The sequence below is a fragment of the Heptranchias perlo genome, unplaced genomic scaffold (genome assembly GCF_035084215.1).
Source record: "Heptranchias perlo isolate sHepPer1 unplaced genomic scaffold, sHepPer1.hap1 HAP1_SCAFFOLD_488, whole genome shotgun sequence".
NCBI lineage: Eukaryota > Metazoa > Chordata > Chondrichthyes > Hexanchiformes > Hexanchidae > Heptranchias > Heptranchias perlo.
The window spans coordinates 9,037-153,215 of NW_027139503.1; the positions used below are offsets into that span (position 1 = coordinate 9,037).

Here is a 144,179-nt window from a genome sequence, read left to right on the forward strand (position 1 = left end):
GACTGCACAGCGAGGCACAGCGAAGTGTAGGAATGCAGTAGTTTTAGGGGATTCAGTAGTCAGGGGGATGGACAGGCGATTCTGCAACCACTGATGTGAGTCCCACCTGGTGTGTTGCCTCCCTGATGCCATGGTTAAGGACGTCACGGAAAGGGTGCAGAACATTTTGAAGGGGGAAGAGGAACAGCCTGAAGTCGTGGTCCATTTGGGAACCAATGACGTAGAAAGGAAAAGGGTCAGGGTCCTGCAGTCAGAGTTTCAGGGTCCAGACAGAGTAGATAGAGAGAAACTGTTCCCATTGGTGGAAGGGTCAAGAACCAGAAGACATAGATTTCAGGTGATTGGCAAAAGAACCAAAGGCGACATGAGGAAAAACTTTTTTATACAGTGAGTGGTTTGGATCTGGAATGCACTGCCCGAGGGTGTGGTGGAGGCAGATTCAATCATGGCCTGGAACATAATATCATAAGAAATAGGAGCAGGAGTAGGCCAATCGGCCCCTCGAGCCTGCCCCGCCATTCAATAAGATCATGGCTGATCTGATCCTAACCTCAAATCTAAATTCATGTCCAATTTCCTGCCCGCTCCCCGTTACCCATAATTCCCTTTACTTCTTGGAAACTCTCTATTTCTGTTTTAAATTTATTTAATGATGTAGCTTCCACAGCTTCCTGGGGCAGCAAATTCCACAGACCTACTACCCTCTGAGTGAAGAAGTTTCTCCTCATCTCAGTTTTGAAAGAGCAGCCCCTTATTCTAAGATTATGCCCCCTAGTTCTAGTTTCACCTTCGAAAGGGAACTGGATAAGTACTTGAAAGGAAAAAAATTGGCAGGGCTAGGGGGAAAGGGCGCAGGAATGGGAATGACTGGAATGCTCATGGATAGAGCCAGCACGGACTCGATGGGCCGAATGGCCTCCATCTGTGCTGTAACCTTTCTATGATTCAGTGATTCAGGAGCTCGGGAAGAAGTTAAAAAGCAGGACCTCAAAGATAGTAATCTCTGGATTACTCCCAGTGACACGAGCTACTGAGTACAGGAATAGTAGGATAAGACGATATTGATAGATTAGGTGAATGGGCAAAACTGTGGCAAATGGAATTCAATGTGGACAAATGTGAGGTCATCCACTTTGGATCAAAAAAGGATAGAACAGGGTACTTTCTAAATGGTAAAAAGTTAAAACCAGTGGATGTCCAAAGGGACTTAGGGGTTCAGGTACATAGATCATTGAAGTGTCATGAACAGGTGCAGAAAATAATCAATAAGGCTAATGGAATGCTGGCCTTTATATCTAGAGGACTGGAGTACAAGGGGGCAGAAGTTATGCTGCAGCTATACAAAACCCTGGTTGGACCGCACCTGGAGTACTGTGAGCAGTTCTGGGCACCGCACCTTCGGAAGGACATATTGGCCTTGGAGGGAGTGCAGCGTAGGTTTACTAGAATGATACCCGGACTTCAAGGGTTAAGTTACGAGGAGAGATTACACAAATTGGGGTTGTATTCTCTGGAGTTTCGAAGGTTAAGGGGTGATCTGATCGAAGTTTATAAGATATTAAGGGGAACAGATAGGGTGGATAGAGAGAAACTATTTCCGCTGGTTGGGGATTCTAGGAGTAGGGGGCACAGTCTAAAAATTAGAGCCAGACCTTTCAGGAGCGAGATTAGAAAACATTTCTACACACAAAGGGTGGTGGAAGTTTGGAACTCTCTTCCGCAAACGGCAATTGATACTAGCTCAATTGCTAAATTTAAATCTGAGATAGATAGCTTTTTGGCAACCAAAGGTATTAAGGGATATGGGCCAAAGGCAGGTATATGGAGTTAGATCACAGATCAGCCATGATCTTATCAAATGGCGGAGCAGGCACGAGGGGCTGAATGGCCTACTCCTGTTCCTGTGTTTCTAGACAGGTTAATGGGTGGGTGGAGGAATGGTGCAGGAGGGAGGGCTTCAGATTCCTGGGACATTGGGATCAGCTCTGGGGGCAGGAGGTGGGGGCTTCAGATTCCTGGGACATTGGGATCAGCTCTGGGGGCAAGAGGTGGGGGCTTCAGATTCCTGGGACATTGGGATCAGCTCTGGGGGCAGGAGGTGGGGGCTTCAGATTCCTGGGACATTGGGATCAGCTCTGGGGGCAGGAGGTGGGGGCTTCAGATTCCTGGGACATTGGGATCAGCTCTGGGGCAGGAAGGATCTTTTCACGATGGACGGGTTGAACCTGGATAACAAAAGAGATAGAGAGTAAGGTGAAACGGAAAAAAGGGGGTGTATGACAGATGTCAGGTTGATAATACAAGTGAGAACCAGGCAGAATATAGAAAGTTCAGAGGGGAAGTGAAAAAGGAAATAAGAGGGGCAAAGAGAGAGAATGAGAATAGACTGGCGGGAACATAAAAGGGAATCCAAAAGTCTTCCACAGGCATGTAAACAGTAAACAGGAGTAAGAGGAGGGGTGGGGCCGATTAGGGACCATAAAGGAGATCTACTCATGGAGGCAGAGGGCATGGCCGAGGTACTAAATGAGGACTTTGCATCTGTCTTTACCAAGGAAGAAGATGCTGCCAGAGTCTCAGTGAAGGAAGATATAGTTGAGATACTGGATGGGCTAAAAATTGATAAAGAGCAGGTACTGGAAAGTCTAGCTATACTTAAAGTAGATAAGTCACCCGGTCCGGATGGGATGCATCCTCGGTTGCTGAGGGAAGTAAGGGTGGAAATTGCGGAGGTACTGGGAATAATCTTCCAAATATCCGTAGATACGGGGGTGGTGCCAGAGGACTGGAGAATTGCAAATGTTACACCCTTGTTCAAAAAAGGGTGTAAGGATAAACCCAGCAACTACAGGCCAGTCAGTTTAACCTCAGTGGTGGGGAAACTTCTAGAAACGATAATCCGGGACAGAATTAACAGTCACTTGGACCAGTGTGGATTGATTAGGGAAAGTCAGCACGGATTTGTTAAAGGCAAATCGTGTTTAACTAACCTGATAGAGTTTTTTGATGAGGTAACAGGACGAGACAGACTAGATGCAGGGAGGATGTTCCCGATGGCTGGGGAGTCCAGAACCAGGGGTCACAGTCTCAGGATACGGGGAATGCCATTTAGAACCGAGATGAGGAGAAATTTCTTCACTCAGAGGGAGGTGAACCTGTGGAATTCTCTACCACAGAAGGCAGTGGAGGCCAAATCATTAAATGTATTCAAGAAGGAGATAGACATATTTCTTAATGCGAAAGGGATCAAGGGATATGGGGAAAAAAGCGGGAACAGGGTACTGAGTTCAACGATCAGCCATGATCATTTTGAATGGCGGAGCAGGCCCGAATGGCCTACTCTTGCTCCTATTTTTGATGTTTCTATGCCACCCCCCTCTCCTTTCTTCCCTTCCCTGTCTTTCCTTGTATCCAGGAATATTTCATACCCAATCCTGCCCTTTTTTGAGCTCGGTCTCCGTTATCACCATGACATTATATTCCCAGCTGGTTATTTGGGCCTACAGTTCCTTACCATCAGCACCAGACTATCGTCATCCTTCAGTCCTGTCTAATCTCTCAGCAGGAGGAGGCCTTTCAGCCCATCGTGTCTGTCGCGGCTCTTTTAAAGAGCTTAGTCCCCCACTCCCCGCTCTTTCCCTGCAGCCTTGCATATTTTTACCCTTCGAGTTTTTATCCAATTCCCTTTTGAAAATTGTTATTAAATCTGCTGAGGAGAACAACCCCAGGAGATAGTCGGGGCATGTAATAAGGGAACAGCCATAATTATGGGGGATTTTAATTATCATATTAACTGGACAAATCAAATTGGGCAGAGCAGCCTTGAGGACGAGTTCATTGAGTGCATCAGGGATGGATTTCTTGAGCAGTATGTAACTGATCCTACAAGGGGGCAGGCAACCTTGGACCTGGTCCTGTATAATGAGTCAGGATTAATTAATAATGTCCTAGTTAAGGATCCCCTTGGAACGAGCGACCACAACATGGTTGAATTCCATATCCAATTAGAGGGTGAGAAGGTTGATTCTCAAACAAGCGTACTGAGCTTGAATAAAGGAGACTATGATGGTATGAGAGCGGAATTGATTAAAGTGGACTGGGAAAATAGATTAAAGGGTAAGACGGTACATGAGCAGTGGTGTTCATTTAGGGAGTTATTTTACAACTTTCAAAATAAATATATTCCACTGAGGAAAAAAGGGTGTAAAAGAAATGACAGCCATCCGTGGCTAAGTAAAGAAATCAAGGATAGTATCCGACTAAAAACAAGGACATATAAGGTAGCCAAACTTAGTGGGAGGATAGAAGATTGGGAATTCTTCAAAAGACAGCAAAAAGTAACTAAAGGATTGATTAAGAAAGGGAAGTTAGATTATGAAAAGAAATTAGCAAAAAATATAAAAACAGATAGCAAGAGTTTCTATAGTTATATAAAAATAAAAAGGGTGGCTAAGGCAAACATAGGTCCCTTAGAGGATGAGACCGGGAAATTAATGGTGGGAAACATGGAGATGGCAAAAATGCTGAACAAATATTTTGTTTCAGTCTTTACAGTAGAGGACACTAAGAATATCCCAACACTGGACAAACAGGGGACTCTAGGGGGGGGAGGAGCTAAATACGATTAAAATCACTCAGGAATTGGTACTCAGTAAATTAATGGGACTCAAGGCGGATAAATCCCCTGGACCTGATGGCTTCCATCCTAGGGTCTTGAGGGAAGTGGCAGTAGGGATTGTGGATGCTTTGGTGATAGTTTTCCAAAATTCCCTGGACTCAGGAGAGGTCCCGGCAGATTGGAAAACTGCTAATGTAACACCGTTATTTAAAAAGGGTAGTAGGCAGAAGGCTGGAAATTATAGGCCAGTTAGCTTAACATCTGTGGTGGGTAAAATTTTGGAGTCTATTATTAAGGAGACAGTAACGGAACATTTAGATAAGCATAATTTAATAGGACAAAGTCAGCATGGCTTTATGAAGGGGAAGTCATGTCTGACAAATTTGCTTGAGTTCTTCGAGGATATAACGTATAGGGTGGATAAAGGGGAACCAGTGGACGTAGTGTATTTAGACTTCCAGAAGGCATTCGACAAGGTGCCACATAAAAGATTATTACTTAAGATAAAAAATCACGGGATTGGGGGTAATATTCTGGCATGGGTGGAGGATTGGTTATCGAACAGGAAGCAGAGAGTTGGGATAAATGGTTCATTTTCGGACTGGCAACCAGTAACCAGTGGTGTTCCACAGGGGTCGGTGCTGGGTCCCCAACTCTTTACAATCTATATTAACGATTTGGAGGAGGGGACCGAGTGCAACATATCAAAATTTGCAGATGATACCAAAGATGGGAGGGAAAGTAGAGAGTGAGGAGGACATAAAAAACCTACAAGGGTATATAGACAGGCTGGGTGAGTGGGCGGAGATTTGGCAGATGCAATACAATATTGGAAAATGTGAGGTTATGCACTTTGGCAGGAGAAATCGGAGAGCAAGTTATTATCTTAATGGCGAGAAACTGGAAAGTACTGCAGTACAAAGGGATCTGGGGGTCCTAGTGCAAGAAAATCAAAAAGTTGGTATGCAGGTGCAGCAGGTGATCAAGAAAGCCAACGGAATGTTGGCTTTTATTGCTAGGGGGATAGAATATAAAAACAAGGAGGTATTGCTGCAGTTATATAAGGTATTGGTGAGACCGCACCTGGAATACTGCATACAGTTTTGGTCTCCATACTTAAGAAAAGACATACTTGCTCTCGAGGCAGTACAAAGAAGGTTCACTCGGTTAATCCCGGGGATGAGGGGGCGGACATATGAGGAGAGGTTGAGTAGATTGGGACTCTACTCATTGGAGTTCAGAAGAATGAGAGGCGATCTTATTGAAACATATAAGATTGTGAAGGGTCTTGATCGGGTGGATGCAGTAAGGATGTTCCCAAAGATGGGTGAAACTAGAACTAGGGGGCATAATCTTAGAATAAGGGGCTGCTCTTTCAAAACTGAGATGAGGAGAAACTTCTTCACTCAGAGGGTGGTAGGTCTGTGGAATTTGCTGCCCCAGGAAGCTGTGGAAGCTACATCATTAGATAAATTTAAAACAGAAATAGACAGTTTCCTAGAAGTAAAGGGAATTAGGGGTTATGGGGAGCGGGCAGGAAATTGTACATGAAGCTGAGTTCGGATCGGTCAATGCCCTGTGGGTGGCGGAGAGGGCCCAGGGGCTGTGTGGCCGGGTCCTGCTCCAACTTCTTGTGTTCTTTAGATTTGTGGTTGGGATCAGATCAGCCATGATCTTATTGAATGGCGGAGCAGGCTCGAGGGGCCGATTGGCCTACTCCTGCTCCAATTTCTTATGTTCTTATGTTCTCCAGTCTATCCACGCAACTAAAGTCCCTCATCCCTGGAATCATTCTAGGAAATCTCTTCTGCACCCTCTCTAAGGCCTTCACATCTTTCCTAAAGTGCGGTGCCCAGAACTGGACACAATACTCCAGTTGTGGTCGAACCAGTGTTTTATAAAGGTTCATCGTAACTTCCTTGCTTTTGTACTCTATGCCTCTATTTATAAAGCCCAGGATCCCGTATGCTTTTTTAACCACTTTCTCAACCTGCCCTGCCACCTTCAATGATTTGTGTACATACACCCCCAGATCTCTCTGTTCCTGTACCCCTTTTAGAATTGTGCCCTCTAGTTTATATTGCCTCTCCTCATTCTTCCTATCAAAATGCATCACTTCACACTCCTCTGTGTTAAATTCCATCTGCCATGTGTCCGCCCATTCCACCAGTCTGTCTCTGTCCTCCTGAAGTCTGTTACTATCCTCCTCACTGTTTACTACATTTCTGAGTTTCGTGTCATCTGCAAACTTTGAAATTATACCCTCTATACCCAAGTCCAGGTCATTAATATATATCAAAAAGAGCAGTGGTCCTAATACTGACCCCTGGGGAACATCACTGTAAACTTCCCTCCAGTCTGAGAAACAACCATTCTGTCCTTTTGCTAATTTTGTATCCATGCTGCCACTCTCCCTTTAATCCCACTGTGCCTGCACCTGGAGTAATGTACACAGAACTGGTGACCGTACTAGTGGGACATTCTGCCTTTACTGTGGGTACCAGGTAGGAATGGATATTGAGGGTGAGGCACCTGAGCTCCTTGGAGAGATGAAGAAAACTCGGAATGTTGACATGGAGAAAAGTTGGTTCAAGAGAGACCTTGTCAAAGTTTTCAAGAATCTGACACGCAAATAAACTGAACCCCAGTGAATTGTTTTCATGATACAATCTCTGTAACCGGGTGTACCACAAAGGTGAAATGTGAACAGGTACCTCATAGGCCAGGTTGGATTTATCTGCTTCATATACAGGGTGCTGAATGTGTGGAACAGACTGTGCAGACAGACAGTGGATAGTGTTGACAAAATTAAGATGGAGTTAGATAATTTTCTGACAGATGTGATTGAGCATTGTGAACTGGCTCACTCCGTGCCTGCATGCAGCAAGACCTGGACAACATCCAGGCTTGGGCTGATAAGTGACGAGTAACATTCGCGCCAGACAAGTACCAGGCAATGACCATCTCCAACAAGAGAGTGTCTAACCACCTCCCCTTGACATTCAACGGTATTACCATCGCTGAATCCCCCACCATCAACATCCTGGGGGTCACCATTGACCAGAAACTTAACTGGACCAGCCATATAAATACTGTGGCTACAAGAGCAGGTCAGAGGCTGGGTATTCTGCGGCGAGTGACTCACCTCCTGACTCCCCAAAGCCTTTCCACCATCTACAAGGCACAAGTCAGGAGTGTGATGGAATACTCTCCACTTGCCTGGATGAGTGCAGCTCCAACAACACTCAAGAAGCTCGACACCATCCAAGACAAAGCAGCCCACTTGATTGGCACCCCATCCACCACCCTAAACATTCACTCCCTTCACCACCGGCGTACTGTGGCTGCAGTGTGCACCATCCACAGGATGCACTGCAGCAACTCGCCAAGGCTTCTTCGACAGCACCTCCCAAACCCGCGACCTCTACCACCTAGAAGGACAAGGGCAGCAGGTACATGGGAACAACACCACCTGCACGTTCCCCTCCAAGTCACACACCATCCCGACTTGGAAATATATCGCCGTTCCTTCATCGTCGCTGGGTCAAAATCCTGGAACTCCCTTCCTAACAGCACTGTGGGAGAACCGTCACCACACGGACTGCAGCGGTTCAAGAAGGCGGCTCCCCACCACCTTCTCAAGGGCAATTAGGGATGGGCAATAAATGCCGGCCTCGCCAGCGATGCCCACAAACCATGAACGAATAATAAAATAAAATTGCAATTGGCCATCTCGAGTTAACGTTGGGTTTATTGAAACCATTATTAGTGTGTCCACCTTCCCTCCTTTTCGCCTCGTATAATATTCACATCATTTTTATCCTGCTCAGAGGATCTGTAGCAGATTCTATTGTTAATGCTGTCAACCCTTCAAAAGAGGCTTGTGTCTTCTCCTGGGATCCTGCAGGAACTGGAGACTTTTCGGGCTCTGATGGAATGAGGTGCTTCAAGTACTTTTCCTGACTGAATTTCTTTCTTTGCAGATACATCCGCATTGTTGGAACCCTCAACACCGTAAACAAGGTCTTCCACTTGGTATCATTTGAGTGTATGTTCACCAACAAGCCATTCTTGCTGGATGCTGGGTTACTGGGTAAGACACCATTTTGTCCATTTATGCTGATGTTTGGTAGTTTTGTCTGGGTCACTTGTCTGTCTGAGGCTGAACCAGACTGTTCGCAACCTTGAGGTCCAATTGGACCCTGAGCTGAGCTTCCGACCACATATCCTGTCCATCACCAAGATCGCCTACTTTCACCTCATAGAATAAAATCATAGCAAGGTTACAGCAAGGAATGAGGCCATTCGGCCCATCGAGCCCGTGCCAGCTCTCTGGAAGAGCAATCCAGCCTGTCCCACTCACCCACCCTTTCCCCGTAGCCCTGCAAATTTTCCCTTTCAAGTACTTATCCAGTTCCCTTTTGAAAGCCATGATTGAATCTGCCTCCACCACCCCCTCGGGCAGTGCATTCCAGATCCTAACCACTCGCTGGGTAAAAAAGTTTCTCCTCATGTCACCTTAAATCTGTGTCCTCTGGTTCTTGACCCTTCCACCAATGGGAACAGTTTCTCTCTATCTACTCTGTCTGGACCCTTCATGATTTTGAACACCTCGATCAAATCTCCTCGCAACCATCTCTGTTCCAAGGAGAACAACCCCAGCTTCTCCAGTCTATCCATGTAACTAAAGTCCTTCATCCCTGGAATCATTCTAGTAAATCATTTCTGCACCCTCTCTAAGGCCTTCACATCCTTCCTAAAGTATGGTGCCCAGAACTGGACACAATACTTTGTACTCTATGCCTCTATTTAGAAAGCCCAGGGTCCCATATGCTTTTTTAACCACTTTCTCAACCTGCCCTTCAACCCACCTTCAACGATTTGTGTACATTTTCCCCCCAGATCTCCCTGTTCCTGTACCCTTTTAGAATTGTGCCCTCTAGTTTATATTGCCTCTCCTCGTTCTTCCTACTGAAATGTATCACTTCGCATTTTTCTGTGTTAAATTTCATCTGCCATGGATCCGCCCATTCCACCAGCCTGTCTGTATCCTCTTGAAGTCTATCACTATCCTCCTCACTGTTCACTACCCTTCCAAGTTTTGTGTCATCTGCAAATTTTGAAATTGTGCCCTGTGCACCCAAGTCCAAGTCATTAATATATATCAAGAAAAGCAATGGTCCCAGCACTGACCCCTGGGGAACACCACTGTACACCCCCTCCAGTCCGAAAAACAACCGTTCACCACTACTCTCTGTTTCCTGTCCCTTAGCCAATTCTGTATCCATGTTGCTACTGCCCCCTTTATTCCATGGGCCACAATCTTGATGATAAGCCTACCGTGCGGCACTTTATCAAACGCCTTTTGAAAGTCCATATACACCACATCCACCGCATTGCCCTCATCGACCCTCTCTGTTACCTCATCAAAAAAACTCTATCAAGTTAGTTAAACACAATTTGCCTTTAACAAATCCGTGCTGACTTTCCCTAATCAATCCACACTTGTCCAAGTGAATGCTAATTCTGTCCTGGATTATCATTTCCAAAAGTTTCCCCACCACTGAGGTTAAACTGACTGGCCTGTAGTTGCTGGGTTTATCCTTACACCCTTTTTTGAACAAGGGTGTAACATTTGCAATTCTCCAGTCCTCTGGCACCACCCCCGTATCTACGGATATTTGGAAGATTATTCCCAGTACCTCCGCAATTTCCACCCTTACTTCCCTCAGCAACCTAGGATGCATCCCATCCGGACCGGGTGACTTATCTACTTTAAGCACAGCTGGACTTTCCAGTACCTCCTCTTTATCAATTTTTAGCCCATCCAGTATCTCAACTATATCTTCCTTTATTGAGACTCTGGCAGCATCTTCTTCCTTGGTAAAGACAGATGCAAAGTCCTCATTTAGTACCTCGGCCATGCCCTTTGCCTCCATGAGTAGATCTCCTTTATGGCCCCTAATCGGCCCCACCCCTCCTCTTACTACCCGTTTACTGTTTACATGCCTGTGGAAGACTTTTGGATTCTCTTTTATGTTCCCGCCAGTCTATTCTCATTCTCTCTCTTTGCCCCTCTTATTTCCTTTTTCACTTCCCCTCTGAACTTTCTATATTCTGCCTGGTTCTCACTTGTATTATCAACCTGACATCTGTCATACGCCCCCTTTTTCTGTTTCATCTTACTCTCTATCTCTTTTGTCATCCAGGGAGCTCTGGCTTTAGTTGCCCTCCTTTCCCCCTCGTGGGAATGTACCTAGACTGTACCTGAACCATCTCCTCTTTAAAGGCCGCCCACTGTTCAATTACAGTTTTGCCTGCCAATCTTTGATTCCAATGTTGTTTTTATTATTTGTTCTTGCGATGTGGGCATCGCTGGCGAGGCCGGCATTTATTGCCCATCCCGAATTGCCCTTGAGAAGGTGGTGGTGAGCTGCCTTCTTGAACCGCTGCAGTCCGTGTGGTGACGGTTCTCCCACAGTGCTGTTAGGAAGGGAGTTCCAGGATTTTGACCCAGCGACGATGAAGGAACGGCGATATATTTCCAAGTCGGGATGGTGTGTGATTTGGAGGGGAACGTGCAGGTGGTGTTGTTCCCATGTGCCTGCTGCTCTTGTCCTTCCAGGTGGGAGAGGTCGTGGGTTTGGGAGGTGCTGTCGAAGAAGCCTTGGCGAGTTGCTGCAGTGCATCCTGTGGATGGTACACACTGCAGCCACACTGCGCCGGTGGTGAAGGGAGTGAATGTTTAGGGTGGTGGATGGGGTGCCAATCAAGCGGGCTGCTTTGTCCTGGATGGTGTCGAGCTTCTTGAGTGTTGTTGGAGCTGCACTCATCCAGGCAAGTGGAGAGTATTCCATCACACTCCTGACTTGTGCCTTGTAGATGGTGGAAAGGCTTTGGGGAGTCAGGAGGTGAGTCACTCGCCGCAGAATACCCAGCCTCTGACCTGGGCCTGATCTGTTCTCACCCTATTGAAATTTGCCCTCCTCCAATTGAGTATTTTTACTTTAGAGTGGTCCGTGTCCTTTTCCATCGCTATTCTAAACCTTATGATATTATGATCGCTGTTCCCTAAATCTTCCCCCACTGACACTTGCTCCACTTGGCCCGCCTCATTCCCCAGAGCTAAGTCCAGCAATGCCTCCTTCCTCGTTGGGCCAGAAAGGTACTGGTCGAGAAAGTTCTGCTGAACACAGTTAAGAAAGTCCACTCCCTCTTTTATTACTATCCCAGTCTATATTTGGGATCATCCGTAACATCGCCCGTCCCCACTCCTGCCTCAGCTCATCTGCTGCTGAAATCCTCATGCCTTTGTTACCTCCAGACTCAACTATTCCAATGGCTGGCCTCCCATCCCCCACCCTCCATGAACTCTTCTGCCCATTTCCTAACTCGCACCGAGACCTGTTCTCCCCTCCCCCACCGTGCTTGCTGACCGACATTGGCTCCCGGTCCGGGAACGCCTCGCTTTTAAAATTCTCATCCTTGTTTTCAGTTCCCTCCATGGCCCTCGCCCCTCCCTATCTCTGTAACCCCCTCCATGGCCCTCGCCCCTCCCGATCTCTGTAACCCCCTCCATGGCCCTCGCCCCTCCCTATCTCTGTAACCCCTCCATGGCCCTCGCCCCTCCCTATCTCTGTAACCCCCTCCATGGCCCTCGCCCCTCCCTATCTCTGTAACCCCCTCCATGGCCCTCGCCCCTCCCTATCTCTGTAACCCCCTCCATGGCCCTCGCCCCTCCCTATCTCTGTAACCCCCTCCATGGCCCTCGCTCCTCCCTATCTCTGTAACCTCCTCCATGGCCCTCGCCCCTCCCTATCTCTGTAACCCCCTCCATGGCCCTCGCCCCTCCCTATCTCTGTAACCCCCTCCATGGCCCTCGCCCCTCCCTATCTCTGTAACCCCCTCCAGTCCTCCAACCCTCCGAGATCTCTGCGCTCCTCCAATTCTGGCCTCTTGTCCATCCCCCCGATTTCCATCGCTCCACCATTGGCGGCCGTGCCTTCAGCTGCCTCGGCCCTAAGCTCTGGAATTCCCTCCCTAAACCTCTCCGCCTCTCTTTCCTTTTGAAGCCCTTGTTAAAACCAATCTCTGACCAAACTTTTAATCATCTCTCCTACTATCTCCTTCTTTGGCTCGGTGTCAGTCTTTGTCTGATTATGGGTCTGTGAAGCACCTTGCGATGTTCTTTCTATGTTAAAAGCACTTCATAAATGCAAGTTGTTGCTGTTGTGTAGCCCGATCTGCTAAACAGCACGAGACTATTTGAACCACATGGTGTTCTGTCATTTGATAAAGTGCCACATAATAGACTTGTTAGCAAAATTAAATCCCGTGGGATTAAAGGGACAGTGTTAGTATGGATATAAAACAGGCCACGGGACAGGAAGCAGAGAGTAGTGGTGAACGGTTGTTTCTCAGACTGGAGGGAAGTTTACAGTGATGTTCCCCAGGGGTCAGTATTAGGACCACTGCTCTTTTTGATATATATTAATGACCTGGACTTGGGTATAGAGGGTATAATTTCAAAGTTTGCAGATGACACGAAATGTGGAAATGCAGTAAACAATGTGGAGGATCGTAACTCTATGACTCTATGGCACTTTGGATACAAAACTGGCTTAGTGGCAGATGGCAGAGGGTGATGGTCGAAGGTTGTTTTTGTGACTGGAAGCCTGTGGCCAGTGGGGTACCACAGGGATCGGTGCTGGGTCCCTTGCTGTTTGTGGTCTACATTAACGACTTGGATATGAATGTAAAAGGTATGATCAGTAAGTTCGCTGATGATACAAAAATTGGTAGGGTGGTAAATAGCGAGGAGGATAGCCTCAGTCTGCAGGACGATATAGATGGGTTGGTCAGATGGGCGGAACAGTGGCAAATGGAATTTAACCCGGAAAAGTGCGAGGTGATGCACTTTGGAGGGACTAACAAGGCAAGGGAATACACAATGAATGGGAGGACCCTAGGCAAGACAGAGGGTCAGAGGGATCTTGGTGTGCAAGTTCACAGATCCCTGAAGGCGGCGGAACAGGTAGATAAGGTGGTAAAGAAGGCATATGGGATACTTGCCTTTATTAGCCGAGGCATAGAATATAAGAGCAAGGAGGTTATGATGGAGCTGTATAAAACACTGGTTAGGCCACAGCTGGAGTACTGTGTGAAGTTCTGGTCGCCACACTACAGGAAGGATGTGATCGCTTTGGAGAGGGTGCAGAGGAGATTCACCAGGATGTTACCAGGGCTGGAGCGCTTCAGCTATGAAGAGAGACTGGGAAGATTGGGTTTGTTTTCCTTGGAGCAGAGGAGGCTGAGGGGGGACATGATTGAGGTGTGCAAAATTATGAGGGGCACAGATAGGATGGATACTAAGGAGCTTTTTCCCTTCGTTGAGGGTTCTATAACAAGGGGACATAGATTCAAGGTAAAAGGCGGGAGGTTTAATGGGGATTTGAGAAAGAACTTTTTCACCCAGAGGGTGGTTGGAGTCTGGAACTCACTGCCTGAAAGGGTTGTGGAGGCAGGAACCCTCACAACATTCAAGAAGCATTTGGATGAGCACTTGAAATGCCATAGCATACAAGGCTACGGACCAAATGCTGGAATATGGGATTAGAGTAGACAGGGCTGATGGCCGGCGCGGACACGATGGGCCGAAGGGCCTCTATCCGTGCTGTATAACTCTATGACTATGACTCTATAACTCTATAACAGACTTCAGGAGGACAGAGACAGACGGGTGAGATGGGCAGACACATGGCAGATGAAATTTAATGGCAGAGGAGTGTGAAGTGATACATTTCAGTAGGAAGAATGAAGAGAGGCAAAATATAATGGTGAATGGGTGTGTAATTGGCAACTGAATTTCAATATAGAGAAGTGTGAGGGGGTACATTTTGGTACGAAGAATAAGGAGGCCACAAACTGATTGGATAATAGGAGTCTAAATGGGGTGGAGGAGCAGAGGGATCGGGGGCACAGATACACAAATCACTAAAAGTAGCGACACAGGTTAATAAGGCCATAAAAAGGCAAATCAAACACTGGGGGTCATTTCTGGAGAGATAGAATTGAAAAGCAGAGAAGTTATATTAAACTTGTATAGAACCTTGGTTAGACCACACTGGGAATATTGTGAACAGTTCCGGTCTCCATATTATAAAAATGATATCGAGGCACTGGAGAAGGTGCAAAAAAGATTCACAAGGATGATACCGGAACTGAGAGGATTTACTGATCAGGAAAGATGGAACAGGCTGGGGCTCTTTTCTCTGGAAAGGAGAAGGCTGAGGGGTGACCTGATCGAGGTCTTTAAGATTGTGAAAGGATTTGATCGGGTAGATGTGGAGAAGATGTTTCCACTTGTGTCGTGAGGTCAGTTTGACTCTGTTCAATTGTCGAGACTGGCACTGTCCTGGTTAATAGTCACATGACTTCATTATGCACAAACCAGAATCAATACATTCCTGTATTTAAGCAGTAGTTTACAAAGTACCGTTGAGAATTATGTTACCCGTTGTCCTTCAGGTCGAAGCCGTGAGCTCATTCCCCATTCCCCATTCCTTCATGCACGTACTCTCGTTCTCATTTACCTGCCTGGTATTTTCGTTTTTGTCCTCGACAATAACAAGTTTCAGATCCCCCCAGTTATACCCAAAAAAACCCAGAACTGCAGCAAAATACATCCAATCAGGTATTTTCCCAAATACTCCCCTTAATTTACCCAATCATATCGACGACACATCCGTGTCCAGATGAGACAGTGCCTTGTGGCCCACCTTATCTCTCTTTATTCTCAATAACAAGATCCTTAGCACAATGTGTCCCAGTCCCTGCAGTGGGGGAATCACCCCAAAGGCCTTGACGATAACGGGAATACCAGCATTCCAGTGTGTCTGAAGGAATGGGGGTACCGTTAGTGCAATAACAAGATGCTGTTCGTGCCTGCAGCTGCATTAAGTTCATTTAACAGCAATCTGTTACAGCACGTAGCTTCAGCTAAAACATGGGCTATTTAACCCTTTCGAGACCAGTTCCCCTAAATACCTTTTAAACCTATGAGACCAGATCTAGGGGCCATAAATATATAAATAAATCCAATCGGGAATTCAGGAGAAACTTCTTTCCCCAGAGAGCGGTGAGAATGTGGAACTCGCTCCCACAAGGAGTGATTGAGGTGAATATCATAGATGCGTTTAAGGGGAGGCTGGATAAACACACGAGGGAGAAAGGAATAGAAAGGCATTCTGTTCTGACGAAGGGTCATCGACCTGAAACATTAACTCTGTTTCTTTCTCCAGAGACGCTGCCTGACTTGCTGAGTATTTCCAGCATTTTCTGTTTGTTCTATTAGAAGGATATACTGATCGGATTAAATGAAGAAGGGAGGGAGGAGACTCGTGTGGAGCATAAACACCAGCATAGATCAATTGGGCCAAATGGCCTGTTTCTGTGCTGTAAATTCTATGTGAAGGGGGGTGCAGGAACTGAGAGGCCTGGGGTGCACGTACACAAATCTTTGAAGGTGACAGAACAACTTGAGAAGGCTGTTTTTTTTTAAAAAGCACACAGGATCCTGGGCTTTATAAATAGAGGCATAGAGTACAAAAGTAAGGAAGTCATGGTAAATCTTTATAAATCACTGGTTAGGCCTCAGCTGGAGTATCGTGTCCAGTTCTGGGCACCGCACTTTAGGAAAGATGTGAAGGCCTGAGAGAGGGTGCAGAAAAGATTTATAGAATCATAGAAGTTTACAACATGGAAACAGGCCCTTCGGCCCAACATGTCCATGTCGCCCAGTTTATACCACTAAGCTAGTCCCAATTGCCTGCACTTGGGACTTACTAGAATGATTCCAGGGATGAGGGACTTTAGTTACGTGGATAGACTGGAGAAGCTGGGGTTGTTCTCCTTGGAACAGAGAAGGTTAAGGGGAGATTTGATCGAGGTATTCAAAATCATGAAGGGTCCAGACAGAGTAAATATGGAGAAACTGTTTCCAGTGGCAGGAGGGTCGGTAACCAGAGGACACAGATTTAAGGTGAGCGACAAAAGAACCAGAGGGGAGATGAGGAGAATTTTTTTACGCAGCGAGTTGTTCTGATCTGGAACGCGCTGCCTGAAAGGGCGGTGGAAGCAGATTCAATAATAACTTTCAAAAGGGGAATTGGAGAAATACTTGAAGGGGAAACATTCGCAGGGCTACGGGGAAAGAGCAGGGAATGGGACTAATTGGATAACTCTTTCAAAGAGCCGGCACAGGCACGATGGGCAGAATGGCCTCCCTTACTGCTGTATCAATCTGTGACTTCTAACCCCTCTCGAGCCTGAGCAAGAACCATTTACCCAAACTCTTTGTTTCTTGTCCATCAACTGACTTTCTGTCTGCTGCTACATTCCCTCTTATCCCAAATAACTGAACTTTTCCAAAAATCCTCATGTGAGACACTTTATCAAATGCCTTCGGAAAAGTTATCTGCTTCATTCCCTTTATCCAATTAAAATGGATCCTTGCTCCATTAAATTTGTCAAACACGACTTCCCACTTTCCCTTTACAAGTCGAGGCCGGGCTGGCCTTGACCGTTCCGAGTCGAGGCCGGGCTGGCCTTGACCGTTCCGAGTCGAGGCCGGGCTGGCCTTGACCGTTCCGAGTCGAGGCGGGCTGGCCTTGACCGCTCCGAGTCGAGGCCGGGCTGGCCTTGACCGTTCCGAGTCGAGGCCGGGCTGGCCTTGACCGGTCCGAGTCGAGGCCGGGCTGGCCTTGACCGTTCCGAGTCGAGGCCGGGCTGGCCTTGACCGTTCCGAGTCGAGGCGGGCTGGCCTTGACCGCTCCGAGTCGAGGCCGGGCTGGCCTTGACCGTTCCGAGTCGAGGCCGGGCTGGCCTTGACCGTTCCGAGTCGAGGCCGGGCTGGCCTTGACCGCTCCGAGTCGAGGCGGGCTGGCCTTGACCGCTCCGAGTCGAGGCCGGGCTGGCCTTGACCGCTCCGAGTCGAGGCCGGGCTGGCCTTGACCGCTCCGAGTCGAGGCCGGGCTGGCCTTGACCGCTCCGAGTCGAGGCCGGGCTGGCCTTGACCGCTCCGAGTCGAGGCCGGGCTGGCCTTGACCGCTCCGAGTCGAGGCCGGGCTGGCCTTGACCGGTCCGAGTCGAGGCCGGGCTGGCCTTGACCGCTCCGAGTCGAGGCCGGGCTGGCCTTGACCGGTCCGAGTCGAGGCCGGGCTGGCCTTGACCGCTCCGAGTCGAGGCCGGGCTGGCCTTGACCGGTCCGAGTCGAGGCCGGGCTGGCCTTGACCGTTCCGAGTCGAGGCCGGGCTGGCCTTGACCGGTCCGAGTCGAGGCCGGGCTGGCCTTGACCGCTCCGAGTCGAGGCCGGGCTGGCCTTGACCGCTCCGAGTCGAGGCCGGGCTGGCCTTGACCGTTCCGAGTCGAGGCCGGGCTGGCCTTGACCGCTCCGAGTCGAGGCCGGGCTGGCCTTGACCGCTCCGAGTCGAGGCCGGGCTGGCCTTGACCGGTCCGAGTCGAGGCCGGGCTGGCCTTGACCGCTCCGAGTCGAGGCCGGGCTGGCCTTGACCGGTCCGAGTCGAGGCCGGGCTGGCCTTGACCGGTCCGAGTCGAGGCCGGGCTGGCCTTGACCGCTCCGAGTCGAGGCCGGGCTGGCCTTGACCATTCCAAAAAATGAGGTGCCAACCTGGTGAAGCTACAACTCAGGACTACATGCATGCTAAACAGCGGAAGCAACACGCTATAGACAGAGTTAAGCGATTCCACAACCAACGGATCAGATCAAAGCTCTGCAGTCCTGCCGCATCCAGTCGTGAATGGTGGTGGACAATTAAACAACTAACGGGAGGAGGAGGCTCTGCAAACATCCCCATCCTCAATGATGGCGGAGTCCAGCACGTGAGTGCAAAAGACAAGGCTGAAGCATTTGCAACCATCTTCAGCCAGAAGTGCCGAGTGGATGATCCATCTCAGCCTCCTCCCGATATCCCCACCATCACGGAAGCCAGTCTTCGGCCAATTCGATTCACTCCACGTGATATCAAGAAACGGCTGAGTGCACTGGATACAGCAAAGGCTATGGGCCCCGACAACATCCCAGCTGTAGTGCTGAAGACTTGTGCTCCAGAACTAGCTGCGCCTCTAGCCAAGCTGTTCCAGTACAGCTACAACACTGGCATCCACCCGACAATGTGGAAAATTGCCCAGGTATGTCCTGTCCACAAAAAGCAGGACAAATCCAATCCGGCCAATTACTGCCCCATCAGTCTACTCTCAATCATCAGCAAAGTGATGGAAGGTGTCGTCGACAGTGCTATCAAGCGGCACTTACTCACCAATAACCTGCTCACCGATGCTCAGTTTGGGTTCCGCCAGGACCACTCAGCTCCAGACCTCATTACAGCCCTGGTCCAAACATGGACAAAAGAGCTGAATTCCAGAGGTGAGGTGAGGGTGACTGCCCTTGACATCAAGGCAGCATTTGACCGAGTGTGGCACCAAGGAGCCCTAGTAAAATTGAAGTCAATGGGAATCAGGGGGAAAACTCTCCAGTGGCTGGAGTCATACCGAGCACAAAGGAAGATGGTAGTGGTTGTTGGAGGCCAATCATCTCAGCCCCAGGACATTGCTGCAGGAGTTCCTCAGGGCAGTGTCCTAGGCCCAACCATCTTCAGCTGCTTCATCAATGACCTTCCCTCCATCATAAGGTCAGAAATGGGGATGTTCGCTGATGACTGCACAGTGTTCAGTTCCATTCGCAACCCCTCAAATAATGAAGCAGTCCGAGCCCGCATGCAGCAAGACCTGGACAACATCCAGGCTTGGGCTCATAAGTGGCAAGTAACATTCGCGCCAGACAAGTGCCAGGCAATGACCATCTCCGACAAGAGAGAGTCTAACCACCTCCCCTTGACATTCAATGGCATTACCATTGTTGAATCCCCCACCATCAACATCCTGGGGGTCACCATTGACCAGCCACATAAATACTATGGCTACAAGAGCAGGTCAGAGGCTGGGTATTCTGCGGCGAGTGACTCACCTCCTGACTCCCCAAAGCCTTTCCACCATCGACAAGGCACAAGTCAGGAGTGTGATGGAATACTCTCCACTTGCCTGGATGAGTGCAGCTCCAACAACACTCAAGAAACTCGACACCATCCAAGATAAAGCAGCCCGCTTGATTGGCACCCCATCCACCACCCTAAACATTCACTCCCTTCACCACTGGCGCACTGTGGCTGCAGTGTGCACCATCCACAGAATGCACTGCAGCAACTCGCCAAGGCTTCTTCGACAGCACCTCCCAAACCCGCGACCTCTACCACCGAGAAGGACAAGAGCAGCAGGTACATGGGAACAACACCATCTGAACGTTCCCCTCCAAGTCACACACCATCCCGACTTGGAAATATATCACCGTTCCTTCATCGTCGCTGGGTCAAAATCCTGGAACTCCCTTCCTAACAGCACTGTGGGAGAACCTTCACCACACGGACTGCAGCGGTTCAAGAAGGCGGCTCACCACCACCTTCTCAAGGGCAATTAGGGATGGGCAATAAATGCCGGCCTCACCAGCGACGCCCACATCCCGTGAACGAATAAAAAAAAAATTCCACGCATTTATTATTGCTCACAAATTTAATCTCAAATTAATGATGTCCATAACTAATGCTACACTCACTGGGCTGTACTTACCAGGTGACTAGTGGGGTACCGCAGGGATCAGTGCTTGGGCCCCAGCTGTTCACAATCTATATCAATGATTTGGATGAGGGAACCAGATGTCACATTTCCAAGTTTGCAGACGACACAAAGCTGGGGTGGAATGTGAGCTGTGAGGAGGATGCAAAGAGGCTCCAATGTGATTTAGACAAGTTGGGTAGATTCTGAGAGGTGTAGAGGGACCTTGGAGTGCATGTCCACAGATCCCTGAAGGTAGCAGGACAGGTAGATAAGGTGGTTAAGAAGGCATATGGAATACTTTCCTTTATTAGCCGAGGCATAGAATATAAGAGCAGGGAGGTTATGCTGGAACTGTATAAAACACTAGTTAGGCCACAGCTTGAGTACTGTGTACAGTTCTGGTCACCACATTACAGGAAGGATGTGATTGCACTGGAGAGGGTGCAGAGGAGATTTACGAGGCTGTTGCCAGGACTGGAGAATTTTAGCTATGAGGAAAGATTGGATCGGCTGGGGTTGTTTTCTTTGGAACAGAGGAGGCTGAGGGGAGATTTAATTGAGGTGTATAAAATTATGAGGGGCCGAGATAGAGTGGATAGGGAGGACCTATTTCCCTTAGCGGAGGGGTCAATAACCAGGGGGCATAGATTTAAAGTGATTGGTGGAAGGATTAGAGGGGAGCTGAGGAGGAATGTTTTCCCCCAGAGGGTGGTGGGGGTCTGGAACTCACTGCCTGAGAGGGTGGGAGAGGCAGAGACCCTCAACTCATTTAAAAAATACCTGGATGTTCACCTGAAGAGCCATGACCTGCAGGGTATGGACCAAGTGTGGGAAAGTGGGATTAGGCTGGGTGGCTCGTTTCTCAGCCGGCACAGACACAATGGGCTGAATGGCCTCCTTCTGTGCCGTAAATTTTCTCGGATTCTATGATTCTAATACGTCAGCCATGCCCTCTGTCCCCACAAGAAGATCTGCTTTCTTGTCCCACGCTTCCTTTGACTACTCTTCTAAACCCAATGATATTATGATCACTGTTCCCCAAATGCTCCCCCATTGAAACATGCTCCACCTGCCCCCCTTCATTCCCCAGAACTAGATCCAGCACTGCTTCCTTCCTGTTTGGGCTGGAAACTCATTGTTCCAGAAAGTTCTCTTGAACACATTTCAGGAATTCCTCCCCCTCTCTGCCCTTTACACTGTTACTATCCCAGTCTGTTTTGGGATAGTTGAAGTCCCCCATTAACACTACTCTATGGTTCTTGCACCTCTCTGTAATTTCCCTGCAAATGTTCTCCTCTATATCCTCCCACTAGTTGGTGCCTATCGAATACACCCAGTAGTGTAATGGCACCTCGATTGTTCATTAATTCTGACCAAATCGATTCTGTCCTTGACCCTCAACATCATCATCCCTTTCCAGTGCAGTAACAGTCTCTTTGATCAAATCTGCCACCCCTCTCCTTTCTTTCCTCTCCTTTCTTTCCTGAATACCTTGTAGCGGGAATATTAATTTCCCAACCATCCCCTTCTTTGAGCCTGGTCTCTCTTATTACCATTATATCCGTTAAAAACCCATTTCTATCTTCAGACACTTCACTCACACATGGTCTCAGGATATTTCAGCTCACCCCTCTCCAAAAAAGGGGAGAGGGATAAACCCGACAATTACAGGCCAGTCAGTCTAACCTCGGTGGTGGGGAAACTTTTACAGACAATAATCCGGGACACAATAAATTGGTCCCTGGAGAAGTGTATATATAAATGAAAATCAGCGGGGGTTTGTTAAAGGAAAATCGTGTTTGATGAACTTGATTGAGTTCTTTGATGAGGTAACGGTGGGGGTTGATGAGGGCAGTGAGGTTGGTGTTGTTTATATGGACTTTCAAAAGGCATTTGATAAAGTGCCACATAATAGACTTGTTAGCAAAATTAAATCCCGTGGGATTAAAGGGACAGTGTCAGTATGGATATAAAACAGGCCACGGGACAGGAAGCAGAGAGTCGTGGTGAACGGTTGTTTCTCAGACTGGAGGGAAGTTTACAGTGATGTTCCCCAGGGGTCAGTATTAGGACCACTGCTCTTTTTGATATATATTAATGTCCTGGAAATGTAATAAACAATGTGGAGGATAGTAACAGACTTCAGGAGGACAGAGACAAACTGGTGAAATGGGCAGACACATGGCAGATGAAATTTAACGCAGAGAAGTGTGAAGTGATACATTTTGGTAGGAAGAATAAGGAGAGGCAATAGAAACTAAATGGTAGAATTTTAATTGGGGTGCAGGAGCAGGGAGATCCATGGTTTTATGTACACAAGTCTTTGAAGTTGAGAAGGCTGTTAAAAAAGCATACGAGATCCTGGACTTTATTAATAGAGGCATAGAGTACAAAAGCAAGGAAGTTATGTTCTTATGTTTTGTTTATTTGTTCATGGGATGTGGGCATCGCTGGCGAGGCCGGCATTTATTGCCCATCCCTAATTGCCCTTGAGAAGGTGGTGGTGAGCTGCCTTCTTGAACCGCTGCAGTCCGTGTGGTGACGGTTCTCCCACAGGGCTGTTAGGAAGGGAGTTCCAGGATTTTGACCCAGCGACGATGAAGGAACGGCGATATATTTCCAAGTCGGGATGGTGTGTGACTTGGAGGGGAACGTGCAGGTGGTGTTGTTCCCATGTGCCTGCTGCCCTTGTCCTTCTAGGTGGTAGAGGTCGCGGGTTTGGGAGGTGCTGTCGAAGAAGCCTTGGCGAGTTGCTGCAGTGCATCCTGTGGATGGTACACACTGCAGCCACAGTGCGCCGGTGGTGAAGGGAGTGAATGTTTAGGGTGGTGGATGGGGTGCCAATCAAGTGGGCTGCTTTGTCTTGGATGGTGTCGAGCTTCTTGAGTGTTGTTGGAGCTGCACTCATCCAAGCAAGTGGAGAGTATTCCATCACACTCCTGACTTGTGCCTTGTAAATGGTGGAAAGGCTTTGGGGAGTCAGGAGGGGAGTCACTCACCGCAGAATACCCAGCCTCTGACCTGCTCTTGTAGCCACAGTATTTATATGGCTGGTCCAGTTGAGTTTCTGGTCAATGGTGACCCCCAGGATGTTGATGGTGGGGGATTCGGTGATGGTAATGCCGTTGAATGTGAAGGGGAGGTGGTTAGACTCTCTCTTTTCTTGGAGGTGGTCATTGCCTGGCACTTGTCTGGCGCGAATGTTAGTTGCCACTTATGAGCCCAAGCCTGGGTGTTGTTCCCTGCTTTTACACAGCGCATGGTCGTGATCTGGAATTCACTGCCTGAAAGGGTGGTGGAAGCAGATTCAATAATAACTGTCAAAAGGGAATTAGATAAATACTTAAAGGGAAAAATTTGCAGGGCTATGGGGAAAGAGGAGGGGAATGGGACTAATTGGATAGCTCTTTCAAAGAGCCGGCACAGGCACGATGGGCCGAATGGCCTCCTTCTATCTTGTAACATACTCTGATACCTCTTACACTTCGCAAACTTGATTTGCATGCTCGAACTCACGGTTTCGAGGCTTTTCAGTTCTCCTCTTGTACTTGGCTTTTCTTTGGGCTTGGAGTCAGTGAGACTCTTTGTTCTGTCCAGCATTGACACCTTTATCTTAAAACTAGCCGTTTGTTCTTGATGCAGCCACTTGTTGCATTTTTCTTTCCCTTGTTGTGAGCTCTCTGACTTTTCTCTGAAGTTTTCTGCTCTCCTGTCCTCTGCGCAGTCTTGTGCTTGTCTGCACTTTCCTTCCAGTCCAAACACTCACTCAGGGTTGTGTGTAAAATATTTAACACACATTATATTGTTTCAGTTCCCACAGAAAACGTGGCAACTGTTGGTGCGAGTGCCACTGTCACTGAAGGAGTTAGTCGCAGCCGGAACGCTCTGCTAAACGGAGATACTAAAAACTACGATTGGGATTCGGGATACACCTGTCATCAGCTGGGGAGTGGAGCTATCGTGATCCAGTTAGCTCAGCCTTTCATGATCGGAAACATGAGGTAACTGGTGTCTGGAACACTTGGGACAGAGTGTGTGACTGGGGTGTACATTAGTGTGTGTGTGACTGGGGTGTACATTAGTGTGTGTGTGACTGGGGTGTACATTAGTGTGTGTGTGACTGGGGTGTACATTAGTGTGTGTGTGACAGGGGTGTACATTAGTGTGTGTGTGTGACTGGGGTGTACATTAGTGTGTGTGTGACTGGGGTGTACATTAGTGTGTGTGTGACTGGGGTGTACATTAGTGTGTGTGTGACTGGGGTGTACATTAGTGTGTGTGTGACTGGGGTGTACATTAGTGTGTGTGTGACTGGGGTGTACATTAGTGTGTGTGTGACTGGGGTGTACATTAGTGTGTGTGTGTGTGTGTGTGTGACTGGGGTGTACATTAGTGTGTGTGTGTGACTGGGGTGTACATTAGTGTGTGTGTGTGTGTGACTGGGGTGTACATTAGTGTGTGTGTGTGACTGGGGTGTACATTAGTGTGTGTGTGTGTGTGTGACTGGGGTGTACATTAGTGTGTGTGTGACTGGGATGTACATTAGTGTGTGTGTGACTGGGGTGTACATTAGTGTGTGTGTGACTGGGGTGTACGTAGGAACAGGAGTAGGCCATTCAGCCCCTCGTGCCTGCTCCGCCATTTGATAAGATCATGGCTGATCTGTGATCTAACTCCATATACCTGCCTTTGGCCCATATCCCTTAATACCTTTGGTTGCCAAAAAGCTATCTATCTCAGATTTAAATTTAGCAATTGAGCTAGTATCAATTGCCGTTTGCGGAAGAGAATTCCAAACTTCTACCACACTTTGTGTGTAGAAATGTTTTCTAATCTCGCTCCTGAAAGGTCTGGCTCTAATTTTTAGACTGTGCCCCCTACTCCTAGAATCCCCAACCAGCGGAAATAGTTTCTCTCTATCCACCCTATCCGTTCCCCTTAATATCTTATAAACTTCGATCAGATCACCCCTTAACCTTCGAAACTCCAGAGAATACAACCCCAATTTGTGTAATCTCTCCTCGTAACTTAACCTTTGAAGTCCGGGTGTCATTCTAGTAAACCTACGCTGCACTCCCTCCAAGGCCAATATGTCCTTCCGAAGGTGCGGTGCCCAGAACTGCTCACAGTACTCCAGGTGCGGTCTAACCAGGGTTTTGTATAGCTGCAGCATAACTTCTGCCCCCTTGTACTCCAGTCCTCTCGATATAAAGGCCAGCATTCCATTAGCCTCCTTGATTATTTTCTGCACCTGTTCATGACACTTCAATGATCGATGTACCTGAACCCCGAAGTCCCTTTGGACATCCACTGGTTTTAACTTTTTACATTTAGAAAGTACCCTGTTCGATCCTTTTTTGATCCAAAGTGGATGACCTCACATTTGTCCACATTGAATTCCGTTTGCCACAGTTTTGCCCATTCACCTAATCTATCAATATCGCTTTGTAATTTTATGTTTTCATCTACACTGCTTACAATGCCACCAATCTTTGTGTCATCGGCAAACTTCGATATGAGACTTTCTATGCCTTCATCTAAGTCGTTAATAAATATTGTGAATAATTGAGGCCCCAAGACAGATCCCTGCGGGACTCCACTAGTCACATCCTGCCAATGTGAGTACCTTCCCATTATCCCTACTCTCTGTCGCCTTTCACTCAGCCAACTTCCTAACCAAGTCCGTACTTTTCCCTCAATTCCATGGGCTTCTATCTTAGCTAACAGTCTCTTATGTGAGACCTTATCAAATGCCTTCTGGAAGTCCATATAAATAACATCCATTGACAGTCCCCTGTCCACTATTGTGTGACTGGGGTGTACATTAGTGTGTGTGTGACTGGGGTGTACATTAGTGTGTGTGTGACTGGGGTGTACATTAGTGTGTGTGTGACTGGGGTGGCTCTGCTGCACAGGAGGGGAGGAAGAAGAGTGGCAGGGCTATAGTGATAGGGGATTCAATTGTAAGGGGAACAGATAGGCGTTTCTGCGGCCGCAAATGTGACTCCAGGATGGTATGTTGCCTCCCTGGTGCTAGGGTCAAGGATGTCACGGAGCGGCTACAGGGCATTCTGGAGGGGGAGGGTGAACAGCCAGTAGTCGTGGTCCATATTGGTACCAACGACATAGGTAAAAAGAAGGGATGAGGTCCTGCAAGGTGAATTAAGGAGTTAGGAGATAAATTAAAAAGCAGGACTTTAAAGGCAGTGATCTCAGGATTACTACCGGTGCCACGTGCTAGTGAGTATAGGAACAGGAGAATAGACAGGATGAATGTGTGGCTCCAGGGATAGTGTAGGAGGGAGGGATTTAGATTCCTGGGACATTGGGACTGGTTCTGGGGAAGGTGGGACCTGTACAAGCGAGACGGGTTACACCCGAGCAGGACCGGGACCAATGTCCTCGCAGGGGTGTCTGCAAGTGCTGTTGGGGAAGGTTTAAACTAGAGTGGCAGGGGGATGGGAACCTGAGCGGGGAGTCAGAAGGGAATAAAGTTGAGAGCAGCAAGAGAGGGGAAGACCCAGGGGAAATCTACAATACAAATAGTACAAACAATTGTTCAAGAACAAGTGAAAGGGAAAAGCGTAGAGCAGCGGAAAGAAAGTGTACTTTAGACACTACAGATAAAGTGAAAACTAGAAGGCGTAAGGCGATTAACCCAGCATCAAAGCTGTGGCAGGGGGTTGGGAACCTGAGCAGGGAGACAGAGGAAAGCGTGTCAGGAAGGGACAGAAGGTATGGAGTAAAAGGTAAAGTGTTAAAAAAGGAAAAAGCAGGAACTAAGTGTCACAAAACATATTTGAAAGTTCTTTAACTGAATGCACGTAGCATTCGTAACAAAATGGACGAGTTAACGGCACAAATAACTACGTATGGGTATGATCTTGTGGCCATTACAGAAACATGGCTGCAGGGTGACAACGACTGGGAATTAAATATGCCAGGGTATTTAACAATCAGGAAGGACAGGCAGGAAGGAAGGGGAGGTGGGGTGGCTATGTTAATAAGGGAAGGAATCACTGTAATACAGAGAAAAGATATTGGGACAAAGGATCAGGATAATGAAACAGTTTGGGTAGAGATAAGGAATAATAAGGGGCAAAAAACAATAGTGGGCGTAGTATATAGGCCTCCTAATAGTTTTAACTCTGCTGGAAGAAGTATTAATCAGGAAATAGTCGGGGCATGTAATAAGGGAACAGCTATAATTATGGGGGATTTTAACTATCATATTAACTGGACAAATCAAATTGGGCAGGGTAGCCTTGAGGAAGAGTTTATTGAGTGTATTAGGGATGGATTTCTTGAGCAGTATGTAACTGATCCGACAAGGGGGAAAGCAACCTTGGACCTGGTCCTGTGTAATGAGCCAGGATTAATTAATAATGTCCTAGTTAAGGATCCCCTTGGAATGAGTGACCATAACATGGTTACATTCCATATCCAATTAGAAGGTGAGAAGGTTGGTTCTCAAACAAGCGTACTGAGCTTGAATAAAGGAGACTATGATGGTATGAGAGCGGAATTGATTAAAGTGGACTGGGAAAATAGATTAAAGGGTAAGACGGTACATGAGCAGTGGTGTTCATTTAAGGAGTTATTTTACAACTTTCAAAAAATATATATTCCAGTGAGGAGAAAAGGGTGTAAAAGAAATGACAGCCATCCATGGCTAAGTAAAGAAATTAAGGATAGTATCCGACTAAAAACAAGGACATATAAGGTAGCCAGACTTAGTGGGAGGATAGAAGATTGGGAAGTCTTCAAAAGACAGCAAAAAGTAACGAAAGGATTGATTAAGAAAGGGAAGATAGATTATGAAAATAAATTAGCAAAAAATATTTTTAAAAAAGATGGCAAGAGTTTCTATAGTTATATAAAAAGAAAAAGGGTGGCTAAGGCAAATGTAGGTCCCTTAGAGGATGAGACCGGGAAATTAATGGTGGGAAACATGGAGATGGCAAAAATTCTGAACAAATATTTTGTTTCAGTCTTTACGGTAGAGGACACTAAGAATATCCCAACACTGGACAAACAGGGGGCTCTAGGGGGGAGGAGCTAAATACGATTAAAATCACTAAGGAATTGGTACTCAGTAAATTAATGGGACTCAAGGCGGATAAATCCCCTGGACCTGATGGCTTACATCCTAGGGTCTTGAGGGAAGTGGCAGTAGGGATTGTGGATGCTTTGATAATATTCCAAAATTCTCTGGACTCGGCAAAGGTCCCGGCAGATTGGAAAACTGCTAATGCAACACCCTTATTGAAAAAGGGTAGTAGGCAGAAGGCTGGAAATTATAGACCAGTTAGCCTAACATCTGTGGTGGGTAAAATTTTGGAGTCTATTATTAAGGAGACAGTAGCGGAACATTTGGATAAACATAATTTAATTGGACAAAGTCAGCATGGCTTTACGAAGGGGAAGTCATGTCTGACAAATTTGCTTGAGTTCTTTGAGGATATGACATGCATAGACAGCTGGGATCAAGTGGATCCCTTGAAGAGTATAGAGATTGCCGGAGTAGAGTTAAGAGAGAAATGAGGAGGGCAAAAAGGGGACATGAGATTGCTTTGGCAGATAAGGCAAAGGAGAATCCAAAGAGCTTCTACAAGTACATAAAGCGCAAAAGAGTAACTAGGGAGAGAGTAGGGCCTCTTAAGGATCAACAAGGTCATCTATGTGCGGAACCACAAGAGATGGGTGAGATCCTGAATGAATATTTCACATCGGTATTTACGGTTGAGAAAGGCATGGATGTTAGGGAACTTGGGGAAATAAATAGTGATGTCTTGAGGAGTGTACATATTACAGAGAGGGAGGTGCTGGAAGTCTTAACGCACATCAAGGTAGATAAATCTCCGGGACCTGATGAAATGTATCCCAGGACATTATGGGAGGTTAGGGAGGAAATTGCGGGTCCCCTAGCAGAGATATTTGAATCATCGACAGCTACAGGTGAGGTGCCTGAAGATTGGAGGGCAGCAAATGTTGTGCCTTTGTTTAAGAAGGGCGGCAGGGAAAAGCCTGGGAACTGCAGACCGGTGAGCCTGACATCTGTAGTGGGTAAGTTGTTCGAGGGTATTCTGAGAGACAGGATTTACAGGCATTTGGAGAGGCAGGTACTGATTAGGAACAGTCAGCATGGTTTTGTGAGAGGAAAATCATGTCTCACAAATTTGATTGAGTTTTTTGAAGGGGTAACCAAGAATATAGATGAGGGCTGTGCAGTAGACGTGGTCTACATGGACTTTAGCAAAGCCTTTGACAAGGTACCGCATGGTAGGTTGTTACATAAGGTTAAATCTCACGGGATCCAAGGTGAGGTAGCCAATTGGATACAAAATTGGATTGACGACAGAAGACAGAGGGTGGTTGCAGAGGGTTGTTTTTCAGACTGGAGGCCTGTGACCAGCGGTGTGCCTCAGGGATCGGTGCTGGGTCCGCTGTTATTTGTTATTTATATTAATGATTTGGATGAGAATTTAGGAGGCATGGTTAGTAAGTTTGCAGATGACACCAAGATTGGTGGCATTGTGGACAGTGAAGAAGGTTATCGAGGATTGCAACGGGATCTTGATAAAAAAAATTTTTTATTCGTTCACGGGATGTGGGCATCGCTGGCAAGGCCGGCATTTATTGCCCATCCCTAATTGCCCTCGAGAAGGTGGTGGTGAGCCGCCTTCTTGAACCGCTGCAGTCCGTGTGGTGACGGTTCTCCCACAGTGCTGTTAGGAAGGGAGTTCCAGGATTTTGACCCAGCGACAATGAAGGAACGGCGATATATTTCCAAGTCGGGATGGTGTGTGACTTGGAGGGGAACGTGCAGGTGGTGTTGTTCCCATGTGCCTGCTGCTCTTGTCCTTCCAGGTGGTAGAGGTCGCGGGTTTGGGAGGTTCTGTCGAAGAAGCCTTGGCGAGTTGCTGCAGTGCATCCTGTGGATGGTACACACTGCAGCCACAGTGCGCCGGTGGTGAAGGGAGTGAATGTTTAGGGTGGTGGATGGGGTGCCAATCAAGCGGGCTGCTTTATCTTGGATGGTGTCGAGCTTCTTGAGTGTTGTTGGAGCTGCACTCATCCAGGCAAGTGGAGAGTATTCCATCACACTCCTGACTTGTGCCTTGTAGATGGTGGAAAGGCTTTGGGGAGTCAGGAGGTGAGTCACTCGCCGCAGAATACCCAGCCTCTGACCTGCTCTCGTAGCCACAGTATTTATATGGCTGGTCCAGTTAAGTTTCTGGTCAATGGTGACCCCCAGGATGTTGATGGTGGGGGATTCGGCGATGGTAATGCCGTTGAATGTCAAGGGGAGGTGGTTAGACTCTCTCTTGTTGGAGATGGTCATTGCCTGGCACTTGTCTGGCGCGAATGTTACTTGCCACTTATGAGCCCAAGCCTGGATGTTGTCCAGGTCTTGCTGCATGCAGGCTCGGACTGCTTCATTATCTGAGGGGTTGCGAATGGAACTGAACACTGTGCAGTCATCAGCGAACATCCCCATTTCTGACCTTATGATGGAGGGAAGGTCATTGATGAAGCAGCTGAAGATGGTTGGGCCTAGGACACTGCCCTGAGGAACTCCTGCAGCAATGCCCTGGGGCTGAGATGATTGGCCTCCAACAACCACTACCATCTTCCTTTGTGCTAGGTATGACTCCAGCCACTGGAGAGTTTTCCCCCTGATTCCCATGGACTTCAATTTTACTAGGGCTCCTTGGTGCCACACTCGGTCAAATGCTGCCTTGATGTCAAGGGCAGTCACTCTCACCTCACCTCTGGAATTCAGCTCTTTTGTCCATGTTTGGACCAAGGCTGGAATGAGGTCTGGAGCCGAGTGGTCCTGGCGGAACCCAAACTGAGCATCGGTGAGCAGGTTATTGGTGAGTAAGTGCCGCTTGATAGCACTGTCGACGACACCTTCCATCACTTTGCTGATGATTGAGAGTAGACTGATGGGGCGGTAATTGGCTGGATTGGATTTGTCCTGCTTTTTGTGGACAGGACATACCTGGGCAATTTTCCACATTGTTGGGTGGATGCCAGTGTTGTAGCTGTACTGGAACAGCTTGGCTAGAGGCGCAGCTAGTTCTGGAGCACAAGTCTTCAGCACTACAGCTGGGATGTTGTCGGGGCCCATAGCCTTTGCTGTATCCAGTGCACTCAGCCGTTTCTTGATATCACGTGGAGTGAATCGAATTGGCTGAAGACTGGCTTCTGTGATGGTGGGGATATCGGGAGGAGGCCGAGATGGATTATCCACTCGGCACTTCTGGCTGAAGATGGTTGCAAACGCTTCAGCCTTGTCTTTTGCACGCACGTGCTGGACTCCGCCATCATTGAGAATGGGGATGTTTGCAGAGCCTCCTCCTCCCGTTAGTTGTTTAATTGTCCACCACCATTCACGACTGGATGTGGCAGGACTGCAGAGCTTTGATCTGATCCGTTGGTTGTGGAATCGCTTAGCTCTGTCTATAGCATGTTGCTTCCGCTGTTTAGCATGCATGTAGTCCTGAGTTGTAGCTTCACCAGGTTGGCACCTCATTTTTAGGTACGCCTGGTGCTGCTCCTGGCATGCTCTTCTACACTCCTCATTGAACCAGGGTTGATCCCCTGGCTTGTTGGTAATGGTAGAGTGAGGAATATGCCGGGCCATGAGGTTACAGATTGTCCTGGAATACAATTCTGCTGCTGCTGATGGCCCACAGTGCCTCATGGATGCCCAGTTTTGAGCTGCTAGATCTGTTCTGAATCCATCCCATTTAGCACGGTGGTAGTGCCACACAACACGTTGGATGGTGTCCTCAGTGCGAAGACGGGATTTCATCTCCACGAGGACTGTGCGGTGGTCACTCCTACCAATACTGTCATGGACAGATGCATTTGCGACAGGTAGATTGGTGAGGACGAGGTCAAGTAAGTTTTTCCCTCGTGTTGGTTCGCTCACCACCTGCCGCAGGCCCAGTCTGGCAGCTATGTCCTTCAGGACTCGGCCAGCTCGGTCAGTTGTGGTGCTACCGAGCCACTCTTGGTGATGGACATTGAAGTCCCCCACCCAGAGTACATTTTGTGCCCTTGCTACCCTCAGTGCTTCCTCCAGTGGGCCGATGAATGGCAGATGGAGTTTAATTTAGATAAATGTGAGGTGATGCATTTTGGGAGATCGAATTGGGCCAGGACCTACTCCGTTAATGGTAGGGCGTTGGGGAGAGTTATAGAACAAAGAGATCTAGGAGTACAGGTTCATAGCTCCTTGAAAGTGGAGTCACAGGTGGATAGGGTGGTGAAGAAGGCACTCGGCATGCTTGGTTTCATTGGTCAGAACATTGAATACGGGAGTTGGGATGTCATGTTGAAGTTGTACAAGACATTAGTAAGGCCACACTTGGAATACTGTGTACAGTTCTGGTCACCCTATTATAGAAAGGATATTATTAAACTAGAGAGAGTGCAGAAAAGATTTACTAGGATGCTACCGGGACTTGATGGTTTGACTTATAGGGAGAGGTTAGATAAACTGAGACTTTTTTCCCTGGAGAGTAGGAGGTTGAGGGGTGATCTTATAGAAGTCTATAAAATAATGAGGGGCATAGATAAGGTAGATAGTCAAAATCTTTTCCCAAAGGTAGGGGAGTCTATAACGAGGGGGCATAGATTTAAGGTGAGAGGGGAGAGATACAAAAGGGTCCAGAGAGGCAATTTTTTCACTCAAAGGGTGGTGAGTGTCCGGAACGAGCTGCCAGAGGCAGTAGTAGAGGCGGGTACAATTTTGTCTTTTAAAAAGCATTTGGACAGTTACATGGGTAAGATGGGTAAAGAGGGATATGGGCCAAGTGCAGGCAATTGGGACTAGCTTAGTGGTATAAACTGGGCGACATGGACATGTTGGGCCGAAGGGCCTGTTTCCATGTTGTAAACTTCTATGATTCTATTCTATATAACGTACAGGGTGGATAAAGGGGAACCAGTGGACGTAGTGTATTTGGACTTCCAGAAGACATTGGACAAGGTGCCACATAAAAGATTATTGCTCAAGATAAAGAATCACTGGATTGGGGGTAATATTCCGTCATGGGTGGAGGATTGGTTATCTAACAGGAAGTGGAGAGTTGGGATAAATGGTACATTCTCGGAATGGCAACCAGTAACCAGTGGTGTTCCGCAGGGGTCGGTGCTGGGTCCCCAACTCTTTACAATCTATATTAACAATTTGGAGGAGGGGACTGAGTGTAACATATCAAAGTTTGCAGATGATACAAAGATGGGAGGGAAAGTAGAGAGTGAGGAGGACATAAAAAACCTACGAGGGGATATGGACAGGCTGGGTGAGTGGGCGGAGATTTGGCAGATGCAATACAATATTGGAAAATGTGAGGTTATGCACTTTGGCAGGAAAAATCGGAGAGCAAGTTATTATCTTAATGGCGAGAAACTGGAAAGTACTGCAGTGCAAAGGGATCTGGGGGTCCGAGTGCAAGAAGATCAAAAAGTTAGTATGCAGGTGCAGCAGGTGATCAAGAAGGCCAACGGAATGTTGGCTTTTATTGCTCGGGGGATAGAATATAAAAACAGGGAGGTATTGCTGCAGTTATATAAGGTATTGGTGAGACCGCACCTGGAATACTGCATACAGTTTTGGTGTCCATACTTAAGAAAAGACATACTTGCTCTCGAGGCAGTACAAAGAAGGTTCACTCGGTTAATCCCGGGGATGAGGGGGCGGACATATGAGGAGAGGTTGAGTAGATTGGGACTCTACTCATTGGAGTTCAGAAGAATGAGAGGCGATCTTATTAAAACATGTAAGATTGTGAAGGGGCTTGATCGGGTGGATGCGGTAAGGATGTTCCCAAGGATGGGTGAAACTAGAACGAGGGGGCATAATCTTAGAATAAGGGGCTGCTCTTTCAAAACTGAGATGAGGAGAAACTTCTTCACTCAGAGGGGAGTAGGTCTGTGGAATTTGCTGCCCCAGGAAGCTACATCATTAAATAAATTTAAAACAGAAATAGACAGTTTCCTAGAAGTAAAGGGAATTAGGGATTACGGGGAGCGGGCAGGAAATTGGACATGAATTTAGATTTGAGGTTAGGATCAGATCAGCCATGATCTTATTGAATGGCGGAGCAGGCTCGAGGGGCCGATTGGCCTCCTCTTCCTATTTCTTATGTTCTTATGTGTACATTAGTGTGTGTGTCACTGGGGTGTACATTAGTGTGTGTGTGACTGGGGTGTACATTAGTGTGTGTGTGACTGGGGTGTACATTATTGTGTGTGACTGGGGTGTACATTAGTGTGTGTGTGACTGGGGTGTACATTAGTGTGTGTGTGACTGGGGTGTACATTAGTGTGTGTGTGACAGGGGTGTACATTAGTGTGTGTGTGACTGGGGTGTACATTAGTGTGTGTGTGTGTGTGACTGGGGTGTACATTAGTGTGTGTGTGACAGGGGTGTACATTAGTGTGTGTGTGACTGGGGTGTACATTAGTGTGTGTGTGACAGGGGTGTACATTAGTGTGTGTATGTGACTGGGGTGTACATTAGTGTGTGTATGTGACTGGGGTGTACATTAGTGTGTGTGGTGCACGGCATTTGCACTGAAGCGTGCGTGGTGTTTACACTTGAGAATCTGTAGGACGTGGCTTCTACACCACAATGTGTGGTACAAGGAGTTCACACCGATGTGTACCGTTTACACTCGGATGTTTCTCTCCAAAGCCTAGTGCAAGATATTGCCAAGTGTTTGAGGACAGTGTTGAATCAACAATAACAACACCCTGCATTTATATAGCACCTTTAACGTAGTAAAACGTCCCAGGGCGCTCCACAGGAGCGATTATCAAACAAAATTTGACACCGAGGCACATAAGGAGATATTAGGGACAGGTGACCAAAAGCTTGGTCAAAGAGAGAAGTTTTAAGGAGCATCTTAAAGGAGGAGATAGAGGTTATGGGAGGGAATTCCAGAGCTTAGGGCCGAGGCAGCTGAAGGCACGGCCGCCAATGGTGGAGTGATGAAAATCGGGGATGGGCAATAGGCCGGAATTGGAGGAGCGCAGAGATCTTCGAGCGTTGTAGGGCTGGAGGGGGCTACAGAGATAGGGAAGGGCGAGGCCCTGGAGGGATTAGAAAACAAGGATGAGAATTTAAAATCGAGTCGTTCCTGAACCGGGAGCCAATGTAGGTCAGTGAGCACAGGGGTGATGGGAGAACAGGACTTGGTGAGAGTTAGGATACGGGCAGCAGAGTTTTGGATGAGCTCAAGCTTATGGAGAGTGGAAGATGGGAGGCCGTCCAGGAGATCATTGGAATAGCCCAGTATGAACGTAACAAAGGCACGGATGAGGGTTTCAGCAGCAGATGAGCTGAGGGAGGGGCGGAGACGGGTGAGGTTATGGAGGTGAAAGTAGGTGGTCTTGGTGATGGAGAGGATATGTGGTCAGAAGCTCATTTCAGGATCAAACAGGACGCCAAGGTTGTGAACGGCCTGGTTCAGTCTCAGACAGTGGTCAGGGAGATGGTTGGAGTCAGTGATGAGGGAACGGAGTTTGTGGCGGGGACCGAAGACAATGGCTTTGGTCTTCCCAATATTTCGTTGGAGGAAATTTTTGCTCATCCAGTATTGGATGTCAGACAAGCAGTGTGTCAAATCAGAGGCAGTGGAGGGGTTGAGAGAGGTAATGGTGAGGTCGAGCTGGGTGCGGTCAGTGTACATGTGGAATCTGACGTCGTGTTTTCGGATGATTTTGCCAAGGGGCAGCATGTAGATGGGAAATAGGAGGGGGCCCAGGACAGATCCTCGGGGAACTCTAGAGGTAACGGTGAGGGAGCAGGAAGAGAAGACATTGCAGCAGATTCTCTGGCTACGACTGGAGAGATAAGGATGGAACCAGGCGAGAGCAGTCCCACCCTGCTGGACGACGGAGGAGAGGTGTTGGAGGCGGATGGAGTGGTCGCCCGTATCGAAGGCTGTCGACAGGTGGGGAAGGATGGGGAGAGATAGTTTACCACGGTCACAGTCACATAGAATCGTACAGCACAGGAGGGGGCCATTCAGCCCAACAGGTCCATGCCGGTGTTTATGCTCCACACAAGCCTCCTCCCTCCCTATTTCATCTCACCCTATCAGAATATCCTTCCATTCTTGTCTCCCTTGTGTGTTTAAACATCGAAAATAGGAGCAAGAGTAGGCCATTCGGCCCTTCGAGCCTGCTGCGCCATTCAAAATGATCATGGCTGATCCTCTAACTCAGTACCCTGTTCCCGCTTTTTCCCCATATCCCTTGATCCCTTTATCATTAAGAAATATATCTATCTCCTTCTTGAACACATCTGATGACTTGGCCTCCACTGCCTTCTGTGGTAGAGAATTCCACAGGTTCACCTCCCTCTGAGTGAAGAAATTTCTCCTCATCTCGGTTCTAAATGGCATTCCCCGTATCCTGAGACTGTGACCCCTGGTTCTGGACTCCCCAGCCATTCGGAACATCCTCCCTGCATCTAGTCTGTCCAGTCCTGTTAGAATTTTATATGTTTCAATGAGATCACCTCTCATTCTTCTAAACTCGAGTGAATACAGGCCGAGTCGACCCAATCTCTCCTCATACGTCAGTCCTGCCATCCCAGGAATCAGTCTGGTAAACCTTTGTTGCATTCCCTCCATGGCAAGGACATCCTTCCTCAGATAAGGAGACCAAAACTGCACACAATATCCAGATGTGGTCTCACCAAGGCCCTGTATAACTGCAGTAAGACATCCCTGCTCCTGTACTCAAATCCTCTTGCAATGAAGGCCAACATACCATTCACCTTCCTAACTGCTTGCTGCACCTGAATGCTCGCTTTCATCGACTGGTGTACAAGGACACCCAGGTCTCGTTGCACCTCCCCTTTTCCCAATCTATCACCATTCAGATAATAATCTGCCTTTCTGTTTTTACAACCAAAGTGGATAACTTCACATTTATCCACATTATTCTGCATCTGCCATGTTCTTGCCCACTCACCCAACTTGTCTAAATCACATTGGAGCCTCTTTGCATCCTTCTCACAGCTCACATTCCAACCCAGCTTTGTGTCGTCTGCAAACTTGGAAATGTTACATTTAGTTCCCTCATCCAAATCATTGATATATATTGTGAATAGCTGGGGCCCAAGCACTGATCCCTGCGGTACCCCACTAGTCACTGCCTGTCACCCAGAAAAAGACCCGTTTATTCCTACTCTCTGTTTCCTGTCTGTCAACCAATTCTCAATCCATGCCAGTATATTCCCCCCAATCCCATGTGCTTTAATTTTACACACTAACCTCTTGTGTGGGACCTTATCAAAAGCCTACTGAAAATCCAAGTACACCACATCCACTGGTTCTCCCCTATCTATTCTACTAATTACCTCCTCAAAAAACTCCAGTAGATTTGCGAAGCATGATTTCCCTTTCATAAACCCATGCTGACTTTGTCCAATCCCATTAATGCCCCTCCAAGTGTTCTGTTATCACATCTTTTATAATAGACTCCAGCATTTTCCCCACTACTGATATTAGGGTAACTGGTCTGTAATTCCCTGTTTTTTCTCTCCCTCCTTTTTTAAATAGTGGGGTTACATTTGCCACCCTCCAATCTGTAGGAACTGTTCCAGAGTCTATAGAATTTTGGAAGATGATCACCAATGCATCCACTATTTCCAGGGCCACTTCCTTTAGTACTCTGGGATGTAGATTATCAGGCCCTGGGGATTTGTCAGCCTTTCGCCCCATTAATTTCCCTAGCACTATTTTTTAACAAATACTGGTTTCCTTCAGTTCCTCCCTCTCACTAGGCCCATGGTTCCCTAACATTTCCGGGAGGTTATTTGTGTTCTCCTTTGTGAAGACAGAACCAAAGTATGTGTTTCATTGTTCTGCCATTTCTTTGTTCCCCATTATAATTTCCCCCATTTCTGACTGTAAGGGACCTACATTTGTCTTCACTAATCTTTTTCTCTTGACATATTTATAGAAGGTTTTACAGTCAGTTTTTATGTTCCCTGCTAGTTTACTCTCATTCATTATTTTCCCCTCTTAATCAATCTCTTCGTCCTCCTTTGCTGAATTCTGAACTGCTCCCAATCCTCAGGCTTGCCGCTTTTTCTGGCAATTTTATATGTCTCCTCTTTGGATCTAATACTATCCCTAATTTCTTTTGTAAGCCACGGTTGAGCCACCTTTCCTGGTTTATTTTTGCACCAGACAGGAATGAATAATTGTTGTAATTCCTGCACACATTCTTTAAATATTAGCCATTGCCTATCCACCATCATCCCTTGTAGTAAAGTTCCCCAATCTATCATAGCCAACTCACACCTCATACTTTCGTAATTTCCTTTATTTAGATTCAGGAACCTAGTTTTGGATTCAACTACTTCACTCTCCATCTTAATGAGGAATTCTATCATGTTATGGTCGCATTTCCCTAAGGGACCCCACACAACAAGATTGTTAATTAATCCTTTCTCATTGCACAATACCCAGTCTAGGATCGCCTGTTCTCTAGTTGGTTCCTCAACGTATTGGTCTAGAAAACCATCACGTACACAATCCAGGAATTCCTCCCCCACAGTATTATTGCTAATTTGGTTTGACCAATCTATATGTAGATTAAAGTCACCCATGATTATAGTTGTACCCTTCTTGCATGCGTCTCTAATTTCCTGTTTAATGCCCTCCCCTACATCCCCACTACTGTTTGGGGGCCTATGGACAACCCCCACCAACGTTTTCTGCCCCTTGGTGTTTCTTAGCTCCACCCATACAGATTCCACATGGTGATTTTCCGAGCCAATATCCTTCCTCACTATTGCATTGATTTCCTCCTTTACTAACAACGCTACCCCACCTCCTTTCCCTTTTTGCCTGTCCTTCCTAAATATTGAATACCCCTGGATGTTCAGTTCCCATCCTTGGTCACCCTGCAGCCATGTCTCCGTAATCGCAACTATATCGTACCCGTTAATATCTATCTGCGCTGTTAATTCATCCACCTTATTGCGAATGCTCCGCGCATTAAGACACAATGCCTTTAGACTTGCCTTTTTAAGATTGTTAGTCATCTTCGTTTTATTTTGCACTATGGCCCTATTTGTTTTTCGCACTTGTTTTCTTTGCCTTCCACTATTGCTTCTTCTCTTTCTGTCTTTTGTTTCTATCCTTGCTTTCCCCTCCTCTGACTCCCCGCTCAGGTTCCCATCCCCCTGCCACTCTAGTTTAAACCACCCCCAACAGCACTAGCAAACACCCCCGCGAGGACATTGGTCCCGGTCCTGCTCGGGTGTAACCCGTCCCGCTTGTACAGGTCCCACCTTCCCCAGAACCGGTCCCAATGTCCCAGGAATCTAAATCCCTCCCTCCTACACCATCCCTGCAGCCACACATTCATCCTGTCTATTCTCCTGTTCCTATACTCACTCACACGTGGCACTGGTAGTAATCCTGAGATCACTACCTTTGAAGTCCTGCTTTTTAATTTATCTCCTAACTCCTTAAATTCACCTTGCAGGACCTCATCCCTTTTTTTACCTATGTCGTTGGTACCAATATGGACCACGACTACTGGTTGTTCACCCTCCCCCTCCAGAATGCCCTGCAGCCGCTCCGTGACATCCTTGACCCGAGCACCAGGGAGGCAACATACCATCCTGGAGTCACGTTTGCGGCCGCAGAAACGCCTATCTGTTCCCCTTACAATTGAATCCCCTATCACTATGGCCCTGCCACTCTTCTTCCTCCCCTCCTGTGCAGCAGAGCCACCCGTGGTGCCCCGAACCTGGCTCTTGCTGCTTTCCCCTGATAAGCCATCTCCCCCAACAGTATCCAAAGCGGAATATCTGTTTGAGAGGGAGATGGCCCCAGGGGACTCCTGCTCGACCTGCCTAGTCCTTTTACTCTGCCTGGTGGTCACCCATTTCCTTTCTGCCTGCGTAATCTTTACCTGCGGTGTGACCACCTCACTGAACGTGCTATCCACGATAGTCTCAGCATCGCGGATGCTCCACAGTGAATCCACCCGCAGCTCCAGCTCCGAAATGCGGTTAGCCAGTAGCTGCAGCTGGACACACTTCCTGCACACATGGTCGCCAGGGACACTGGTAGTGTCCATGACTTCCCACATAGTGCAGGAGGAGCATATCACGGGTGCGAGCTGTGCTGCCGTGACTTGCCTTAGATTTACACTGTGTTCACCTCTCGGACTCTCCTCCCTCTCTCGGTCTCTCCTTTTATACTGTGTTCACCTCTCGGACTCTCCTCCCGCTCTCGGTCTCTCCTTTTATACTGTGCTCACCTCTCGGACTCTCCTCCCACTCTCGGTCTCTCCTTTTATACTGTGCTCACCTCTCGGACTCTCCTCCCTCTCTCGGTCTCTCCTTTTACACTGCGCTCACCTCTCGGACTCTCCTCCCTCTCTCGGTCTCTCCTTTTATACTGTGCTCACCTCTCGGACTCTCCTCCCGCTCTCATTCTCTCCTTTTACACTGTGCTCACCTCTCGGACTCTCCTCCCTCTCTCGGTCTCTCCTTTTATACTGTGTTCACCTCTCGGACTCTCCTCCCGCTCTCGGTCTCTCCTTTTATACTGTGCTCACCTCTCGGACTCTCCTCCCACTCTCGGTCTCTCCTTTTACACTGTGTTCACCTCTCGGACTCTCCTCCCTCTCTCGGTCTCTCCTTTTATACTGTGCTCACCTCTCGGACTCTCCTCCCTCTCTCGGTCTCTCCTTTTATACTGTGCTCACCTCTCGGACTCTCCTCCCACTCTCGGACTCTCCTTTTACACTGTGCTCACCTCTCGGACTCTCCTCCCACTCTCGGTCTCTCCTTTTATACTGTGCTCACCTCTCGGACTCTCCTCCCACTCTCGGTCTCTCCTTTTATACTGTGCTCACCTCTCGGACTCTCCTCCCACTCTCGGACTCTCCTTTTATACTGTGCTCACCTCTCGGACTCTCCTCCCACTCTCGGACTCTCCTTTTATACTGTGCTCACCTCTCGGACTCTCCTCCCGCTCTCGGTCTCTCCTTTTATACTGTGTTCACCTCTCGGACTCTCCTCCCACTCTCGGTCTCTCCTTTTATACTGTGTTCACCTCTCGGACTCTCCTCCCGCTCTCGGTCTCTCCTTTTATACTGTGCTCACCTCTCGGACTCTCCTCCCGCTCTCGGTCTCTCCTTTTACACTGCGCTCACCTCTCGGACTCTCCTCCCGCTCTCGGTCTCTCCTTTTATACTGTGCTCACCTCTCGGACTCTCCTCCCGCTCTCATTCTCTCCTTTTACACTGTGCTCACCTCTCGGACTCTCCTCCCACTCTCGGTCTCTCCTTTTATACTGTGTTCACCTCTCGGACTCTCCTCCCTCTCTCGGTCTCTCCTTTTACACTGCGCTCACCTCTCGGACTCTCCTCCCGCTCTCGGTCTCTCCTTTTACACTGCGCTCACCTCTCGGACTCTCCTCCCTCTCTCGGTCTCTCCTTTTATACTGTGCTCACCTCTCGGACTCTCCTCCCTCTCTCGGTCTCTCCTTTTATACTGTGCTCACCTCTCGGACTCTCCTCCCACTCTCGGTCTCTCCTTTTATACTGTGTTCACCTCTCGGACTCTCCTCCCACTCTCGGTCTCTCCTTTTATACTGTGCTCACCTCTCGGACTCTCCTCTCGCTCTCGGTCTCTCCTTTTATACTGTGTTCACCTCTCGGACTCTCCTCCCACTCTCGGTCTCTCCTTTTATACTGTGCTCACCTCTCGGACTCTCCTCCCTCTCTCGGTCTCTCCTTTTATACTGTGCTCACCTCTCGGACTCTCCTCTCGCTCCCGCCCTCGGACCCCCTCCCTCCCGCCCTCGGACCCCCCCCCTCCCGCCCTCGGACCCCCCCCTCGGACCCCCCCCCCTCCCGCCCTCGGACCCCCCCCTCGGACCCCCTCCCTCCCGCCCTCGGACCCCCCCCTCGGACCCCCCCCCCCTCCCGCCCTCGGACCCCCCCCTCGGACCCCCTCCCTCCCGCCCTCGGACCCCCCCCTCGGACCCCCTCCCTCCCGCCCTCGGACTCCCGCCCTCGGACCCCCCCCCACCCAGGTTCCTGTCTCCGGGCTATCCTCTCTCCACCAGTCCCAGTGATACTTTATGTATTTTACTCTCGATCAGATTGCTGCTCTGGGACTGTGATGACCGAAGTTACAGTTTCTACATCGAGGTCTCCAACAACCAGCAGCACTGGACGATGGTCGCTGATCGCACAAAGGTCACCTGCAAGTGAGAATCAGTTTCTGCTCTTTTTCCAGTTCCATGTTTTATAATACCATGTCCATCAGGAAATATTCTGACAGCTTACAGTGTTCAGAGTTCAATTCACTTCATAGAATCATAGAAAGGTTACAGCACGGAAGGAGGCCATTCGGCCCATTGAGGCCCAAGAGCAATCCAGTTAGTCCCACTCCCCCGCCATATCCCCGTAGCCCTGGAATTTTTTCCCTTCAAGAACTTATCCCATTCCTCATCAGCCAGCAAATCAAAAATCATTATGGCAGTAACATTTCTGCTGGGTTTCGGCCAGTAACATTTCTGCTGGGTTTCGGCCAGTAACATTTCTGCTGGGTTTAGGCCAGTAACATTTCTGCTGGGTTAGGTTTAGGCCAGTAACATTTCTGCTGGGTTTAGGCCAGTAGCATTTCTGCTGGGTTAGGTTTAGGCCAGTAACATTTCTGCTGGGTTTCGGCCAGTAACATTTCTGCTGGGTTAGGTTTAGGCCAGTAACATTTCTGCTGGGTTTCGGCCAGTAACATTTCTGCTGGGTTTCGGCCAGTAACATTTCTGCTGGGTTTAGGCCAGTAACATTTCTGCTGGGTTAGGGTAATAATATTTCTGCTGGGTTAGGGTAATAATATTTCTGCTGGGTTAGGGTAATAACATTTCTGCTGGGTTAGGGTAATAATATTTCTGCTGGGTTAGGGTAATAATATTTCTGCTGGGTTAGGGTAATCATATTTCTGCTGGGTTAGGGTAATAACATTTCTGCTGGGTTAGGGTAATAATATTTCTGCTGGGTTAGGGTAATAATATTTCTGCTGGGTTAGGGTAATAATATTTCTGCTGGGTTAGGGTAATAACATTTCTGCTGGGTTCGGGTTACAGTAGTAACATTTCTGCTGGGTTAGCATCAGGGTAGTAACATTTCTAATGGATTAGGCCAGTAACATATCTGCTGGGTTAGAGCAGTGACATTTCTGCTGGGTCAGGGTTAGGGCAGTAACATTTCTGCTGGGTTAGGGTTGCAACATTTCTGTTGGGTTAGCGTTAGGGTGGTAATAGGAACATAGGAACAGGAGTAGGCCATTCAGCCCCTCGTGCCTGCTCCGCCATTTGATAAGATCATGGCTGATCTGTGATCTAACTCCATATACCTGCCTTTGGCCCATATCCCTTAATACCTTTGGTTGCCAAAAAGCTATCTATCTCAGATTTAAATTTAGCAATTGAGCTAGTATCAATTGCCGTTTGCGGAAGAGAATTCCAAACTTCTACCACCCTTTGTGTGTACAAATGTTTTCTAATCTCGCTCCTGAAAGGTCTGGCTCTAATTTTTAGACTGTGCCCCCTACTCCTAGAATCCCCAACCAGCGGAAATAGTTTCTCTCTATCCACCCTATCTGTTCCCCTTAATATCTTATAAACTTCGATCAGATCACCCCTTAACCTTCTAAACTCCAGAGAATACAACCCCAATTTGTGTAATCTCTCCTCGTAACTTAACCCTTGAAGTCCGGGTATCATTCTAGTAAACCTACGCTGCACTCCCTCCAAGGCCAATATGTCCTTCCGAAGGTGCGGTGCCCAGAACTGCTCACAGTACTCCAGGTGCGGTCTAACCAGGGTTTTGTATAGCTGCAGCATAACTTCTGTCCCCTTGTACTCTAGTCCTCTCGATATAAAGGCCAGCATTCCATTAGTCTTATTGATTATTTTCTGCACCTGTTCATGACACTTCAATGATCGATGTACCTGAACCCCTAAGTCCCTTTGGACATCCACTGGTTTTAACTTTTTACCATTTAGAAAGTACCCTGTTCTATCCTTTTTTGATCCAAAGTGGATGACCTCACATTTGTCCACATTGAATTCCATTTGCCACAGTTTTGCCCATTCACCTAATCTATCAATATCCCTTTGTAATTTTATGTTTTCATCTACTCTGCTTACAATGCCAACAATCTTTGTGTCATCGGCAAACTTAGATATGAGACTTTCTATGCCTTCATCTAAGTCGTTAATAAATATTGTGAATAATTGAGGCCCCAAGACAGATCCCTGCGGGACTCCACTAGTCACATCCTGCCAATGTGAGTACCTACCCATTATCCCTACTCTCTGTCGCCTTTCGCTCAGCCAACTTCCTAACCAAGTCTGTACTTTTCCCTCGATTCCATGGGCTTCTATCTTAGCTAACAGTCTCTTATGTGGGACTTTATCAAATGCCTTTTGGGAGTCCATATAAATAACATCCATTGACATTCCCCTGTCCACTACTTTAGTCACCTCTTCAAAAAATTCAATCAGGTTTGTCAGGCACGACCTACCTTTCACAAATCCATGCTGGCACTCTCTGATTAACTGAAAATTCTCGAGGTGTTCAGTCACCCTATCCTTAATTATAGACTCCAGCATTTTCCCCACAACAGATGTTAGGCTAACTGGTCTATAATTCCCTGGTTTCCCTCTCTCTCCTTTCTTAAAAAGCAGAGTGACATGTGCAATTTTCCAATCCAGAGGGACAGTTCCTGAATCTAGAGAACTTTGAAAGATTATAGTTAGGGCATCTGCAATGTGCTCACCTACTTCCTTTAAAACCCTGGGATGGAAACCATCTGGTCCTGGGGATTTGTCACTCTTTAGTGCTATTATTTTCTTCATTGCTGTTGCTTTACTTATGTTAATTTTATCGAGTCCCTGTCCCCGATTCAATATTAGTTTTCTTGGGATTTCCGGCATGCTATCCTCTTTTTCTACTGTAAATACTGACGCAAAGTAATTGTTCAACATGTCCGCCATTTCCCCATTGTCAATGACAATATCCCCACTTTCAGTTTTTAAGGGGCCAACACTGCTCCTGACCACCCTCTTTTTCCGAATGTAACCATAAAAGTTCTTCGTATTGGTTTTGATATCCCTTGCAAGTTTCTTTTCAAACTCTCTTTTTGTAGCCCTTACTATCTGTTTTGTGACCCTTTGTTGATCTTTGTATCTTTCCCATTCGCCAGGATCTGTGCCATTTTTTGCCTTTTTGTATGCCCTTTCCTTATGTCTTATACTGTCCCTTACCTCTTTAGTTGTCCATGGCTGTTTTTTTTGGCAAGTAGAGTTCTTGCCCCTCAGGGGTATAAACCGATTCTGTATCACGTTAAATGTTTCTTTAAACATTTCCCACTGATCATCAGTCGTTTTACCCATTAACAGATTTGCCCAGTTTACTGTGGACAGTCTCTGTCTCATCCCATTGAAGTCGGCCTTACCCAAGTCTAGAATCTTAGCAGCTGATTCACTTTTTTCCCTTTTAAACACTACCTTGAACTCGATCATGTTATGATCATTATTGGATAGATGTTCATGCACAGTTAAGCCGTTAATTAAATCTGGTTCATTACTCATTACTAAATCCAGTATGGCTTGCCCCCTTGTTGCCTCTAGGACATACTGCTGCAGAAAACTATCCCAGACACACTCAAGAAATTCACTACCTTTCTGACAGTTGCTAGTCTGCTTTCCCCAATCTATGTGAAGGTTAAAGTCCCCCATTAAGACCACTATGCCTTTCTTACACGCTTGTCAAATCTCTGCATTTATACAATCTAGCACTTCAGAGCTGCTGCCAGGGCTCCTATACACAACTCCCACTATAGTCTTAGATCCTTTCCTATTTCTCAATCCAACCCATAAGGTCTCTGTTGGCTGCTTACCTCTCGTTATATCCTCCTTTATCATTGAATTGATTTCATCTCTAATCATTAAGGCTACTCCTCCCCCTCTTCCATTTTCCCTGTCTCTCCTGTAGACCTTATAACCTGGTATATTTAGTTCCCAACCCTGACCATCCTGCAGCCACATCTCAGTAATAGCTATCATGTCATACCCTCCAATTTGAATTTGAACCTGCAGTTCATTTAATTTATTCCTGATACTCCGTGCATTTGTTTATCGAACTCTTAGTTGGGCCACACACCCTAGCCTGACCTTCAGCTTTGATGCTGGGTTAATCGCCTTACGCCTTCTAGTTTTCACTTTATCTGCAGTGTCTAAAGTACACTTTCTTTCTGCTGCTCTACACTTTTCCCTTTCACTTGTTCTTGAACAACTGTTTGTAGTATTTCTATTGTAAATTTCCCCTGGGTCTTCCCCTCTCTTGCTGCTCTCAACTTCACTCCCTTGTGAGGGGGTACAGAGGGGATTTACGAGGATGTGTAATCACATCCTCGTAAATCCCCTCTGTACTCTCTCGACTGTAATCACATCCTTGTAAATCTCCTCTGTACCCGCTCCAGTGCAATCACATCCTCGTAAATCCCCTCTGCACACCCTCCAGTGCAATCACACCCTCGTAAATCCCCTCTGTACCCTCTCCAGTGTAATCACACCCTCGTAAATCTCCTCTGTACCTCTCTAGTGTAATCACATCCTCGTAAATCTCCTCTATACCTCTCGAGTGTAATCACATCCTCGAAAATCCCCTCTGTACTTTCTCTAGTGTAATCACATCCCCGTAAATCTCCTCTGTACCCCCTCCAGTGTAATCACATCCTCGTAAATCCCTTCTGTACCCCCTGTAGTGTAATCACATCCTCGTAAATCCCCTCTGTACCCCCTCTAGTGTAATCACATCCCCGTAAATCTCCTCTGTACCCCCTCCAGTGTAATCACATCCTCGTAAATCCCTTCTGTACCCCCTGCAGTGTAATCACACCCTCGTAAATCCCCTCTGTACCCCCTCTAGTGTAATCACATCCTCGTAAATCACCTCTGTACCCCCTCTAGTGTAATCACACCCTCGTAAATCCCCTCTGTACCCTCTCTAGTGTAATCACATCCCCGTAAATCTCCTCTGTACCCCCTCTAGTGTAATCACACCCTCGTAAATCCCCTCTGTACACCCTCTAGTGTAATCACACCCTCGTAAATCCCCTCTGTACACCCTCTAGTGTAATCACATCCTCGTAAATCTCCTCTGTACCCTCTCGAGTGCAATCACACCCTCGTAAATCCCCTCTGTACCCCCTCTAGTGTAACCACATCCTCGTAAATCTCCTCTGTACCCTCTCTAGTGTAATCACATCCTCGTAAATCTCCCCTGTACCCTCTCGAGTGCAATCACACCCTCGTAAATCCCCTCTGTACCCTCTCTAGTGTAATCACATCCTCGTAAGTCCCCTCTGTACCCTCTCTAGTGTAATCACATCCTCGTAAATCCCCTCTGTACCCCCTCTAGTGTAATCACATCCTCGTAAATCCCCTCTGTACCCCCTCTAGTGTAATCACACCCTCGTAAATCTCCTCTGTACCCCCTCTAGTGTAATCACATCCTCGTAAATCTCCTCTGTACCCCCTCTAGTGTAATCACATCCTCGTAAATCCCCTCTGTACCCTCTCTAGTGTAATCACATCCTCGTAAATCTCCTCTGTACCCCCTCTACTGTAATCACATCCCCGTAAATCCCCTCTGTACCCTCTCTAGTGTAATCACATCCTCGTAAATCTCCTCTGTACCCTCTCTAGTGTAATCACATCCTCGTAAATCCCCTCTGTACCCTCTCTAGTGTAATCACATCCTCGTAAATCCCCTCTGTACCCTCTCTAGTGTAATCACATCCTCGCAAATCCCCTCTGTACCCCCTCTAGTGTAATCACATCCTCGTAAATCCCCTCTGTACCTTCTCTAGTGTAATCACATCCTCGTAAATCCCCTCTGTACCCCCTCTAGTGTAATCACATCCTCGTAAATCCCCTCTGTACCCCCTCCAGTGTAATCACATCCCCGTAAATCCCCTCTGGACAACCTCGAGTGTAATCACACCCTCGTAAATCCCCTCTGTACCTTCTCCAATGTAATCACATCCTCGTAAATCCCCTCTGCACCCTCTCTACTGTAATCACATCCTCGTAAATCCCCTCTTTACCTTCTCCAGTGTAATCACACCCTCGTAAATCCCCTCTGTACCCCCTCGAGTGTAATCACATCCTCGTAAATCCCCTCTTCACCTTCTCGAATGTAATCACACCCTCGTAAATCACCTCTGTACCCCCTCTAGTGTAATCACATCCTCGTAAACCCCCTCTGTTCCCCCTCTAGTGTCATCACATCCTCGTAAACCCCCTCTGTTCCCCCTCTAGTGTCATCACATCCTCGTAAACCCCCTCTGTTCCCCCTCTAGTGTCATCACATCCTCGTAAATCCCCTCTGTACCCCCTCTAGTGTAATCACACCCTCGTAAATCCCCTCTGTACCCCCTCTAGTGTAATCACATCCTCGTAAATCCCCTCTGTACCCCCTCTACTGTAATCACATCCTCGTAAATCCCCTCTGTTCCCTCCCTAGTGTAATCACACCCTCGTAAATCCCCTCTGCATCCCCTCTAGTGGAATCACAACCTCGTAAATCCCCTCTGCATCCCCTCTAGTGTAATCACACCCTCGTAAATCCCCTCTGCATCCCCTCTAGTGTAATCACATCCTCGTAAATCCCCTCTGTACCCTCTCTACTGTAATCACATCCTCGTAAATCCCCTCTGTACCCCCTCTAGTGTAATCACATCCTCGTAAATCTGCTCTGTACCCCCTCTAGTGTAATCACATCCTCGTAAATCCCCTCTGTACCCCCTCTAGTGTAATCACACCCTCGTAAATCTCCTCTGTACCCCCTCAAGTGTAATCACATCCTCGTAAATCCCCTCTGTACCCTCTCCAGTGTAATCACACCCTCGTAAATCCCCTCTGTACCCCCTCTAGTGTAATCACACCCTCGTAAATCTCCTCTGTACCCCCTCAAGTGTAATCACATCCTCGTAAATCTCCTCTGTACCCCCTCTACTGTAATCACATCCTCGTAAATCCCCTCTGTAACTTCTCTACTGTAAGCACACCCTCGTAAATCTCCTCTGTACCCTCTCGAGTGTAATCACATCCTCGTAAATCCCCTCTGTAACTTCTCTACTGTAATCACACCCTCGTAAATCTCCTCTGTACCCCCTCTACTGTAATCACATCCTCGTAAATCCCCTCTGTAACTTCTCTACTGTAATCACACCCTCGTAAATCTCCTCTGTACCCTCTCGAGTGGAATCACATCCTCGTAAATCCCCTCTGTACCCCCTCTAGTGTAATCACACCCTCGTAAATCCCCTCTGTACCCCCTCTAGTGTAATCACATCGTCGTAAATCCCCTCTGTACCCCCTCTAGTGTATCACATCCTCGTAAATCCCCTCTGCATCCCCTCTGGTGTAATCACACCCTCGTAAATCCCCTCTGTACCCCCTCGAGTGTATCACATCCTCGTAAATCCCCTCTGCATCCCCTCTGGTGTAATCACATCCTCGTAAATCTCCTCTGTACCCCCTCTAGTGTAATCACACCCTCGTAAATCCCCTCTGTACCCTCTCTACTGTAATCACATCCTCGTAAATCCCCTCTGTAACCTCTCTACTGTAATCACATCCTCGTAAATCCCCTCTGTACCCCCTCTAGTGTAATCACACCCTCGTAAATCTCCTCTGTACCCCCTCTAGTGTAATCACATCCTCGTAAATCCCCTCTGTACCCCCTCTAGTGTAATCACACCCTCGTAAATCTCCTCTGTACCCCCTCGAGTGTAATCACATCCTCGTAAATCCCCTCTGTACCCCCTCTAGTGTAATCACATCCCCGTAAATCCCCTCTGTACCCTCTCTAGTGTAATCACATCCTCGTAAATCCCCTCTGCACCCTCTCTAGTGTAATCACACCCTCGTAAATCTCCTCTGTACACCCTCTAGTGTAATCACACCCTCGTAAATCTCCTCTGTACCCCCTCTAGTGTAATCACATCCTCGTAAATCCCCTCTGTAACTTCTCTACTGTAATCACATCCTCGTAAATCCCCTCTGAACCCCCTCCAGTGTAATCACATCTTCGTAAATCCCCTCTGTACCCCCTCTAGTGTAATCACACCCTCGTAAATCCCCTCTGTACCCCCTCCAGTGTAATCACACCCTCGTAAATCCCCTCTGAACCCCCTCCAGTGTAATCACATCTTCGTAAATCCCCTCTGTACCCCCTCTAGTGTAATCACACCCTCGTAAATCCCCTCTGTACCCCCTCTAGTGTAATCACACCCTCGTAAATCCCCTCTGTACCCCCTCCAGTGTAATCACATCTTCGTAAATCCCCTCTGTACCCTCTCCAGTGTAATCACATCCTCGTAAATCTCCTCTGTACCCCCTCCAGTGCAATCACATCCTCGTAAATCTCCTCTGTACCCCCTCCAGTGTAATCACATCCTCGTAAATCCCCTCTGTACCCTCTCTAGTGTAATCACATCCTCGTAAATCTCCTCTGTACCCCCTCTAGTGTAATCACATCCTCGTAAATCCCCTCTGTACCCTCTCGAGTGTAATCACATCTTCGTAAATCTCCTCTGTACCCCCTCTAGTGTAATCACATCCTCGTAAATCTCCTCTGTACCCCCTCTAGTGTAATCACATCCTCGTAAATCCCCTCTGTACCCTCTCTAGTGTAATCACATCCTCGTAAATCCCCTCTGTACCCTCTCTAGTGTAATCACATCCTCGTAAATCCCCTCTGTACCCCCTCTAGTGTAATCACATCCTCGTAAATCCCCTCTGTACCCTCTCTAGTGTAATCACATCCTCGTAAATCTCCTCTGTGCCCCCTCTAGTGTAATCACATCCTCGTAAATCCCCTCTGTACCCTCTCTAGTGTAATCACATCCTCGTAAATCCCCTCTGTACCCCCTCTAGTGTAATCACATCCTCGTAAATCCCCTCTGTACCCTCTCTAGTGTAATCACATCCTCGTTAATCCCCTCTGTACCCTCTCTAGTGTAATCACATCCTCGTAAATCCCCTCTGTACCTTCTCCAATGTAATCACATCCTCGTAAATCTCCTCTGTACCTTCTCCAGTGTAATCACACCCTCGTAAATCCCCTCTGTACCCCCTCTGGTGTAATCACATCCTCGTAAATTCCCTCTGTACCCCCTCTGGTGTAATCACATCCTCGTAAATCCCCTCTGTACCCCCTCTGGTGTAATCACATCCTCGTAAATCCCCTCTGTACCCCCTCTAGTGTAATCACATCCTCGTAAATCTCCTCTGTACCTTCTCCAGTGTAATCACATCCTCGTAAATCGCCTCTGCATCCCCTCTGGTGTAATCACATCCTCGTAAATCTCCTCTGTACCCCCTCTGGTGTAATCACATCCTCGTAAATCCCCTCTGTACCCCCTCTAGTGTAATCACATCCTCGTAAATCTCCTCTGTACCCCCTCCAGTGTAATCACATCCTCGTAAATCCCCTCTGTACCCCCTCCAGTGTAATCACATCCTCGTAAATCCCGTCTGTACCCCCTCCAGTGTAATCACATCCTCGTAAATCCCCTCTGTACCCCCTCTAGTGTAATCACATCCTCGTAAATCTCCTCTGTACCTTCTCCAGTGTAATCACACCCTCGTAAATCCCCTCTGTACCCCCTCTAGTGTAATCACACCCTCGTAAATCTCCTCTGTACCCCCTCCAGTGTAATCACATCCTCGTAAATCCCCTCTGTAACTTCTCTACTGTAATCACACCCTCGTAAATCTCCTCTGTACCCTCTCTAGTGTAATCACACCCTCGTAAATCCCCTCTGTACCCTCTCCACTGTAATCACACCCTCGTAAATCTCCTCTGTACACCCTCTAGTGTAATCACACCCTCGTAAATCTCCTCTGTACCCCCTCTAGTGTAATCACATCCTCGTAAATCCCCTCTGTAACTTCTCTACTGTAATCACATCCTCGTAAATCCCCTCTGAAACCCTCCAGTGTAATCACATCTTCGTAAATCCCCTCTGTACCCCCTCTAGTGTAATCACATCCTCGTAAATCCCCTCTGTACCCCCTCTAGTGCAATCACATCTTCGTAAATCCCCTCTGTACCCCCTCTAGTGTAATCACATCCTCGTAAATCCCCTCTGTACCCCCTCTAGTGTAATCGCACCCTCGTAAATCCCCTCTGTACCCCCTCTAGTGTAATCACACCCTCGTAAATCCCCTCTGTACCCCCTCTAGTGTAATCACATCCTCGTAAATCCCCTCTGTACCCCCTCTAGTGTAATCACACCCTCGTAAATCCCCTCTGTACCCCCTCTCGTGTAATCACATCCTCGTAAATCCCCTCTGTACCCCCTCTAGTGTAATCACATCCTCGTAAATCTCCTCTGTACCCCCTCTACTGTAATCACATCCTCGTAAATCCCCTCTGCCTCCCCTCTGGTGTAATCACATCCTCGTAAATCCCCTCTGTACCCCCTCTGGTGTAATCACATCCTCGTAAATCCCCTCTGTACCCCCTCTAGTGTAATCACATCCTCGTAAATCTCCTCTGTACCTTCTCCAGTGTAATCACACCCTCGTAAATCCCCTCTGTACCCCCTCTGGTGTAATCACATCCTCGTAAATCCCCTCTGTACCCCCTCTGGTGTAATCACATCCTCGTAAATCCCCTCTGTACCCCCTCTGGTGTAATCACATCCTCGTAAATCTCCTCTGTACCTTCTCCAGTGTAATCACATCCTCGTAAATCGCCTCTGCATCCCCTCTGGTGTAATCACATCCTCGTAAATCCCCTCTGTACCCCCTCTGGTGTAATCACATCCTCGTAAATCCCCTCTGTACCCCCTCTAGTGTAATCACATCCTCGTAAATCTCCTCTGTACCCCCTCCAGTGTAATCACATCCTCGTAAATCCCCTCTGTACCCCCTCCAGTGTAATCACATCCTCGTAAATCCCCTCTGTACCCCCTCCAGTGTAATCACATCCTTGTAAATCCCCTCTGTACCCCCTCTAGTGTAATCACATCCTCGTAAATCTCCTCTGTACCTTCTCCAGTGTAATCACACCCTCGTAAATCCCCTCTGTACCCCCTCTAGTGTAATCACACCCTCGTAAATCTCCTCTCTACCCTCTCTAGTGTAATCACACCCTCGTAAATCCCCTCTGTACCCTCTCTACTGTAATCACACCCTCGTAAATCTCCTCTGTACACGCTCTAGTGTAATCACACCCTCGTAAATCTCCTCTGTACCCCCTCTAGTGTAATCACATCCTCGTAAATCCCCTCTGTAACTTCTCTACTGTAATCACATCCTCGTAAATCCCCTCTGAACCCCCTCCAGTGTAATCACATCTTCGTAAATCCCCTCTGTACCCCCTCTAGTGTAATCACATCCTCGTAAATCCCCTCTGTACCCCCTCTAGTGCAATCACATCCTCGTAAATCCCCTCTGTAGCCCCTCTAGTGTAATCACATCCTCGTTAATCCGCTCTGTACCTTCTCTAGTGTAATCACATCCTCGTAAATCCCCTCTGTACCCCCTCTAGTGTAATCACATCCTCGTAAATCCCCTCTGTACCCCCTCTAGTGTAATCACACCCTCGTAAATCTCCTCTGTACCCCCTCTAGTGTAATCACATCCTCGTAAATCCCCTCTGTACCCCCTCTAGTGTAATCACACCCTCGTAAATCTCCTCTGTACCCCCTCGAGTGTAATCACATCCTCGTAAATCCCCTCTGTACCCCCTCTAGTGTAATCACATCCCTGTAAATCCCCTCTGTACCCTCTCTAGTGCAATCACATCCTCGTAAATCCCCTCTGCACCCTCTCTAGTGTAATCACACCCTCGTAAATCTCCTCTGTACACCCTCTAGTGTAATCACACCCTCGTAAATCTCCTCTGTACCCCCTCTCGTGTAATCACATCCTCGTAAATCCCCTCTGTAACTTCTCTACTGTAATCACATCCTCGTAAATCCCCTCTGAACCCCCTCCAGTGTAATCACATCTTCGTAAATCCCCTCTGTACCCCCTCTAGTGTAATCACACCCTCGTAAATCCCCTCTGTACCCCCTCCAGTGTAATCACACCCTCGTAAATCCCCTCTGAACCCCCTCCAGTGTAATCACATCTTCGTAAATCCCCTCTGTACCCCCTCTAGTGTAATCACACCCTCGTAAATCCCCTCTGTACCCCCTCTAGTGTAATCACACCCTCGTAAATCCCCTCTGTACCCCCTCCAGTGTAATCACATCTTCGTAAATCCCCTCTGTACCCTCTCCAGTGTAATCACATCCTCGTAAATCTCCTCTGTACCCCCTCCAGTGCAATCACATCCTCGTAAATCTCCTCTGTACCCCCTCCAGTGTAATCACATCCTCGTAAATCCCCTCTGTACCCTCTCTAGTGTAATCACATCCTCGTAAATCTCCTCTGTACCCCCTCTAGTGTAATCACATCCTCGTAAATCCCCTCTGTACCCTCTCGAGTGTAATCACATCTTCGTAAATCTCCTCTGTACCCCCTCTAGTGTAATCACATCCTCGTAAATCTCCTCTGTACCCCCTCTAGTGTAATCACATCCTCGTAAATCCCCTCTGTACCCTCTCTAGTGTAATCACATCCTCGTAAATCCCCTCTGTACCCTCTCTAGTGTAATCACATCCTCGTAAATCCCCTCTGTACCCCCTCTAGTGTAATCACATCCTCGTAAATCCCCTCTGTACCCTCTCTAGTGTAATCACATCCTCGTAAATCTCCTCTGTGCCCCCTCTAGTGTAATCACATCCTCGTAAATCCCCTCTGTACCCTCTCTAGTGTAATCACATCCTCGTAAATCCCCTCTGTACCCCCTCTAGTGTAATCACATCCTCGTAAATCCCCTCTGTACCCTCTCTAGTGTAATCACATCCTCGTTAATCCCCTCTGTACCCTCTCTAGTGTAATCACATCCTCGTAAATCCCCTCTGTACCTTCTCCAATGTAATCACATCCTCGTAAATCCCCTCTGTACCTTCTCCAATGTAATCACATCCCCGTAAATCCCCTCTGTACCCCCTCTAGTGTAATCACATCCTCGTAAATCTCCTCTGTACCCCCTCTAGTGTAATCACATCCTCGTAAATCCCCTCTGTACCCCTCTAGTGTAATCACATCCTCGTAAATCCCCTCTGTACCCTCTCTAGTGTAATCACATCCTCGTAAATCCCCTCTGGACAACCTCGAGTGTAATCACACCCTCGGAAATCCCCTCTGTACCCCCTCGAGTGTAATCACATCCTCGTAAATCCCCTCTTTACCTTCTCGAATGTAATCACATCCTCGTAAATCCCCTCTGTACCCTCTCTAGTGTACTCACACCCTCGTAAACCCCCTCTGTTCCCCCTCTAGTGTAATCACATCCTCGTAAATCCCCTCTGTACCCTCCCTAGTGTCATCACATCCTCGTAAATCCCCTCTGTACCCTCTCCAGTGTAATCACACCCTCGTAAATCCCCTCTGCATCCCCTCTAGTGGAATCACAACCTCGTAAATCCTCTCTGCATCCCCTCTAGTGTAATCACATCCTCGTACATCTCCTCTGTATCCCCTCCAGTGTAATCACACCCTCGTAAATCCCCTCTGTACCCCCTCAAGTGTAATCACATCCTCGTAAATCCCCTCTGTACCCTTTCCAGTGTAATCACATCCTCGTAAATCCCCTCTGTACCCTCTCTACTGTAATCACATCCTCGTAAATCCCCTCTGTACCCTCTCTACTGTAATCACATCCTCGTAAATCCCCTCTGTACCCCCTCTAGTGTAATCACATCCTCGTAAATCTCCTCTGTACCTTCTCCAGTGTAATCACACCCTCGTAAATCCCCTCTGTACCCCCTCTAGTGTAATCACATCCTCGTAAATCTCCTCTGTACCTTCTCCAGTGTCATCACACCCTCGTAAATCTCCTCTGTACCCCCTCCAGTGTAATCACATCCTCGTAAATCCCCTCTGTAACTTCTCTACTGTAATCACACCCTCGTAAATCTCCTCTGTACCCTCTCGAGTGTAATCACATCCTCGTAAATCCCCTCTGTACCCCCTCTAGTGCAATCACATCCTCGTAAATCCCCTCTGTACCCCCTTGAGTGTAATCACACCCTCGTAAATCCCCTCTGTACCCCCTCTAGTGTAATCACATCCTCGCAAATCCCCTCTGTACCCCCTCTAGTGTAATCACATCCTCGTAAATCTCCTCTGTACCCCCTCTACTGTAATCACATCCTCGTAAATCCCCTCTGTACCCCCTCTAGTGTAATCACATCCTCGTAAATCTCCTCTGTACCCCCTCCACTGTAATCACATCCTCGTAAATCCCATCTGTACCCCCTCTGGTGTAATCACATCCTCGTAAATCCCCTCTGTACCCCCTCTAGTGTAATCACATCCTCGTAAATCTCCTCTGTACCTTCTCCAGTGTAATCACACCCTCGTAAATCCCCTCTGTACCCCCTCTGGTGTAATCACATCCTCGTAAATTCCCTCTGTACCCCCTCTGGTGTAATCACATCCTCGTAAATCCCCTCTGTACCCCCTCTGGTGTAATCACATCCTCGTAAATCCCCTCTGTACCCCCTCTAGTGTAATCACATCCTCGTAAATCTCCTCTGTACCTTCTCCAGTGTAATCACATCCTCGTAAATCGCCTCTGCATCCCCTCTGGTGTAATCACATCCTCGTAAATCTCCTCTGTACCCCCTCTGGTGTAATCACATCCTCGTAAATCCCCTCTGTACCCCCTCTAGTGTAATCACATCCTCGTAAATCTCCTCTGTACCCCCTCCAGTGTAATCACATCCTCGTAAATCCCCTCTGTACCCCCTCCAGTGTAATCACATCCTCGTAAATCCCGTCTGTACCCCCTCCAGTGTAATCACATCCTCGTAAATCTCCTCTGTACCTTCTCCAGTGTAATCACACCCTCGTAAATCCCCTCTGTACCCCCTCTAGTGTAATCACACCCTCGTAAATCTCCTCTGTACCCCCTCCAGTGTAATCACATCCTCGTAAATCCCCTCTGTAACTTCTCTACTGTAATCACACCCTCGTAAATCTCCTCTGTACCCTCTCTAGTGTAATCACACCCTCGTAAATCCCCTCTGTACCCTCTCCACTGTAATCACACCCTCGTAAATCTCCTCTGTACACCCTCTAGTGTAATCACACCCTCGTAAATCTCCTCTGTACCCCCTCTAGTGTAATCACATCCTCGTAAATCCCCTCTGTAACTTCTCTACTGTAATCACATCCTCGTAAATCCCCTCTGAAACCCTCCAGTGTAATCACATCTTCGTAAATCCCCTCTGTACCCCCTCTAGTGTAATCACATCCTCGTAAATCCCCTCTGTACCCCCTCTAGTGCAATCACATCTTCGTAAATCCCCTCTGTACCCCCTCTAGTGTAATCACATCCTCGTAAATCCCCTCTGTACCCCCTCTAGTGTAATCGCACCCTCGTAAATCCCCTCTGTACCCCCTCTAGTGTAATCACACCCTCGTAAATCCCCTCTGTACCCCCTCTAGTGTAATCACATCCTCGTAAATCCCCTCTGTACCCCCTCTAGTGTAATCACACCCTCGGAAATCCCCTCTGTACCCCCTCTCGTGTAATCACATCCTCGTAAATCCCCTCTGTACCCCCTCTAGTGTAATCACATCCTCGTAAATCTCCTCTGTACCCCCTCTACTGTAATCACATCCTCGTAAATCCCCTCTGCCTCCCCTCTGGTGTAATCACATCCTCGTAAATCCCCTCTGTACCCCCTCTGGTGTAATCACATCCTCGTAAATCCCCTCTGTACCCCCTCTAGTGTAATCACATCCTCGTAAATCTCCTCTGTACCTTCTCCAGTGTAATCACACCCTCGTAAATCCCCTCTGTACCCCCTCTGGTGTAATCACATCCTCGTAAATCCCCTCTGTACCCCCTCTGGTGTAATCACATCCTCGTAAATCCCCTCTGTACCCCCTCTGGTGTAATCACATCCTCGTAAATCTCCTCTGTACCTTCTCCAGTGTAATCACATCCTCGTAAATCGCCTCTGCATCCCCTCTGGTGTAATCACATCCTCGTAAATCCCCTCTGTACCCCCTCTGGTGTAATCACATCCTCGTAAATCCCCTCTGTACCCCCTCTAGTGTAATCACATCCTCGTAAATCTCCTCTGTCCCCCCTCCAGTGTAATCACATCCTCGTAAATCCCCTCTGTACCCCCTCCAGTGTAATCACATCCTCGTAAATCCCCTCTGTACCCCCTCCAGTGTAATCACATCCTTGTAAATCCCCTCTGTACCCCCTCTAGTGTAATCACATCCTCGTAAATCTCCTCTGTACCTTCTCCAGTGTAATCACACCCTCGTAAATCCCCTCTGTACCCCCTCTAGTGTAATCACACCCTCGTAAATCTCCTCTCTACCCTCTCTAGTGTAATCACACCCTCGTAAATCCCCTCTGTACCCTCTCTACTGTAATCACACCCTCGTAAATCTCCTCTGTACACGCTCTAGTGTAATCACACCCTCGTAAATCTCCTCTGTACCCCCTCTAGTGTAATCACATCCTCGTAAATCCCCTCTGTAACTTCTCTACTGTAATCACATCCTCATAAATCCCCTCTGAACCCCCTCCAGTGTAATCACATCTTCGTAAATCCCCTCTGTACCCCCTCTAGTGTAATCACATCCTCGTAAATCCCCTCTGTACCCCCTCTAGTGCAATCACATCCTCGTAAATCCCCTCTGTAGCCCCTCTAGTGTAATCACATCCTCGTTAATCCGCTCTGTACCTTCTCTAGTGTAATCACATCCTCGTAAATCCCCTCTGTACCCCCTCTAGTGTAATCACATCCTCGTAAATCCCCTCTGTACCCCCTCTAGTGTAATCACACCCTCGTAAATCTCCTCTGTACCCCCTCTAGTGTAATCACATCCTCGTAAATCCCCTCTGTACCCCCTCTAGTGTAATCACACCCTCGTAAATCTCCTCTGTACCCCCTCGAGTGTAATCACATCCTCGTAAATCCCCTCTGTACCCCCTCTAGTGTAATCACATCCCCGTAAATCCCCTCTGTACCCTCTCTAGTGTAATCACATCCTCGTAAATCCCCTCTGCACCCTCTCTAGTGTAATCACACCCTCGTAAATCTCCTCTGTACACCCTCTAGTGTAATCACACCCTCGTAAATCTCCTCTGTACCCCCTCTCGTGTAATCACATCCTCGTAAATCCCCTCTGTAACTTCTCTACTGTAATCACATCCTCGTAAATCCCCTCTGAACCCCCTCCAGTGTAATCACATCTTCGTAAATCCCCTCTGTACCCCCTCTAGTGTAATCACACCCTCGTAAATCCCCTCTGTACCCCCTCCAGTGTAATCACACCCTCGTAAATCCCCTCTGAACCCCCTCCAGTGTAATCACATCTTCGTAAATCCCCTCTGTACCCCCTCTAGTGTAATCACACCCTCGTAAATCCCCTCTGTACCCCCTCTAGTGTAATCACACCCTCGTAAATCCCCTCTGTACCCCCTCCAGTGTAATCACATCTTCGTAAATCCCCTCTGTACCCTCTCCAGTGTAATCACATCCTCGTAAATCTCCTCTGTACCCCCTCCAGTGCAATCACATCCTCGTAAATCTCCTCTGTACCCCCTCCAGTGTAATCACATCCTCGTAAATCCCCTCTGTACCCTCTCTAGTGTAATCACATCCTCGTAAATCTCCTCTGTACCCCCTCTAGTGTAATCACATCCTCGTAAATCCCCTCTGTACCCTCTCGAGTGTAATCACATCTTCGTAAATCTCCTCTGTACCCCCTCTAGTGTAATCACATCCTCGTAAATCTCCTCTGTACCCCCTCTAGTGTAATCACATCCTCGTAAATCCCCTCTGTACCCTCTCTAGTGTAATCACATCCTCGTAAATCCCCTCTGTACCCTCTCTAGTGTAATCACATCCTCGTAAATCCCCTCTGTACCCTCTCTAGTGTAATCACATCCTCGTAAATCCCCTCTGTACCCCCTCTAGTGTAATCACATCCTCGTAAATCCCCTCTGTACCCTCTCTAGTGTAATCACATCCTCGTTAATCCCCTCTGTACCCTCTCTAGTGTAATCACATCCTCGTAAATCCCCTCTGTACCTTCTCCAATGTAATCACATCCTCGTAAATCCCCTCTGTACCTTCTCCAATGTAATCACATCCCCGTAAATCCCCTCTGTACCCCCTCTAGTGTAATCACATCCTCGTAAATCTCCTCTGTACCCCCTCTAGTGTAATCACATCCTCGTAAATCCCCTCTGTACCCCTCTAGTGTAATCACATCCTCGTAAATCCCCTCTGTACCCTCTCTAGTGTAATCACATCCTCGTAAATCCCCTCTGGACAACCTCGAGTGTAATCACACCCTCGGAAATCCCCTCTGTACCCCCTCGAGTGTAATCACATCCTCGTAAATCCCCTCTTTACCTTCTCGAATGTAATCACATCCTCGTAAATCCCCTCTGTACCCTCTCTAGTGTACTCACACCCTCGTAAACCCCCTCTGTTCCCCCTCTAGTGTAATCACATCCTCGTAAATCCCCTCTGTACCCTCCCTAGTGTCATCACATCCTCGTAAATCCCCTCTGTACCCTCTCCAGTGTAATCACACCCTCGTAAATCCCCTCTGCATCCCCTCTAGTGGAATCACAACCTCGTAAATCCTCTCTGCATCCCCTCTAGTGTAATCACATCCTCGTACATCTCCTCTGTATCCCCTCCAGTGTAATCACACCCTCGTAAATCCCCTCTGTACCCCCTCAAGTGTAATCACATCCTCGTAAATCCCCTCTGTACCCTTTCCAGTGTAATCACATCCTCGTAAATCCCCTCTGTACCCTCTCTACTGTAATCACATCCTCGTAAATCCCCTCTGTACCCTCTCTACTGTAATCACATCCTCGTAAATCCCCTCTGTACCCCCTCTAGTGTAATCACATCCTCGTAAATCTCCTCTGTACCTTCTCCAGTGTAATCACACCCTCGTAAATCCCCTCTGTACCCCCTCTAGTGTAATCACATCCTCGTAAATCTCCTCTGTACCTTCTCCAGTGTAATCACACCCTCGTAAATCTCCTCTGTACCCCCTCCAGTGTAATCACATCCTCGTAAATCCCCTCTGTAACTTCTCTACTGTAATCACACCCTCGTAAATCTCCTCTGTACCCTCTCGAGTGTAATCACATCCTCGTAAATCCCCTCTGTACCCCCTCTAGTGCAATCACATCCTCGTAAATCCCCTCTGTACCCCCTTGAGTGTAATCACACCCTCGTAAATCCCCTCTGTACCCCCTCTAGTGTAATCACATCCTCGCAAATCCCCTCTGTACCCCCTCTAGTGTAATCACATCCTCGTAAATCTCCTCTGTACCCCCTCTACTGTAATCACATCCTCGTAAATCCCCTCTGTACCCCCTCTAGTGTAATCACATCCTCGTAAATCTCCTCTGTACCCCCTCCACTGTAATCACATCCTCGTAAATCCCATCTGTACCCCCTCTGGTGTAATCACATCCTCGTAAATCCCCTCTGTACCCCCTCTAGTGTAATCACATCCTCGTAAATATCCTCTGTACCCCCTCTAGTGTAATCACATCCTCGTAAATCTCCTCTGTACCTTCTCTAGTGTAATCACACCCTCGTAAATCCCCTCTGTACCCCCTCTGGTGTAATCACATCCTCGTAAATTCCCTCTGTACCCCCTCTGGTGTAATCACATCCTCGTAAATCCCCTCTGTACCCCCTCTGGTGTAATCACATCCTCGTAAATCCCCTCTGTACCCCCTCTAGTGTAATCACATCCTCGTAAATCTCCTCTGTACCTTCTCCAGTGTAATCACATCCTCGTAAATCGCCTCTGCATCCCCTCTGGTGTAATCACATCCTCGTAAATCTCCTCTGTACCCCCTCTGGTGTAATCACATCCTCGTAAATCCCCTCTGTACCCCCTCTAGTGTAATCACATCCTCGTAAATCTCCTCTGTACCCCCTCCAGTGTAATCACATCCTCGTAAATCCCCTCTGTACCCCCTCCAGTGTAATCACATCCTCGTAAATCCCGTCTGTACCCCCTCCAGTGTAATCACATCCTCGTAAATCCCCTCTGTACCCCCTCTAGTGTAATCACATCCTCGTAAATCTCCTCTGTACCTTCTCCAGTGTAATCACACCCTCGTAAATCCCCTCTGTACCCCCTCTAGTGTAATCACACCCTCGTAAATCTCCTCTGTACCCCCTCCAGTGTAATCACATCCTCGTAAATCCCCTCTGTACCCTCTCCACTGTAATCACACCCTCGTAAATCTCCTCTGTACACCCTCTAGTGTAATCACACCCTCGTAAATCTCCTCTGTACCCTCTCCACTGTAATCACACCCTCGTAAATCTCCTCTGTACACCCTCTAGTGTAATCACACCCTCGTAAATCTCCTCTGTACCCCCTCTAGTGTAATCACATCCTCGTAAATCCCCTCTGTAACTTCTCTACTGTAATCACATCCTCGTAAATCCCCTCTGAAACCCTCCAGTGTAATCACATCTTCGTAAATCCCCTCTGTACCCCCTCTAGTGTAATCACATCCTCGTAAATCCCCTCTGTACCCCCTCTAGTGCAATCACATCTTCGTAAATCCCCTCTGTACCCCCTCTAGTGTAATCACATCCTCGTAAATCCCCTCTGTACCCCCTCTAGTGTAATCGCACCCTCGTAAATCCCCTCTGTACCCCCTCTAGTGTAATCACACCCTCGTAAATCCCCTCTGTACCCCCTCTAGTGTAATCACATCCTCGTAAATCCCCTCTGTACCCCCTCTAGTGTAATCACACCCTCGTAAATCCCCTCTGTACCCCCTCTCGTGTAATCACATCCTCGTAAATCCCCTCTGTACCCCCTCTAGTGTAATCACATCCTCGTAAATCTCCTCTGTACCCCCTCTACTGTAATCACATCCTCGTAAATCCCCTCTGCCTCCCCTCTGGTGTAATCACATCCTCGTAAATCCCCTCTGTACCCCCTCTGGTGTAATCACATCCTCGTAAATCCCCTCTGTACCCCCTCTAGTGTAATCACATCCTCGTAAATCTCCTCTGTACCTTCTCCAGTGTAATCACACCCTCGTAAATCCCCTCTGTACCCCCTCTGGTGTAATCACATCCTCGTAAATCCCCTCTGTACCCCCTCTGGTGTAATCACATCCTCGTAAATCCCCTCTGTACCCCCTCTGGTGTAATCACATCCTCGTAAATCTCCTCTGTACCTTCTCCAGTGTAATCACATCCTCGTAAATCGCCTCTGCATCCCCTCTGGTGTAATCACATCCTCGTAAATCCCCTCTGTACCCCCTCTGGTGTAATCACATCCTCGTAAATCCCCTCTGTACCCCCTCTAGTGTAATCACATCCTCGTAAATCTCCTCTGTACCCCCTCCAGTGTAATCACATCCTCGTAAATCCCCTCTGTACCCCCTCCAGTGTAATCACATCCTCGTAAATCCCCTCTGTACCCCCTCCAGTGTAATCACATCCTTGTAAATCCCCTCTGTACCCCCTCTAGTGTAATCACATCCTCGTAAATCTCCTCTGTACCTTCTCCAGTGTAATCACACCCTCGTAAATCCCCTCTGTACCCCCTCTAGTGTAATCACACCCTCGTAAATCTCCTCTGTACCCCCTCCAGTGTAATCACATCCTCGTAAATCCCCTCTGTAACTTCTCTACTGTAATCACACCCTCGTAAATCTCCTCTCTACCCTCTCTAGTGTAATCACACCCTCGTAAATCCGCTCTGTACCTTCTCTAGTGTAATCACATCCTCGTAAATCCCCTCTGTACCCCCTCTAGTGTAATCACATCTTCGTAAATCCCCTCTGTACCCCCTCTAGTGTAATCACACCCTCGTAAATCTCCTCTGTACCCCCTCTAGTGTAATCACATCCTCGTAAATCCCCTCTGTACCTTCTCGAGTGTAATCACATCCTCGTAAATCCCCTCTGCACCTTCTCTAGTGTAATCACATCCTCGTAAATCCCCTCTGTACCTTCTCTAGTGTAATCACATCCTCGTAAATCCCCTCTGTACCCCCTCTAGTGTAATCACATCCTCGTAAATCCCCTTTGTACCTTCTCTAGTGTAATCACATCCTCGTAAATCCCCTCTGTACCTTCTCTAGTGTAATCACATCCTCGTAAATCCCCTCTGTACCCCCTCCAGTGTAATCACATCCTCGTAAATCCCCTCTGTACCTTCTCTAGTGTAATCACATCCTCGTAAATCCCCTCTGTACCCCCTCCAGTGTAATCACATCCTCGTAAATCCCCTCTGTACCTTCTCTAGTGTAATCACATCCTCGTAAATCCCCTTTGTACCTTCTCTAGTGTAATCACATCCTCGTAAATCCCCTCTGTACCTTCTCTAGTGTAATCACATCCTCGTAAATCCCCTCTGTACCCCCTCCAGTGCAATCACACCCTCGTAAATCCCCTCTGTACCCCCTCTAGTGCAATCACATCTTCGTAAATCCCCTCTGTACCCCCTCTAGTGTAATCACACCCTCGTAAATCTCCTCTGTACCCCCTCTAGTGTAATCACATCCTCGTAAATCCCCTCTGTAACTTCTCGACTGTAATCACATCCTCGTAAATCCCCTCTAAACCCCCTACAGTGTAATCACATCTTCGTAAATCCCCTCTGTACCCCCTTCAGTGCAATCACACCCTCGTAAATCCCCTCTGAACCCCCTCCAGTGTAATCACATCTTCGTAAATCCCCTCTGTACCCCCTCTAGTGTAATCACATCCTCGTAAATCCCCTCTGTACCCCCTCTAGTGCAATCACATCCTCGTAAATCCCCTCTGTAGCCCCTCTAGTGTAATCACATCCTCGTTAATCCCCTCTGTACCTTCTCTAGTGTAATCACATCCTCGTAAATCGCCTCTGCATCCCCTCTGGTGTAATCACATCCTCGTAAATCCCCTCTGTACCCCCTCTGGTGTAATCACATCCTCGTAAATCCCCTCTGTACCCCCTCTAGTGTAATCACATCCTCGTAAATCTCCTCTGTACCCCCTCCAGTGTAATCACATCCTCGTAAATCCCCTCTGTACCCCCTCCAGTGTAATCACATCCTCGTAAATCCCCTCTGTACCCCCTCCAGTGTAATCACATCCTCGTAAATCCCCTCTGTACCCCCTCTAGTGTAATCACATCCTCGTAAATCTCCTCTGTACCTTCTCCAGTGTAATCACATCTTCGTAAATCCCCTCTGTACCCCCTCCAGTGTAATCACATCCTCGTAAATCCCCTCTGTACCCCCTCCAGTGTAATCACACCCTCGTAAATCTCCTCTGTACCCCCTCCAGTGTAATCACATCCTCGTAAATCCCCTCTGTAACTTCTCTACTGTAATCACACCCTCGTAAATCTCCTCTCTACCCTCTCTAGTGTAATCACACCCTCGTAAATCCCCTCTGTACCCTCTCTACTGTAATCACACCCTCGTAAATCTCCTCTGTACACGCTCGAGTGTAATCACACCCTCGTAAATCTCCTCTGTACCCCCTCTAGTGTAATCACATCCTCGTAAATCCCCTCTGTAACTTCTCTACTGTAATCACATCCTCGTAAATCCCCTCTGAACCCCCTCCAGTGTAATCACATCTTCGTAAATCCCCTCTGTACCCCCTCTAGTGTAATCACATCCTCGTAAATCCCCTCTGTACCCCCTCTAGTGCAATCACATCCTCGTAAATCTCCTCTGTACCCCCTCTAGTGTAATCACATCCTCGTAAATCCCCTCTGTAACTTCTCTACTGTAATCACATCCTCGTAAATCCCCTCTGAACCCCCTCCAGTGTAATCACATCTTCGTAAATCCCCTCTGTACCCCCTCTAGTGTAATCACATCCTCGTAAATCCCCTCTGTAGCCCCTCTAGTGTAATCACATCCTCGTAAATCCCCTCTGTACCCCCTCTAGTGTAATCACATCTTCGTAAATCCCCTCTGTACCCCCTCTAGTGTAATCACACCCTCGTAAATCTCCTCTGTACCCCCTCTAGTGTAATCACATCCTCGTAAATCCCCTCTGTACCCCCTCTAGTGTAATCACATCCTCGTAAATCCCCTCTGTACCTTCGCTAGTGTAATCACATCCTCGTAAATCCCCTCTGTACCTTCTCTAGTGTAATCACATCCTCGTAAATCCCCTCTGTACCCCCTCTAGTGTAATCACATCCTCGTAAATCCCCTCTGTACCTTCTCGAGTGTAATCACATCCTCGTAAATCCCCTCTGTACCTTCTCTAGTGTAATCACATCCTCGTAAATCCCCTCTGTACCTTCTCTAGTGTAATCACATCCTCGTAAATCCCCTCTGTACCCCCTCTAGTGTAATCACATCCTCGTAAATCCCCTTTGTACCTTCTCTCGTGCAATCACATCCTCGTAAATCCCCTCTGTACCCCCTCTAGTGTAATCACACCCTCGTAAATCCCCTCTGTACCCCCTCTAGTGTAATCACATCCTCGTAAATCCCCTTTGTACCTTCTCTCGTGCAATCACATCCTCGTAAATCCCCTCTGTACCCCCTCTACTGTAATCACATCCTCGTAAATCCCCTCTGTACCTTCTCTAGTGTAATCACATCCTCGTAAATCCCCTCTGTACCCCCTCTAGTGTAATCACATCCTCGTAAATCCCCTCTGTACCTTCTCCAGTGTAATCACATCCTCGTAAATCCCCTCTGTACCCCCTCCAGTGTAATCACATCCTCGTAAATCCCCTCTGTACCTTCTCAAGTGTAATCACATCCTCGTAAATCCCCTCTGTACCCTTTCTAGTGTAATCACATCCTCGTAAATCCCCTCTGTACCCCCTCCAGTGTAATCACATCCTCGTAAATCCCCTCTGTAACTTCTCGACTGTAATCACATCGTCGTAAATCCCCTCTAAACCCCCTACAGTGTAATCACATCTTCGTAAATCCCCTCTGTACCCCCTCCAGTGCAATCACACCCTCGTAAATCCCCTCTGAACCCCCTCCAGTGTAATCACATCTTCGTAAATCCCCTCTGTACCCCCTCTAGTGTAATCACATCCTCGTAAATCCCCTCTGTACCCCCTCTAGTGCAATCACATCCTCGTAAATCCCCTCTGTAGCCCCTCTAGTGCAATCACATCCTCGTAAATCCCCTCTGTAGCCCCTCTAGTGTAATCACATCTTCGTAAATCCCCTCTGTACCCCCTCTAGTGTAATCACACCCTCGTAAATCTCCTCTGTACCCCCTCTAGTGTAATCACATCCTCGTAAATCCCCTCTGTACCCCCTCTAGTGTAATCACATCCTCGTAAATCCCCTCTGTACCTTCTCTAGTGTAATCACATCCTCGTAAATCCCCTCTGTACCTTCTCTAGTGTAATCACATCCTCGTAAATCCCCTCTGTACCCCCTCTAGTGTAATCACATCCTCGTAAATCCCCTCTGTACCTTCTCTAGTGTAATCACATCCTCGTAAATCCCCTCTGTACCTTCTCTAGTGTAATCACATCCTCGTAAATCCCCTCTGTACCCCCTCTAGTGTAATCACACCCTCGTAAATCTCCTCTGTACCCCCTCTAGTGTAATCACATCCTCGTAAATCCCCTCTGTACCTTCTCTAGTGTAATCACATCCTCGTAAATCCCCTCTGTACCCCCTCCAGTGCAATCACACCCTCGCAAATCCCCTCTGTACCCCCTCTAGTGTAATCACACCCTCGTAAATCCCCTCTGTACCCCCTCTAGTGTAATCACACCCTCGTAAATCCCCTCTGTACCCCCTCCAGTGTAATCACACCCTCGTAAATCCCCTCTGTACCCCCTCCAGTGTAATCACATCCTCGTAAATCCCCTCTGCACCTTCTCTCGTGTAATCACACCCTCGTAAATCCCCTCTGTATCCCCTCCAGTGTAATCACGTCCTCATAAATCCCCTCAATACTCGCTCTAGTATAATCACATCCCCGTAAATCCCCTCTGTACCTCTCGAGTGTAATCACACCCTCGTAAATCCCCTCTGTATCCCCTCCAGTGTAATCACGTCCTCATAAATCCCCTCGATACTCGCTCGAGTGTAATCACATCCCTGTAAATCCCCTCTGTACCTCTCGAGTGTAATCACATCCTCGTAAATCCCCTCTGTACCCCCACTGGTGGAATCACATCCTCGTAAATCCCCTCTGTACCCTCTCTACTGTCATCACATCCTCGTAAATCCCCTCTGTACCCCCTCTAGTGTAATCACATCCTCGTAAATCCCCTCTGTACCTTCTCTAGTGTAATCACATCCTCGTAAATCCCCTCTGTACCCCCTCCAGTGCAATCACATCCTCGTAAATCCCCTCTGTACCCCCTCCAGTGTAATCACACCCTCGTAAATCTCCTCTGTACCCCCTCCAGTGTAATCACGTCCTCGTAAATCTCCTCTGTACACCCTCTAGTGTAATCACACCCTCGTAAATCTCCTCTGTACCCCCTCTAGTGTAATCACGTCCTCGTAAATCTCCTCTGTACCCCCTCTAGTGTAATCACACCCTCGTAAATGCCCTCTGTACCCCCTCTAGTGTAATCACACCCTCATAAATCCCCTCTCTACCCCCTCTACTGTAATCACATCCTCGTAAATCCCCTCTGTACCCCCTCTAGTGTAATCACATCCTCGTAAATCCCCTCTGTAGCCCCTCTAGTGTAATCACATCCTCGTAAATCCCCTCTGTACCCCCTCTAGTGTAATCACATCTTCGTAAATCCCCTCTGTACCCCCTCTAGTGTAATCACACCCTCGTAAATCTCCTCTGTACCCCCTCTAGTGTAATCACATCCTCGTAAATCCCCTCTGTACCCCCTCTAGTGTAATCACATCCTCGTAAATCCCCTCTGTACCTTCGCTAGTGTAATCACATCCTCGTAAATCCCCTCTGTACCTTCTCTAGTGTAATCACATCCTCGTAAATCCCCTCTGTACCCCCTCTAGTGTAATCACATCCTCGTAAATCCCCTCTGTACCTTCTCGAGTGTAATCACATCCTGGTAAATCCCCTCTGTACCTTCTCTAGTGTAATCACATCCTCGTAAATCCCCTCTGTACCTTCTCTAGTGTAATCACATCCTCGTAAATCCCCTCTGTACCCCCTCTCGTGTAATCACATCCTCGTAAATCCCCTTTGTACCTTCTCTCGTGCAATCACATCCTCGTAAATCCCCTCTGTACCCCCTCTAGTGTAATCACACCCTCGTAAATCCCCTCTGTACCCCCTCTAGTGTAATCACATCCTCGTAAATCCCCTTTGTACCTTCTCTCGTGCAATCACATCCTCGTAAATCCCCTCTGTACCCCCTCTACTGTAATCACATCCTCGTAAATCCCCTCTGTACCCCCTCTAGTGTAATCACATCCTCGTAAATCCCCTCTGTACCTTCTCTAGTGTAATCACATCCTCGTAAATCCCCTCTGTACCCCCTCCAGTGTAATCACATCCTCGTAAATCCCCTCTGTACCTTCTCAAGTGTAATCACATCCTCGTAAATCCCCTCTGTACCCTTTCTAGTGTAATCACATCCTCGTAAATCCCCTCTGTACCCCCTCCAGTGTAATCACATCCTCGTAAATCCCCTCTGTAACTTCTCGACTGTAATCACATCGTCGTAAATCCCCTCTAAACCCCCTACAGTGTAATCACATCTTCGTAAATCCCCTCTGTACCCCCTCCAGTGCAATCACACCCTCGTAAATCCCCTCTGAACCCCCTCCAGTGTAATCACATCTTCGTAAATCCCCTCTGTACCCCCTCTAGTGTAATCACATCCTCGTAAATCCCCTCTGTACCCCCTCTAGTGCAATCACATCCTCGTAAATCCCCTCTGTAGCCCCTCTAGTGTAATCACATCCTCGTTAATCCCCTCTGTACCTTCTCTAGTGTAATCACATCCTCGTAAATCCCCTCTGTACCCCCTCTAGTGTAATCACATCTTCGTAAATCCCCTCTGTACCCCCTCTAGTGTAATCACACCCTCGTAAATCTCCTCTGTACCCCCTCTAGTGTAATCACATCCTCGTAAATCCCCTCTGTACCCCCTCTAGTGTAATCACATCCTCGTAAATCCCCTCTGTACCTTCTCTAGTGTAATCACATCCTCGTAAATCCCCTCTGTACCTTCTCTAGTGTAATCACATCCTCGTAAATCCCCTCTGTACCCCCTCTAGTGTAATCACATCCTCGTAAATCCCCTCTGTACCTTCTCTAGTGTAATCACATCCTCGTAAATCCCCTCTGTACCTTCTCTAGTGTAATCACATCCTCGTAAATCCCCTCTGTACCCCCTCTAGTGTAATCACACCCTCGTAAATCTCCTCTGTACCCCCTCTAGTGTAATCACATCCTCGTAAATCCCCTCTGTACCTTCTCTAGTGTAATCACATCCTCGTAAATCCCCTCTAAACCCCCTACAGTGTAATCACATCTTCGTAAATCCCCTCTGTACCCCCTCCAGTGCAATCACACCCTCGCAAATCCCCTCTGTACCCCCTCTAGTGTAATCACACCCTCGTAAATCCCCTCTGTACCCCCTCTAGTGTAATCACACCCTCGTAAATCCCCTCTGTACCCCCTCCAGTGTAATCACACCCTCGTAAATCCCCTCTGTACCCCCTCCAGTGTAATCACATCCTCGTAAATCCCCTCTGCACCTTCTCTCGTGTAATCACACCCTCGTAAATCCCCTCTGTATCCCCTCCAGTGTAATCACGTCCTCATAAATCCCCTCAATACTCGCTCTAGTATAATCACATCCCCGTAAATCCCCTCTGTACCTCTCGAGTGTAATCACACCCTCGTAAATCCCCTCTGTATCCCCTCCAGTGTAATCACGTCCTCATAAATCCCCTCGATACTCGCTCGAGTGTAATCACATCCCTGTAAATCCCCTCTGTACCTCTCGAGTGTAATCACATCCTCGTAAATCCCCTCTGTACCCCCTCTAGTGTAATCACATCCTCGTTAATCCCCTCTGTACCTTCTCTAGTGTAATCACATCCTCGTAAATCCCCTCTGTACCCCCTCTAGTGTAATCACATCCTCGTAAATCCCCTCTGTAGCCCCTCTAGTGTAATCACATCCTCGTAAATCCCCTCTGTACCTTCTCTAGTGTAATCACACCCTCGTAAATCTCCTCTGTACCCCCTCCAGTGTAATCACGTCCTCGTAAATCTCCTCTGTACACCCTCTAGTGTAATCACACCCTCGTAAATCTCCTCTGTACCCCCTCTAGTGTAATCACGTCCTCGTAAATCTCCTCTGTACCCCCTCTAGTGTAATCACACCCTCGTAAATCCCCTCTGTACCCCCTCTAGTGTAATCACACCCTCATAAATCCCCTCTGTACCCCCTCTACTGTAATCACATCCTCGTAAATCTCCTCTGTACCCCCTCTAGTGTAATCACATCCTCGTAAATCCCCTCTATACCCCCTCTGGTGTCATCACACCCTCATAAATCCCCTCTCTACCCCCTCTACTGTAATCACATCCTCGTAAATCCCCTCTGTACCCCCTCTAGTGTAATCACATCCTCGTAAATCCCCTCTGTAGCCCCTCTAGTGTAATCACATCCTCGTAAATCCCCTCTGTACCCCCTCTGGTGTAATCACATCCTCGTAAATCTCCTCTGTACCTTCTCCAGTGTAATCACATCCTCGTAAATCGCCTCTGCATCCCCTCTGGTGTAATCACATCCTCGTAAATCCCCTCTGTACCCCCTCTGGTGTAATCACATCCTCGTAAATCCCCTCTGTACCCCCTCTAGTGTAATCACATCCTCGTAAATCTCCTCTGTACCCCCTCCAGTGTAATCACATCCTCGTAAATCCCCTCTGTACCCCCTCCAGTGTAATCACATCCTCGTAAATCCCCTCTGTACCCCCTCCAGTGTAATCACATCCTTGTAAATCCCCTCTGTACCCCCTCTAGTGTAATCACATCCTCGTAAATCTCCTCTGTACCTTCTCCAGTGTAATCACACCCTCGTAAATCCCCTCTGTACCCCCTCTAGTGTAATCACACCCTCGTAAATCTCCTCTGTACCCCCTCCAGTGTAATCACATCCTCGTAAATCCCCTCTGTAACTTCTCTACTGTAATCACACCCTCGTAAATCTCCTCTCTACCCTCTCTAGTGTAATCACACCCTCGTAAATCCCCTCTGTACCCTCTCTACTGTAATCACACCCTCGTAAATCTCCTCTGTACACGCTCTAGTGTAATCACACCCTCGTAAATCTCCTCTGTACCCCCTCTAGTGTAATCACATCCTCGTAAATCCCCTCTGTAACTTCTCTACTGTAATCACATCCTCGTAAATCCCCTCTGAACCCCCTCCAGTGTAATCACAGCTTCGTAAATCCCCTCTGTACCCCCTCTAGTGTAATCACATCCTCGTAAATCCCCTCTGTACCCCCTCCAGTGCAATCACATCCTCGTAAATCCCCTCTGTAGCCCCTCTAGTGTAATCACATCCTCGTTAATCCGCTCTGTACCTTCTCTAGTGTAATCACATCCTCGTAAATCCCCTCTGTACCCCCTCTAGTGTAATCACATCTTCGTAAATGCCCTCTGTACCCCCTCTAGTGTAATCACACCCTCGTAAATCTCCTCTGTACCCCCTCTAGTGTAATCACATCCTCGTAAATCCCCTCTGTACCCCCTCTAGTGTAATCACATCCTCGTAAATCCCCTCTGTACCTTCTCTAGTGTAATCACATCCTCGTAAATCCCCTCTGTACCTTCTCTAGTGTAATCACATCCTCGTAAATCCCCTCTGTACCCCCTCTAGTGTAATCACATCCTCGTAAATCCCCTCTGTACCTTCTCGAGTGTAATCACATCCTCGTAAATCCCCTCTGCACCTTCTCTAGTGTAATCACATCCTCGTAAATCCCCTCTGTACCTTCTCTAGTGTAATCACATCCTCGTAAATCCCCTCTGTACCCCCTCTAGTGTAATCACATCCTCGTAAATCCCCTTTGTACCTTCTCTAGTGTAATCACATCCTCGTAAATCCCCTCTGTACCTTCTCTAGTGTAATCACATCCTCGTAAATCCCCTCTGTACCCCCTCCAGTGTAATCACATCCTCGTAAATCCCCTCTGTACCTTCTCTAGTGTAATCACATCCTCGTAAATCCCCTCTGTACCCCCTCCAGTGTAATCACATCCTCGTAAATCCCCTCTGTACCTTCTCTAGTGTAATCACATCCTCGTAAATCCCCTCTGTGCCCTTTCTAGTGTAATCACATCCTCGTAAATCCCCTCTGTACCCCCTCCAGTGCAATCACACCCTCGTAAATCCCCTCTGTACCCCCTCTAGTGCAATCACATCTTCGTAAATCCCCTCTGTACCCCCTCTAGTGTAATCACACCCTCGTAAATCTCCTCTGTACCCCCTCTAGTGTAATCACATCCTCGTAAATCCCCTCTGTAACTTCTCGACTGTAATCACATCCTCGTAAATCCCCTCTAAACCCCCTACAGTGTAATCACATCTTCGTAAATCCCCTCTGTACCCCCTTCAGTGCAATCACACCCTCGTAAATCCCCTCTGAACCCCCTCCAGTGTAATCACATCTTCGTAAATCCCCTCTGTACCCCCTCTAGTGTAATCACATCCTCGTAAATCCCCTCTGTACCCCCTCTAGTGCAATCACATCCTCGTTAATCCCCTCTGTACCCCCTCTAGTGTAATCACATCCTCGTAAATCCCCTCTGTAGCCCCTCTAGTGTAATCACATCCTCGTTAATCCCCTCTGTACCTTCTCTAGTGTAATCACATCCTCGTAAATCGCCTCTGCATCCCCTCTGGTGTAATCACATCCTCGTAAATCCCCTCTGTACCCCCTCTGGTGTAATCACATCCTCGTAAATCCCCTCTGTACCCCCTCTAGTGTAATCACATCCTCGTAAATCTCCTCTGTACCCCCTCCAGTGTAATCACATCCTCGTAAATCCCCTCTGTACCCCCTCCAGTGTAATCACATCCTCGTAAATCCCCTCTGTACCCCCTCCAGTGTAATCACATCCTCGTAAATCCCCTCTGTACCCCCTCTAGTGTAATCACATCCTCGTAAATCTCCTCTGTACCTTCTCCAGTGTAATCACACCCTCGTAAATCCCCTCTGTACCCCCTCCAGTGTAATCACACCCTCGTAAATCTCCTCTGTACCCCCTCCAGTGTAATCACATCCTCGTAAATCCCCTCTGTAACTTCTCTACTGTAATCACACCCTCGTAAATCTCCTCTCTACCCTCTCTAGTGTAATCACACCCTCGTAAATCCCCTCTGTACCCTCTCTACTGTAATCACACCCTCGTAAATCTCCTCTGTACACGCTCGAGTGTAATCACACCCTCGTAAATCTCCTCTGTACCCCCTCTAGTGTAATCACATCCTCGTAAATCCCCTCTGTAACTTCTCTACTGTAATCACATCCTCGTAAATCCCCTCTGAACCCCCTCCAGTGTAATCACATCTTCGTAAATCCCCTCTGTACCCCCTCTAGTGTAATCACATCCTCGTAAATCCCCTCTGTACCCCCTCTCGTGCAATCACATCCTCGTAAATCTCCTCTGTACCCCCTCTAGTGTAATCACATCCTCGTAAATCCCCTCTGTAACTTCTCTACTGTAATCACATCCTCGTAAATCCCCTCTGAACCCCCTCCAGTGTAATCACATCTTCGTAAATCCCCTCTGTACCCCCTCTAGTGTAATCACATCCTCGTAAATCCCCTCTGTACCCCCTCCAGTGTAATCACATCTTCGTAAATCCCCTCTGTACCCCCTCTAGTGTAATCACACCCTCGTAAATCTCCTCTGTACCCCCTCTAGTGTAATCACATCCTCGTAAATCCCCTCTGTACCCCCTCTAGTGTAATCACATCCTCGTAAATCCCCTCTGTACCTTCGCTAGTGTAATCACATCCTCGTAAATCCCCTCTGTACCTTCTCTAGTGTAATCACATCCTCGTAAATCCCCTCTGTACCCCCTCTAGTGTAATCACATCCTCGTAAATCCCCTCTGGACCTTCTCGAGTGTAATCACATCCTCGTAAATCCCCTCTGTACCTTCTCTAGTGTAATCACATCCTCGTAAATCCCCTCTGTACCTTCTCTAGTGTAATCACATCCTCGTAAATCCCCTCTGTACCCCCTCTAGTGTAATCACATCCTCGTAAATCCCCTTTGTACCTTCTCTCGTGCAATCACATCCTCGTAAATCCCCTCTGTACCCCCTCTAGTGTAATCACACCCTCGTAAATCCCCTCTGTACCCCCTCTAGTGTAATCACATCCTCGTAAATCCCCTTTGTACCTTCTCTCGTGCAATCACATCCTCGTAAATCCCCTCTGTACCCCCTCTACTGTAATCACATCCTCGTAAATCCCCTCTGTACCTTCTCTAGTGTAATCACATCCTCGTAAATCCCCTCTGTACCCCCTCTAGTGTAATCACATCCTCGTAAATCCCCTCTGTACCTTCTCTAGTGTAATCACATCCTCGTAAATCCCCTCTGTACCCCCTCCAGTGTAATCACATCCTCGTAAATCCCCTCTGTACCTTCTCAAGTGTAATCACATCCTCGTAAATCCCCTCTGTACCCTTTCTAGTGTAATCACATCCTCGTAAATCCCCTCTGTACCCCCTCCAGTGTAATCACATCCTCGTAAATCCCCTCTGTAACTTCTCGACTGTAATCACATCGTCGTAAATCCCCTCTAAACCCCCTACAGTGTAATCACATCTTCGTAAATCCCCTCTGAACCCCCTCCAGTGTAATCACATCTTCGTAAATCCCCTCTGTACCCCCTCTAGTGTAATCACATCCTCGTAAATCCCCTCTGTACCCCCTCTAGTGCAATCACATCCTCGTAAATCCCCTCTGTAGCCCCTCTAGTGTAATCACATCCTCGTAAATCCCCTCTGTACCTTCTCTAGTGTAATCACATCCTCGTAAATCCCCTCTGTACCCCCTCTAGTGTAATCACATCTTCGTAAATCCCCTCTGTACCCCCTCTAGTGTAATCACACCCTCGTAAATCTCCTCTGTACCCCCTCTAGTGTAATCACATCCTCGTAAATCCCCTCTGTACCCCCTCTAGTGTAATCACATCCTCGTAAATCCCCTCTGTACCTTCTCTAGTGTAATCACATCCTCGTAAATCCCCTCTGTACCTTCTCTAGTGTAATCACATCCTCGTAAATCCCCTCTGTACCCCCTCTAGTGTAATCACATCCTCGTAAATCCCCTCTGTACCTTCTCTAGTGTAATCACATCCTCGTAAATCCCCTCTGTACCTTCTCTAGTGTAATCACATCCTCGTAAATCCCCTCTGTACCCCCTCTAGGGGAATCACACCCTCGTAAATCTCCTCTGTACCCCCTCTCGTGTAATCACATCCTCGTAAATCCCCTCTGTACCTTCTCTAGTGTAATCACATCCTCGTAAATCCCCTCTAAACCCCCTACAGTGTAATCACATCTTCGTAAATCCCCTCTGTACCCCCTCCAGTGCAATCACACCCTCGCAAATCCCCTCTGTACCCCCTCTAGTGTAATCACACCCTCGTAAATCCCCTCTGTACCCCCTCTAGTGTAATCACACCCTCGTAAATCCCCTCTGTACCCACTCCAGTGTAATCACACCCTCGTAAATCCCCTCTGTACCCCCTCCAGTGTAATCACATCCTCGTAAATCCCCTCTGCACCTTCTCTCGTGTAATCACACCCTCGTAAATCCCCTCTGTATCCCCTCCAGTGTAATCACGTCCTCATAAATCCCCTCAATACTCGCTCTAGTATAATCACATCCCCGTAAATCCCCTCTGTACCTCTCGAGTGTAATCACACCCTCGTAAATCCCCTCTGTATCCCCTCCAGTGTAATCACGTCCTCATAAATCCCCTCGATACTCGCTCGAGTGTAATCACATCCCTGTAAATCCCCTCTGTACCTCTCGAGTGTAATCACATCCTCGTAAATCCCCTCTGTACCCCCACTGGTGGAATCACATCCTCGTAAATCCCCTCTGTACCCTCTCTACTGTCATCACATCCTCGTAAATCCCCTCTGTACCCCCTCTAGTGTAATCACATCCTCGTAAATCCCCTCTGTACCTTCTCTAGTGTAATCACATCCTCGTAAATCCCCTCTGTACCCCCTCCAGTGCAATCACATCCTCGTAAATCCCCTCTGTCCCCCCTCCAGTGTAATCACACCCTCGTAAATCTCCTCTGTACCCCCTCCAGTGTAATCACGTCCTCGTAAATCTCCTCTGTACACCCTCTAGTGTAATCACACCCTCGTAAATCTCCTCTGTACCCCCTCTAGTGTAATCACGTCCTCGTAAATCTCCTCTGTACCCCCTCTAGTGTAATCACACCCTCGTAAATCCCCTCTGTACCCCCTCTAGTGTAATCACACCCTCATAAATCCCCTCTGTACCCCCTCTACTGTAATCACATCCTCGTAAATCTCCTCTGTACCCCCTCTAGTGTAATCACATCCTCGTAAATCCCCTCTATACCCCCTCTGGTGTAATCACACCCTCATAAATCCCCTCTCTACCCCCTCTACTGTAATCACATCCTCGTAAATCCCCTCTGTACCCCCTCTAGTGTAATCACATCCTCGTAAATCCCCTCTGTAGCCCCTCTAGTGTAATCACATCCTCGTTAATCCCCTCTGTACCTTCTCTAGTGTAATCACATCCTCGTAAATCCCCTCTGTACCCCCTCTAGTGTAATCACATCCTCGTAAATCCCCTCTGTAGCCCCTCTAGTGTAATCACATCCTCGTAAATCCCCTCTGTACCTTCTCTAGTGTAATCACATCCTCGTAAATCCCCTCTGTACCCCCTCCAGTGTAATCTCACCCTCGTAAATCCCCTCTGTACCCCCTCTAGTGTAATCACACCCTCGTAAATCCCCTCTGTACCCCCTCTAGTGTAATCACATCTTCGTAAATCCCCTCTGTACCCCCTCGAGTGTAATCACATCCTCGTAAATCCCCTCTGTACCCCCTCTAGTGTAATCACACCCTCGTAAATATCCTCTGTGCCCCCTCTAGTGTAATCACACCCTCGTAAATCCCCTCTGTACCCCCTCTAGTGTAATCACACCCTCGTAAATCCCCTCTGTACCCCCTCTAGTGTAATCGCACGCTCGTAAATCCCCTCTGTACCCCCTCTAGTGTAATCACACCCTCGTAAATCCCCTCTGTACCCCCTCCAGTGTAATCACATCCTCGTAAATCCCCTCTGTACCCCCTCTAGTGTAATCACATCCTCGTAAATCCCCTCTGTACCCCCTCTAGTGTAATCACATCCTCGTAAATCCCCTCTGTACCCCCTCCAGTGTAATCACATCCTCGTAAATCTCCTCTGTACCTCTCCAGTGTAATCACATCCTCGTAAATCTCCTCTGTACCTCTCCAGTGCAATCACATCCTCGTAAATCCCCTCTGTACCCCCTCTAGTGTAATCACACCCTCATAAATCCCCTCTGTACCCCCTCCAGTGTAATCACATCTTCGTAAATCCCCTCTGTACCTTCCCGAGTGTAATCACACCCTCGTAAATCCCCTCTGTACACCCTCTAGTGTAATCACACCCTCGTAATTCCCCTCTGTACCCCTTCTAGTGTAATCACATCCTCGTAAATCCCCTCTGTACCCCCTCTAGTGTAATCACACCCTCATAAATCCCCTCTGTACCCCCTCTAGTGTAATCACATCCTCGTAAATCTCATCTGTACCCCCTCCAGTGTAATCACAACCTCATAAATCTCCTCTGTACCCTCTCTACTGTAATCACATCTTCGTAAATCTCCTCTGTACCCCCTCTAGTGTAATCACACCCTCATAAATCCCCTCTGTACCCCCTCTACTGTAATCACATCTTCGTAAATCCCCTCTGTACCCTCTCTACTGTAATCACATCCTCGTAAATCCCCTCTGTACCCCCTCTAGTGTAATCACATCCTCCTAAATCTCCTCTGTACCCCCTCTAGTGTAATCACATCCCCGTAAATCCCCTCTTTACCCCCTCTAGTGTAATCACATCCTCGTAAATCTCCTCTGTACCCCCTCTACTGTAATCACATCCCCGTAAATCCCCTCTTTACCCCCTCTAGTGTAATCACATCCCCGTAAATCTCCTCTGTACCCCCTCTACTGTAATCACATCCTCGTAAATCCCCTCTGTAGTCCCTCTAGTGTAATCACATCCTCGTAAATCCCCTCTGTAGCCCCTCGAGTGTAATCACATCCTCGTAAATCCCCTCTGTACCCTCCCGAGTGTAATCACATCCTCGTAAATCCCCTCTGTACCCTCTCTGGTGTAATCACACCCTCGTAAATCCCCTCTGTACCCCCTCTACTGTAATCACATCCCCGTAAATCCCCTCTTTACCCCCTCTAGTGTAATCACATCCCCGTAAATCTCCTCTGTACCCCCTCTACTGTAATCACATCCTCGGAAATCCCCTCTGTAGTCCCTCTAGTGTAATCACATCCCCGTAAATCCCCTCTGTACCTCTCGAGTGTAATCACACCCTCGTAAATCCCCTCTGTATCCCCTCCAGTGTAATCACGTCCTCATAAATCCCCTCTATACTCGCTCTAGTGTAATCACATCCCTGTAAATCCCCTCTGTACCTCTCGAGTGTAATCACATCCTCGTAAATCCCCTCTGTACCCCCACTGGTGGAATCACATCCTCGTAAATCCCCTCTGTACCCTCTCTACTGTAATCACATCCTCGTAAATCTCCTCTGTACCCCCTCCAGTGTAATCATATCCTCGTAAATCTCCTCTTTACCCCCTCCAGTGTAATCACATCCTCGTAAATCCCCTCTGTACCCCCTCCAGTGTAATCACACCCTCGTAAATCTCCTCTGTACCCCCTCCAGTGTAATCACGTCCTCGTAAATCTCCTCTGTACACCCTCTAGTGTAATCACACCCTCGTAAATCTCCTCTGTACCCCCTCTAGTGTAATCACGTCCTCGTAAATCTCCTCTGTACCCCCTCTAGTGTAATCACACCCTCGTAAATCCCCTCTGTACCCCCTCTAGTGTAATCACACCCTCATAAATCCCCTCTGTACCCCCTCTACTGTAATCACATCCTCGTAAATCCCCTCTGTACCCCCTCTAGTGTAATCACATCCTCGTAAATCCCCTCTGTACCCCCTCTAGTGTAATCACATCCTCGTAAATCCCCTCTGTAGCCCCTCTAGTGTAATCACATCCTCGTAAATCCCCTCTGTACCTTCTCTAGTGTAATCACATCCTCGTAAATCCCCTCTGTACCCCCTCCAGTGTAATCTCACCCTCGTAAATCCCCTCTGTACCCCCTCTAGTGTAATCACACCCTCGTAAATCCCCTCTGTACCCCCTCTAGTGTAATCACATCTTCGTAAATCCCCTCTGTACCCCCTCTAGTGTAATCACATCCTCGTAAATCCCCTCTGTACCCCCTCTAGTGTAATCACACCCTCGTAAATATCCTCTGTGCCCCCTCTTGTGTAATCACACCCTCGTAAATCCCCTCTGTACCCCCTCTAGTGTATATACAAATACATAAAGGGCAAAAGGGTAACTAGGGAGAGAGTAGGGCCTCTTAAGGATCAACAAGGTCATCTATGTGCGGAACCACAAGAGATGGGTGAGATCCTGAATGAATATTTCACATCGGTATTTACGGTTGAGAAAGGCATGGATGTTAGGGAACTTGGGGAAATAAATAGTGATGTCTTGAGGAGTGTACATATTACAGAGAGGGAGGTGCTGGAAGTCTTAACGCGCATCAAGGTAGATAAATCTCCGGGACCTGATGAAATGTATCCCAGGACGTTATGGGAGGTTAGGGAGGAAATTGCGGGTCCCCTAGCAGAGATATTTGAATCATCCACCGCTACAGGTGAGGTGCCTGAAGATTGGAGGGTAGCAAATGTTGTGCCTTTGTTTAAGAAGGGCGGCAGGGAAAAGCCTGGGAACTACAGACCAGTGAGCCTGACATCTGTAGTGGGTAAGTTGTTAGAGGGTATTCTGAGGGACAGCATCTACAGGCATTTGGAGAGGCAGGGACTAATTAGGAACAGTCAGCATGGTTTTGTGAGAGGAAAATCATGTCTCACGAATTTGATTGAGTTTTTTGAAGGGGTAACCAAGAAGATAGATGAGGGCTGTGCAGTAGACGTGGTCTACATGGACTTCAGCAAAGCATTTGACAAGGTACCGCATGGTAGGTTGTTACATAAGGTTAAATCTCATGGGATCCAAGGTGAGGTAGCCAATTGGATACAAAATTGGCTTGACGACAGAAGACAGAGGGTGGTTGTAGAGGGTTGTTTTTCAAACTGGATGCCTGTGTCCAGCGGTGTGCCTCAGGGATCGGTGCTGGGTCCGCTGTTATTTGTTATTTATATTAATGATTTGGATGAGAATTTAGGAGGCATGGTTAGTAAGTTTGCAGATGACACCAAGATTGGTGGCATTGTGGACAGTGAAGAAGGTTATCTAGGATTGCAACGGGATCTTGATAAATTGGGCCAGTGGGCCGATGAATGGCAGATGGAGTTTAATTTAGATAAATGTGAGGTGATGCATTTTGGTAGATCGAATCGGGCCAGGACCTACTCCGTTAATGGTAGGGCGTTGGGGAGAGTTATAGAACAAAGAGATCTAGGAGTACAGATTCATAGCTCCTTGAAAGTGGAGTCACAGGTGGATAGGGTGGTGAAGAAGGCATTCAGCATGCTTGGTTTCATTGGTCAGAACATTGAATGCAGGAGTTGGGATGTCTTGTTGAAGTTGTACAGGGCATTGGTGAGGCCACACTTGGAGTACTGTGTACAGTTCTGGTCACCCTATTATAGAAAGGATATTATTAAACTAGAAAGAGTGCAGAAAAGATTTACTAGGATGCTACCGGGACTTGATGGTTTGACTTACAGGGAGAGGTTAGACAGACTGGGACTTTATTCCCTGGAGAGTAGGAGGTTAAGGGGTGATCTTATAGAAGTCTATAAAATAATGAGGGGCATAGATAAGGTCGATAGTCAAAATCTTTTCCCAAAGGTAGGGGAGTCTATAACGAGGGGGCACAGATTTAAGGTGAGAGGGGAGAGATACAAAAGGATCCAGAGGGGCAATTTTTTCACTCAAAGGGTGGTGAGTGTCTGGAACGAGCTGCCAGAGGCAGTAGTAGAGGCGGGTACAATTTTGTCTTTTAAAAAGCATTTGGACAGTTACATGGGGAAGATGGGTATCGAGGGATATGGGCCAAGTGCAGGCAATTGGGACTAGCTTAGTGGTATAAACTGGGCGACATGGACATGTTGGGCCGAAGGGCCTGTTTCCATGTTGTAACTTCTATGATTCTATGATTCTAGTGTAATCACACCCTCGTAAATCCCCTCTGTACCCCCTCTAGTGTAATCACACCCTCGTAAATCCCCTCTGTACCCCCTCTAGTGTAATCACACCCTCGTAAATCCCCTCTGTACCCCCTCCAGTGTAATCACATCCTCGTAAATCTCCTCTGTACCCTCTCTACTGTAATCACATCCTCGTAAATCTCCTCTGCACCTCTCCAGTGTAATCACATCCTCGTAAATCTCCTCTGTACCCCCTCCAGTGTAATCACATCCTCGTAAATCCCCTCTGTACCCCGTCTAGTGTAATCACACCCTCATAAATCCCCTCTGTACCACCTCTAGTGTAATCACATCCTCGTAAATCCCCTCTGTACCCCCTCTCGTGTAATCACATCCTCGTAAATCCCCTCTGTACCCCCTCTAGTGTAATCACATCCTCGTAAATCCCCTCTGTACCCCCTCCAGTGTAATCACATCCTCGTAAATCTCCTCTGTACCTCTCCAGTGTAATCACATCCTCGTAAATCTCCTCTGTACCTCTCCAGTGTAATCACATCCTCGTAAATCCCCTCTGTACCCCCTCTAGTGTAATCACATCCTCGCAAATCTCATCTGTACCCCCTCTAGTGTAATCACACCCTCATAAATCCCCTCTGTACCCCCTCCAGTGTAATCACATCTTCGTAAATCCCCTCTGTACCTTCCCGAGTGTAATCACACCCTCGTAAATCCCCTCTGTACACCCTCCAGTGTAATCACATCCTCGTAAATCCCCTCTGCACCTTCTCTCGTGTAATCACACCCTCGTAAATCCCCTCTGTATCCCCTCCAGTGTAATCACGTCCTCATAAATCCCCTCAATACTCGCTCTAGTATAATCACATCCCCGTAAATCCCCTCTGTACCTCTCGAGTGTAATCACACCCTCGTAAATCCCCTCTGTATCCCCTCCAGTGTAATCACGTCCTCATAAATCCCCTCGATACTCGCTCGAGTGTAATCACATCCCTGTAAATCCCCTCTGTACCTCTCGAGTGTAATCACATCCTCGTAAATCCCCTCTGTACCCCCACTGGTGGAATCACATCCTCGTAAATCCCCTCTGTACCCTCTCTACTGTCATCACATCCTCGTAAATCCCCTCTGTACCCCCTCTAGTGTAATCACATCCTCGTAAATCCCCTCTGTACCTTCTCTAGTGTAATCACATCCTCGTAAATCCCCTCTGTACCCCCTCTAGTGTAATCACACCCTCGTAAATATCCTCTGTGCCCCCTCTAGTGTAATCACACCCTCGTAAATCCCCTCTGTACCCCCTCTAGTGTAATCACACCCTCGTAAATCCCCTCTGTACCCCCTCTAGTGTAATCGCACGCTCGTAAATCCCCTCTGTACCCCCTCTAGTGTAATCACACCCTCGTAAATCCCCTCTGTACCCCCTCCAGTGTAATCACATCCTCGTAAATCCCCTCTGTACCCCCTCTAGTGTAATCACATCCTCGTAAATCCCCTCTGTACCCCCTCTAGTGTAATCACATCCTCGTAAATCCCCTCTGTACCCCCTCCAGTGTAATCACATCCTCGTAAATCTCCTCTGTACCTCTCCAGTGTAATCACATCCTCGTAAATCTCCTCTGTACCTCTCCAGTGCAATCACATCCTCGTAAATCCCCTCTGTACCCCCTCTAGTGTAATCACACCCTCATAAATCCCCTCTGTACCCCCTCCAGTGTAATCACATCTTCGTAAATCCCCTCTGTACCTTCCCGAGTGTAATCACACCCTCGTAAATCCCCTCTGTACCCCTTCTAGTGTAATCACATCCTCGTAAATCCCCTCTGTACCCCCTCTAGTGTAATCACACCCTCATAAATCCCCTCTGTACCCCCTCTAGTGTAATCACATCCTCGTAAATCTCATCTGTACCCCCTCTAGTGTAATCACAACCTCATAAATCTCCTCTGTACCCTCTCTACTGTAATCACATCTTCGTAAATCTCCTCTGTACCCCCTCTAGTGTAATCACACCCTCATAAATCCCCTCTGTACCCCCTCTACTGTAATCACATCTTCGTAAATCCCCTCTGTACCCTCTCTACTGTAATCACATCCTCGTAAATCCCCTCTGTACCCCCTCTAGTGTAATCACATCCTCCTAAATCTCCTCTGTACCCCCTCTAGTGTAATCACATCCCCGTAAATCCCCTCTTTACCCCCTCTAGTGTAATCACATCCTCGTAAATCTCCTCTGTACCCCCTCTACTGTAATCACATCCCCGTAAATCCCCTCTTTACCCCCTCTAGTGTAATCACATCCCCGTAAATCTCCTCTGTACCCCCTCTACTGTAATCACATCCTCGTAAATCCCCTCTGTAGTCCCTCTAGTGTAATCACATCCTCGTAAATCCCCTCTGTAGCCCCTCGAGTGTAATCACATCCTCGTAAATCCCCTCTGTACCCTCCCGAGTGTAATCACATCCTCGTAAATCCCCTCTGTACCCTCTCTGGTGTAATCACACCCTCGTAAATCCCCTCTGTACCCCCTCTACTGTAATCACATCCCCGTAAATCCCCTCTTTACCCCCTCTAGTGTAATCACATCCCCGTAAATCTCCTCTGTACCCCCTCTACTGTAATCACATCCTCGGAAATCCCCTCTGTAGTCCCTCTAGTGTAATCACATCCCCGTAAATCCCCTCTGTACCTCTCGAGTGTAATCACACCCTCGTAAATCCCCTCTGTATCCCCTCCAGTGTAATCACGTCCTCATAAATCCCCTCTATACTCGCTCTAGTGTAATCACATCCCTGTAAATCCCCTCTGTACCTCTCGAGTGTAATCACATCCTCGTAAATCCCCTCTGTACCCCCACTGGTGGAATCACATCCTCGTAAATCCCCTCTGTACCCTCTCTACTGTAATCACATCCTCGTAAATCTCCTCTGTACCCCCTCCAGTGTAATCATATCCTCGTAAATCTCCTCTTTACCCCCTCCAGTGTAATCACATCCTCGTAAATCCCCTCTGTACCCCCTCCAGTGTAATCACACCCTCGTAAATCTCCTCTGTACCCCCTCCAGTGTAATCACGTCCTCGTAAATCTCCTCTGTACACCCTCTAGTGTAATCACACCCTCGTAAATCTCCTCTGTACCCCCTCTAGTGTAATCACGTCCTCGTAAATCTCCTCTGTACCCCCTCTAGTGTAATCACACCCTCGTAAATCCCCTCTGTACCCCCTCTAGTGTAATCACACCCTCATAAATCCCCTCTGTACCCCCTCTACTGTAATCACATCCTCGTAAATCCCCTCTGTACCCCCTCTAGTGTAATCACATCCTCGTAAATCCCCTCTGTACCCCCTCTAGTGTAATCACATCCTCGTAAATCCCCTCTGTAGCCCCTCTAGTGTAATCACATCCTCGTAAATCCCCTCTGTACCTTCTCTAGTGTAATCACATCCTCGTAAATCCCCTCTGTACCCCCTCCAGTGTAATCTCACCCTCGTAAATCCCCTCTGTACCCCCTCTAGTGTAATCACACCCTCGTAAATCCCCTCTGTACCCCCTCTAGTGTAATCACATCTTCGTAAATCCCCTCTGTACCCCCTCTAGTGTAATCACATCCTCGTAAATCCCCTCTGTACCCCCTCTAGTGTAATCACACCCTCGTAAATATCCTCTGTGCCCCCTCTTGTGTAATCACACCCTCGTAAATCCCCTCTGTACCCCCTCTAGTGTATATACAAATACATAAAGGGCAAAAGGGTAACTAGGGAGAGAGTAGGGCCTCTTAAGGATCAACAAGGTCATCTATGTGCGGAACCACAAGAGATGGGTGAGATCCTGAATGAATATTTCACATCGGTATTTACGGTTGAGAAAGGCATGGATGTTAGGGAACTTGGGGAAATAAATAGTGATGTCTTGAGGAGTGTACATATTACAGAGAGGGAGGTGCTGGAAGTCTTAACGCGCATCAAGGTAGATAAATCTCCGGGACCTGATGAAATGTATCCCAGGACGTTATGGGAGGTTAGGGAGGAAATTGCGGGTCCCCTAGCAGAGATATTTGAATCATCCACCGCTACAGGTGAGGTGCCTGAAGATTGGAGGGTAGCAAATGTTGTGCCTTTGTTTAAGAAGGGCGGCAGGGAAAAGCCTGGGAACTACAGACCAGTGAGCCTGACATCTGTAGTGGGTAAGTTGTTAGAGGGTATTCTGAGGGACAGAATCTACAGGCATTTGGAGAGGCAGGGACTAATTAGGAACAGTCAGCATGGTTTTGTGAGAGGAAAATCATGTCTCACGAATTTGATTGAGTTTTTTGAAGGGGTAACCAAGAAGATAGATGAGGGCTGTGCAGTAGACGTGGTCTACATGGACTTCAGCAAAGCATTTGACAAGGTACCGCATGGTAGGTTGTTACATAAGGTTAAATCTCATGGGATCCAAGGTGAGGTAGCCAATTGGATACAAAATTGGCTTGACGACAGAAGACAGAGGGTGGTTGTCGAGGGTTGTTTTTCAAACTGGATGCCTGTGTCCAGCGGTGTGCCTCAGGGATCGGTGCTGGGTCCGCTGTTATTTGTTATTTATATTAATGATTTGGATGAGAATTTAGGAGGCATGGTTAGTAAGTTTGCAGATGACACCAAGATTGGTGGCATTGTGGACAGTGAAGAAGGTTATCTAGGATTGCAACGGGATCTTGATAAATTGGGCCAGTGGGCCGATGAATGGCAGATGGAGTTTAATTTAGATAAATGTGAGGTGATGCATTTTGGTAGATCGAATCGGGCCAGGACCTACTCCGTTAATGGTAGGGCGTTGGGGAGAGTTATAGAACAAAGAGATCTAGGAGTACAGATTCATAGCTCCTTGAAAGTGGAGTCACAGGTGGATAGGGTGGTGAAGAAGGCATTCAGCATGCTTGGTTTCATTGGTCAGAACATTGAATGCAGGAGTTGGGATGTCTTGTTGAAGTTGTACAGGGCATTGGTGAGGCCACACTTGGAGTACTGTGTACAGTTCTGGTCACCCTATTATAGAAAGGATATTATTAAACTAGAAAGAGTGCAGAAAAGATTTATTAGGATGCTACCGGGACTTGATGGTTTGACTTACAGGGAGAGGTTAGACAGACTGGGACTTTATTCCCTGGAGAGTAGGAGGTTAAGGGGTGATCTTATAGAAGTCTATAAAATAATGAGGGGCATAGATAAGGTCGATAGTCAAAATCTTTTCCCAAAGGTAGGGGAGTCTATAACGAGGGGGCACAGATTTAAGGTGAGAGGGGAGAGATACAAAAGGATCCAGAGGGGCAATTTTTTCACTCAAAGGGTGGTGAGTGTCTGGAACGAGCTGCCAGAGGCAGTAGTAGAGGCGGGTACAATTTTGTCTTTTAAAAAGCATTTGGACAGTTACATGGGGAAGATGGGTATCGAGGGATATGGGCCAAGTGCAGGCAATTGGGACTAGCTTAGTGGTATAAACTGGGCGACATGGACATGTTGGGCCGAAGGGCCTGTTTCCATGTTGTAACTTCTATGATTCTATGATTCTAGTGTAATCACACCCTCGTAAATCCCCTCTGTACCCCCTCTAGTGTAATCACACCCTCGTAAATCCCCTCTGTACCCCCTCTAGTGTAATCACACCCTCGTAAATCCCCTCTGTACCCCCTCCAGTGTAATCACATCCTCGTAAATCTCCTCTGTACCCTCTCTACTGTAATCACATCCTCGTAAATCTCCTCTGCACCTCTCCAGTGTAATCACATCCTCGTAAATCTCCTCTGTACCCCCTCCAGTGTAATCACATCCTCGTAAATCCCCTCTGTACCCCGTCTAGTGTAATCACACCCTCATAAATCCCCTCTGTACCACCTCTAGTGTAATCACATCCTCGTAAATCCCCTCTGTACCCCCTCTCGTGTAATCACATCCTCGTAAATCCCCTCTGTACCCCCTCTAGTGTAATCACATCCTCGTAAATCCCCTCTGTACCCCCTCCAGTGTAATCACATCCTCGTAAATCTCCTCTGTACCTCTCCAGTGTAATCACATCCTCGTAAATCTCCTCTGTACCTCTCCAGTGTAATCACATCCTCGTAAATCCCCTCTGTACCCCCTCTAGTGTAATCACATCCTCGCAAATCTCATCTGTACCCCCTCTAGTGTAATCACACCCTCATAAATCCCCTCTGTACCCCCTCCAGTGTAATCACATCTTCGTAAATCCCCTCTGTACCTTCCCGAGTGTAATCACACCCTCGTAAATCCCCTCTGTACACCCTCCAGTGTAATCACATCCTCGTAAATCCCCTCTGCACCTTCTCTCGTGTAATCACACCCTCGTAAATCCCCTCTGTATCCCCTCCAGTGTAATCACGTCCTCATAAATCCCCTCAATACTCGCTCTAGTATAATCACATCCCCGTAAATCCCCTCTGTACCTCTCGAGTGTAATCACACCCTCGTAAATCCCCTCTGTATCCCCTCCAGTGTAATCACGTCCTCATAAATCCCCTCGATACTCGCTCGAGTGTAATCACATCCCTGTAAATCCCCTCTGTACCTCTCGAGTGTAATCACATCCTCGTAAATCCCCTCTGTACCCCCACTGGTGGAATCACATCCTCGTAAATCCCCTCTGTACCCTCTCTACTGTCATCACATCCTCGTAAATCCCCTCTGTACCCCCTCTAGTGTAATCACATCCTCGTAAATCCCCTCTGTACCTTCTCTAGTGTAATCACATCCTCGTAAATCCCCTCTGTACCCCCTCCAGTGCAATCACATCCTCGTAAATCCCCTCTGTACCCCCTCCAGTGTAATCACACCCTCGTAAATCTCCTCTGTACCCCCTCCAGTGTAATCACGTCCTCGTAAATCTCCTCTGTACACCCTCTAGTGTAATCACACCCTCGTAAATCTCCTCTGTACCCCCTCTAGTGTAATCACGTCCTCGTAAATCTCCTCTGTACCCCCTCTAGTGTAATCACACCCTCGTAAATCCCCTCTGTACCCCCTCTAGTGTAATCACACCCTCATAAATCCCCTCTGTACCCCCTCTACTGTAATCACATCCTCGTAAATCCCCTCTGTACCCCCTCTAGTGTAATCACATCCTCGTAAATCCCCTCTGCAGCCCCTCTAGTGTAATCACACCCTCGTAAATCTCCTCTGTACCTTCTCTAGTGTAATCACATCCTCGTAAATCCCCTCTGCAGCCCCTCCAGTGTAATCACATCCTCGTTAATCCCCTCTGTACCTTCTCTAGTGTAATCACATCCTCGTAAATCCCCTCTGTACCCCCTCTAGTGTAATCACATCCTCGTAAATCCCCTCTGTAGCCCCTCTAGTGTAATCACATCCTCGTAAATCCCCTCTGTACCTTCTCTGGTGTAATCTCATCCTCGTAAATCCCCTCTGTACCCCCTCCAGTGTAATCTCACCCTCGTAAATCCCCTCTGTACCCTCTCTAGTGTAATCACACCCTCGTAAATCCCCTCTGTACCCCCTCTAGTGTAATCACATCTTCGTAAATCCCCTCTGTACCCCCTCGAGTGTAATCACATCCTCGTAAATCCCCTCTGTACCCCCTCTAGTGTAATCACACCCTCGTAAATATCCTCTGTGCCCCCTCTAGTGTAATCACACCCTCGTAAATCCCCTCTGTACCCCCTCTAGTGTAATCACACCCTCGTAAATCCCCTCTGTACCCCCTCTAGTGTAATCGCACGCTCGTAAATCCCCTCTGTACCCCCTCTAGTGTAATCACACCCTCGTAAATCCCCTCTGTACCCCCTCCAGTGTAATCACATCCTCGTAAATCCCCTCTGTACCCCCTCTAGTGTAATCACATCCTCGTAAATCCCCTCTGTACCCCCTCTAGTGTAATCACATCCTCGTAAATCCCCTCTGTACCCCCTCCAGTGTAATCACATCCTCGTAAATCTCCTCTGTACCTCTCCAGTGTAATCACATCCTCGTAAATCTCCTCTGTACCTCTCCAGTGTAATCACATCCTCGTAAATCCCCTCTGTACCCCCTCTAGTGTAATCACACCCTCATAAATCCCCTCTGTCCCCCCTCCAGTGTAATCACATCTTCGTAAATCCCCTCTATACCTTCCCGAGTGTAATCACACCCTCGTAAATCCCCTCTGTACACCCTCTAGTGTAATCACACCCTCGTAATTCCCCTCTGTACCCCTTCTAGTGTAATCACATCCTCGTAAATCCCCTCTGTACCCCCTCTAGTGTAATCACACCCTCATAAATCCCCTCTGTACCCCCTCTAGTGTAATCACATCCTCGTAAATCTCATCTGTACCCCCTCTAGTGTAATCACAACCTCATAAATCTCCTCTGTACCCTCTCTACTGTAATCACATCTTCGTAAATCTCCTCTGTACCCCCTCTAGTGTAATCACACCCTCATAAATCCCCTCTGTACCCCCTCTACTGTAATCACATCTTCGTAAATCCCCTCTGTACCCTCTCTACTGTAATCACATCCTCGTAAATCCCCTCTGTACCCCCTCTAGTGTAATCACATCCTCCTAAATCTCCTCTGTCCCCCCTCTAGTGTAATCACATCCCCGTAAATCCCCTCTTTACCCCCTCTAGTGTAATCACATCCTCGTAAATCTCCTCTGTACCCCCTCTACTGTAATCACATCCCCGTAAATCCCCTCTTTACCCCCTCTAGTGTAATCACATCCCCGTAAATCTCCTCTGTACCCCCTCTACTGTAATCACATCCTCGTAAATCCCCTCTGTAGTCCCTCTAGTGTAATCACATCCTCGTAAATCCCCTCTGTAGCCCCTCGAGTGTAATCACATCCTCGTAAATCCCCTCTGTACCCTCCCGAGTGTAATCACATCCTCGTAAATCCCCTCTGTACCCTCTCTGGTGTAATCACACCCTCGTAAATCCCCTCTGTACCCCCTCTACTGTAATCACATCCCCGTAAATCCCCTCTTTACCCCCTCTAGTGTAATCACATCCCCGTAAATCTCCTCTGTACCCCCTCTACTGTAATCACATCCTCGGAAATCCCCTCTGTAGTCCCTCTAGTGTAATCACATCCCCGTAAATCCCCTCTGTACCTCTCGAGTGTAATCACACCCTCGTAAATCCCCTCTGTATCCCCTCCAGTGTAATCACGTCCTCATAAATCCCCTCTATACTCGCTCTAGTGCAATCACATCCCTGTAAATCCCCTCTGTACCTCTCGAGTGTAATCACATCCTCGTAAATCCCCTCTGTACCCCCACTGGTGGAATCACATCCTCGTAAATCCCCTCTGTACCCTCTCTACTGTAATCACATCCTCGTAAATCTCCTCTGTACCCCCTCCAGTGTAATCATATCCTCGTAAATCTCCTCTTTACCCCCTCCAGTGTAATCACATCCTCGTAAATCCCCTCTGTACCCCCTCCAGTGTAATCACGTCCTCGGAAATCCCATCTGTACCCTCTCTAGTGTAATCACATCCTCGTAAATCCCCTCTGTACCCCCTCCAGTGTAATCACATCCTCGTAAATCCCCTCTGTACCCCCTCCAGTGTAATCACACCCTCGTAAATCTCCTCTGTACCCCCTCCAGTGTAATCACGTCCTCGTAAATCTCCTCTGTACACCCTCTAGTGTAATCACACCCTCGTAAATCTCCTCTGTACCCCCTCTAGTGTAATCACGTCCTCGTAAATCTCCTCTGTACCCCCTCTAGTGTAATCACACCCTCGTAAATCCCCTCTGTACCCCCTCTAGTGTAATCACACCCTCATAAATCCCCTCTGTACCCCCTCTACTGTAATCACATCCTCGTAAATCTCCTCTGTACCCCCTCTAGTGTAATCACATCCTCGTAAATCCCCTCTATACCCCCTCTGGTGTAATCACACCCTCATAAATCCCCTCTCTACCCCCTCTACTGTAATCACATCCTCGTAAATCCCCTCTGTACCCCCTCTAGTGTAATCACATCCTCGTAAATCCCCTCTGTACCCCCTCTAGTGTAATCACATCCTCTTAAATCCCCTCTGTAGCCCCTCTAGTGTAATCACATCCTCGTAAATCCCCTCTGTACCTTCTCTAGTGTAATCACATCCTCGTAAATCCCCTCTGTACCCCCTCCAGTGTAATCTCACCCTCGTAAATCCCCTCTGTACCCCCTCTAGTGTAATCACACCCTCGTAAATCCCCTCTGTACCCCCTCTAGTGTAATCACATCTTCGTAAATCCCCTCTGTACCCCCTCTAGTGTAATCACATCCTCGTAAATCCCCTCTGTACCCCCTCTAGTGTAATCACACCCTCGTAAATATCCTCTGTGCCCCCTCTTGTGTAATCACACCCTCGTAAATCCCCTCTGTACCCCCTCTAGTGTAATCACACCCTCGTAAATCCCCTCTGTACCCCCTCTAGTGTAATCACACCCTCGTAAATCCCCTCTGTACCCCCTCTAGTGTAATCACACCCTCGTAAATCCCCTCTGTACCCCCTCTAGTGTAATCACACCCTCGTAAATCCCCTCTGTACCCCCTCCAGTGTAATCACATCCTCGTAAATCTCCTCTGTACCCTCTCTACTGGAATCACATCCTCGTAAATCTCCTCTGCACCTCTCCAGTGTAATCACATCCTCGTAAATCTCCTCTGTACCCCCTCCAGTGTAATCACATCCTCGTAAATCCCCTCTGTACCCCGTCTAGTGTAATCACACCCTCATAAATCCCCTCTGTACCACCTCTAGTGTAATCACATCCTCGTAAATCCCCTCTGTACCCCCTCTCGTGTAATCACATCCTCGTAAATCCCCTCTGTACCCCCTCTAGTGTAATCACATCCTCGTAAATCCCCTCTGTACCCCCTCCAGTGTAATCACATCCTCGTAAATCTCCTCTGTACCTCTCCAGTGTAATCACATCCTCGTAAATCTCCTCTGTACCTCTCCAGTGTAATCACATCCTCGTAAATCCCCTCTGTACCCCCTCTAGTGTAATCACATCCTCGCAAATCTCATCTGTACCCCCTCTAGTGTAATCACACCCTCATAAATCCCCTCTGTACCCCCTCCAGTGTAATCACATCTTCGTAAATCCCCTCTGTACCTTCCCGAGTGTAATCACACCCTCGTAAATCCCCTCTGTACACCCTCTAGTGTAATCACACCCTCGTAATTCCCCTCTGTACCCCCTCTAGTGTAATCACATCCTCGTAAATCCCCTCTGTACCCCCTCTAGTGTAATCACACCCTCATAAATCCCCTCTGTACCCCCTCTAGTGTAATCACATCCTCCTCAATCTCCTCTGTACCCCCTCTAGTGTAATCACATCCCCGTAAATCCCCTCTTTACCCCCTCTAGTGTAATCACATCCTCGTAAATCTCCTCTGTACCCCCTCTAGTGTAATCACATCCCCGTAAATCCCCTCTGTACCCCCTCTACTGTAATCACATCCTCGTAAATCTCCTCTGTACCCCCTCTAGTGTAATCACATCCCCGTAAATCCCCTCTGTACCCCCTCTACTGTAATCACATCTTCGTAAATCTCCTCTGTACCCCCTCTACTGTAATCACATCCTCGTAAATCCCCTCTGTAGCCCCTCTAGTGTAATCACATCCTCGTAAATCCCCTCTGTACCCTCCCGAGTGTAATCACATCCTCGTAAATCCCCTCTGTACCCTCTCTGGTGTAATCACACCCTCGTAAATCCCCTCTGTACACCCTCTAGTGTAATCACACCCTCGTAATTCCCCTCTGTACCCCCTCTAGTGTAATCACATCCTCGTAAATCCCCACTGTACCCCCTCCAGTGTAATCACATCCTCGTAAATCCCCTCTGCACCTTCTCTAGTGTAATCACATCCTCGTAAATCCCCTCTGTACCCCCTCCAGTGTAATCACACCCTCGTAAATCTCCTCTGTACCCCCTCCAGTGTAATCACGTCCTCGTAAATCTCCTCTGTACACCCTCTAGTGTAATCACACCCTCGTAAATCTCCTCTGTACCCCCTCTAGTGTAATCACGTCCTCGTAAATCTCCTCTGTACCCCCTCTAGTGTAATCACACCCTCGTAAATCCCCTCTGCACCTTCTCTGGTGTAATCACACCCTCATAAATCCCCTCTGTACCCCCTCTAGTGTAATCACACCCTCGTAAATCCCCTCTGTACCCCCTCTAGTGCAATCACACCCTCGTAAATCCCCTCTGTACCCTCTCTAGTGTAATCACACCCTCGTAATTCCCCTCTGTACCCCCTCTAGTGTTATCACATGCTCGTAAATCCCCACTGTACCCTCCCTAGTGTAATCACATCCTCGTAAATCCCCTCTGTACCCCCTCCAGTGTAATCACATCCTCGTAAATCCCCTCTGTACCCCCTCCAGTGTAATCACATCCTCGTAAATCCCCTCTGTACCCCCTCTACTGTAATCACATCCTCGTAAATCCCCTCTGTACCCCCTCCAGTGTAATCACACCCTCGTAAATCCCCTCTGTACCCCCTCTAGTGTAATCACACCCTCGTAAATCCCCTCTGTACCCCCTCTAGTGTAATCACACCCTCGTAAATCCCCTCTGTGCCCCCTCTAGTGTAATCACACCCTCGTAAATCCCCTCTGTACCCCCTCCAGTGTAATCACATCCTCGTAAATCTCCTCTGTACCCTCTCTACTGTAATCACATCCTCGTAAATCTCCTCTGCACCTCTCCAGTGTAATCACATCCTCGTAAATCTCCTCTGTACCCCCTCCAGTGTAATCACATCCTCGTAAATCTCCTCTGTACCTCTCCAGTGTAATCACATCCTCGTAAATCTCCTCTGTACCTCTCCAGTGTAATCACATCCTCGTAAATCCCCTCTGTACCCCCTCTAGTGTAATCACACCCTCATAAATCCCCTCTGTACCCCCTCCAGTGTAATCACATCTTCGTAAATCCCCTCTGTACCTTCCCGAGTGTAATCACACCCTCGTAATTCCCCTCTGTACCCCCTCTAGTGTAATCACATCCTCGTAAATCCCCTCTGTACCCCCTCTAGTGTAATCACACCCTCATAAATCCCCTCTGTACCCCCTCTAGTGTAATCACATCTTCGTAAATCTCCTCTGTACCCCCTCTAGTTTAATCACACCCTCATAAATCCCCTCTGTACCCCCTCTACTGTAATCACATCTTCGTAAATCCCCTCTGTACCCTCTCTACTGTAATCACATCCTCGTAAATCCCCTCTGTACCCCCTCTAGTGTAATCACATCCTCCTAAATCTCCTCTGTACCCCCTCTAGTGTAATCACATCCCCGTAAATCCCCTCTTTACCCCCTCTAGTGTAATCACATCCTCGTAAATCTCCTCTGTACCCCCTCTACTGTAATCACATCCCCGTAAATCCCCTCTTTACCCCCTCTAGTGTAATCACATCCCCGTAAATCTCCTCTGTACCCCCTCTACTGTAATCACATCCTCGTAAATCCCCTCTGTAGTCCCTCTAGTGTAATCACATCCTCGTAAATCCCCTCTGTAGCCCCTCTAGTGTAATCACATCCTCGTAAATCCCCTCTGTACCCTCCCGAGTGTAATCACATCCTCGTAAATCCCCTCTGTACCCTCTCTGGTGTAATCACACCCTCGTAAATCCCCTCTGTACCCCCTCTAGTGCAATCACACCCTCGTAAATCCCCTCTGTACCCTCTCTAGTGTAATCACACCCTCGTAATTCCCCTCTGTACCCCCTCTAGTGTTATCACATGCTCGTAAATCCCCACTGTACCCTCCCTAGTGTAATCACATCCTCGTAAATCCCCTCTGTACCCCCTCCAGTGTAATCACATCCTCGTAAATCCCCTCTGTACCCCCTCCAGTGTAATCACATCCTCGTAAATCCCCTCTGTACCCCCTCTACTGTAATCACATCCTCGTAAATCCCCTCTGTACCCCCTCCAGTGTAATCACACCCTCGTAAATCTCCTCTGTACCCTATCTACTGTCATCACATCCTCGTAAATCTCCTCTGTACCCCCTCCAGTGTAATCACATCCTCGCAAATCTCCTCTGTACCCCCTCTACTGTAATCACATCCTCGTAAATCTCCTCTGTACCCTCTCTACTGTAATCACATCCTCGTAAATCCCCTCTGTACCCCCTCTAGTGTAATCACATCCTCGTAAATCCCCTCTGTACCCCCTCCAGTGTAATCACATCCTCGTAAATCTCCTCTGTACCTCTCCAGTGTAATCACATCCTCGTAAATCTCCTCTGTACCTCTCCAGTGTAATCACATCCTCGTAAATCCCCTCTGTACCCCCTCTAGTGCAATCACATCCTCGCAAATCTCATCTGTACCCCCTCTAGTGTAATCACACCCTCATAAATCCCCTATGTACCCCCTCCAGTGTAATCACATCTTCGTAAATCCCCTCTGTACCTTCCCGAGTGTAATCACACCCTCGTAAATCCCCTCTGTACACCCTCTAGTGTAATCACACCCTCGTAATTCCCCTCTGTACCCCCTCTAGTGTAATCACATCCTCGTAAATCCCCTCTGTACCCCCTCTAGTGTAATCACACCCTCATAAATCCCCTCTGTACCCCCTCTAGTGTAATCACATCCTCGTAAATCTCATCTGTACCCCCTCTAGTGTAATCACAACCTCATAAATCTCCTCTGTACCCTCTCTACTGCAATCACATCTTCGTAAATCTCCTCTGTACCCCCTCTCGTGTGATCACACCCTCATAAATCCCCTCTGTACCCCCTCTACTGTAATCACATCTTCGTAAATCCCCTCTGTACCCTCTCTACTGTAATCACATCCTCGTAAATCCCCTCTGTACCCCCTCTAGTGTAATCACATCCTCCTCAATCTCCTCTGTACCCCCTCTAGTGTAATCACATCCCCGTAAATCCCCTCTTTACCCCCTCTAGTGTAATCACATCCTCGTAAATCTCCTCTGTACCCCCTCTAGTGTAATCACATCCCCGTAAATCGCCTCTGTACCCCCTCTACTGTAATCACATCCTCGTAAATCTCCTCTGTACCCCCTCTAGTGTAATCACATCCCCGTAAATCCCCTCTGTACCCCCTCTACTGTAATCACATCTTCGTAAATCTCCTCTGTACCCCCTCTACTGTAATCACATCCTCGTAAATCCCCTCTGTAGCCCCTCTAGTGTAATCACATCCTCGTAAATCCCCTCTGTACCCTCCCGAGTGCAATCACATCCTCGTAAATCCCCTCTGTACCCTCTCTGGTGTAATCACACCCTCGTAAATCCCCTCTGTACACCCTCTAGTGTAATCACACCCTCGTAATTCCCCTCTGTACCCCCTCTAGTGTAATCACATCCTCGTAAATCCCCACTGTACCCCCTCCAGTGTAATCACATCCTCGTAAATCCCCTCTGCACCTTCTCTAGTGTAATCACATCCTCGTAAATCCCCTCTGTACCCCCTCCAGTGTAATCACACCCTCGTAAATCTCCTCTGTACCCCCTCCAGTGCAATCACGTCCTCGTAAATCTCCTCTGTACACCCTCTAGTGTAATCACACCCTCGTAAATCTCCTCTGTACCCCCTCTAGTGTCATCACGTCCTCGTAAATCTCCTCTGTACCCCCTCTAGTGTAATCACACCCTCGTAAATCCCCTCTGCACCTTCTCTAGTGTAATCACACCCTCATAAATCCCCTCTGTACCCCCTCTAGTGTAATCACACCCTCATAAATCCCCTCTGTACCCCCTCTACTGTAATCAGATCCTCGTAAATCTCCTCTGTACCCCCTCTAGTGTAATCACATCCTCGTAAATCCCCTCTATACCCCCTCTGGTGTAATCACACCCTCATAAATCCCCTCTCTACCCCCTCTACTGTCATCACACCCTCGTAAATCCCCTCTGTACCCCCTCTAGTGTAATCACACCCTCGTAAATCCCCTCTGTACCCCCTCTAGTGTAATCACATCCTCGTAAATCTCCTCTGCACCCACTCTCGTGTAATCACATCTTCGTAATTCCCCTCTGTACCCCCTCTAGTGTAATCACATCCTCGTAAATCCCCTCTGTACCCCCTCTAGTGTAATCACACCCTCGTAAATATCCTCTGTGCCCCCTCTAGTGTAATCACACCCTCGTAAATCCCCTCTGTGCCCCCTCTAGTGTAATCACACCCTCGTAAATCCCCTCTGTGCCCCCTCTAGTGTAATCACACCCTCGTAAATCCCCTCTGTACCCCCTCCAGTGTAATCACATCCTCGTAAATCTCCTCTGTACCCTCTCTACTGTAATCACATCCTCGTAAATCTCCTCTGCACCTCTCCAGTGTAATCACATCCTCGTAAATCTCCTCTGTACCCCCTCCAGTGTAATCACATCCTCGTAAATCTCCTCTGTACCTCTCCAGTGTAATCACATCCTCGTAAATCTCCTCTGTACCTCTCCAGTGTAATCACATCCTCGTAAATCCCCTCTGTACCCCCTCTAGTGTAATCACACCCTCATAAATCCCCTCTGTACCCCCTCCAGTGTAATCACATCTTCGTAAATCCCCTCTGTACCTTCCCGAGTGTAATCATACCCTCGTAATTCCCCTCTGTACTCCCTCTAGTGTAATCACATCCTCGTAAATCCCCTCTGTACCCCCTCTAGTGTAATCACACCCTCATAAATCCCCTCTGTACCCCCTCTCGTGTAATCACATCCTCGTAAATCTCATCTGTACCCCCTCTAGTGTAATCACAACCTCATAAATCTCCTCTGTACCCTCTCTACTGTAATCACATCTTCGTAAATCTCCTCTGTACCCCCTCTAGTGTAATCACACCCTCATAAATCCCCTCTGTACCCCCTCTACTGTAATCACATCTTCGTAAATCCCCTCTGTACCCTCTCTACTGTAATCACATCCTCGTAAATCCCCTCTGTACCCCCTCTAGTGTAATCACATCCTCCTGAATCTCCTCTGTACCCCCTCCAGTGTAATCACATCCCCGTAAATCCCCTCTTTACCCCCTCTAGTGTAATCACATCCTCGTAAATCTCCTCTGTACCCCCTCTACTGTAATCACATCCCCATAAATCCCCTCTTTACCCCCTCTAGTGTAATCACATCCCCGTAAATCTCCTCTGTACCCCCTCTACTGTAATCACATCCTCGTAAATCCCCTCTGTAGTCCCTCTCGTGTAATCACATCCTCGTAAATCCCCTCTGCAGCCCCTCTAGTGTAATCACATCCTCGTAAATCCCCTCTGTACCCTCCCGAGTGTAATCACATCCTCGTAAATCCCCTCTGTACCCTCTCTGGTGTAATCACACCCTCGTAAATCCCCTCTGTACCCCCTCTAGTGCAATCACACCCTCGTAAATCCCCTCTGTACCCTCTCTAGTGTAATCACACCCTCGTAATTCCCCTCTGTACCCCCTCTAGTGTAATCACATCCTCGTAAATCCCCACTGTACCCTCCCTAGTGTAATCACATTCTCGTAAATCCCCTCTGCACCTTCTCTAGTGTAATCACATCCTCGTAAATCCCCTCTGTACCCCCTCTAGTGTAATCACATCCTCGTAAATCCCCTCTCTACCCCCTCTAGTGTAATCACATCCTCGTAAATCCCCTCTGTACCCCCTCCAGTGTAATCACATCCTCGTAAATCCCCTCTGTACCCCCTCTACTGTAATCACATCCTCGTAAATCCCCTCTGTACCCTATCTACTGTCATCACATCCTCGTAAATCTCCTCTGTACCCCCTCCAGTGTAATCACATCCTCACAAATCTCCTCTGTACCCCCTCTACTGTAATCACATCCTCGTAAATCTCCTCTGTACCCTCTCTACTGTAATCACATCCTCGTAAATCCCCTCTGTACCCCCTCTAGTGTAATCACATCCCCGTAAATCCCCTCTGTACCCCCTCCAGTGTAATCACATCCTCGTAAATCCCCTCTGCATCCCCTCTACTGTAATCACATCCTCGTAAATCCCCTCTGCATCCCCTCTACTGTAATCACACCCTCGTAAATCCCCTCTGTACCCCCTCCAGTGTAATCACATCCTCGTAAATCCCCTCTGTACCCCCTCCAGTGTAATCACATCCTCGTAAATCTCCTCTGTACCCCCTCTAGTGTAATCACATCCTCGTAAATCTCCTCTGTACCCTATCTACTGTAATCACATCCTCGTAAATCTCCTCTGTACCCTCTCTAGTGTAATCACATCCTCGTAAATCCCCTCTGTACCCCCTCTACTGTAATCACATCCTCGTAAATCCCCTCTGTACCCCCTCCAGTGTAATCACACCCTCGTAAATCTCCTCTGTACCCTATCTACTGTCATCACATCCTCGTAAATCTCCTCTGTACCCCCTCCAGTGTAATCACATCCTCACAAATCTCCTCTGTACCCCCTCTACTGTAATCACATCCTCGTAAATCTCCTCTGTACCCTCTCTACTGTAATCACATCCTCGTAAATCCCCTCTGTACCCCCTCTAGTGTAATCACATCCCCGTAAATCCCCTCTGTACCCCCTCCAGTGTAATCACATCCTCGTAAATCCCCTCTGCATCCCCTCTACTGTAATCACATCCTCGTAAATCCCCTCTGCATCCCCTCTACTGTAATCACACCCTCGTAAATCCCCTCTGTACCCCCTCCAGTGTAATCACATCCTCGTAAATCCCCTCTGTACCCCCTCCAGTGTAATCACATCCTCGTAAATCTCCTCTGTACCCCCTCTAGTGTAATCACATCCTCGTAAATCTCCTCTGTACCCTATCTACTGTAATCACATCCTCGTAAATCTCCTCTGTACCCTCTCTAGTGTAATCACATCCTCGTAAATCCCCTCTGTACCCCCTCTAGTGTAATCACATCCTCGCAAATCTCCTCTGTACCCTCTCTAGCGTAATCACATCCTCGTAAATCCCCTCTGTACCCTCTCTACTGTAATCACATCCCCGTAAATCCCCTCTGTACCCTCTCTCGTGGAATCACATCCTCGTAAAATCCCCTCCGTACCCTCTCTCGTGTAATCACATCCTCGTAAATCCCCTCTGTACCCCCTCTAGTGCATTTATATCCTCGTAAATCCCCTCTGTACCCCCTCTGGTGCATTTATATCCTCGTAAATCCCCTCTGTACCCTCTCTAGTGTAATCACATCCTCGTAAATCCCCTCTGTACCCCCTCTAGTGCATTTATATCCTCGTAACTCCCCTCTGTACCCTCTCGAGCGTAATCACATCCTTGTAAATCCCCTCTGTACCCTCTCTAGTGCAATTATATCCTCGTAAACTTCCTCTCTAGTGCAATCTAAAAAGGAGTCACCCTTACGTCAGTTATTCTGGGGAAACCTTTACAGACAATAATCCGGGACAAAATTAATTGGCCGATGGAGAAGTGTATATATAAATGAAAATCAGTGGGGATTTGTTTATGGAAAATCGTGTTTGATGAACTTGATTGAGTTCTTTGATGAGGTAACGGAGGGGGTTGATGAGGGCAGTGAGGTTGATGTTGTTTGTGGACTTTCAAAAGGCATTTGATAAAGTGCCACATCATAGACTTGTTAGCAGAATTCAAACCTATGGGATTAAAGGGACAGTGTCATAGAATCTACCAATTACTTTAAATCTATGCCCCTTGCTATTGATCTCTCTGCTAAAGGAAATAGGTCCTTCCTGTCTGTGGACATGCACTCCAAGGTCCCTCACTTCCTCTACACCTCTCAGTATCCTCCCATTTATTGTGTATTCCCTTGCCTTGTTTGCTCTCCCCAAATGCATTACCTCACACTTCTACAGATTGAATTCCATTTGCCACTTTTCTGCACACCTGACCAGCCCATTGATATCTTCCTGCAGTCTACAGCTTTCCTCCTCAGTATCAACCACACGGCCAATTTTTGTATCATCTACAAATTTCTTAATCATGCCCCCTACATTTAAGTCTAGAATCATAGAATCATAGAAGTTTACAACATGGAAACAGGCCCTTCGGCCCAACATGTCCATGTCGCCCAGTTTATACCACAAAGCTAGTCCCAGTTGCCTGCACTTGGCCCATATCCCTCTATACCCATCTTACCCATGTAACTGTCCAAATGCTTTTTAAAAGACAAAATTGTACTGCCTCTACTACTGCCTCTGGCAGCTCGTTCCAGACACTCACCACCCTTTGAGTGAAAAAAATGCCCCTCTGGACCCTTTTGTATCTCTCCCCTCTCACCTTAAATCTATGCCCCCTCGTTATAGACTCCCCTACCTTTGGGAAAAGATTTTGACTATCTACCTTATCTATGCCCCTCATTATTTTATAGACTTCTATAAGATCACCCTCCTACTCTCCAGGGAAAAAAGTCTCAATCTATCTAACCTCTCCCTAAAAGTCAAACCATCAAGTCCCGGTAGCATCCTTGTAAATCTTTTCTGCACTCTTTCTAGTTTAATAATATCCTTTCTATAATAGGGTGACCAGAACTGTACACAGTATTCCAAGTGTGGCCTTACTAATGTCTTGTACAACTTCAACAAGACATCCCAACTCCTGTATTCAATGTTCCGACTGATAAACTGGATTCTTTACCCCTCAGTCTGGTTCAGCAAACACTGAGTCGAATACACCTTTAAAGTTCAACACAACTTTATTAGCAGGACTTGATCTGCAGCTTCGATTTTGACTCCCGATGGAGTCTTGTCGATTCTGACAGAGTAAGACAACTTACGTACAAAAGTTCGCCTTTTTATACAGAATCAGTAGAGGTTGGAACATCGTTAACGAGGGTCAACACCAATCATAAGCTGGCCATAGGTTGGCCATGCAGGGTTACACCAATCATAGGTAGTCCATGTGCTGATCATGCCGCAATGACCTCAGCAGAGGGGATACATCCTTATCTTCTCACTAGGAATGTTCTCCCCTGTCCCTCCTGTTCCTTATCTCCTTGCTTGGAATGTCTTTTGGCCTTGCTAAGCTCGTTACCGATATTGATTAGCCCGTTGCATGGAGACACCCAGACCACACCTGAATCATATCAAAGATTCCTACATTGATGAGACAATGCAGGCCTGCTGACTACGCAAACATGTGGCCTGGAAGTGGGGCCCACTGTTCCAACCTCAGCTACCAATTAATTATGATGTGGAGATGCCGGTGATGGACTGGGGTTTAATTAACCCTTGCCTAACCATTGCATTCTGCTCCTTTGCCACATAGGCATTCTCATGACCAATGAAACCCAGCATGCCGAATGCTTTCTTCACCACCCTATCCACCTGTGACTCCACTTTCAAGGAGCTATGAACCTGTACTCCTAGATCTCTTTGTTCTATAACTCTCCCCAACGCCCTACCATTAACGGAGTAGGTCCTGGCCCGATTTGATCTACCAAAATGCATCACCTCACATTTATCTAAATTAAACTCCATCTGCCATTCATCGGCCCACTGGCCCAATTTATCAAGATCCCGTTGCAATCCTAGATAACCTTCTTCACTGTCCACAATGCCACCAATCTTGGTGTCATCTGCAAACTTACTAACCATGCCTCCTAAATTCTCATCCAAATCATTAATATTAATATAAATAACAAATAACAGCGGACCCAGCACCGATCCCTGAGGCACACCGCTGGTCACAGGCCTCCAGTTTGAAAAACAACCCTCTACAACCACCCTCTGTCTTCTGTCGTCAATCCAATTTTGTATCCAATTGGCTACCTCACCTTGGATCCCGTGAGATTTAACCTTATGTAACAACCTACCATGCGGTACCTTGTCAAAGGCTTTGCTAAAGTCCATGTAGACCACGTCTACTGCACAGCCCTCATCTATCTTCTTGGTTACCCCTTCCAAAAACTCAATCAAATTCGTGAGACATGATTTTCCACTAACAAAACCATGCTGACTGTTCCTAATCAGTCCCTGCCTCTCCAAATGCCTGTAGATCCTGTCCCTCAGAATACCCTCTAACAACTTACCCACTACAGATGTCAGGCTCACCGGTCTGTAGTTCCCAGGCTTTTCCCTGCCGCCCTTCTTAAACAAAGGCACAACATTTGCTACCCTCCAATCTTCAGGCACCTCACCTGTAGCTGTCGATGATTCAAATATCTCTGCTCGGGGACCCGCAATTTCCTTCCTAACCTCCCATAATGTCCTGGGATACATTTCATCAGGTCCCGGAGATTTATCTACCTTGATGCGCGTTAAGACTTCCAGCACCTCCCTCTCTGTAATATGTACACTCCTCAAGACATCACTATTTATTTCCCCAAGTTCCCTAACATCCATGCCTTTCTCAACCGTAAATACAGATGTGAAATATTCATTCAGGATCTCACCCATCTCTTGTGGTTCCGCACATAGATGACCTTGTTGATCCTCAAGAGGCCCTACTCTCTCCCTAGTTACTCTTTTGCCCTTTATGTATTTGTAGAAGCTCTTTGGATTCTCCTTTGCCTTATCTGCCAAAGCAATCTCATGTCCACTTTTTGCCCTCCTGATTTCTCTCTTAACTCTACTCCGGCAATCTCTATACTCTTCAAGGGATCCACTTGATCCCAGCTGCCTATGCATGTCATATGCCTCCTTCTTCTTTTTGACTAGGGCCTCAATCTCCCGAGTCATCCCAGGTTCCCTACTTCTACCAGCCTTGCCCTTCACTTTATAAGGAATGTGCTTAACCTGAACCCTGGTTAACACACTTTTGAAAGCCTCCCACTTACCAGACGTCCCTTTGCCTGCCAACAGACTCTCCCAATCAACTTCTGAAAGTTCCTGTCTAATACCATCAAAATTGGCCTTTCCCCAATTTAGAATTTTAACTTTTGGGCCAGACCTATCATTCTCCATAGCTATCTTAAAACTAATGGAATTATGATCACTGGTCCCAAAGTGATCCCTCACTAACACTTCTGTCACCTGCCCTTCCTTATTTCCCAAGAGGAGGTCAAGTTTTGCCCCCTCTCTAGTCGGGCCATCCACATACTGAATGAGAAATTCCTCCTGAATACACTCAACAAATTTCTCTCCATCCAAGCCCCTAATGCTATGGCTGTCCCAGTCAATGTTGGGAAAGTTAAAGTCCCCTACTATTACCACCCTATTTTTCTTGCAGCTGTCTGTAATCTCCGTACATATTTGCTCCTCAATTTCCCGTTGACTATTTGGGGGTCTGTAGTACAATCCTATCAAAGTGATCTCTCCCTTCTTATTTTTCATTAATATATGTCACAAAAAGCAAGGGACCTTGTACTGAGCCCTGCGGCACCCCACTGGAAACAGCCTTCCAGTCACAGAAACACCCGACCATTACCCTTTGCTTCCTGCCACTGAGACAATTTTGGATCCAACTTGCTACTTTCCCTTGGGCCCCATGGGCATTTACTTTTCTGACCCGTCTGCCATATGGGACTTTGTCAAAAGTCTTGCTAAAATCCATGTAAACTACATCAAATACACGACCCTCCTTGTTACCTCCTCAAAAATTCAATCAGGTTAGTCAGACACGACCTTCCCTTAACAAATCCGTGCTGACCGTCCTTGATTACTCCGTGCCTTTCTAACTGACGGTTTATCCTGTCTCTCAGAATTGATTCCAATAATTTGCCCACCACCGAGGTTAGACTGACTGGCCTGTAATTACTCGGTCTATCCCTTTCTCCCTTCTTAAATAACAGACGTTAGCAGTCCTCCAATCCTCCGGCCCCACGCCTGTATCCAGTGAGGATTGGAAAATGATGGTCAGAGTCTCCGCTATTTCCTCCCTTGCTTCTCTTAACCGCCTGGGATACAGCCTTATGAGGAGAGGTTGCACAGACTAGGCTTGTATCCCCTGAATATAGAAGATTAAGGGGTGATTTAATTGAGGTGTTTATGATGATTAAAGGATTTGATAGGGTGGATCGAGAGAAACTATTTCCTCTGGTGGGGGGAGTCCAGAACAAGGGGGCAGAACCTTAAAATTAGAGCCGGGCCATTCAGGGGTGATGTCAGGAAGCACTTCCTCACACAAAGGGGAGTGGGAATCTGGAACTCTCTCCCTCCCAAACAGGCTGTTGAGGCTGGGGGTCAATTGAAAATTTCAAAACTGAGATTGATAGATTTTTGTTGGGTGAGGGGATTAAGGGTTACAGAACCAAGGCAGGTCGATGGAGTTAAGATACAGATCAGCCATGATCTAATTGAATGGTGGAACAGGCTTGAGGGGCTGAATGGCCTCCTCCTGTTCCAATGTTGCTAAGAGAGATGGGCTATATTTTTATTTTTGTCAACATATCACACCACCACATGTAAGAGGGGATCTCAGCTTTGTGATAATAAAGGCGATCACTTTACTGACGCAGTCTAGTGAAATTGGGACCAATGTCCTGAGTATCTGTGTGTGGCGTTAATTACACCAGGAGAATAATCTTCAGCCTGAACTCCAGTTAGGCTCTCTCGGAGCAATCACCACATTGATTGTGTTTGTGCAATTAGGAAAGCAAATGGTATGTTGGCCTTCATTGCAAGGGGGTTGGAGTACAGTTGTACAGGGCTTTGGTGAGACCTCACCTGGAGTACTGTGTACAGTTTTGGTCTCCTTATCTAAGGAAGGATATACTTGCCTTAGAGGCGGTGCAACGAAGGTTCACTAGATTGATTCCTGGGATGAGAGGGTTGTCCTATGAGGAGAGGTTGAGTAGAATGGGCCTATACTCTCTGGAGTTTAGAAGAATGAGAGGTCATCTCATTGAAACATATAAGATTCTGAGGGGGCTTGACAGGATAGAGGCTGAGAGATTGTTTCCCCCGGCTGGAGAGTCTAGAACTGGGGGCACAGTCTCAGGATAAGGGGCCTGACGTTTAGGACTGAGATGAGGAGGAATTTCTTCACTCAGAGGGTTGTGAATCTTTGGAATTCTCCACCCCAGAGGGCTGTGGATGCTCAGTCATTGAATATATTCAAAGCTGGGATCGACAGATCTTTAGACTCTCGGGGAATCAAGGGATATGGGGATCGGGCAGGAAAGTGGAGTTGAGGTCGAAGATCAGCCATGATCTGATTGAATTGCAGAGCAGGCTCGAGGGGCTGAATGGCCTCCTTCTGCTCCTATTTCTTATGTGGCTGAAGAATAAATTAGCCCTGCAACTTGGGTTTGTGAGGGCAGGTGAGAAACACAGTTTCAAAATAAAACTTCAAATATCCTGCCCATTTTAACCACTTTGGACTCACTTGGTGTGGAGCACATGTGTCACTGCCTGAGTTTGATCGAACACTGGGACCCATTGCACCGAGTGTGGGCCCCCTCGCACCGAGTGCGGGGCCCCCTCGCACCGAGTGCGGGGCCCCCTCGCACCGAGTGCGGGGCCCCCTCGCACCGAGTGCGGGGCCCCCTCGCACCGAGTGCGGGGCCCCCTCGCACCGAGTGCGGGGCCCCCTCGCACCGAGTGCGGGGCCCCCTCGCACCGAGTGCGGGGCCCCCTCGCACCGAGTGCGGGGCCCCCTCGCACCGAGTGCGGGGCCCCCTCGCACCGAGTGCGGGGCCCCCTCGCACCGAGTGCGGGGCCCCCTCGCACCGAGTGCGGGGCCCCCTCGCACCGAGTGCGGGGCCCCCTCGCACCGAGTGCGGGGCCCCCTCGCACCGAGTGCGGGGCCCCCTCGCACCGAGTGCGGGGCCCCCTCGCACCGAGTGCGGGGCCCCCTCGCACCGAGTGCGGGGCCCCCTCGCACCGCCTGGGTTTGATCTAACACTGGGACCCATTGCTGCCCCACTGACGAGGGACCCCTCCCAGTGTATATTGAACCAGCACGATCACTTTAAGAGTGTTGCTTCTCTCCAAATGTGATTCTTCTGTTTTGTTTCCAGATCTTGGCAAACCATTTCGATTGAGAGGCAGCCAGTGGTGTTTATAAGGATTGTGGGGACCTATAACACAGCCAATGAGGTATGATTTTACTGGAAAAATTCAGAATGGAATTCTTCAGGAAGGAGGTTACAACAGGCAACCCCATCCCATCCTGACCCCGTAAAGTGGGAGGGGGGCAGATCAGATAGAATTACTGTACACGGGAGGGGGGCAGATCAGATAGAATTACTGTACACGGGAGGAGAATGGACAGATCAGATAGAATTACTGTACACGGGAGGGGAATGGACAGATCGGATAGAATTACTGTACACGGGAGGAGAATGGACAGATCGGATAGAATTACTGTACACGGGAGGAGAATGGACAGATCGGATAGAATTACTGTACACAGAGGGAGGGGAATGGACAGATCAGATAGAATTACTGTACACGGGAGGAGAATGGACAGATCGGATAGAATTACTGTACACGGGAGGGGAATGGACAGATCAGATAGAATTACTGTACACGGGAGGGGAATGGACAGATCGGATAGAATTACTGTACACGGGAGGGGAATGGACAGATCGGATAGAATTACTGTACACGGGAGGAGAATGGACAGATCGGATAGAATTACTGTACACGGGAGGGGAATGGACAGATCAGATAGAATTACTGTACACGGGAGGGGAATGGACAGATCAGATAGAATTACTGTACACGGGAGGGGAATGGACAGAACAGATAGAATTACTGTACACGGGAGGGGAATGGACAGATCAGATAGAATTACTGTACACGGGAGGGGAATGGAGAGATCAGATAGAATTACTGTACACGGGAGGGGAATGGACAGATCAGATAGAATTACTGTACACGGGAGGGGAATGGACAGATCAGATAGAATTACTGTACACGGGAGGGGAATGGACAGATCAGATAGAATTACTGTACACGGGAGGGGAATGGACAGATCGGATAGAATTACTGTACACGGGAGGGGAATGGACAGATCGGATAGAATTACTGTACACGGGAGGAGAATGGACAGATCGGATAGAATTACTGTACACGGGAGGGGAATGGACAGTTCAGATAGAATTACTGTACACGGGAGGGGAATGGACAGATCAGATAGAATTACTGTACACAGGAGGAGAATGGACAGATCAGATAGAATTACTGTACACAGGAGAATGGACAGATCGGATAGAATTACTGTACACAGGAGGGGAATGGACAGATCAGATAGAATTACTGTACACGGGAGGGGAATGGACAGATCAGATAGAATTACTGTACACAGGAGGAGAATGGACAGATCAGATAGAATTACTGTACACAGGGGAATGGACAGATCGGATAGAATTACTGTACACAGGAGAATGGACAGATCAGATAGAATTACTGTACACGGGAGGGGAATGGACAGATCAGATAGAATTACTGTACACGGGAGGGGAATGGACAGATCAGATAGAATTACTGTACACAGGAGGAGAATGGACAGATCAGATAGAATTACTGTACACGGGAGGAGAATGGACAGATCAGATAGAATTACTGTACACGGGAGGGGAATGGACAGATCAGATAGAATTACTGTACACGGGAGGGGAATGGACAGATCGGATAGAATTACTGTACACGGGAGGGGAATGGACAGAACAGATAGAATTACTGTACACGGGAGGAGAATGGACAGATCGGATAGAATTACTGTACACGGGAGGGGAATGGACAGAACAGATAGAATTACTGTACACGGGAGGGGAATGGACAGATCAGATAGAGTTACTGTACACGGGAGGGGAATGGAGAGATCAGATAGAATTACTGTACACGGGAGGGGAATGGACAGATCAGATAGAATTACTGTACACGGGAGGGGAATGGACAGATCAGATAGAATTACTGTACACGGGAGGGGAATGGACAGATCAGATAGAATTACTGTACACGGGAGGGGAATGGACAGATCAGATAGAATTACTGTACACGGGAGGGGAATGGACAGATCAGATAGAATTACTGTACACGGGAGGGGAATGGACAGATCAGATAGAATTACTGTACACGGGAGGGGAATGGACAGATCAGATAGAATTACTGTACACGGGAGGGGAATGGACAGTTCAGATAGAATTACTGTACACAGGAGGGGAATGGACAGATCGGATAGAATTACTGTACACGGGAGGGGAATGGACAGATCGGATAGAATTACTGTACACGGGAGGAGAATGGACAGATCGGATAGAATTACTGTACACAGGAGAATGGACAGATCGGATAGAATTACTGTACACAGGAGGAGAATGGACAGATCAGATAGAATTACTGTACACGGGAGGAGAATGGACAGATCGGATAGAATTACTGTACACGGGAGGGGAATGGACAGATCAGATAGAATTACTGTACACGGGAGGAGAATGGACAGATCGGATAGAATTACTGTACACAGGAGAATGGACAGATCAGATAGAATTACTGTACACGGGAGGGGAATGGACAGATCGGATAGAATTACTGTACACGGGAGGAGAATGGACAGATCGGATAGAATTACTGTACACGGGAGGGGAATGGACAGATCGGATAGAATTACTGTACACGGGAGGGGAATGGACAGATCAGATAGAATTACTGTACACGGGAGGGGAATGGACAGATCGGATAGAATTACTGTACACAGGAGGGGAATGGACAGATCGGATAGAATTACTGTACACGGGAGGGGAATGGACAGAACAGATAGAATTACTGTACACGGGAGGGGAATGGACAGATCGGATAGAATTACTGTACACGGGAGGGGAATGGACAGATCGGATAGAATTACTGTACACAGGAGGAGAATGGGGAGATCAGATAGAATTACTGTACACGGGAGGGGAATGGACAGATCAGATAGAATTACTGTACACGGGAGGGGAATGGACAGATCGGATAGAATTACTGTACACGGGAGGGGAATGGACAGAACAGATAAAATTACTGTACACGGGAGGAGAATGGACAGATCAGATAGAATTACTGTACACGGGAGGGGAATGGACAGATCAGATAGAATTACTGTACACGGGAGGGGAATGGACAGATCAGATAGAATTACTGTACACGGGAGGGGAATGGACAGATCAGATAGAATTACTGTACACGGGAGGGGAATGGACAGATCAGATAGAATTACTGTACACGGGAGGAGAATGGACAGATCGGATAGAATTACTGTACACGGGAGGGGAATGGACAGAACAGATAGAATTACTGTACACGGGAGGGGAATGGACAGATCGGATAGAATTACTGCACACGGGAGGGGAATGGACAGAACAGATAGAATTACTGTACACGGGAGGGGAATGGACAGATCAGATAGAATTACTGTACACGGGAGGAGAATGGACAGATCGGATAGAATTACTGTACACGGGAGGAGAATGGACAGATCGGATAGAATTACTGTACACGGGAGGGGAATGGACAGATCAGATAGAATTACTGTACACGGGAGGGGAATGGACAGATCAGATAGAATTACTGTACACGGGAGGAGAATGGACAGATCGGATAGAATTACTGTACACGGGAGGGGAATGGACAGATCAGATAGAATTACTGTACACAGGAGGGGAATGGACAGATCGGATAGAATTACTGTACACGGGAGGGGAATGGAGAGATCAGATAGAATTACTGTACACGGGAGGGGAATGGACAGATCAGATAGAATTACTGTACACGGGAGGAGAATGGACAGATCGGATAGAATTACTGTACACGGGAGGAGAATGGACAGATCGGATAGAATTACTGTACACGGGAGGGGAATGGACAGATCAGATAGAATTACTGTACACGGGAGGGGAATGGACAGATCAGATAGAATTACTGTACACGGGAGGAGAATGGACAGATCGGATAGAATTACTGTACACGGGAGGGGAATGGACAGATCGGATAGAATTACTGCACACGGGAGGGGAATGGACAGAACAGATAGAATTACTGTACACGGGAGGGGAATGGACAGATCAGATAGAATTACTGTACACGGGAGGGGAATGGACAGTTCAGATAGAATTACTGTACACAGGAGGGGAATGGACAGATCGGATAGAATTACTGTACACGGGAGGAGAATGGACAGATCGGATAGAATTACTGTACACGGGAGGGGAATGGACAGATCAGATAGAATTACTGTACACGGGAGGAGAATGGACAGATCAGATAGAATTACTGTACACGGGAGGGGAATGGACAGATCGGATAGAATTACTGTACACGGGAGGAGAATGGACAGATCAGATAAAATTACTGTACACGGGAGGAGAATGGACAGATCGGATAAAATTACTGTACACGGGAGGGGAATGGACAGATCAGATAGAATTACTGTACACGGGAGGGGAATGGACAGATCGGATAGAATTACTGTACACGGGAGGGGAATGGACAGATCGGATAGAATTACTGTACACGGGAGGAGAATGGACAGATCGGATAGAATTACTGTACACGGGAGGGGAATGGACAGATCGGATAGAATTACTGTACACGGGAGGGGAATGGACAGATCAGATAGAATTACTGTACACAGGAGGAGAATGGGGAGATCAGATAGAATTACTGTACACGGGAGGGGAATGGACAGAACAGATAGAATTACTGTACACGGGAGGAGAATGGACAGATCGGATAGAATTACTGTACACGGGAGGGGAATGGACAGATCAGATAGAATTACTGTACACGGGAGGAGAATGGACAGATCAGATAGAATTACTGTACACGGGAGGGGAATGGACAGATCAGATAGAATTACTGTACACGGGAGGGGAATGGACAGATCGGATAGAATTACTGTACACGGGAGGGGAATGGACAGATCGGATAGAATTACTGTACACGGGAGGGGAATGGACAGAACAGATAGAATTACTGTACACGGGAGGAGAATGGACAGATCGGATAGAATTACTGTACACGGGAGGGGAATGGACAGAACAGATAGAATTACTGTACACGGGAGGGGAATGGACAGATCAGATAGAATTACTGTACACGGGAGGGGAATGGACAGATCAGATAGAATTACTGTACACGGGAGGGGAATGGACAGTTCAGATAGAATTACTGTACACAGGAGGGGAATGGACAGATCGGATAGAATTACTGTACACGGGAGGAGAATGGACAGATCGGATAGAATTACTGTACACGGGAGGAGAATGGACAGATCAGATAGAATTACTGTACACGGGAGGAGAATGGACAGATCGGATAGAATTACTGTACACAGGAGAATGGACAGATCAGATAGAATTACTGTACACGGGAGGGGAATGGACAGATCGGATAGAATTACTGTACACGGGAGGGGAATGGACAGATCAGATAGAATTACTGTACACGGGAGGGGAATGGACAGATCGGATAGAATTACTGTACACGGGAGGGGAATGGACAGATCAGATAGAATTACTGTACACGGGAGGGGAATGGACAGATCGGATAGAATTACTGTACACGGGAGGGGAATGGACAGATCGGATAGAATTACTGTACACGGGAGGGGAATGGACAGATCGGATAGAATTACTGTACACGGGAGGGGAATGGACAGTTCAGATAGAATTACTGTACACGGGAGGGGAATGGACAGATCGGATAGAATTACTGTACACAGGAGGAGAATGGGGAGATCAGATAGAATTACTGTACACGGGAGGGGAATGGACAGATCAGATAGAATTACTGTACACGGGAGGGGAATGGACAGATCGGATAGAATTACTGTACACGGGAGGGGAATGGACAGATCGGATAGAATTACTGTACACGGGAGGGGAATGGACAGAACAGATAGAATTACTGTACACGGGAGGAGAATGGACAGATCGGATAGAATTACTGTACACGGGAGGGGAATGGACAGATCGGATAGAATTACTGTACACGGGAGGAGAATGGACAGATCGGATAGAATTACTGTACACGGGAGGGGAATGGACAGATCGGATAGAATTACTGTACACGGGAGGGGAATGGACAGATCGGATAGAATTACTGTACACGGGAGGGGAATGGACAGATCGGATAGAATTACTGTACACGGGAGGGGAATGGACAGATCGGATAGAATTACTGTACACGGGAGGAGAATGGACAGATCGGATAGAATTACTGTACACGGGAGGGGAATGGACAGATCAGATAGAATTACTGTACACGGGAGGGGAATGGACAGATCAGATAGAATTACTGTACACGGGAGGGGAATGGACAGATCAGATAGAATTACTGTACACGGGAGGGGAATGGACAGATCAGATAGAATTACTGTACACGGGAGGGGAATGGACAGATCAGATAGAATTACTGTACACGGGAGGGGAATGGACAGATCAGATAGAATTACTGTACACGGGAGGGGAATGGACAGATCGGATAGAATTACTGTACACGGGAGGGGAATGGACAGATCAGATAGAATTACTGTACACGGGAGGGGAATGGACAGATCAGATAGAATTACTGCACACGGGAGGGGAATGGACAGAACAGATAGAATTACTGTACACGGGAGGGGAATGGACAGATCAGATAGAATTACTGTACACGGGAGGGGAATGGACAGTTCAGATAGAATTACTGTACACAGGAGGGGAATGGACAGATCGGATAGAATTACTGTACACGGGAGGAGAATGGACAGATCGGATAGAATTACTGTACACGGGAGGGGAATGGACAGATCGGATAGAATTACTGTACACGGGAGGGGAATGGACAGATCAGATAGAATTACTGTACACGGGAGGGGAATGGACAGATCAGATAGAATTACTGTACACGGGAGGGGAATGGACAGATCGGATAGAATTACTGTACACGGGAGGGGAATGGACAGATCGGATAGAATTACTGTACACAGGAGGAGAATGGGGAGATCAGATAGAATTACTGTACACGGGAGGGGAATGGACAGATCAGATAGAATTACTGTACACGGGAGGGGAATGGACAGATCAGATAGAATTACTGTACACGGGAGGGGAATGGACAGATCGGATAGAATTACTGTACACGGGAGGAGAGTGAATCATAGAATCATAGAAGTTACAACATGGAAACAGGCCCTTCGGCCCAACATGTCCATGTCGCCCAGTTTATACCACAAAGCTAGTCCCAATTTCCTGCACTTGGCCCATATCCCTCTATACCCATCTTACCCATGTCACTGTCCAAATGCTTTTTAAAAGACAAAATTGGACCCGCCTCTACTACTGCCTCTGGCAGCTCGTTCCAGACACTCACCACCCTTTGAGTGAAAAAATTGCCCCTCTGGACCCTTTTGTATCTCTCCCCTCTCACCTTAAATCTATGCCCCCTCGTTATAGACTCCCCTACCTTTGGGAAAAGATTTTGACTATCTACCTTATCTATGCCCCTCATTATTTTATAGACTTCTATAAGATCATCCCTTAACCTCCTACTCTCCAGGGAAAAAAGTCCCAGTCTGTCTAACCTCTCCCTATAAGTCAAACCATCAAGTCCCGGTAGCATCCCAGTAAATCTTTTCTGCACTCTTTCTAGTTTAATAATATCCTTTCTATAATAGGGTGACCAGAACTGTACACAGTACTCCAAGTGTGGCCTCACCAATGCCCTGTACAACTTCAACAAGACATCCCAACTCCTGTATTCAATGTTCTGACCAATGATACCAAGCATGCCGAATGCCTTCTTCACCACCCTATCCACCTGTGACTCCACTTTCAAGGAGCTATGAACCTGTACTCCTAGATCTCTTTGTTCTATAACTCTCCCCAACGCCCTACCATTAACGGAGTAGGTCCTGGCCCGATTCGATCTACCAAAATGCATCACCTCACATTTATCTAAATTAAACTCCATCTGCCATTCATCGGCCCACTGGCCCAATTTATCAAGATCCCGTTGCAATCCTCGATAACCTTCTTCACTGTCCACAATGCCACCAATCTTGGTGTCATGTGCAAACTTGCTAACCATGCCTCCTAAATTCTCATCCAAATCATTAATATAAATGACAAACAACAGCGGACCCAGCACCGATCCCTGAGGCACACCGCTGGACACAGGCCTCCAGTTTGAAAAACAACCCTCTACAACCAACTCTGTCTTCTGTCATCAAGCCAATTTTGTATCCAATTGGCTACCTCACCTTGGATCCCATGAGATTTAACCTTATGTAACAACCTACCATGCGGTACCTTGTCAAAGGCTTTGCTGAAGTCCATGTAGACCACGTCTACTGCACAGCCCTCATCTATCTTCTTGGTTACCCCTTCAAAAAACTCAATCAAATTCGTGAGACATGATTTTCCTCTCACAAAACCATGCTGACTGTTCCTAATCAGTCCCTGCCTCTCCAAATGCCTGTAGATCCTGTCCCTCAGAATACCCTCTTACAACTTACCCACTACAGATGTCAGGCTCACCGGTCTGTAGTTCCCAGGCTTTTCCCTGCCGCCCTTCTTAAACAAAGGCACAACATTTGCTACCCTCCAATCTTCAGGCACCTCACCTGCAGCGGTGGATGATTCAAATATCTCTGCTAGGGGACCCGCAATTTCCTCCCTAACCTCCCATAACGTCCTGGGATACATTTCATCAGGTCCCGGAGATTTATCTACCTTGATGCGCGTTAAGACTTCCAGCACCTTCCTCTCTGTAATATGTACACTCCTCAAGACATCACTATTTATTTCCCCAAGTTCCCTAACATCCATGCCTTTCTCAACCGTAAATACAGATGCGAAATATTCATTCAGGATCTCACCCATCTCTTGTGGTTCCGCACATAGATGACCTTGTTGATCCTTAAGAGGCCCTACTCTCTCCCTAGTTACTCTTTTGCCCTTTATGTATTTGTAGAAGCTCTTTGGATTCTCCTTTGCCTTATCTGCCAAAGCAATCTCATGTCCACTTTTTGCCCTCCTGATTTCTCTCTTAACTCGACTCCGGCAATCTCTATACTCTTCAAGGGATCCACTTGATCCCAGCTGCCTATGCATGTCATATGCCTCCTTCTTCTTTTTGACCAGGGCCTCAATCTCCCGAGTCATCCAAGGTTCCCTACTTCTACCAGCCTTGCCCTTCACTTTATAAGGAATGTGCTTACCCTGAACCCTGGTTAACACACTTTTGAAAGCCTCCCACTTACCAGACGTCCCTTTGCCTGCCAACAGACTCTCCCAATCAACTTCTGAAAGTTCCTGTCTAATACCATCAAAATTGGCCTTTCCCCAATTTAGAATTTTAACTTTTGGGCCAGACCTATCATTCTCCATAGCTATCTTAAAACTAATGGAATTATGATCACTGGTCCCAAAGTGATCCCTCACTAACACTTCTGTCACCTGCCCTTCCTTATTTCCCAAGAGGAGGTCAAGTTTTGCCCCCTCTCTAGTCGGGCCATCCACATACTGAATGAGAAATTCCTCCTGAATACACTCAACAAATTTCTCTCCATCCAAGCCCCTAATGCTATGGCTGTCCCAGTCAATGTTGGGAAAGTTAAAGTCCCCTACTTTTACCACCCTATTTTTCTTGCAGCTGTCTGTAATCTCCTTACATATTTGCTCCTCAATTTCCCGTTGACTATTTGGGGGTCTGTAGTACAATCCTATCAAAGTGATCTCTCCCTTCTTATTTTTCAGTTCTACCCATATAGACTCAGTGGGCGAACCCTCGGATATATCCCCTCTCACTACAGCCGTGATTTTCTCCCTAATCAAGAACGCAACTCCCCCTCCTCTCTTACCTCCTGCTCTATCTTTCCTATAGCATCTGTACCCTGGAACATTGAGCTGCCAGTCCTGCCCCTCCCTTAGCCATGTTTCAGTAATAGCTATAACATCCCAGTCCCATGTACCCATCCATGCCCTGAGTTCATCTGCCTTGCCCATCAGATTTCTTGCATTGAAATAAATGCAGTTTAATCTAGACTTCCCTTGGTCTTTGCCCTGCTTTCTCAGACCATCTGTCCGGTCATGTTCTGTACACTCTCCTTTACTGCCTTTTGTTTCTGTCACCACTTTACTTCCCACTGACTTCCTGCATCGGTTCCCATCCCCCTGCCACATTAGTTTAAACCCTCCCCAACAGCACTAGCAAACACTCCCCCTAGGACATTGGTTCCAGTCCTGCCCAGATGCAGACCGTCCAATTTGTACTGGTCCCACCTCCCCCAGAACCGGTTCCAATGGCCCAGGAATTTGAATCCCTCCCTCTTGCACCATCTCTCAAGCCACGTATTCATCCTAGCTATCCTGTCATTCCTACTCTGACTAGCCTGTGGCACTGGTAGCAATCCTGAGATTACTACCTTTGAGGTCCTACTCTTTAGTTTAACTCCTAACTCCCTAAATTCAGCTTGTAGGACCTCATCCTGTTTTTTACCTATATCGTTGGTGCCTATATGCACCACGACAACTGGCTGTTCACACTCCCCCTCCAGAATGTCCTGCAGCCGCTCGGAGACATCCTTGACCCTTGCACCAGGGAGGCAACATACCATCCTGGAGTCTCGGTTGCGTCAGCAGAAATGCCTGTCTATTCCCCTTACAATCGAGTCCCCTGTCACTATAGCTCTGCCACTCTTTTTCCTGCCCTCCTGTGCAGCAGAGCCAGCCACGGTGCCATGAACCTGGCCACTGCCACCTTCCCCTGGTGAGCCATCTCCCCAAACAGTATCCAAAACGGTATACCTGTTTTGGAGGGAGATGACCGCAGGGGACCCCTGCACTGCCTTCCTACTCTTCCTCTGTCTGTTGGTCACCCATTCACTGTCTCCCTCAGTAATTTTTATCTGCGGTGTGACCAACTCACTGAACGTGCTATCCACGGCTTCCTCAGCATCGCGGATGCTCCAAAGTGAGTCCATCCGCTGCTCCAGAGCCGTCAAACGGTCAAACAATAGCTGCAGCTGGACACACTTCCCGCAGGTGAAGGAATCAGGGATACAGGAAGGATCCCTGAATTCCCACATCCCACAAGAGGAACATGACACGGCTGTGGGATCTCCTGCCATGACTGAACCCTTAAGTCAGCTTAACAACAACTACAATGTCAAGAGAATAAAAAAGGAAAGAAAAACTACTTACCACTCCCTTTAAGGAGTTTACTCCTTTAAATTATTCTTAATTTAGAGAATGTTAACTGCACTAAGGACCTTGATTTACTAAAAAAAACGCTACTTGCTGTAAGACCTGCAGACCTTCCCTTTCTTTTTACTTTAGTTACTGTAGATAAGTAGAAATACTCACCTGAACCTACTCACCAATCAGGTAGACAGATCAGATAGAATTACTGTACATGGGTGGGGAATGGAGAGATCAGATAGAATTACTGTACACGGGAGGAGAATGGACAGATCAGATAGAATTACTGCACACGGGAGGAGAATGGACAGATCAGATAGAATTACTGTACACGGGAGGGGAATGGACAGATCAGATAAAATTACTGTACACGGGAGGGGAATGGTCAGATCAGATAGAATTACTGTACACGGGAGGGGAATGGACAGATCAGATAGAATTACTGTACACGGGAGGAGAATGGACAGATCAGATAGAATTACTGCACACGGGAGGGGAATGGAGAGATCAGAGAATTACTGTACACGGGAGGGGAATGGAGAGATCAGATAGAATTACTGTACACGGCATCCGGAAGGCAGAGAGAGCCAGCAAATGACCCATTGTATTGGAAACGGATGGCATTTGTTCGCTGGTGGGGTAGCGTGTAGCGTGACATGAACCCAAGATCCCGGTTGAGGCCGTCCTCATGGGTGCGGAACTTGGCTATCAATTTCTGCTTGTGAATTTAAAATAAAATTGCTGGACTATAACTTGGTGTTGTAAAATTGTTTACAATTGTACACGGGAGGGGAATGGAGAGATCAGAGAATTACTGTACACGGGAGGGGAATGGACACTCTCATGGTCCTCTCTCTCTCTGTGTGAAGGTGCTGAGCCTGAAACACTCTCATGGTCCTCTCTCTCTCTCTCTCTGTGTGAAGGTGCTGAGCCTGAAACACTCTCATGGTCCTCTCTCTCTCTCTCTGTGAAGGTGCTGAGCCTGAAACACTCTCATGGTCCTCTCTCTCTCTCTGTGTGAAGGTGCTGAGCCTGAAACACTCTCATGGTCCTCTCTCTCTCTCTCTGTGAAGGTGCTGAGCCTGAAACACTCTCATGGTCCTCTCTCTGTGTGAAGGTGCTGAGCCTGAAACACTCTCATGGTCCTCTCTCTCTGTGTGAAGGTGCTGAGCCTGAAACACTCTCATGGTCCTCTCTCTCTCTGTGAAGGTGCTGAGCCTGAAACACTCTCATGGTCCTCTCTCTCTGTGTGAAGGTGCTGAGCCTGAAACACTCTCATGGTCCTCTCTCTCTCTGTGTGATGGTGCTGAGCCTGAAACACTCCCATGGTCCTCTCTCTGTGAAGGTGCTGAGCCTGAAACACTCTCATGGTCCTCTCTCTCTCTCTGTGAAGGTGCTGAGCCTGAAACACTCTCATGGTCCTCTCGCTGTGAAGGTGCTGAGCCTGAAACACTCTCATGGTCCTCTCTCTCCCTGTGTGAAGGGGCTGAGCCTGAAACACTCTCATGGTCCTCTCTCTCTCTGTGTGAAGGTGCTGAGCCTGAAACACTCTCATGGTCCTCTCTCTCTGTGTGAAGGTGCTGAGCCTGAAACACTCTCATGGTCCTCTCTCTCTCTGTGAAGGTGCTGAGCCTGAAACACTCTCATGGTCCTCTCTCTCTCTGTGAAGGTGCTGAGCCTGAAACACTCTCATGGTCCTCTCTCTCTGTGAAGGTGCTGAGCCTGAAACACTCTCATGGTCCTCTCTCTCTCTGTGAAGGTGCTGAGCCTGAAACACTCTCATGGTCCTCTCTCTCTCTCTGTGAAGGTGCTGAGCCTGAAACACTCTCATGGTCCTCTCTCTCTCTCTCTGTGTGAAGGTGCTGAGCCTGAAACACTCTCATGGTCCTCTCTCTGTGTGAAGGTGCTAAGCCTGAAACACTCTCATGGTCCTCTCTCTCTCTGTGTGAAGGTGCTGAGCCTGAAACACTCTCATGGTCCTCTCTCTCTCTCTCTGTGAAGGTGCTGAGCCTGAAACACTCTCATGGTCCTCTCTCTCTCTGTGTGAAGGTGCTGAGCCTGAAACACTCTCATGGTCCTCTCTCTCTCTCTGTGTGAAGGTGCTGCCTGAAACACTCTCATGGTCCTCTCTCTCTCTCTCTGTGAAGGTGCTGAGCCTGAAACACTCTCATGGTCCTCTCTCTCTCTCTCTCTGTGAAGGTGCTGCCTGAAACACTCTCATGATCCTCTCTCTCTGAAGGTGCTGAGCCTGAAACACTCTCATGGTCCTCTCTCTCTCTGTGTGAAGGTGCTGCCTGAAACACTCTCATGTTCCTTTCTCTCTGTGTGAAGGTGCTGAGCCTAAAACACTCTCATGGTCCTCTCTCTGTGTGAAGGTGCTGAGCCTGAAACACTCTCATGGTCCTCTCTCTCTCTCTCTGTGAAGGTGCTGAGCCTGAAACACTCTCATGGTCCTCTCTCTCTCTCTGTGAAGGGGCTGAGCCTGAAACACTCTCATGGTCCTCTCTCTGTGTGAAGGTGCTGAGCCTGAAACACTCTCATGGTCCTCTCTCTCTCTCTGTGAAGGTGCTGAGCCTGAAACACTCTCATGGTCCTCTCTCTCTCTGTGTGAAGGTGCTGAGCCTGAAACACTCTCATGGTCCTCTCTCTCTCTCTCTGTGAAGGTGCTGAGCCTGAAACACTCTCATGGTCCTCTCTCTCTGTGTGAAGGGGCTCCTGAAACACTCTCATGGTCCTCTCTCTCTCTCTCTGTGAAGGTGCTGAGCCTGAAACACTCTCATGGTCCTCTCTCTCTCTCTGTGTGAAGGTGCTGAGCCTGAAACACTCTCATGGTCCTCTCTCTGTGTGAAGGTGCTGAGCCTGAAACACTCTCATGGTCCTCTCTCTCTGTGAAGGTGCTGAGCCTGAAACACTCTCATGGTCCTCTCTCTCTCTCTGTGAAGGTGCTGAGCCTGAAACACTCTCATGGTCCTCTCTCTGTGTGAAGGTGCTGAGCCTGAAACACTCTCATGGTCCTCTCTCTCTCTCTCTCTGTGAAGGGGCTCCTGAAACACTCTCATGGTCCTCTCTCTCTCTCTGTATGAAGGTGCTGAGCCTCAAACACTCTCATGGTCCTCTCTCTCTCTCTGTGAAGGGGCTCCTGAAACACTCTCATAGTCCTCTCTCTCTCTCTCTGTGAAGGTGCTGAGCCTGAAACACTCTCATGGTCCTCTCTCTCTCTGTGAAGGTGCTGAGCCTGAAACACTCTCATAGAATCATAGAATCATAGAATCATAGAAGTTACAACATGGAAACAGGCCCTTCGGCCCAACATGTCCATGTCGCCCAGTTTATACCACTAAGCTAGTCCCAATTGCCTGCACTTGGCCCATATCCCTCTATACCCATCTTACCCATGTAACTGTCCAAATGCTTTTTAAAAGACAAAATTGTACCCGCCTCTACTACTGCCTCTGGCAGCTCGTTCCAGACACTCACCACCCTTTGAGTGAAAAAATTGCCCCTCTGGATCCTTTTGTATCTCTCCCCTCTCACCTTAAATCTGTGCCCCCTCGTTATAGACTCCCCTACCTTTGGGAAAAGATTTTGACTATCGACCTTATCTATGCCCCTCATTATTTTATAGACTTCTATAAGATCACCCCTTAACCTCCTACTCTCCAGGGAATAAAGTCCCAGTCTGTCTAACCTCTCCCTGTAAGTCAAACCATCAAGTCCCGGTAGCATCCTAGTAAATCTTTTCTGCACTCTTTCTAGTTTAATAATATCCTTTCTATAATAGGGTGACCAGAACTGTACACAGTACTCCAAGTGTGGCCTCACCAATGCCCTGTACAACTTCAACAAGACATCCCAACTCCTGTATTCAATGTTCTGACCAATGAAACCAAGCATGCTGAATGCCTTCTTCACCACCCTATCCACCTGTGACTCCACTTTCAAGGAGCTATGAATCTGTACTCCTAGATCTCTTTGTTCGAAAACTCTCCCCAACGCCCTACCATTAACGGAGTAGGTCCTGGCCCGATTCGATCTACCAAAATGCATCACCTCACATTTATCTAAATTAAACTCCATCTGCCATTCATCGGCCCACTGGCCCAATTTATCAAGATCCCGTTGCAATCCTAGATAACCTTCTTCACTGTCCACAATGCCACCAATCTTGGTGTCATCTGCAAACTTACTAACCATGCCTCCTAAATTCTCATCCAAATCATTAATATAAATAACAAATAACAGCGGACCCAGCACCGATCCCTGAGGCACACCACTGGACACAGGCATCCAGTTTGAAAAACAACCCTCGACAACCACCCTCTGTCTTCTGTCGTCAATCCAATTTTGTATCCAATTGGCTACCTCACCTTGGATCCCATGAGATTTAACCTTATGTAACAACCTACCATGCGGTACCTTGTCAAATGCTTTGCTGAAGTCCATGTAGACCACGTCTACTGCACAGCCCTCATCTATCTTCTTGGTTACCCCTTCAAAAAACTCAATCAAATTCGTGAGACATGATTTTCCTCTCACAAAACCATGCTGACTGTTCCTAATTAGTCCCTGCCTCTCCAAATGCCTGTAGATTCTGTCCCTCAGAATACCCTCTAACAACTTACCCACTACAGATGTCAGGCTCACTGGTCTGTAGTTCCCAGGCTTTTCCCTGCCGCCCTTCTTAAACAAAGGCACAACATTTGCTACCCTCCAATCTTCAGGCACCTCACCTGTAGCGGTGGATGATTCAAATATCTCTGCTAGGGGACCCGCAATTTCCTCCCTAACTTCCCATAACGTCCTGGGATACATTTCATCAGGTCCCGGAGATTTATCTACCTTGATGCGCGTTAAGACTTCCAGCACCTCCCTCTCTGTAATATGTACACTCCTCAAGACATCACTATTTATTTCCCCAAGTTCCCTAACATCCATGCCTTTCTCAACCGTAAATACCGATGTGAAATATTCATTCAGGATCTCACCCATCTCTTGTGGTTCCGCACATAGATGACCTTGTTGATCCTTAAGAGGCCCTACTCTCTCCCTAGTTACCCTTTTGCCCTTTATGTATTTGTAGAAGCTCTTTGGATTCACCTTTGCCTTATCTGCCAAAGCAATCTCATATCCCCTTTTTGCCCTCCTGATTTCTCTCTTAACTCTACTCCGGCAATCTCTATACTCTTCAAGGGATCCACTTGATCCCAGCTGCCTATGCATGTCATATGCCTCCTTCTTATTTTTGACTAGTGCCTCAATCTCCCGAGTCATCCAAGGTTCCCTACTTCTACCAGCCTTGCCCTTCACTTTATAAGGAATGTGCTTACACTGAACCCTGGTTAACACACTTTTGAAAGCCTCCCACTTACCAGACGTCCCTTTGCCTGCCAACAGACTCTCCCAATCAACTTCTGAAAGTTCCTGTCTAATACCATCAAAATTGGCCTTTCCCCAATTTAGAATTTTAACTTTTGGGCCAGACCTATCCTTCTCCATAGCTATCTTAAAACTAATGGAATTATGATCACTGGTCCCAAAGTGATCACTCACTAACACTTCTGTCACCTGCCCTTCCTTATTTCCCAAGAGGAGGTCAAGTTTTGCCCCCTCTCTAGTCGGGCCATCCACATACTGAATGAGAAATTCCTCCTGAATACACTCAACAAATTTCTCTCCATCCAAGCCCCTAATGCTATGGCTGTCCCAGTCAATGTTGGGAAAGTTAAAGTCCCCTACTATTACCACCCTATTTTTCTTGCAGCTGTCTGTAATCTCCTTACATATTTGCTCCTCAATTTCCCGTTGACTATTTGGGGGTCTGTAGTACAATCCTATCAAAGTGATCTCTCCCTTCTTATTTTTCAGTTCTACCCATATGGACTCAGTGGGCAAACCCTCGGATATATCCCCTCTCACTACTGCCGTGATGTTCTCCCTAATCAAGAACGCAACTCCCCCTCCTCTCTTACCTCCTGCTCTATCTTTCCTATAGCATCTGTACCCTGGAACATTGAGCTGCCAGTCCTGCCCCTCCCTTAGCCATGTTTCAGTAATAGCTATAACATCCCAGTCCCATGTACCCATCCATGCCCTGAGTTCATCTGCCTTGCCCATCAGACTTCTTGCATTGAAATAAATGCAGTTTAATCTAGTCTTCCCTTGGTCTTTGCCCTGCTTTCTCAGACCATCTGTCCGGTCATGTTCTGTACACTCTCCCTTACTGCCTTTTGTTTCTGTCACCACTTTATTTCCCACTGACTTCCTGCATCGGTTCCCATCCCCCTGCCACATTAGTTTAAACCCTCCCCAACAGCACTAGCAAACACTCCCCCTAGGACATTGGTTCCAGTCCTGCCCAGATGCAGACCGTCCAATTTGTACTGGTCCCACCTCCCCCAGAACCGGTTCCAATGGCCCAGGAATTTGAATCCCTCCCTCTTGCACCATCTCTCAAGCCACGTATTCATCTTAGCTATCCTGTCATTCCTACTCTGACTAGCCCGTGGCACTGGTAGCAATCCTGAGATTACTACCTTTGAGGTCCTACTCTTTAGTTTAACTCCTAACTCCCTAAATTCAGCTTGTAGGACCTCATCCTGTTTTTTACCTATATCGTTGGTGCCTATATGCACCACGACAACTGGCTGTTCACCCTCCCCCTCCAGAATGTCCTGCAGCCGCTCCGAGACATCCTTGACCCTTGCACCAGGGAGGCAACATACCATCCTGGAGTCTCGGTTGCGTCCGCAGAAACGCCTGTCTATTCCCCTTACAATCGAGTCCCCTATCACTATAGCTCTGCCACTCTTTTTCCTGCCCTCCTGTGCAGCAGAGCCAGCCACGGTGCCATGAACCTGGCCACTGCCACCTTCCCCTGGTGAGCCATCTCCGCCAACAGTATCCAAAACGGTATACCTGTTTTGGAGGGAGATGACCGCAGGGGACCCCTGCACTGCCTTCCTACTCTTCCTCTGTCTGTTGGTCACCCATTCACTATCTCCCTCAGTAATTTTTATCTGCGGTGTGACCAACTCACTGAACGTGCTATCCACGACTTTCTCAGCATCGCGGATGCTCCAAAGTGAGTCCATCCGCAGCTCCAGAGCCGTCAAGCGGTCAAACAATAGCTGCAGCTGGACACACTTCCCGCAGGTGAAGGAATCAGGGATACAGGAAGGAGCCCTGAATTCCCACATCCCACAAGAGGAACATGACACGGCCCTGGGATCTCCTGCCATGACTTAACCCTTAAATTAGCTGAAGAACAACTACAATGTCAAGAGAAAAAAAAAGGAAAGAAAAACTACTTACCACTCCCTTTAAGGAGTTTACTCCTTTAAATTGTTCTCAATTTAGAGAATGTTAACTACACTAGGGACCTTGATTCACTAAAAAATAAACGCTACTTCCTATAAGACCTGCAGACCTTCCCTTTCCTTTTACTTCAGTTACTGTAGATAAGGAGAAATACTCACCTGAACCTACTCACCAATCAGGTGCCTCCCCTGTGTCGCGTCCCGATCTGATTCCTGACGTCACTTCGAACTCGGTCGCAGCTCCGCTCGGCTCCTCTCAGCGCTCTGAAATCCCGCCTTTTATCGGACGCTCCCTCCGCTCGGCTCGGCTCCTCTCAGCTGTTCTCAGCGCTCTGAAATCCCGCCTTTTATCGGACGCTCCCTCCGCTCGGCTCGGCTCCTCTCAGCTGTTCTCAGCGCTCTGAAATCCCGCCTTTTATCGGACGCTCCCTCCGCTCGGCTCGGCTCCTCTCAGCTGTTCTCAGCGCTCTGAAATCCCGCCTTTTATCGGACGCTCCCTCCGCTCGGCTCGGCTCCTCTCAGCTGTTCTCAGCGCTCTGAAATCCCGCCTTTTATCGGACGCTCCCTCCGCTCGGCTCGGCTCCTCTCAGCTGTTCTCAGCGCTCTGAAATCCCGCCTTTTATCGGACGCTCCCTCCGCTCGGCTCCGCTCCTCTCAGATGTTCTCAGCGCTCTGAAATCCCGCCTTTTATCGGACGCTCCCTCCGCTCGGCTCGGCTCCTCTCAGCTGTTCTCAGCGCTCTGAAATCCCGCCTTTTATCGGACGCTCCCTCCGCTCGGCTCCTCTCAGCTGTTCTCAGCGCTCTGAAATCCCGCCTTTTATCGGACGCTCCCTCCGCTCGGCTCGGCTCCTCTCAGCGCTCTGAAATCCCGCCTTTTATCGGACGCTCCCTCCGCTCAGCTCGGCTCCTCTCAGCGCTCTGAAATCCCGCCTTTTATCGGACGCTCCCTCCGCTCGGCTCGGCTCCTCTCAGCGCTCTGAAATCCCGCCTTGTATCGGACGCTCCCTCCGCTCGGCTCGGCTCCTCTCATGGTCCTCTCTCTCTCAGTGTGAAGGTGCTGAGCCTGAAACACTCTCATGGTCCTCTCTCTCTCTGTGAAGGTGCTGAGCCTGAAACACTCTCATGGTCCTCTCTCTCTCTGTGTGAAGGTGCTGAGCCTGAAACACTCTCATAGTCCTCTCTCTCTCTCTGTGAAGGTGCTGAGCCTGAAACACTCTCATGGTCCTCTCTCTCTCTGTGAAGGTGCTGAGCCTGAAACACTCTCATGATCCTCTCTCTCTCTGTGAAGGTGCTGAGCCTGAAACACTCTCATGGTCCTCTCTCTCTCTGTGAAGGTGCTGAGCCTGAAACACTCTCATGGTCCTCTCTCTGTGTGAAGGTGCTGAGCCTGAAACACTCTCATGGTCCTCTCTCTCTCTCTGTGAAGGTGCTGAGCCTGAAACACTCTCATGGTCCTCTCTCTCTCTCTGTGAAGGTGCTGAGCCTGAAACACTCTCATGGTCCTCTCTCTCTGTGAAGGTGCTGAGCCTGAAACACTCTCATGGTCCTCTCTCTCTGTGTGTGAAGGTGCTGAGCCTGAAACACTCTCATGGTCCTCTCTCTCTCTGTGAAGGTGCTGAGCCTGAAACACTCTCATGGTCCTCTCTCTGTGTGAAGGTGCTGAGCCTGAAACACTCTCATGGTCCTCTCTCTCTCTCTCTGTGAAGGTGCTGAGCCTGAAACACTCTCATGGTCCTCTCTCTCTGTGTGAAGGTGCTGAGCCTGAAACACTCTCATGGTCCTCTCTCTCTCTGTGTGAAGGTGCTGAGCCTGAAACACTCTCATGGTCCTCTCTCTCCGTGTGAAGGTGCTGAGCCTGAAACACTCTCATGGTCCTCTCTCTCTCAGTGTGAAGGTGCTGAGCCTGAAACACTCTCATGGTCCTCTCTCTCTCTCTGTGAAGGTGCTGAGCCTGAAACACTCTCATGGTCCTCTCTCTCTCTGTGTGTGAAGGTGCTGAGCCTGAAACACTCTCATGGTCCTCTCTCTCTCTGTGTGAAGGTGCTGAGCCTGAAACACTCTCATGGTCCTCTCTCTCTCTGTGAAGGGGCTGAGCCTGAAACACTCTCATGGTCCTCTCTCTCTCTGTGAAGGGGCTGAGCCTGAAACACTCTCATGGTCCTCTCTCTCTCTGTGAAGGTGCTGAGCCTGAAACACTCTCATGGTCCTCTCTCTCTCTCTGTGAAGGTGCTGAGCCTGAAACACTCTCATGGTCCTCTCTCTCTGTGAAGGGGCTGAGCCTGAAACACTCTCATGGTCCTCTCTCCGTCTCTGTGAAGGTGCTGAGCCTGAAACACTCTCATGGTCCTCTCTCTCTCTCTGTGAAGGGACTGAGCCTGAAACACTCTCATGGTCCTCTCTCTCTCTGTGAAGGTGCTGAGCCTGAAACACTCTCATGGTCCTCTCTCTCTCAGTGTGAAGGTGCTGAGCCTGAAACACTCTCATGGTCCTCTCTCTCTGTGAAGGGGCTGAGCCTGAAACACTCTCATGGTCCTCTCTCTCTCTGTGAAGCGGCTGAGCCTGAAACACTCTCATGGTCCTCTCTCTCTCTGTGTGAAGGTGCTGAGCCTGAAACACTCTCATGGTCCTCTCTCTCTGTGAAGGTGCTGAGCCTGAAACACTCTCATGGTCCTCTCTCTCTCTCTGTGAAGGTGCTGAGCCTGAAACACTCTCATGGTCCTCTCTCTCTCTGTGAAGGTGCTGAGCCTGAAACACTCTCATGGTCCTCTCTCTCTGTGAAGGGGCTGAGCCTGAAACACTCTCATGGTCCTCTCTCTCTCTCTGTGAAGGTGCTGAGCCTGAAACACTCTCATGGTCCTCTCTCTCTCTCTCTGTGAAGGTGCTGAGCCTGAAACACTCTCATGGTCCTCTCTCTCTGTGAAGGTGCTGAGCCTGAAACACTCTCATGGTCCTCTCTCTCTCTGTGTGAAGGTGCTGAGCCTGAAACACTCTCATGGTCCTCTCTCTGTGTGAAGGTGCTGAGCCTGAAACACTCTCATGGTCCTCTCTCTCTCTGTGTGAAGGTGCTGAGCCTGAAGCACTCTCATGGTCCTCTCTCTCTCTGTGTGAAGGTGCTGAGCCTGAAACACTCTCATGGTCCTCTCTCTCTCTGTGTGAAGGTGCTGAGCCTGAAACACTCTCATGGTCCTCTCTCTCTCTCTGTGAAGGTGCTGAGCCTGAAACACTCTCATGGTCCTCTCTCTCTCTCTGTGTGAAGGTGCTGCCTGAAACACTCTCATGGTCCTCTCTCTCTCTCTCTCTCTGTGAAGGTGCTGAGCCTGAAACACTCTCATGGTCCTCTCTCTCTCTCTGTGAAGGGGCTGAGCCTGAAACACTCTCATGGTCCTCTCTCTCTCTCTGTGAATGTGCTGCCTGAAACACTCTCATGATCCTCTCTCTCTGAAGGTGCTGAGCCTGAAACACTCTCATGGTCCTCTCTCTCTGTGTGTGAAGGTGCTGAGCCTGAAACACTCTCATGGTCCTCTCTCTCTCTCTGTGAAGGTGCTGAGCCTGAAACACTCTCATGGTCCTCTCTCTCTCTCTGTGAAGGTGCTGAGCCTGAAACACTCTCATGGTCCTCTCTCTCTCTGTGTGAAGGTGCTGAGCCTGAAACACTCTCATGGTCCTCTCTCTGTGTGAAGGTGCTGAGCCTGAAACACTCTCATGGTCCTCTCTCTCTCTGTGTGAAGGTGCTGAGCCTGAAACACTCTCATGGTCCTCTCTCTCTCTGTGTGAAGGTGCTGAGCCTGAAACACTCTCATGGTCCTCTCTCTCTCTGTGTGAAGGTGCTGAGCCTGAAACACTCTCATGGTCCTCTCTCTCTCTCTGTGAAGGTGCTGAGCCTGAAACACTCTCATGGTCCTCTCTCTCTCTCTGTGAAGGTGCTGAGCCTGAAACACTCTCATGGTCCTCTCTCTCTCTCTGTGTGAAGGTGCTGCCTGAAACACTCTCATGGTCCTCTCTCTCTCTCTCTCTCTGTGAAGGTGCTGAGCCTGAAACACTCTCATGGTCCTCTCTCTCTCTCTGTGAAGGGGCTGAGCCTGAAACACTCTCATGGTCCTCTCTCTCTCTCTGTGAATGTGCTGCCTGAAACACTCTCATGATCCTCTCTCTCTGAAGGTGCTGAGCCTGAAACACTCTCATGGTCCTCTCTCTCTGTGTGTGAAGGTGCTGAGCCTGAAACACTCTCATGGTCCTCTCTCTCTCTCTGTGAAGGTGCTGAGCCTGAAACACTCTCATGGTCCTCTCTCTCTCTGTGTGAAGGTGCTGAGCCTGAAACACTCTCATGGTCCTCTCTCTCTCTGTGAAGGTGCTGAGCCTGAAACACTCTCATGGTCCTCTCTCTCTGTGAAGGGGCTGAGCCTGAAACACTCTCATGGTCCTCTCTCTCTCTCTGTGAAGGTGCTGAGCCTGAAACACTCTCATGGTCCTCTCTCTCTCTCTGTGAAGGTGCTGAGCCTGAAACACTCTCATGGTCCTCTCTCTCTCTCTGTGAAGGTGCTGAGCCTGAAACACTCTCATGGTCCTCTCTCTGTGTAAAGGTGCTGAGCCTGAAACACTCTCATGGTCCTCTCTCTCTCTGTGTGAAGGTGCTGAGCCTGAAACACTCTCATGGTCCTCTCTCTCTCTGTGTGAAGGTGCTGAGCCTGAAACACTCTCATGGTCCTCTCTCTCTCTGTGTGAAGGTGCTGAGCCTGAAACACTCTCATGGTCCTCTCTCTCTCTCTGTGAAGGTGCTGAGCCTGAAACACTCTCATGGTCCTCTCTCTCTCTCTGTGAAGGTGCTGAGCCTGAAACACTCTCATGGTCCTCTCTCTCTCTCTGTGTGAAGGTGCTGCCTGAAACACTCTCATGGTCCTCTCTCTCTCTCTCTCTCTGTGAAGGTGCTGAGCCTGAAACACTCTCATGGTCCTCTCTCTCTCTCTGTGAAGGGGCTGAGCCTGAAACACTCTCATGGTCCTCTCTCTCTCTCTGTGAATGTGCTGCCTGAAACACTCTCATGATCCTCTCTCTCTGAAGGTGCTGAGCCTGAAACACTCTCATGGTCCTCTCTCTCTGTGTGTGAAGGTGCTGAGCCTGAAACACTCTCATGGTCCTCTCTCTCTCTCTCTGTGTGAAGGTGCTGAGCCTGAAACACTCTCATGGTCCTCTCTCTCTGTGTGAAGGTGCTGAGCCTGAAACACTCTCATGGTCCTCTCTCTCTCTCTGTGTGAAGGCGCTGAGCCTGAAACACTCTCATGGTCCTCTCTCTCTCTCTCTGTGAAGGTGCTGAGCCTGAAACACTCTCATGGTCCTCTCTCTGTGTGAAGGTGCTGAGCCTGAAACACTCTCATGGTCCTCTCTCTCTCTCTGTGTGAAGGTGCTGAGCCTGAAACACTCTCATGGTCCTCTCTCTCTCTGTGTGAAGGGGCTGAGCCTGAAACACTCTCATGGTCCTCTCTCGCTCTGTGTGAAGGTGCTGAGCCTGAAACACTCTCATGGTCCTCTCTCTCTCTGTGTGAAGGTGCTGAGCCTGAAACACTATCATGGTCCTCTCTCTCTCTGTGTGAAGTGGCTGAGCCTGAAACACTCTCATGGTCCTCTCTCTCTCTGTGAAGGTGCTGAGCCTGAAACACTCTCATGGTCCTCTCTCTCTCTCTGTGAAGGTGCTGAGCCTGAAACACTCTCATGGTCCTCTCTCTCTCTCTGTGTGAAGGTGCTGAGCCTGAAACACTCTCATGGTCCTCTCTCTCTCTCTGTGTGAAGGTGCTGAGCCTGAAACACTCTCATGGTCCTCTCTCTCTCTGTGTGAAGGGGCTGAGCCTGAAACACTCTCATGGTCCTCTTTATCTCTGTGTGAAGGTGCTGAGCCTGAAACACTCTCATGGTCCTCTCTCGCTCTGTGTGAAGGTGCTGAGCCTGAAACACTCTCATGGTCCTCTCTCTCTCTGTGTGAAGGTGCTGAGCCTGAAACACTATCATGGTCCTCTCTCTCTCTGTGAAGGTGCTGAGCCTGAAACACTCTCATGGTCCTCTCTCTCTCTCTGTGTGAAGGTGCTGAGCCTGAAACACTCTCATGGTCCTCTCTCTCTCTGTGTGAAGGGGCTGAGCCTGAAACACTCTCATGGTCCTCTCTCTCTCTGTGAAGGTGCTGAGCCTGAAACACTCTCATGGTCCTCTCTCTCTGTGTGAAGGTGCTGAGCCTGAAACACTCTCATGGTCCTCTCTCTCTCTCTGTGTGAAGGCGCTGAGCCTGAAACACTCTCATGGTCCTCTCTCTCTCTCTCTGTGAAGGTGCTGAGCCTGAAACACTCTCATGGTCCTCTCTCTGTGTGAAGGTGCTGAGCCTGAAACACTCTCATGGTCCTCTCTCTCTCTGTGTGAAGGTGCTGAGCCTGAAACACTCTCATGGTCCTCTCTCTCCGTGTGAAGGTGCTGAGCCTGAAACACTCTCATGGTCCTCTCTCTCTCAGTGTGAAGGTGCTGAGCCTGAAACACTCTCATGGTCCTCTCTCTCTCTCTGTGAAGGTGCTGAGCCTGAAACACTCTCATGGTCCTCTCTCTCTCTGTGTGAAGGGGCTGAGCCTGAAACACTCTCATGGTCCTCTCTCTCTCTGTGAAGGTGCTGAGCCTGAAACACTCTCATGGTCCTCTCTCTCTGTGTGAAGGTGCTGAGCCTGAAACACTCTCATGGTCCTCTCTCTCTCTCTGAGTGAAGGCGCTGAGCCTGAAACACTCTCATGGTCCTCTCTCTCTCTCTCTGTGAAGGTGCTGAGCCTGAAACACTCTCATGGTCCTCTCTCTGTGTGAAGGTGCTGAGCCTGAAACACTCTCATGGTCCTCTCTCTCTCTGTGTGAAGGTGCTGAGCCTGAAACACTCTCATGGTCCTCTCTCTCCGTGTGAAGGTGCTGAGCCTGAAACACTCTCATGGTCCTCTCTCTCTCAGTGTGAAGGTGCTGAGCCTGAAACACTCTCATGGTCCTCTCTCTCTCTGTGTGTGAAGGTGCTGAGCCTGAAACACTCTCATGGTCCTCTCTCTCTCTGTGTGAAGGTGCTGAGCCTGAAACACTCTCATGGTCCTCTCTCTCTCTGTGAAGGGGCTGAGCCTGAAACACTCTCATGGTCCTCTCTCTCTCTGTGAAGGGGCTGAGCCTGAAACACTCTCATGGTCCTCTCTCTCTCTGTGAAGGTGCTGAGCCTGAAACACTCTCATGGTCCTCTCTCTCTCTCTGTGTGAAGGTGCTGAGCCTGAAACACTCTCATGGTCCTCTCTCTCTCTCTGTGAATGTGCTGAGCCTGAAACACTCTCATGGTCCTCTCTCTCTCTCTGTGAAGGTGCTGAGCCTGAAACACTCTCATGGTCCTCTCTCTCTGTGAAGGGGCTGAGCCTGAAACACTCTCATGGTCCTCTCTCCGTCTCTGTGAAGGTGCTGAGCCTGAAACACTCTCATGGTCCTCTCTCTCTCTCTGTGAAGGGGCTGAGCCTGAAACACTCTCATGGTCCTCTCTCTCTCTGTGAAGGTGCTGAGCCTGAAACACTCTCATGGTCCTCTTTATCTCTGTGTGAAGGTGCTGAGCCTGAAACACTCTCATGGTCCTCTCTCGCTCTGTGTGAAGGTGCTGAGCCTGAAACACTCTCATGGTCCTCTCTCTCTCTGTGTGAAGGTGCTGAGCCTGAAACACTATCATGGTCCTCTCTCTCTCTGTGTGAAGTGGCTGAGCCTGAAACACTCTCATGGTCCTCTCTCTCTCTGTGAAGGTGCTGAGCCTGAAACACTCTCATGGTCCTCTCTCTCTCTCTGTGAAGGTGCTGAGCCTGAAACACTCTCATGGTCCTCTCTCTCTCTCTGTGTGAAGGTGCTGAGCCTGAAACACTCTCATGGTCCTCTCTCTCTCTCTGTGTGAAGGTGCTGAGCCTGAAACACTCTCATGGTCCTCTCTCTCTCTGTGTGAAGGGGCTGAGCCTGAAACACTCTCATGGTCCTCTTTATCTCTGTGTGAAGGTGCTGAGCCTGAAACACTCTCATGGTCCTCTCTCGCTCTGTGTGAAGGTGCTGAGCCTGAAACACTCTCATGGTCCTCTCTCTCTCTGTGTGAAGGTGCTGAGCCTGAAACACTATCATGGTCCTCTCTCTCTCTGTGAAGGTGCTGAGCCTGAAACACTCTCATGGTCCTCTCTCTCTCTCTGTGAATGTGCTGCCTGAAACACTCTCATGATCCTCTCTCTCTGAAGGTGCTGAGCCTGAAACACTCTCATGGTCCTCTCTCTCTGTGTGTGAAGGTGCTGAGCCTGAAACACTCTCATGGTCCTCTCTCTCTCTCTGTGAAGGTGCTGAGCCTGAAACACTCTCATGGTCCTCTCTCTCTCTCTCTGTGTGAAGGTGCTGAGCCTGAAACACTCTCATGGTCCTCTCTCTCTGTGTGAAGGTGCTGAGCCTGAAACACTCTCATGGTCCTCTCTCTCTCTCTGTGTGAAGGCGCTGAGCCTGAAACACTCTCATGGTCCTCTCTCTCTCTCTCTGTGAAGGTGCTGAGCCTGAAACACTCTCATGGTCCTCTCTCTGTGTGAAGGTGCTGAGCCTGAAACACTCTCATGGTCCTCTCTCTCTCTCTGTGTGAAGGTGCTGAGCCTGAAACACTCTCATGGTCCTCTCTCTCTCTGTGTGAAGGGGCTGAGCCTGAAACACTCTCATGGTCCTCTCTCTCTCTGTGAAGGTGCTGAGCCTGAAACACTCTCATGGTCCTCTCTCTCTCTCTCTGTGAAGGGGCTCCTGAAACACTCTCATGGTCCTCTCTCTCTCTCTGAATGAAGGTGCTGAGCCTCAAACACTCTCATGGTCCTCTCTCTCTCTGTGAAGGGGCTCCTGAAACACTCTCATAGTCCTCTCTCTCTCTCTCTGTGAAGGTGCTGAGCCTGAAACACTCTCATGGTCCTCTCTCTCTCTGTGAAGGTGCTGAGCCTGAAACACTCTCATGGTCCTCTCTCTCTCAGTGTGAAGGTGCTGAGCCTGAAACACTCTCATGGTCCTCTCTCTCTCTGTGAAGGTGCTGAGCCTGAAACACTCTCATGGTCCTCTCTCTCTCTGTGTGAAGGTGCTGAGCCTGAAACACTCTCATAGTCCTCTCTCTCTCTCTGTGAAGGTGCTGAGCCTGAAACACTCTCATGGTCCTCTCTCTCTCTGTGAAGGTGCTGAGCCTGAAACACTCTCATGATCCTCTCTCTCTCTGTGAAGGTGCTGAGCCTGAAACACTCTCATGGTCCTCTCTCTCTCTGTGAAGGTGCTGAGCCTGAAACACTCTCATGGTCCTCTCTCTGTGTGAAGGTGCTGAGCCTGAAACACTCTCATGGTCCTCTCTCTCTCTCTCTGTGAAGGTGCTGAGCCTGAAACACTCTCATGGTCCTCTCTCTCTGTGTGAAGGTGCTGAGCCTGAAACACTCTCATGGTCCTCTCTCTCTCTGTGTGAAGGTGCTGAGCCTGAAACACTCTCATGGTCCTCTCTCTCCGTGTGAAGGTGCTGAGCCTGAAACACTCTCATGGTCCTCTCTCTCTCTCTGTGAAGGTGCTGAGCCTGAAACACTCTCATGGTCCTCTCTCTCTCTCTGTGAAGGTGCTGAGCCTGAAACACTCTCATGGTCCTCTCTCTCCGTGTGAAGGTGCTGAGCCTGAAACACTCTCATGGTCCTCTCTCTCTCAGTGTGAAGGTGCTGAGCCTGAAACACTCTCATGGTCCTCTCTCTCTCTCTGTGAAGGTGCTGAGCCTGAAACACTCTCATGGTCCTCTCTCTCTCTCTGTGTGAAGGTGCTGAGCCTGAAACACTCTCATGGTCCTCTCTCTCTCTGTGTGAAGGTGCTGAGCCTGAAACACTCTCATGGTCCTCTCTCTCTCTGTGAAGGGGCTGAGCCTGAAACACTCTCATGGTTCTCTCTCTCTCTGTGAAGGGGCTGAGCCTGAAACACTCTCATGGTCCTCTCTCTCTCTGTGAAGGTGCTGAGCCTGAAACACTCTCATGGTCCTCTCTCTCTCTCTGTGTGAAGGTGCTGAGCCTGAAACACTCTCATGGTCCTCTCTCTCTCTCTGTGAAGGTGCTGAGCCTGAAACACTCTCATGGTCCTCTCTCTCTCTCTGTGTGAAGGTGCTGAGCCTGAAACACTCTCATGGTCCTCTCTCTCTCTCTGTGAATGTGCTGAGCCTGAAACACTCTCATGGTCCTCTCTCTCTCTCTGTGAAGGTGCTGAGCCTGAAACACTCTCATGGTCCTCTCTCTCTGTGAAGGGGCTGAGCCTGAAACACTCTCATGGTCCTCTCTCCGTCTCTGTGAAGGTGCTGAGCCTGAAACACTCTCATGGTCCTCTCTCTCTCTCTGTGAAGGTGCTGAGCCTGAAACACTCTCATGGTCCTCTCTCTCTCTGTGAAGGTGCTGAGCCTGAAACACTCTCATGGTCCTCTTTATCTCTGTGTGAAGGTGCTGAGCCTGAAACACTCTCATGGTCCTCTCTCGCTCTGTGTGAAGGTGCTGAGCCTGAAACACTCTCTCTCTCTGTGTGAAGGTGCTGAGCCTGAAACACTATCATGGTCCTCTCTCTCTCTGTGTGAAGTGGCTGAGCCTGAAACACTCTCATGGTCCTCTCTCTCTCTGTGAAGGTGCTGAGCCTGAAACACTCTCATGGTCCTCTCTCTCTCTCTGTGTGAAGGCGCTGAGCCTGAAACACTCTCATGGTCCTCTCTCTCTCTCTCTGTGAAGGTGCTGAGCCTGAAACACTCTCATGGTCCTCTCTCTGTGTGAAGGTGCTGAGCCTGAAACACTCTCATGGTCCTCTCTCTCTCTCTGTGTGAAGGTGCTGAGCCTGAAACACTCTCATGGTCCTCTCTCTCTCTGTGTGAAGGGGCTGAGCCTGAAACACTCTCATGGTCCTCTCTCTCTCTGTGAAGGTGCTGAGCCTGAAACACTCTCATGGTCCTCTCTCTCTCTCTCTGTGAAGGGGCTCCTGAAACACTCTCATGGTCCTCTCTCTCTCTCTGAATGAAGGTGCTGAGCCTCAAACACTCTCATGGTCCTCTCTCTCTCTCTGTGAAGGGGCTCCTGAAACACTCTCATAGTCCTCTCTCTCTCTCTCTGTGAAGGTGCTGAGCCTGAAACACTCTCATGGTCCTCTCTCTCTCTGTGAAGGTGCTGAGCCTGAAACACTCTCATGGTCCTCTCTCTCTCAGTGTGAAGGTGCTGAGCCTGAAACACTCTCATGGTCCTCTCTCTCTCTGTGTGAAGGTGCTGAGCCTGAAACACTCTCATAGTCCTCTCTCTCTCTCTGTGAAGGTGCTGAGCCTGAAACACTCTCATGGTCCTCTCTCTCTCTGTGAAGGTGCTGAGCCTGAAACACTCTCATGGTCCTCTCTCTCTCTGTGAAGGTGCTGAGCCTGAAACACTCTCATGGTCCTCTCTCTGTGTGAAGGTGCTGAGCCTGAAACACTCTCATGGTCCTCTCTCTCTCTCTCTGTGAAGGTGCTGAGCCTGAAACACTCTCATGGTCCTCTCTCTCTGTGTGAAGGTGCTGAGCCTGAAACACTCTCATGGTCCTCTCTCTCTCTGTGTGAAGGTGCTGAGCCTGAAACACTCTCATGGTCCTCTCTCTCCGTGTGAAGGTGCTGAGCCTGAAACACTCTCATGGTCCTCTCTCTCTCTCTGTGAAGGTGCTGAGCCTGAAACACTCTCATGGTCCTCTCTCTCTCTCTGTGAAGGTGCTGAGCCTGAAACACTCTCATGGTCCTCTCTCTCCGTGTGAAGGTGCTGAGCCTGAAACACTCTCATGGTCCTCTCTCTCTCAGTGTGAAGGTGCTGAGCCTGAAACACTCTCATGGTCCTCTCTCTCTCTCTGTGAAGGTGCTGAGCCTGAAACACTCTCATGGTCCTCTCTCTCTCTCTGTGTGAAGGTGCTGAGCCTGAAACACTCTCATGGTCCTCTCTCTCTCTGTGTGAAGGTGCTGAGCCTGAAACACTCTCATGGTCCTCTCTCTCTCTGTGAAGGGGCTGAGCCTGAAACACTCTCATGGTTCTCTCTCTCTCTGTGAAGGGGCTGAGCCTGAAACACTCTCATGGTCCTCTCTCTCTCTGTGAAGGTGCTGAGCCTGAAACACTCTCATGGTCCTCTCTCTCTCTCTGTGTGAAGGTGCTGAGCCTGAAACACTCTCATGGTCCTCTCTCTCTCTCTGTGAAGGTGCTGAGCCTGAAACACTCTCATGGTCCTCTCTCTCTCTCTGTGTGAAGGTGCTGAGCCTGAAACACTCTCATGGTCCTCTCTCTCTCTCTGTGAATGTGCTGAGCCTGAAACACTCTCATGGTCCTCTCTCTCTCTCTGTGAAGGTGCTGAGCCTGAAACACTCTCATGGTCCTCTCTCTCTGTGAAGGGGCTGAGCCTGAAACACTCTCATGGTCCTCTCTCCGTCTCTGTGAAGGTGCTGAGCCTGAAACACTCTCATGGTCCTCTCTCTCTCTCTGTGAAGGTGCTGAGCCTGAAACACTCTCATGGTCCTCTCTCTCTCTGTGAAGGTGCTGAGCCTGAAACACTCTCATGGTCCTCTTTATCTCTGTGTGAAGGTGCTGAGCCTGAAACACTCTCATGGTCCTCTCTCGCTCTGTGTGAAGGTGCTGAGCCTGAAACACTCTCATGGTCCTCTCTCTCTCTGTGTGAAGGTGCTGAGCCTGAAACACTATCATGGTCCTCTCTCTCTCTGTGTGAAGTGGCTGAGCCTGAAACACTCTCATGGTCCTCTCTCTCTCTGTGAAGGTGCTGAGCCTGAAACACTCTCATGGTCCTCTCTCTCTCTCTGTGAAGGTGCTGAGCCTGAAACACTCTCATGGTCCTCTCTCTCTCTCTGTGTGAAGGTGCTGAGCCTGAAACACTCTCATGGTCCTCTCTCTCTCTCTGTGTGAAGGTGCTGAGCCTGAAACACTCTCATGGTCCTCTCTCTCTCTGTGTGAAGGGGCTGAGCCTGAAACACTCTCATGGTCCTCTTTATCTCTGTGTGAAGGTGCTGAGCCTGAAACACTCTCATGGTCCTCTCTCGCTCTGTGTGAAGGTGCTGAGCCTGAAACACTCTCATGGTCCTCTCTCTCTCTGTGTGAAGGTGCTGAGCCTGAAACACTATCATGGTCCTCTCTCTCTCTGTGAAGGTGCTGAGCCTGAAACACTCTCATGGTCCTCTCTCTCTCTCTGTGAATGTGCTGCCTGAAACACTCTCATGATCCTCTCTCTCTGAAGGTGCTGAGCCTGAAACACTCTCATGGTCCTCTCTCTCTGTGTGTGAAGGTGCTGAGCCTGAAACACTCTCATGGTCCTCTCTCTCTCTCTGTGAAGGTGCTGAGCCTGAAACACTCTCATGGTCCTCTCTCTCTCTCTCTGTGTGAAGGTGCTGAGCCTGAAACACTCTCATGGTCCTCTCTCTCTGTGTGAAGGTGCTGAGCCTGAAACACTCTCATGGTCCTCTCTCTCTCTCTGTGTGAAGGCGCTGAGCCTGAAACACTCTCATGGTCCTCTCTCTCTCTCTCTGTGAAGGTGCTGAGCCTGAAACACTCTCATGGTCCTCTCTCTGTGTGAAGGTGCTGAGCCTGAAACACTCTCATGGTCCTCTCTCTCTCTCTGTGTGAAGGTGCTGAGCCTGAAACACTCTCATGGTCCTCTCTCTCTCTGTGTGAAGGGGCTGAGCCTGAACCACTCTCATGGTCCTCTTTATCTCTGTGTGAAGGTGCTGAGCCTGAAACACTCTCATGGTCCTCTCTCGCTCTGTGTGAAGGTGCTGAGCCTGAAACACTCTCATGGTCCTCTCTCTCTCTGTGTGAAGGTGCTGAGCCTGAAACACTATCATGGTCCTCTCTCTCTCTGTGTGAAGGGGCTGAGCCTGAAACACTCTCATGGTCCTCTCTCTCTCTGTGAAGGTGCTGAGCCTGAAACACTCTCATGGTCCTCTCTCTCTCTCTGTGAAGGTGCTGAGCCTGAAACACTCTCATGGTCCTCTCTCTCTCTCTGTGTGAAGGTGCTGAGCCTGAAACACTCTCATGGTCCTCTCTCTCTCTGTGTGAAGGGGCTGAGCCTGAAACACTCTCATGGTCCTCTCTCTCTCTGTGAAGGTGCTGAGCCTGAAACACTCTCATGGTCCTCTCTCTCTCTCTCTGTGAAGGGGCTCCTGAAACACTCTCATGGTCCTCTCTCTCTCTCTGTATGAAGGTGCTGAGCCTCAAACACTCTCATGGTCCTCTCTCTCTCTCTGTGAAGGGGCTCCTGAAACACTCTCATAGTCCTCTCTCTCTCTCTCTGTGAAGGTGCTGAGCCTGAAACACTCTCATGGTCCTCTCTCTCTCTGTGAAGGTGCTGAGCCTGAAACACTCTCATGGTCCTCTCTCTCTCAGTGTGAAGGTGCTGAGCCTGAAACACTCTCATGGTCCTCTCTCTCTCTGTGAAGGTGCTGAGCCTGAAACACTCTCATGGTCCTCTCTCTCTCTGTGTGAAGGTGCTGAGCCTGAAACACTCTCATAGTCCTCTCTCTCTCTCTGTGAAGGTGCTGAGCCTGAAACACTCTCATGGTCCTCTCTCTCTCTGTGAAGGTGCTGAGCCTGAAACACTCTCATGATCCTCTCTCTCTCTGTGAAGGTGCTGAGCCTGAAACACTCTCATGGTCCTCTCTCTCTCTGTGAAGGTGCTGAGCCTGAAACACTCTCATGGTCCTCTCTCTGTGTGAAGGTGCTGAGCCTGAAACACTCTCATGGTCCTCTCTCTCTCTCTCTGTGAAGGTGCTGAGCCTGAAACACTCTCATGGTCCTCTCTCTCTGTGTGAAGGTGCTGAGCCTGAAACACTCTCATGGTCCTCTCTCTCTCTGTGTGAAGGTGCTGAGCCTGAAACACTCTCATGGTCCTCTCTCTCCGTGTGAAGGTGCTGAGCCTGAAACACTCTCATGGTCCTCTCTCTCTCTCTGTGAAGGTGCTGAGCCTGAAACACTCTCATGGTCCTCTCTCTCTCTCTGTGAAGGTGCTGAGCCTGAAACACTCTCATGGTCCTCTCTCTCCGTGTGAAGGTGCTGAGCCTGAAACACTCTCATGGTCCTCTCTCTCTCAGTGTGAAGGTGCTGAGCCTGAAACACTCTGATGGTCCTCTCTCTCTCTCTGTGAAGGTGCTGAGCCTGAAACACTCTCATGGTCCTCTCTCTCTCTCTGTGTGAAGGTGCTGAGCCTGAAACACTCTCATGGTCCTCTCTCTCTCTCTGTGTGAAGGTGCTGAGCCTGAAACACTCTCATGGTCCTCTCTCTCTCTGTGAAGGGGCTGAGCCTGAAACACTCTCATGGTTCTCTCTCTCTCTGTGAAGGGGCTGTGCCTGAAACACTCTCATGGTCCTCTCTCTCTCTGTGAAGGTGCTGAGCCTGAAACACTCTCATGGTCCTCTCTCTCTCTCTGTGTGAAGGTGCTGAGCCTGAAACACTCTCATGGTCCTCTCTCTCTCTCTGTGAAGGTGCTGAGCCTGAAACACTCTCATGGTCCTCTCTCTCTCTCTGTGAAGGTGCTGAGCCTGAAACACTCTCATGGTCCTCTCTCTCTGTGAAGGGGCTGAGCCTGAAACACTCTCATGGTCCTCTCTCCGTCTCTGTGAAGGTGCTGAGCCTGAAACACTCTCATGGTCCTCTCTCTCTCTCTGTGAAGGGGCTGAGCCTGAAACACTCTCATGGTCCTCTCTCTCTCTGTGAAGGTGCTGAGCCTGAAACACTCTCATGGTCCTCTCTCTCTCTGTGTGAAGGTGCTGAGCCTGAAACACTCTCATGGTCGTCTCTCTCTGTGAAGGGGCTGAGCCTGAAACACTCTCATGGTCCTCTCTCTCTCTGTGAAGCGGCTGAGCCTGAAACACTCTCATGGTCCTCTCTCTCTCTGTGTGAAGGTGCTGAGCCTGAAACACTCTCATGGTCCTCTCTCTCTGTGAAGGTGCTGAGCCTGAAACACTCTCATGGTCCTCTCTCTCTCTGTGTGAAGGTGCTGAGCCTGAAACACTCTCATGGTCCTCTCTCTCTCTGTGAAGGTGCTGAGCCTGAAACACTCTCATGGTCCTCACTCTCTGTGAAGGGGCTGAGCCTGAAACACTCTCATGGTCCTCTCTCTCTCTCTGTGAAGGTGCTGAGCCTGAAACACTCTCATGGTCCTCTCTCTCTCTGTGTGAAGGTGCTGAGCCTGAAACACTCTCATGGTCCTCTCTCTCTCTGTGAAGGTGCTGAGCCTGAAACACTCTCATGGTCCTCTCTCTCTCTGTGTGAAGGTGCTGAGCCTGAAACACTCTCATGGTCCTCTCTCTGTGTGAAGGTGCTGAGCCTGAAACACTCTCATGGTCCTCTCTCTCTCTGTGTGAAGGTGCTGAGCCTGAAACACTCTCATGGTCCTCTCTCTCTCTGTGTGAAGGTGCTGAGCCTGAAACACTCTCATGGTCCTCTCTCTCTCTGTGTGAAGGTGCTGAGCCTGAAACACTCTCATGGTCCTCTCTCTCTCTCTGTGAAGGTGCTGAGCCTGAAACACTCTCATGGTCCTCTCTCTCTCTCTGTGAAGGTGCTGAGCCTGAAACACTCTCATGGTCCTCTCTCTCTCTCTGTGTGAAGGTGCTGCCTGAAACACTCTCATGGTCCTCTCTCTCTCTCTCTCTCTCTCTCTGTGAAGGTGCTGAGCCTGAAACACTCTCATGGTCCTCTCTCTCTCTCTGTGAAGGGGCTGAGCCTGAAACACTCTCATGGTCCTCTCTCTCTCTCTGTGAATGTGCTGCCTGAAACACTCTCATGATCCTCTCTCTCTGAAGGTGCTGAGCCTGAAACACTCTCATGGTCCTCTCTCTCTCTGTGTGAAGGTGCTGAGCCTGAAACACTCTCATGGTCCTCTCTCTCTCTCTGTGT

General features: G+C 48.4%; 1 protein-coding gene across 1 annotated transcript; it reads left to right on the plus strand.

The window, feature by feature from the left end:
* Positions 1-7,063: 7,063 nt before the first annotated feature.
* LOC137313849 (BTB/POZ domain-containing protein 9-like) lies at positions 7,064-108,867 on the plus strand (the record flags this gene model as incomplete). The annotated part of the gene is made up of 5 exons (XM_067979596.1): positions 7,064-7,122; positions 8,602-8,711; positions 24,117-24,306; positions 42,475-42,582; positions 108,789-108,867. Coding segments are annotated over exons 1-5 (546 nt in total), but the record flags the coding sequence as incomplete, so codon positions are not given.
* Between the last annotated feature and the right edge of the window lie 35,312 nt (positions 108,868-144,179).